General features: G+C 37.5%; 1 protein-coding gene across 1 annotated transcript; it reads left to right on the top strand.

Annotated features, from left to right (window-relative positions):
* Positions 1–18,102: 18,102 nt before the first annotated feature.
* ABCA8 (ATP binding cassette subfamily A member 8) lies at positions 18,103–97,280 on the top strand. Its single transcript, XM_017863673.1, is given in 43 exon segments — positions 18,103–18,281; positions 27,434–27,534; positions 28,524–28,728; positions 32,379–32,543; positions 36,474–36,577; positions 37,229–37,455; positions 40,129–40,224; positions 40,226–40,274; positions 40,609–40,802; position 41,350; positions 41,788–41,935; positions 45,038–45,206; positions 47,631–47,690; positions 48,437–48,549; positions 49,779–49,954; positions 51,004–51,031; positions 51,034–51,122; positions 51,366–51,504; positions 52,102–52,192; positions 61,434–61,573; positions 63,122–63,241; positions 65,750–65,948; positions 66,369–66,535; positions 74,370–74,503; positions 75,068–75,205; positions 77,259–77,366; positions 81,184–81,354; positions 81,560–81,673; positions 83,353–83,472; positions 84,276–84,341; positions 84,785–84,807; positions 84,809–84,874; positions 85,946–86,066; positions 86,686–86,803; positions 87,457–87,548; positions 90,999–91,159; positions 91,977–92,052; positions 92,126–92,220; positions 92,944–93,063; positions 93,285–93,425; positions 94,800–94,879; positions 96,223–96,278; positions 96,396–97,280. Coding segments are annotated over 42 exon segments (4,875 nt in total). The 5' UTR covers positions 18,103–18,281; positions 27,434–27,438; the 3' UTR covers positions 96,495–97,280.
* Positions 97,281–124,113: the final 26,833 nt, after the last annotated feature.

Below are 124,113 nucleotides of genomic sequence, written 5' to 3'. Positions count from 1 at the left end.
TTTTTTTTTGTGTGACAGAGTCTCACTGTCTCCCAGGTTGGAGTGCAGTGGCAGGATTTCGGTTCACTGCAAGCTCCGCCTCCCTGGTTCACACCATTCTCCTGCCTCAGCCTCCCAAGTAGCTGGGACTATAGGCACCCGCCACCATGCCCGGCTAATTTTTTGAATTTTTAGTAGAGACGGGGTTTCACCGTGTTAATCAGGATGGTCTCAATCTCCTGATCTCATGATCTGCTCACCTCGGCCTCCCAAAGTGCTGGGATCACAGGCATGAGCCACCGTGCCCAGCCCAGACTTCTTATTTTTTTTTGAAAAGAGACATTAATACTGATCCTACTGAGTCACTTGATTTTTATAAGTCACAGATGAGTTGATACAAGTCAATACATTGAAAACTGTAGTTCACTTTACGTATATTAGTAGTAGAGTGTTTCTTGCAAGGAGCCAAATTGCCAAAGACTGTGCCATTATCATTGTATATAAGGCCTGTGCCTTAAATAAGACTTGATTTTATAAGACTGAGTTCATCCACACTAATGACACTCAGACTCAGCTCTTCAGTGAAGCATTTTTCAACCAGAATATGTCAATGTGCTATATGTTGGGAGCTGATGAAGAAATGCTTACATCATTTCAGTATTCTAAGAGTATGTTCCCAAAGCTAAAAAATGCTAATAATAATCTCAGTGAAAGTGTGTTAAGCAAACGATTTATATCCAACAGTTCTATAAAAGAAACTGAAACAGTAAACTTGAGCCACATAAAAATTCTAGAGCTATAGTAATTTTGGAAGCATAGTATGATAATGGCAATATTATCATTATTTATAAGACTAAGAATACACATTATAATTAGGTTCTGAATATATATTGATTATTTTATGCAATCTTCATGATAACATAACCAACAAATATTCTTATTTATATGAGAGGCAGAATTTCCAAAATGGCCCAGTAAAGATCTGCCTCCCTAATCTCTGGACCCTAAGAATATGACACAATATTGCTCTGTTGTCTCTTTTACGTTTCATGACACCTTTGACATTAGGAAAGAAAGATTATCTGTGTGGGCCTGATGTAATCATCTGATCCCTTAAATGTAGAGAGCTTTCTTAGGACGGTGGCAGCAGGGGAAGTCAGAGAGATCTGAAACATGAAGACTTGTTGCTCTGTGTCTGTTTTTGAAGATGGGAGGGCCATGGGGAAGGAAAGTGGGTGTCCTCTACTGTAGTAACTTAAAGAAACAAACAAAAGAAAAAAAAAAAAACCTAAACTGCCACAGACCACCATGAGGTATTAAGATAATAGAGATTGTTGAGATTTAGGGGTTGATTACAACAGATAGTCAGCATTACATTGACTAGTACAGTAGTTCATGCCAAGAAAACAATGAAAGCAAAAACCTAGGGTAAGAATTTCTTAAGCATGCAGGGCACTGATGCAATTGCAATTGAACTGTTCCATGCTTCCTATTGCCAATCCTTACCTGGTGCAGAACTCAGCAAGCGTGATCCTTCCTATTGTCTTCCCACGTATTTATCTGTGTTGACTCTCTGGCTAGTGGATACTTCCTTCATTCTCAGTGTATTCACATTGCATCAACCTGAAAGTGTCTAGCCAAGCAATAGTAACTTGCCTATTACTAGTGCTAAAATAAATTATCTTCTCGTTTTGATTTACTGATTTATATTCACAGAAATTTCAAAGCAAAAGAGTTGAAATCTTGTGCTAAAATCACTGTCTTGACCGGGTGTGGTGGCTCACACCTGTAATCCCAGCGTTTTGGGAGGCTGAGGCGGGCAGATCACGAGGTCAGGAGATCAAGACCATCCTGGTCAACATGGTGAAACCCATCTCTACTAAAAATACAAAATTTAGCTGGGTGTGGTGGCACACGCCTGTAGTCCCAGCTAGTCGGGAGGCTGAGGCAGGAGAATCACTTGAACCCGGAAGGCAGAGGTTGCAGTGAGCTGAGATCCCACCACTGCCCTCCATTCTGGTGACAGAGTGAGACTCCATCAAAAAGAAAAAAAAAATCACTGTCTTGAAATGAAATTCTTATCATAAGTTGGTGGAAATATTTTAATGTCTCCTCCAAACCCCTCTTTGGACACAATCAAACCCAAGACACAATGCCGTTGGATGAGTTTATCCTTTAACTTAATATAAAAAGACTAGGAAGAAATATCCCCACCTCGATTAAAAGTTATATTGCACAAATGTTTGGAGTATTTGAAATAGAAAGTAAGAATAACTTATTTTGAGGCCTCAATAGATGAAAATATTACAAGGATTATAAAGAAATAATCTTAATGATACTTAGTTTATTCTTATATGAGATGTGAGTTTCTCAACAGTGGCATGATTGACATTTTGTATTGGAAACTTCTTTGTTGGAGTGGTGGTTGGGGAGGCTGTTCTGTGTATTGTAAAATATTTTGCAGCATCCCTGGTCTCTTATCCACCAGATGGCAGTACCACTCCCCAAGTGTTACAACCCAAACTATTTCCAGAAATTTCCAAAATCTCGCCTAATCTGCTCTATTTATATGTTATTTAAACCAACTGCTTGATAATTTTATCTTGAGTGAAAAAAAACGAGGAATTCAGGACAGTTGATCCCCCTTATTTAGGAATTTTGGTTTCTGTGCTTAGCACAATCGGCCCACCTGCAAAAATTGTCCTTTGAGAACAAATCTAGTAAATTAGCAATACACATGTTCAGTAATTAATAGAAATACCTATAGACAATGGAATACATTTTGTTTGAAGTTCATGTCCCTTTGAATATTTTCAAGACGGCACGGGCCTCAGTAAGGTCACATAATAATCTGTAGATTATTTCTGTGAGGGAAAATAAAGACCTCAACAAACTGTAGCATATACTGAATCAGCAAAACTTCTGACAAAACAAGTGTGGCAAAGACTGTTGAAAATAAAATGAAGTCTCTCTTTCTGGGGTGGCACTGTAAAAAGCCATTCCTTGAGTTGTCTTGACAGGAAAGGTTAATGTTGAAGCAGATGTGTTAGCTTACAGGGAAAAAAAGACCCTGACTCAGCACTGACTCCTCACATGAACCCTGGAAGTGCACTTAAGCCAGCACTACAAAATAATCTTAGAATTCTTGGCAGAAAAGGACCTCGAAGGCTGGGTACACGCCTGTAATCCCAGCACTCTGGGAGGCTGAGGTGGGAGAATTGTTTAAGGCCAGGAATTTGAGACTAGCCTGGACAATATAGCAAGACCCCATCCCTACCAAAACACACACACACACACCTTTTTAATTAGCCGAGCACAGTGGCATGAACCTGTAGTTCCAGCTACTCGAGAGGCTGAAGTGGGAGGATGGCTTGAGTTCAGGAGTTTGAGGGTGTGGTGAGCTACGATTGCACTACTGCACTCCAGCCTGGGTAATAGGTGAGACTCTGTCTTTTAAAAAATAAAAATAAAGGACCTCAGCGATCCTACTGTGATTTACTTGTTTCACAAATGTAGAACCTGACAGATTTTGTTACTTGCTCTTACAGAATAGAGAGACATTTACCTCAGGTCACAGTAAACTTTTGCAGACTTATTTTTGGGAAATGCAGTATAGAATATAAACTCAGTTTTAATATCTCTGTTTACATACAATAAAATATAAGACTGTAACTAGAGGCTGGATAATGGCTTACAGTTCTTCCCTCACTAATAGATGCATAGTAAATCATAATGAGTTTGACCAAGAGAAGACCCTCTTTTATGATTGGTTTAGTTTGAATTTTTACTCTTCCCTGTCTAGTTTCATGCTTTCCTAGAACCACACTGCCCAGTCCTTCATTTAGGATCCTTAATGCTGAACAAATTTTAAGGTGGAGCCCATTGACTGACAGTGTTGAGTCCAGGAAGCAATGAGCTGAAAATGGTGGAAAAGACTGTCTTATTAAAAAAAAAAAAAAGGATGGAAAATTGAAGCAAAAATGTTTCTATCAGATAATGTGGATTTCATATTGTCCTTTTTATCATTTATCTCCTGCTAAACTCATGTGTTATTCTAACACTTTGTTTGAGTAGCTCAGTTTGCTAAATATTTGGTCATTACCTCACTATTTTCAAACTCTGTCCTGTTAATTATGTCATTCATTTTAGATAATCAAAAGAGAACTTACAGTTTCAAGGCCCATCCATACTTTGACCCACCTTCCAACCCTAACTAACTTCATCTCCTTTCTTTATCCCTTAAACTATACTTTCAAGGCCACATTTTACCTTCCACCAAACCCATCCTAAACTCCCAAAGCCGAGTCTTGCAGTTTTCCACTTTTCCAGTCATGGAGCTGAGCATTGTTGGAGAAAATCATTTATCATGCTTGCATCTATCATGCAATAGATAGGACAGTATGTATATGTATTTAATTTGCATCTGTCAATATCCTGCAGTATTAATATCCTTGGGGATTCAGGACACATGAAATTGTATAGGTAATGTTTTGGCTTCGAAAAAATAAACTCTACATTCTTTAAAAATGTACCATGTTAAACATTTTTCTCAGCTAGGATTCTGATTAAATTTTCCTCCTATTATTCAAGTTGAAAATCTTTCTCAACACCCTAGAGAGTAGGTATTCTACATTGCTAATCAGAAGATTGATATTCTTAAAGCTCAACTGAACATGTGTTAGGTTTATGAACACTAAGTAATAAACAAAGGAACCATGACTTTAAAATACATTTCCAAAAAAAGTCTAGACCACAGCAGGATTCTAGGCCTACACCTGGAGTTTCATGTGCTGCAGGTCAAACCAGCTATTCCCTCCTGCTCCTACTCCTCTACCACAAACTAAGAAACAATCTTCTCAAAGACAGTAATTAGAACTGATTATGCACCTCCCACTAAAAAAAGCAAGCAGGCTGGGTGCGGTGGCTCACGCCTGTAGTCCCAGCACTTTGGGAGGACGAGGCGGGTGGATCACAAGGTCAGGAGATCAAGACCATCCTGGCTAACATGGTGAAACCCTGGCTCTACTGAAAATACAAAAAATTAGCCAGGCGTGGTGGCAGGCACCTGTAGTCCCAGTCACTCATGAGGGTGAGGTTGGAGAATTGCTTGAACCTGGGCGGTGGAGGTTGCAGTGAGCCAATATTGTGCCACTGCACTCCAGCCTGGGTGACAAGGTGAGACTCCGTCTCAATAAAAGAAAAAAAGAAAGAAAGGCCTTTCTAATTAACCACATCAAGTTTCTCTTTACTGAAATCATCATTAAAAGTCTAAGACTCCCAGATTATCCATCAGCACTAGAGATCTTATCCATAGGTAGTCTTCTCATCCTTAGATCTTTGTGTTCCGTTTTGTTCAACTCCTCCCATCTGACAACCGCAGACAGCTGAGCCTTAGCTAATAATTCAACTTCATTTGGAGGGTGTAAGAATAGGGCAGTGAGCTTAAGAAAAAGGGGAAGAAGGTAAGGAAAGATGAAACAGATTTTATGTGTGCTGCTTGACTGGCTACTGCTCCATCATGAGCTGAGAAAAAAGCAAGCCAGTTGTAAGTCAGTATGTCCATTCACTTCATAGGACTTCTCTGGAATGGCTGCAAGTGGGTACTTGCAGGTGTAGTCCGTGGAAGACAGAAAGAAAAGTGAATTTATCTTCCAAGCAATAGCCTATTTCTATTTTCCTGTTGTATAAGGTTTAGCCCACAGGGTATTAGTTTTCATGCTTTTTAAAGATTTCCCCCTCGGGAAAATGGATTCCATACTTGATTGTGTGTTAAGTCACAAATTGATGGCCAGCCCTTATCAATCAGGCTTGGCAGGCGGAGAATGAAGACCACCAGACCCAGGGCTACCCCTGGGATTACAGTCCTTTTGGAGAGCTCTGCAAGAGCAACAGCAAAAGGGGATATGGCAGTACTGGCTGGCAGGTGGGTGGTGGCTTTCTAAAGAAGGAGGTGGGGCCAGACGTGGTGGCTCCCGTCTGTAATCCAGCACTTTGAGAGGTCGAGGAGGGCAGATCACCTGAGGTCAGGAGTTTGAGACCAGCCTGACCAATACGGTGAAACCCCATCTCTACAAAAAATACAAACATTAGCCAGGTTTGGTGGCAGGCATCTGTAGTCCCAGCTACTCGGGAAGCTGAGATGGGAAAATTTCTTGAACCCGGGAGGTGAAGGTTGCAGTGAGCCGAGATCATGCCACAGAACTCCAGCCTGGGCAACGAGCGAGACTCTGTCTCAAAAAAATAATTAGTAAAGGAGGTGGGAGGGGACATGACTATCTTATATAAATTGAAATGATTATAAGGGAATACTATGAGTAAATGTTTGCCAACAGATCAGATAACTTAGGTAAAACAGATAAATTCATATAAACTCACAAGGTGGCAAAACTGACTCAAGTCGAACAGAAAACTTGAATAGAGCTATAACATAAAGAGATTAAATTAGTAATTTTAAAACTTCCTAAGGAAAACAAGCTTGTGCCCAGCTGACTTTACTGGTAAATCCAAAGATATATTTAAATAAGAATTAATACCAATTCTCAAACTCTTCCAAAAAATACAAGAAAAGTAATACTTCCCAACTTCCCAACTCATTTTATAAAGCTAGTATTACTCTGATACCAAAACCATACAAACATATCACAAGAAAAAGAAAACTACAGATCAATATCTTTTATGAGTATAGATGCAAAATCCTCAACAAAATACTAGCAAAAATAATTCAGCAACATACAAAAAGATCATACACAATGGCCAAGTGGGATCCATCTCATAAATGTCAGTGGTTTAACATCCAAAAAATCAATCAATATAATACATCACATTAATAAAATAAATATCAGTCAAAATCAGATGTGTTAACAAACAATCCCCATCAAAAAGTGGGCTAAGGAGGTGAATAGACAATTCTCAGAAGAAGATATACAAATGGCCAAAAACATATGAAAAAAAGCTCAACGTCACTGATGATTAGGGAAATGAAAATCAAAACCACAATGTGATACCACCTTACTCCTGCAAGAATGACCATAACAATAATAATAATAATAAAAATAGATGTTGACGTGGATGTGATAAAAAGGGAACACTTCTATGCTACTGGTGGGAATATAAACTAGTACAACCACTATGGAAAACAGTGTGGATATTTCTTAAAGAACTAAAAGTAGAATTAGCATTGGATCCACCAATCCCACTCCTGGGTATCTACTCAGAGGAAAAGAAGTCATTACATGAAAAAGATACCCGTGCACACATGTTTATAGCAGCACAATTCACAACTGCAAAAATGCGGAACCAGCCCAAATGTCCATCAATCGACAAGTGGATAAAGAAACTGTGGCATATATTCCATCATATGATTGGCTACTCATCAGCCATAGAAATGAATGAATTAATGGCATTCACAGCAATCTGGATGGGACTGGAGACTATTATTCTAAGTGAAGTAACTCAGCAATGGGAAACCCACCTTCGAATGTTCTCACTCCTAAGTAGGAGCTAAGCTATGAGGATACAAAGGCATAACAATGACACAACGGACTTTGGGGACTCGGGGAAAAGGTGGGAAGGGGGCAAAGAATGAAAGACTACAAATTGGGTTCACTGTATACTGCTCAGCTGATGGGTGCATCAAAATCTCACAAATCACCACTAAAGAACTTACTCATCTAACTAAATACCTCCTGTTCCCCAAAACCTTTGGAAATAAAAGAAGTTAAAATAAAATAAATATCAAAACTACAGTCACCTCAATTGAAACAGAAAACATTTGACAAAATTCAACATTCTTTGATAAGAACAACAGCAATGTAGGAACAGAAGGGAATTTTTCCAACCTAATAAAGGAAATCTTTGGAAAATCTATATCTAAAAACATGCTGATCAAAGGATGAATGTTTTCCTCTAGATCAAGAACAATAAAGGGATGTCTGTTATCCACTTCTATTCGACATTGCACTCAATATTTTAGCTAGGTGGTTAGTTAAGGAAATGAAATAAAAAGCATCCACTTCAATAAAACATCTAAATAACACTTCCCCAGAGAAGTTGTACAAATGGTCAATAAGCATATAAAAAGATGCCCAATATCACTGGACATTAGGAAAATGCAAATCAAAACCACAATGTGAGACCACTTCACAGCTACTAAGATAGTTATCAAAAAGGCAGAAAATAACAATTGTTGGTGAGAATGTGGAGCAATTAGAGTAGTCATGTATTGCTGGTAGGAATGTCAAATGTCACCATATGACAGCAATACCCCACCTAGGTATATACCCAAGAAAGATAAAAACATACGCCCACAAAAACTTGTGTGTGAATGTTCATATAGTATCATCATTCATAGTAGCCAAAAAGAGAAAAACCCCACAGTCTGTCAACTGATAAGAGATTAAACAAAATGTGGTACATCCATACAATCAAATATTATTTAATGATGTAAAGGAATGAAGCAGAGGTACATACTCTAACATAGATAAACCTTGAAAACATTACACTAAATGAAAAAGCCAGCAACAAAAGGCCATATATTTTATAACTCTATTTATATGAAATATCCAGAATAAACAAATCATTAGAGATGAAAGCAGATTCTCTCTGTAGGATAGTTCTTTATAATATGATGAAAGTCAGTGGTGTGGTTGGCTGTGACCTCACCCAAATCTCATCTTGAATTGTAGTTCCCACAATTCCCACATGTTGTGGGAGGGTCCTGGTTGGAGGTAATTGAATCATGGGGATGGATCCTTCCCATACTATTCTTGTGATAGTGAGTAAGTCTCACGAGATCTGACGGTTTTATAAGAGGAAATTTTCCTGCACAAGCTCTCTTCTCTTGTTTGCCACCATGTGAGACATGCCTTTCAACTTCCGCAATGATTTTAAGCACCCCCGCCAACCCACTCGACACTGTGAGTCCATTAAACCTCTTTCTTTTGTAAATTGACAAGTCTCCGGTATGTCTTTATCAGCAGCATGAGAACAAACTAATACAGTCAGTCAACCAAATACAGCTGACGCTTCTCTGCCACAGGACCTGGCTTGTGGTCACTAAAAAAGGAATTTTTCCCAAGAGCGATCATGTAAATTTGATATTCAACAGGCCAAGGATCACAATCTCTCTGGAAAGCTGAGTTTGTAGGTCACTTTCTTCAGATGTCCCAAAAGTAAGTTCTTTTTTCTGTTTTGTTTCTATTATGCAATTATAAACGATTCCATATACTAAGTGCCAAACATCTCTAGAGAAATTATTTTTGAAACAACGAATTAATGTTTCTGAATAATGGCTGATATCGTCTACAAGAAAAAAAAACTTGATTAGTAATTAATTTTTGATTTTTTTAACTATTATATCATGTTAAGACAAAAAATGTGAATATGTGAAGAAGCTGGAGATTTTATGGGTTGATTATGAAGAACTTAGTAAATCTTTTTGATGCATTTGATGTGTGGCTATGAATGTGGCTGCATTTGCAAGTCTGAGTTACAAATACACACACACACATATATATGTGATTTTATTGCACAGCAATTCACAGGCATTTTATATATACTTTCTATTGCTTTGAGACTTTTCCACCAATAATATTTAGAGAAGGGGTTTTATTGTCTGTTTTTTGCTCTCAGCCTTACATTTTTAAAACATAGACGTTTTTCTGTATCTTTTACTCTATGGGTGTAATGTATTGAATGAGATTGAGAAATAAGTACTTTTTCATTACAACTGTATTATTTCAAATATAAATCCTTTGCTGTTTAGAATCGTTTCTAGTAAGCAGTTTTCTGCACTCATGGTGAACAGCAAAGCGTTTTCTTCTGACGTGAAGATCAGGATGACAGGAGAATAATCAGAAACTTTACAGTCAGAATTAAACACGACATGCATAAGAACAAGCCCATTTTGTTATTTTTTATTCAGATACGAGCTACAGAGATGACATGAATCGGGGAATAAAAGAAAATGTAAACAGGAGGGTAGTTTAATGGACTTGTTTATACAAGTCAGTTTAATGGACTGATTTACAATGGTAAGCCTAACCACTGGGAGTCAGACTCAGTTATCCAGGGCATCGGGCAGGGGTTGATTCCACAGTTCGGAGATCACCTTCTTGGCCAGTTCACCCTCCTGTCCAGCCATGCACAATCTCTTTAAGTGTCTACACAGCCAGGACCAATCCTTGGGGATCTTAGACACCCTGACCTAATGCTCTTATTCTTGGGCTAACTTCTTACCTCCAAATGTTGTTCATGGGCTTTCTGACCTCTTTTTTATTTGTATTTGTATTTGTATTTATTTATTTATTTTGAGATGGAGTCTCACTCTGTCACCCAGGCTGGAGTTCAGTGGTGTGATCTTGGCTCACTGCAACCTCCGCCTCCCAGGTTCAAGCAATTCTTCTGCTTCAGCCTCCTGAGTAGCTGGGATTATAGGTGTGTGCTACCACACCCAGCTAATTTTTGTATTTTTAGTAGAGACAAAGTTTCACCATGTTGGCCAGGCTGGTCTCGAACTCCTGACCTCAGGTGATCCACCCACCTCTGCCTCCCAAAGTGCTGGGCTGACCTCTTTACTTGGCCTGCTTGACCTACATTTGCCTCTTAACCTCATTAAACAGCCAGGTGTAGATTCTTCCTCTGGCAATACTCTCTGAGACTGCCTTGGCTAATGTGCTTCCCGTTGCAACTGGCCCCTAAATACCTTACCTGAGTTTTGACTCTAGAAAGTAGCACTGCCTTGAGGGTCATCCTGCCTCATGAATGGGATAAGTGCTTCAGGCAGGGGCACATCCACTCCTTATCTCCATGCAATATTCCATGATGACTGTGTAGACCATTCTTGGCCAACATGATGTAAAAGGAGGAGGCCACTTCCCTCAAATATGAGGACCTAAGACTCAACTGACATAGGCCATGACAGAGATGCTGACTTCATGCCCAAAACTTCTGATTCATTTATGCAAGCCTTGCCCCAACCTGCTTCCCAGAATACCAATGTTCCTTCTAAAATCCCTTTTTCTTTGTAATTCATATGAACGGTCTATTTTCTTAAGCAATTAAAACCTTTCATGAACACTTAAGTCGTACAGTTTTCGGGAGTGGCTCAGCAAATCAAAGTTGTATGGGATTTGTCTAAGCTATGGAAAGATGCGATATTCAACTCCACACTGAAACGCTTCCTTCTAGGAAAAGTATAAAATGTTATACTGTAAAGTTTTTGCTGCAATAAAATGTATATGTAAATCCCTCCCTTGTGATGGTGAATTTTATATGTCAACTTATCTGAGCTATGGTGCCCAGCTACTCAGCTGAACAGTAGTCTAAATGTTGCTGTGAAGGCATTTTTTAGGTGGGATTAACACTTTATCCAGCAGACTTTGAGTAAAGCAGATTTCCTTCTGCAATGTGGGTGCTTCGTTCAATCGGTTGAAGACCCTAAGAACACAGACTGAGGGTTCCTAAAGAATATGAAATTCTTCCTAAGACTGCAACCTAGAAACCTTGCTGCCCTGTGGACTATCAACTCTTACCTGAATTTCCAGCCTGCCAGCAAATTCTACAGATGTAGGATTTGCAGCCCCCACAATCATGTGAGCCAATTCTTTAATGTAAATCTGTCTCATTCTCTCTCTTTCATATCTATAGCTCTATTTGCTATCTCTATCATCCATTATCTATCTATAATCTATCTATATCTATCTATCTATCAATCATCTATCATCTATCTAATGTATTCATCTTATTGGTTCTGTTTCTCTACACAACCCTGACTAATAAACCCATCAAATTCTAAGAAGTCCTCCTACCCCTCCCAGGTACAGCATACATTTCTTTTGCTGCAGGTGAGAAGTGCTGAGGCTGTAATTTGCCGTTTCCATTAGAGGATGGGACTGGCCTATGACTGCACTTCTGCTTCCTGATTATGCATGCACAGGGCTTCTTTCAAGGGCCTCCAAATATGAATTCATTAGATTCATCTCTGCATCTCAGGACTGCTAATTCCCTCACCAATATCATTTACCCACATGCCAACCACACATGCGCATGCACACACGCATACACATACAATAAAAAGCAAAAGTCACATTTGTGTCACATTTTTGGAAATGACAGCTGTTGCTCTGTCTCCCTGGGGCAGGGTGGCTGGGCCTGCCAAATACTGAGTACATGGCAACAACCCATCTGTGCCTCTTTTCAGAACATGCCTTCCACAGCAATCCCCGCATCCCCATCTCAACAAGCTCCAGCACCGCTCCAGGGAGCCGTCAACGTCTAGAAGAATCCCATCCTCCCAGAACACTCTGCAGTAGCCTCTCTCAAACTATCTGTGCCGAAGGATTATTTTACTTCTAATATCGAATCTGCAGATGAATACTTTTTAAAATATAAAACACATACCATGACGTTGCAGAAATGTTAAATTGCTACAAAATCTTCAAAAGCAAATTCTCACTTTCTTTACTATTTCTTCACTGAGCATAAAGCAATCATGCTTTGAACAGAACTGTCCTAAGTGCCTAACACAGAGTGGCTGAGGATGGTGCCTAAGGCAATAAACAGCACTGATCGGGGAAGACTGTGCAGGAGGATATATATCCTAGCGTGGCTCATGTTCCATATTACCTGCATCCTCAGCCTCACTACAAACTAAGGCTTCAAAACAGGAAATATCATTTCTCTCCACCCCAGTTTTTCCCATCCAAGCACACTCACCCCATTTTTATTTAGTATGCCTGCCCTACTAGTTGTAATCACTTTATAATCCAGGCCATTTTGATTCTCCCAGATGATCAATGACAGGAAGCTGAAGAAGACAGGCCATGGGTTTTTAGTCTATCTGAAGCCTATTCAAATCTCAGTTCAGAGGGAGGCTCTTTCCACCACCTCATTCAAACATGCTATGGTCTTTCCATGGTAGCTGTGAAATCAGTTTATATATCTAATCACCTCATATCTGGTTATCTACTCTTATGTGTTATGAACAGAGAAGGCGGAACTACATTTCTATTCCACAATAAGAAGGAGGTTGCAATTGGAAATTCTATACTCAATATTGCTGCAATTTCTTTCTGGATACATCAGCTAGTCATAGTTTCACACATGTGCACAAGGAGTCAATATTATTCTTGATATAATCTTTACATTGTCAAAAAGCATGGAAACATTGAGGTTGAAAATACTGTTCTATTTCAATAGTGTAATGTTTTAAAGAAAAAAATGGGAGGGTTAAGTTTTCTTTTCTTTTCTTTTCTTTCTTTTTTTTTTTTTTTTTAGACAGAGTTTCACTTTTGTTGCCCAGGGTGGGGGGGAATGGCGCAATCTCCGCTCCCTGCAACCTCTGCTTCCTGGGTTCAAGAGATTCTTCTGCCTAAGTCTCCCAGAATTAAGTTTTTCTTGTAGGAAAAAAGGAATTTGATTGTCTCCTCACATCAAATTAGTGTAAATTAAATGACTCCTATAATAATAAACAAACTACCCCTTAATTGTGCTAGATACATCAATTTCTAAAGGCTCTTATTTATTGATGTAATGAAATGGTTAAATATTATACGGAATCTAAGTGGGAACACTGATGTGTCCAAATACGTTTATGTCTATGTGTACTCAATGATTAGCTGCCAGTTATAAGTGTGAATATGCTGCCAGTTGTGTCTATGTGTACTCAATGATTAGCTGCCAGTTATAAGTGTGAATATGCAGTATTTAGTTTTCTGTTTTTGTGTTAATTCACTTAGCATAATGGCCTCCAGCTGCATCCATGTTGCTGCAAAGGACATGATTTCATTCATTTTTATGACTGTGTAGTATTCCATAGTGTGTGTGTGTGTATATATATATATATATATATATTCATAACTATACTATATATAGTATCAAGTTTTCTTCATCCAAACCACTGTTGATGGGCACCTTTTAGGTGTGTGCATTTCAAGTCTTTGCCATTGTGAATGGCACTGCCCATGCGGATTACAAGTGCCATGGTCATTTTTTGTAAAATGCATCCTTCTTCCTTGGGATATAGTAAAGGCACACTTGCCTGGCGTTTGAATGGTATTCTGCTTATTCTTTTTTTAAGCTATTTTAAGCAAATCTCCAAACTGCTTTTTCACAGTGGGCTGCACTAATTTACATTTGCCACCAACAGTGTAGAAGCCACTCCTCTCCCTTTCTCTGCCAGCCTAGCCAGCATCTTATTTATTTATGACTTTTTTTTTTTTTTTTCTTATTGAGGACAGAGTCTTCGCTGTGTCGCCCAGGCTGGAGTGCAGGTGGCGCGATCTCGCGCCTCACTCCCAAGCCTCCGCCTCCCGGTTCCCGCCCATTCTTCCCGCCTCAGGCCCTCCGGAGTAGCTGCCGGACTACAGGCGCCCGCCACCGCGCACCGGCACTTTTTTGCTATTTTTCAGTAGCAGACGGTCGGTTTCACCCTGTTAGCCAGGGAGGCGTCTCGATTTCCTGACCTCGTGATGCCGCCCCGCCTCGGGCCTCCCAAAGTGCTGGGATTTACAGGCTTGAGGGGCACCGCCCCGCCTATTAGACTTTTAATATGGCCAATAGTCATTTGACTGGTGTGAGATGGTATCCGTATTAGTCTGTTCTCACACTGCTAATAAAGACATACCTGAGACTGGGTAATTTATAAAGGAAAGAGGTTTAATTGACTCACAGTTCCACATGGCTGGGGAGGCCTCACCATCATGGCAGAAGACAAATGAGGAGCAAAGTCACAGCTTACATGGTGGCAAGCAAGAGAGCATGTGCAGGGGAACTCCCCTTTATAAAACTATCAGATCTTGTAAGACTTATTCACTACCATGAGAAGAGCATGGGAAAGATTCACTCCTCATGATTCAGTTGCCTCCCCCTGGGTATCTCCCATGACATGTGGAAATTATGGGAGCTACAATTCAAGATGAAATTTGGGTAGGGACAAAATCAAACCATATCATTCTGCCCCTGGCCCCTTCAAAATACCATATCCTTACATTTCAAAACCAGTCATTCCTTCCCAACAGTACCCCAAAGTCTTTATACACACACACACACACACACACACACACACACACAAGTATATATGTCAGTGTATATTTATGAGTCAGTATAATATATATATCCATATATACACATATCCAGCCATTGAATGTGTTGCCATTAGAATCTAAAGAGACATCACAGATGCTGACCTTTCTTCCTATTGGTTGGGGCTGCAAGATATGGTAATTTGTCTTTCACTTTGAAGGAGATAGGCAAAGCACCCCTAGCCACTGGATCCATAAAACCTTTGCTGAAGTGAAAACCTCCAAAATCTTCACAGGGTTTAACTCTCACTTTCTAAAACATGTGTCCTACCAAAACCTCCAGCATACTAATCTTCCCTTGCTCATCTTGTCTAATCAGCATGATGCCGTCAATGTGTCCATATGATATTCTGTGGATGTCTACATGGTCCAGACCTCTTAAGACTATATTATAACAAAAGCTAGGGGGTCAATAGAGCACTGAGGGAAAACCATAAAGAAATAATATTACCCAACTTACCTGATTATGCACTGTTTTTGGTGTTCTTTTCTAATCAGTATAGAAAAGAATGCATCTAACTAATCACTAGCTAAAAATCATGTACCTGCTCTAGGAATAGATACCATGTCTGACAAAGCAACTCTAACTAGGACCACTAGTTGTTTGAGCTTGAGATAGTCTAAGCATTCTCTAGAATCTTTCTGGCTTCTGCAGGGATCAGGCTGGCAAATTAAATTAAGGTGCGCTAGGCACCACTACCTTTCATCTTTATGTCAATAATAGTGGCATTGGTCTCTGCGTTCCTTCTCCCTGTGTGGAATACTGTTCTTGATTAAGTGTCATGGTTGGGGATAAAGTTGGGAGAATTGTCAAAGGTGCCCACTTTCCCTTCTGCATTATGATAGTTTTCACCCTACAGGCCAAGGACTCAGCATGGAAGTTATTCTAACTACCAGATATGTCAACTCTAACAGCACATTTGGTGATAGACAAATGACTACTGTGTATGTCCATGAGTCCAGTGACACCATGCAGAGCTGCTTGTTAACCAAGACTCCATTTATGACCTTGGCTTTATATTCTCAATCTAGCTGTAGGGCCTTAGTGAAATTTTGGGTTTCCGGTTACCAATGTCCACTCTGACTCTATGCCCAACAACCCTTGACATGTCTGGGGATTTTTCTTTCTTCAGTGTATAATCACCCAAGTAAAGGCTGTAGGTCCCTTTGAGGGAGGACTAGGAAGTATAATCATCACAGTATACATTTGTCAAGATGTTGTAAGATCTTTTCTTCTAGGGGTCTGACTAGTTTTTCAATCAATAGGTTCTATATCTGAAAAGTAGCTTAGGACTAGGAGCTGAACAAGAGATCATGACTTTTTATTGGGGTGATGGAGACCATGTTGAGCCTCTTACTCCTCTATTTCTTCCCCTTCTGGTTGTAGTTACTGAGCAGCACCCTTGTTGACCTCCTTCCTATTTTGTCTGTATATAATAGTAAGGTTTACATATTTTACTTAAAATGAAGAAATATTAATTCTGGGTAGACCATGTCAAGTTAAGTATGTCTTTTGCAATCCTGAGAGTGATCACTAAAATAACTATACAAATAGATATAGTTAAGAAACATAATAGATAAGTTGAAATGCAATACTAAAAAATAATTTCAAATAACCAACAAGAAAGCAGAAAATGGGAAATAGGAGAATTAAAACCTGAGAGAAAAGAGAGCAAATAACAAAATGGCAGACCTAAATTTAAAAAATCAATAGCTACATAAAATGAAAATAATTTAAACACACCCATTACAAGACATGCATTGTCAAATTGGATTTTAAAAACCAAACACATGAGTCTATAATATGCCGTCTACAAGAAACTCACTTGAAATACAATTTAGAGCTGGGTATAGTGGCATGTATCTGTAGTTTCAGCTACTCTGGAGTCTGAGATGGGAAGATCACTTGAGCCCAGGAGTTCAAGTCCAGCCTTGGCAACATAGTAAGACAGTCATCTTCAAAAAATACATATATACAAAACAAACAAACACATGCACACACACACACACACACGTATAATATGAATGTGATGTTTGGCAGGGCCAACAGAATTAAGATCATAACCGCCACTCTGAAAGCATATTTTGTGTGTGTGTGTGTGTGTGTGTGTGTAGATAAAAATAAAAGGATGAAAACAATAATCACAGGAAGGTAAGAATGGCTATATTATTAATATCAAACAAAGTAGACTTTAGAACACAAAAGTTACTAAAGATAAAGGTTAACATTACATAATGATAAAAGGGTCAATTCACCAAGAAGACATAACAATTCCAAATGTTGCAAAATACATCAGGGAAAACAAGATAGTTTTAAAGGGAGAAATTTAAAAGTCCCTAATTTTTGTTAAAATCTTCAACATTCCTCTCTTAGTAATCAACAGAGCTAGGAGACAGAAAATTAGGAAAAATACAGGAAAAAACTGAACAATATCACCAATCAACTAAATATAATAGATATTATATAATATTCCACTCAACACCAAAAAAATACAACTTTTCAAGTACCTGTGGAATATTTGCTAAGATAGATCATATCCTGGGTCATCAAATAAGCCTTAACAAATTTGACATACAGAATATTTTTTCTGAGTATAATTGAATTAAACTAGAAATCAATAAGCAAAGATAAGAAAATCTTCAGACACTTGGAAATTAAGCACATTTCTGCTTAATCTATGGGTCAAATAAATTGGAAAATAGTCTGAACTGAGTGAAAATGAAGCTGGGAAACAGAGGAATGAAAATTTTGACTATCTAGGTAAAGCTGTCAATTAAGCAGACTAGAGCTCTGGGTAAAGAGAAGAGCTTTTCTCTGATTAAGCTGTTTACTTTCTCGTGGCTTAAAGACAGCACTTTAAAGTTTGATATTAGCCACAACCATCTTGGACATAAAAAAGAAATTGCTTCCTATAACATGATATAGCCAGGCAACCCAGTATAAATGCCACTGCTCTGCAGGAACTGGCCGAATATCAATGAGAAGACAAACAGTCCAAGCACGATCACGTGAGTGTGATGTTTGGCAGGGCCAACAGAATTGAGATCATAACCTCCACTCTGAAAGCAGTCTTCACAGAAACTTTTCACAGAAGTCAAACATTTAAAGCAAATTCTAGATACGTGGTAGAGACAAGGAGAAAATGTGAATAATTTTCTTCTAAACAAGAAGATCAGTGGATAAAACATACCTCTAGATTCCTTGCTTCAATTTTCCCAGAAGTAAGTTCATTGTATTTCTTTCTGCTTTGTTTTGTATTTTGTTTTTGTGTGTGTCTTTGTTTCAGAGGTTTTGTCTTTTCTTATTCTTATGACAAAATTATAAATAAAGTTTTATAAACTGAATGACAATCATCTATGGAGAAATTATTTTGAAAAATACTGGGCTATTATGAAGATTGTATATCTGGTCATTAATGTTAGATAGATAAAATATTGAGTTAGAATGTTTTTTAAAATTATGCAACCATTGTGTTGCTTTAAACATAACTGAGTATAGAAATAAGTTTAAACTGGCTGTAAAAATTTTGTGAACATCTTACAGTTTTAGGAACTGGATTGGAAGACTGAGCTGTTTTTGAAGTTAAAGTTATCTATCTTGATTGCACAATAATTTAGGGCCTTTTGGATAAGTGTTCTTCTGATTTTGAGACTGTTTACCAAGAGCACTTACAGAAATATTTTTATTGTTCCTATCTCTCACTGGGACTATAAGAATTTTAGAAACATAAGATTCTTTCTAGGATCTTTTACTCATTGGATACAGTGAGTTGAATCAGAATGTGAAACATGTAGCTTCTCTTTATCACAATGTTATTTAAAATGTACATTGTTTTGGTAAAAAGAATTTTCATGCTCCTATCGTGAATATATTTTGTTCTGCATTTTACAACAATATAAAAGGATAAAAATGAGTCATTACAATTTGAGACTATATGCCACATGTGTAATAAAGAATTCACGTTTTTGCTAGTCTTTATATAAACTGCAGAACATATAAAAATTGGAAAGAAACAAAGTAGGCAATAATAATTTACAATGGAAGATATAAGGGATTGGAGTCAGACTGGAGTTTGCATGCTACCTAAGACTGTGGCTGATTCCATAGTGAGGAGATCATCTTCTTGGCCAGTTCATGGTCCTGGGCAGCCTTAGCACAGCTCTCCTAAAAGTATCCATGCTGAATTTTCTGCACCTTAACCTAGGCTGCTTTACTCTTGAAACTGTCCTTCCCTCTTCTCTTTCCATGGACTTTCTGACCTCTTTTCTTAGTCTGCTTCTACTTAGGCTTCCCCTTCATCCTCATTACATGGCCATGTGTAGGTTCTTCTTCTAGCAGTGTTCTCTGAGACTGCCATGGCTAATGTGCCTTCTGTTGCAACTGACCCCTGGATACCTTACTTGAGCTTTGACTCTAGGAAGTAGCACCACCCTGTTTGTGTGATCCTGTCCCATAAATGGGATGATGGCTTCAGGTAGGGCTCATTCACTTCTCATCACTATGGAGGAGTTCATAGAAACCGCATGGCCAACATGGCATGCATATGGAGGGAGATCACTTGCTTCAGGAGTCAGGACTTATGAGCCAAATGATGGTCTTCAGGGTGGAGCTGCCAGCTTTGTGCTCAAAAGTCTGGACCCGTTCTTTCAAGTCATGTCCTTCACATGCTTCCCAGAAAACTGTGATGGTACCTCCCAGAATCTCTTTACTTTATATAATTCAGCTTAGGTACCCTGTTTTCTCCCACAGCAAAGACCATTTGAGAGTACTCCAGTCCTACAGTTTTCAGAAGTGGCTTAGCAAATTGTATTTGTGTAGCAGTGGTTGATTGAAGTTATGGAAAGATGTGGTGTTCTTATTATGCACTGAATCTTCTGGGAAGTATTTTCTGTGCCTGCTGTAATAAAATGTGTACATAAATTCCCCTACAAAATCACTCCCCATATACAGACCTACTCACAAACACTCACATCATGTTTTTTGCTCAAAATTGAACATGCTGAGACTGTGATGTGCTACTCCTCCCAGGAGGGTAGAGGGTAGTCTACTGCTGTACTTCTCCTCTCTGGCTACTGATGCAATTATCTATAGAAGTATAATGTGCTCTCTGTAGGCAATTTGAGGTCAAATCCATGGGATATTTTCACAGCGAGCTAGCCTATGGAGAGGACAGAAGTTTCTGGGTTCTTAAAGCAGCTGCAGCCAATCTAAGTCCTGTACAGGAGGAATTTCTACCTTCCACCTCATGCACAAGCCCAAATATATCACAGCCTCTCTACAGAAATGCATAATTCATTGGCAAATTTAATTGTCATTTGATGGTAAAAAATGAATCTACTTTGTATGTCCTTTAAATTGAAAATTGAATCACATTTCTACACAATAATAACCAGGATAATTAGGTTGAAATTCAGCAGAGTGTTAAAATATCTAGAAGACATTTGTTTGTAAGAAGAGAACAGAGATAATAAATACTTTTGAGTTTTCATAAAATAAGTTATAGTTCCTTAGATAAGTATTTAAGAGTAACCATAAAAGATATATAACCACCTTTTATATCTCTGGGACAGGAGAGGAAATGGAGAAGGGTAGGAAAACATTTTCAATTCAATAGAAGGTAAAGATGTAGACAAAACTAGAAGCAAAGGAAAAGTAGGTTTAACATGAGAATAAGATACAATGAGAGATCATCCAAAACAAAAATTCATACATGATTTAATACATCTCTTAATATACCGTTATCTATCAGTTGAGATTTCTAAACATAATGCATTGATGAGCTTTTTTATACATTAACCAAATTTTTTTAAAGGTGCAAAAGGTTAACAACAAAGAGATCGAAACAGATACATCAGGCAAATATTAACCTATAGAAACCTAGTGCCTCCATGTTATTATCAGAAATAGAAGCAACCTACTGCTGAAACATAAAAAAGCAATGTTTTATGCACCTGGCTACCTAGCTGTTAAATGCACATGCTGAAAACTAACAGAGATAGAAGAAATTGCCAAACCTATTATTAGAGTGGAAATTTTTAATTGAACTCTATTATGAAATGATTGATCTAGTAAATATAACATTAGAAAAGATGCTGAAGATCTGAAGAACACAATGAAAAAGACTGAATAGATACGTACAAAACACTTCACCTAAACAGCAAGTTACAGGTATGTTACGTGCACGTGGAACACTTTCAAATATGAAAATATGCTGCACCACCAAGGAAGTCTTCAGGAATTTTAAAGAAGCAGTATCTTACTGAGAAGTCATTTCTTCGATCACAATGTAATTGTTAGAAATCAAAAATGAAAAGTCACTAAAAACAAAGAAACTTCAATATAGTGGATGCAATCCTAAGTAACATATGCTAAACAGGCAATCCTAAGTAACACATTTATGTTACGTAGCAAAAAGGAAACAAACCCAAATAATAACGTGCAGCAATAAGCATTTGTAGCTGCAGTGTCTGCAGTGGCTCCTAAGAGACTGCTGATCTTGGACAGGCTTGATCGTATCTCTGGGAGGGCACTGGCTAGCACTCTCAACTGGATGACTGAGAGGACTCAGCGTGGTTTCATTCTGCAGTAGGCTAGGCCGGGTCTGCTCTCACAGCAATGGAAGAAGCACAAAAAAGCAAGCCGATACACTCAAGGTCTCAGGAGGCTGAGGTTCAGAACTCGTGCGTCATCCCACCTCCCTTCTTCTCTTGGCCCAAGTACTGGCCTGCCTTGATGATAAAAGCTCCAAAATTACCAAACAAAGGGTGGACACAGGCAGAGGTGGATAATTAGGTCACTGATGTAATCAATTACCCAACTCCCGAATCCATTTTCTCAGCCACTCTGCTAACATTAGTTCACTATTTCAGCCAAGAAGCCAAAGGAAAAGCAGCAAAACAAACCCCAAAAGAGTATACATAAAATCATAAAAGTAAGAAGATAAATTTAAAAATTAGAAAACAAACTAAGTAATCAAAATGATGAAACAGTAACACTTCTGTTTTGTTTAAAAGGCCATTAATAAATTCAAAATTCTAGCAAGACTAATGAACAAAATAAAAGAAGTTTAAAATAGAAGAAACAAATACATTGATATATAATAGGTTTTCAAAAGTATTTTTAGTTATAGATATTTTAAATTCATGCTAATAAATCTAAATAGAGTTTGAAGTCAGGTAGCATGACGCCTCCAGCTTTGTTCCTTTTGCTTAGGATGGTTTTGGCTACGTGGGCTCTTTTCTGCTTGCATATAAAATTTAAAGTAGTTGTTTTCTATCCTGCAAAGAAAGTCAGTGGTAGCCTGATGGGAATAGCATTGAATTTATAAATTACCTTGGGCAGTATGGCCATTTTTATGGTATTGATTCTTCCTATCCATGAGCACGGAATGTTTTTCCATTTGTTTGTGTCCTCTCTTATTTCCTTGAGCAGTGGTTTGTAGTTCTCCTTGAAGAGGTCCTTCACATCCCTTGTAAATTATATTCCTAAGTATTTTACTCTCTTTGTAGCAGCTGTGAATGGGAGTTCATTCATGATTTGGCTCTCTGCTTGCCTATTGTTGGACATAGGAATGCTTGTGATTTTTGCACATTGATTTTGTATCCTGAGACTTTGCTGAAGTTGCTTACCAGCTTAAGGAGTTTTGGGGCTGAGATGATGGGGTTTTCTAAATATAGAATCATGTCATCAGCAAACAGTGACAATTTGATTTCCTCTCTTCCTATTTGAATACCCTTTATTTCTTTCTCTTGCCTGATTGCACTGGCCACAACTTCCAATACTATGTTGAATAGGAGTGGTGAGAGAGGGCGTCCTTGTCTTGTACCAGTTTTCAAAGCGAATGCTTCCAGCTTTTACCCATTCAGTATGATATTGGTTATGGCTTTGTAGTAAAAAGTTCTTGTTATTTTGAGATATGTTCCATCAATGCCGAGTTTATTGAGAGTTTTTAACATGAAAGGATGTTGAATTTTATGGTGGTGGGCACCTGTAGTCCCTGCTACTCAGGAGGCTGAGGCAGGAGAATCGCTTGAACCTGGGAGGCAGAGGTTGCAGTGAGCCAAGATAGTGCCACTGCACTCTAGCCTGGGCCACACATTGAGACTTCATCTCAAATAAATAAATAAATAAATAAATAAATAAATTTTTGTAAAAAGCTAACAGTTTCTGTCACATATAGTAAGCTCCCAGAAGAGCCAAGACAATTTTGAAAAGAAAACTAAGATGAAGAACCTGTTCTAGCATTTATGAAGGCTTATTATGAAGTTCTAGTAACTACTAATAAGTAGACTATGTGCAAGAAATATACAAAGAGATTAATTGAAAAATAAGATACTTCCAAGTGCATATACACATAATATACATATGCAGACACACACACACACACACAAACACAAACACACACATATCTGCTATTTGAGAGAGAAGGCATAACAAATCAATACAGAAAGAAGGAACCAGAAAGTAGTTCATGTTGGAACAATTGGCTTGAGAACTGCAGAAAGAAAAAACTTGTCACTAATGACTGAGGTCACAAAATAAACTCAGAGGTATGAAAGAGTACATCTTTCATGTACTCTTGAAAAATACTTGAGATTATTAGAAGAATATGAAGGAATGTGTATTTATGATTTCTGAAAAGGAAAGTGCTTTCTAAACAGGACACACACACCAAATACACAATCACAAAGGAAAAGGTTGTTTAATTTGACTACAACAAAACTTAAACTTAAATACAATAAAAGAAAATGAGAGATTGACAAAATTAATAACTGGCAGTAAACCAATATCTAGAATACATCATGAACTCCTACAAAAAGGCATGACCAAAAAAAAAAAAAAAAATCAACTGAGTACAAAAAGCTATTTCCAGAAGTCTAAATAACCATTCAGCATATAAGAAGATGCTCAAATTCTATGAAAAACAAGACAATGCAAATTTAAATAATGAGATACCCTACACACTCTATGTTTGTGCATAATTCGGCTCCGGGAAGCTGTACGTTGTTTTCTGTGTGTTCCTGTTCCACCCTCAACTTTCAAAGGCCTTGTGCACCCAAGCCATAAAGGAGACCCTCTCCATTCTCTTACCCTTCCCCCATCCATAGACTGCTATAGCTTTTTGCTCAGTGCACTGCTTGAGATATGGGTAGGAGGAACTCTAGATTTCTTGCTCCAACCTCAGTATTAGATACTATAGATCTGGCCCTTGAGGTGAGGCTTCCTCAACAAGTTTTTCTCCCTACATACCAGCCAATTCCCACCTTGTATCTGTTGAGAGGTTCTGGGCCTGTGAGAGTTTCCTTTCCCCTCCTGTGGTGAGAGCCTGTCTCTGCTTTGTATCCATGCTGGGTCCTTGTTGCAAATCTCGGCTGCAACTTTGGGAATGGGGACTGGAAGTTTCCCACCCACCTGCAGTGGTAGCAGGCTGCATCGAGTGATGTGGTTTCCTTCCTCTCCCTCCACAAAGTGGCTTTTTGCTTCTGCCCATAGCTTCGCAGCAGTAGAAGTTTACTTGGAACAGTCGTAAGGGTTGGGGGAAGGGGTGGTTGGTGCTTTACAGATTGCCTCCCATTAGTTGCTGATTTTTGCTTTAACTCCTCCCCAAGATGCAACAAGTTGTTTTGTGGGGCTGACAGGGATTCCTGTCCTTCCACCAAGGCTTCTAGATTTGCCCTTTGGAAAAACTATTCTGAGACATGGGTGTATTTTGTGGCCTGGGAGCCACTGGGGGTCTCTCAGGTTTCTTGTTTGCATATATACTTTAAGTTCTGGGATACATGTGCTGAACATGCAGGTTTGTTACATAGGTATACATGTGCCATGGCGGTTTGCTGCACCCATCTACCCATCATCTAGGTTTTAAGCCCCACATGCATTAGGTATTTGTCCTAATGCTCTCCCTCCCCTTTCCCTCCACCCCTGACAGGCCCCAGTGTGTGATGTTCCCCTTCCTGTATCCACGTGTTCTCCTTGTTCAGCTCCCACTTATGAGTGAGAGCATGAGGTGTTTGGTTTTCTGTTCCTATGTTATTCTGCTGAGGATGATGGCTTCCAGCTTCATCCATGTCCCTGCAAAAGACATGATCTCATTCCTTTTTATGGCTGCGTAGTATTCCATGGTGTATATGTGCCACATTTGCTCTATCTAGTCTATGATTGATGGGGATTTGGGTTAGTTCCAAGTCTTTGCTATTGTAATTTTTTAAATAATACTAGGTGAAACCTATTAAAAAAAAAGAGTTGACGAGTAAGTGCTGGGGTCCCAGTAATTGTAAGCAAGCATGCAAGCTGTGGATACCAGGACTAGCGTCCACACTCAGCCATCAAAAATTTAACATTTCAGCTGTTTTCTCTCTACCTGCTTTTATAGTAGCCATGTCTTTCTCTAATACTTTACCACTTCTGAAACCGATCATGGGTCTCTTTCATCCCTGGAGAAGGCTTTTACCCTTCGGACTTTAGTTTACCTAGTTACCTGTGATCTCAGCTCTTTGGTAGACCCAACAAAAGTTATAATTTTATAGATTATCTGACTTTCTCTCATTATTAGGAAAGCAGCACTATTCTCTTGAGAATTTACGCATTGTAAGTGAAAGAAAAATTCAGGAAATCTTATAGAGAATGTCAATATCATTATAGATGAGAATGTGGAAAAGATGAATTTTGAAATACTTCTTATCATAGTACAAATTGCTACAATGATTTTAGAAAAAAGTATATATACACACATACATAGAGGTGATACATATGCAAATATGTGTGTGTATTTTCCTGATGACTCTGCATAATAAACATAAATTCTTAAATAAGGAAACAAGAAAATTAAATGTCATTTTTAAGTGACATTTGATTAAAATGACATTTTTAAAATGACACTGTAAAGCTCTTTACAATCTTCCAGTCCAAACTATGCGTTATTATCCTATCTTAAGATTTTAGTTTTTTCAAAGAAAGATTTAGTGAAAAAGTATGAATTCTTTCAGTTAGGAAAAAAAAATTTCTTCATCCCACACAAATTTAGTAAAGAGTGCAGTTATTTGTTGCTAGAAATAACAAAGATCCCATTAAATTGTCTTAGACAGATCAATTCCTAAAACAGATTATTCAGGTTCTTAAGCTAAATATTATAGAGACATTAAATTGGGTGTTCAAGGATGTGTTTATTGAAATTAAGAGTGATGTATGTGGCTGGGCGCAGTGGCTCACGCCTGTAATCGCAGCACTTTGGGAGGCCGAGGAGGGCGGATCACGAGGTCAGGAGATCGAGACCATCCTGGTTAACACGGTGAAACCCTGTCTCTACTAAAAATACAAACAATTAGCCGGGCGCGGTGGCGGGCGCCTGTAGTCCCAGCTACTCGGGAAGCTGAGGCTGGAGAATGGCGTGAATCCGGGAGGCGGAGCTTGCAGTGAGCCAGAATCCCGCCGCTGTACTCCAGCCTGGGCGACAGAATGAGACTCCATCTCAAAAAAACAAAAAATAAAAGAGTGGTATATGTGTAGGTGTTGGTCTGGGTGCAATCACGGAACAGAAACTACCCAGTAATTAAGCAAAGTAAGTTCAATACACGTACTATTGAATAGTGGCAGGAGAATAACTATAAAGATGGACTGAGAGCTCAAGAGGCCTTCCTAGGGTTGAGGGAGAATATCCAAAGAAGAATAAACATGGGGAGATAAGGTATTCATAATGGGATAAGGTGTGGTTGAAACCCACTGAATGTCAGAGAAGCCTGACTGGCAAGCTGTGGACACCGGTACTGGAGTGCACTGCTTTTGCAACAGGATGGCCAAAGGAAACAGAGCTTTGAGGAAAGGGCTGTAGCTATCTGGGGGCTTCCAGATGTACTACTGCTACTCAAGTCAAGAGCTAGAGGAAACACACAGTGAATCCTGCACACTACAGGTACTTTGCATTGGAGAAAACAATTTACTCGGTGGGGAAAAATACATTCTATAGAAACCCGGCAAATGAACTATTCTGATACCTGGATGGCATCAGATGCCTGCAGTGTCTCTACTATCCTCTCTGCTGAAACAGTATAGCATCATGCCCGCTGGCAAAGGAAAGTACTTAAAGGATTCAGATCCATTTTTATAGAGCAGGCTATGCAGAGTGAATTTAGGGCTGAGAGACAGTAAATTGGTAACTGGCACAGGGCATCACAGATAAATGATGGAACAGAGTCTACAAGTGGGGAAGGAAGGAGAGCATGGGAGTAATGCAATGCTGACTGGGGAACACTCAGACTCTTTGCACTCATTTGCAACACTGGAGTATTTGGTGACTCTTTTTTTGTTGTTTGCAGGATATTTCTTCTTATTGAGAACTTCATATTAATTTTATATTCTTTCTTTTTCATTAAACAAGACAAGATGAGGAAGAGAGAGATCAGTGTGTGTCAACAAACTTGGGCCTTATTATGCAAGAACTTTCTTAAAAAATGGAGAATTAAAAGAGAGTCCTTAATGGTATGACTCAATATGTATGTTGTTCTGTATTTATGATAGGAAAATACCCGTTTCCTGGGAGGTTATCTATGCCACGTCTATCTCCCCCGACACACCAAAAACACTAAAATACAGCACCTTTATACAACAGAAAATGCTATTCTTCAGGCCATGAATCTGTTTTTGAAGACATTTCAGTTGACATGGGCTCATAAATTGAGGTCTGAAACCACTGAATCTGGTAGCAATTGAGAAACCAATACATGTTTTAAAAGCCAATGGTCACATTTGTTACTAGTGTCCCCACTCATAGAGACTAGGGTTAAGATACTGACATTCCAAAGATATGGTAAACAAACCAACCCATCACAATGGTAACTGGCATTTTCTCTTTGGGATCTCTTTCTCTTCTTGAAACAATTAGTTTTCTTCAAAAAAAAGAAAAAAGAAAAAAAGAGAAAAGTTGAAATTGTCTTAAGTCCAAGAAGAAAATTAGCATTAGCTCTTATAATCTTACCATATAAAAAATCTTGATTAAACTTTGATATATTTTAAAAGTCAGATAGATATAGCTAGGTAGCATTTTTAACTAAATTGAAATTCCACTATACATACATTTTAAAGTTTTCTTCCCCTAAGATCATGCATTTTGGAAATAAAGTGATTTCTTATTGGGACTTCGCATGTGATCAAGATTTATAACTAATTAAGATACTGTCCCTCAGACACTGTCTTATTATTAGAATTATCAGAATGCCCTTACAAACTGGTATACTGTTGAGTTTGTAATTCCAGAATCTTGGCATTTAACCAGTATACCATTACTAAGCTAGCAATGCCTTGGAACTATCTCTTAAAACACATAGACTTTCAGCAGACTTTAAACAGTTTATAATATGGGATATATTGAAGCTAGAAAAGTACAAAAGAGACAAACTTTACAACAAAATGATTGTGGCTGACTAATTTTAAATAAGACTTTTCTTTATCCTTTCTCCTGTATTATATAGGAATGGCTGAACTCATTGCTCCTACTACTTTGTTTGTATATATATCCTCATAGTCATCAAGTAAATGATTTTTCTTCACTGCTTACCATGGACCTGGGACGGGTAGATACATTTAATGAATCCAGATTTTCTGTTGCATACACACCTGTCACCAACACAACCCAACAGATAATGAATAAAGTAGCCTCTGCTCCCTTCCTGGCAGGTAGGTTTTCTAGTTACTTAAGAGGAACGTCTGGTGTGAATATTTGGTTAATTTGACTGCAAATTTATGCATTTAATTTGTATTTCAGTTTGACAAATCTTAATGGTCAAACTTTCTGGAGTACATAGATTGGGAATATGTCTTCCCTTTGTTGGAAGTAACATCTCACCACTCACTATCTAAGTTAAAACTAAATGTATTGCTTCCCAAACAAGGGTTTACCATTTGGGGTACACAGTCTTTCAAAAAGAAACTTGTTGATCTGGTATAGGATTTGAGGAAGCATGAAATTATATAGACTGGTGCACATTTAGAGTAGTAGTGTTTAGGGATATGTTGGCATGTGACTCTGAAAGCATTGTCACCAAAATGGCATCATTGCTATAGTGTTTTCTTGTCCTTATAGACAAAGAACAACCAGTCTCTTCCTTTTCTAAATTTGATTATAGGAATTTTAACTTTACCTTTTAACACCAAAAACATGTCCTTGCTCTATTTGAATATTCCTTTGAGTATTCCTTATTTCAGATTTTCATCCTTCAGCATTAAGGTGCTTAATGAATTAAGGTTAAGTAGTTGTTAAGTCAAGTTAAGGTTAAGGTTACTTAACGAGTACCTTAAAGTTGAAGGGTAAAGATCATTTTTGTAACAATAAATTTTGTAACAATCATTTTTATAGCAATGTTCTGAAATTAGAGGAGATGCAGCGTGGTACAAAGGCAAGAGAACTAGGCTTAGAGTCAGAGGACATTTGATTAAAAGTAGTTCTGAGAGCCCACTGAGAACTGCTGTAATATATATGTGTCTGGAGTGCATTTTGAAAGCCATCAGCTTCTCTTAGCCTTATTATTAGCATATGCAAAATAAGAATAAGAATTTATGCAACAATAAACTCTTACAGTTCGAAGAAATAAGACCTTGTGTTCGATAGGTCAGTGGGGTGACTAGTTAACAATAATCTGTAAAAAATAACACTATATTTTTCACAAATATTTCATTTGAGAGTAAGAGGCCCAACTCAATCTGTCTTAAGAAAAAGAATCCTTTGACTAGCTTAAAGGAGCAGAGTATTAATGCAGGATAGAGGTTTATCATCAACGGAGGTACGTCTCTGCCTCTCAGATCTATAGCTTTGTGTGCTGGCTTCATTCACAAGTTGGTTCTCCCAGAGGCAGAGTTGGTCTGCAGACTCTCCAGATTTAAGCCCTCCCAGATTAGCAACTCCAGTGAAAAGATTACAGATCATTTCTGATAGTTCACAATAACTTCAAGGATTTTATCCACAGGAACAAATAGGTGACTTTGGGTTAGTATTGATCTTGGCTCACCAAGAACTAATCTCTTTGGATAGGGGACATGCAGTATTTTCATTGCCCACTTGTTGAGCTCCCAGGTCATGGACCACATCAAAATCACAGGATATATGAGTGAAGGAAGGGAAGTATCCCAAATGGATCACAGTGTGTTTTTACTAGAAGAAGAACTGGATGTCAACAGATGAAAACAACATATGTCCTTTACAACTATAAATGCATACTTCAAAGGGAAACCTGTGGTGGTTGCCCTGTCATTCATTCATAGGTTAGGTCAAGGGCTAAGATAAAGATTAAAATTAGTGCTATAGTGAGTCTAAGTGTTAAGTTTTTTATTTGAGATGCTCATGGTAATGGTAACAGGAGGATGATTTCTACATCAGCTAGTAAAACTGTAATGGTTACTAAGAATTTTGTAGAGAATGGCAGATAGGTGTATCCTATTGGAGCAGACCCCCATTCATATGGGCATGATTTTTCTGTATAAATATTTAATTGTTATAATCAGAATAACTACAAAAAATAATGCTAGCAATGTATTTGTCAATAAAGTTAATAGGAGGTTCGTTATTCTGTTTTGGATTATACCAAACCCAGCTGATTGAAAGCCAACTATGCTAATACTAAAAGAAGATTCTCATTAATGAATGGAGATAGAGGTATAGGAACAGTCAGACTATATCCACAGGCTGTCAGTATCAGGCAGCAGCTTCAAATCAGAAATGGTGGTTGGATATAAAGTGAGATTTTATCTGATGAATTGAATTATTATGAGTTGAGTTATAATTTTAAAGTGACTTTGAGCTTGTACAACTGTGTGAGTATCCTAAAACCAGGATATTATTAAAAGGGCAAATTTTATGGTATGTGAATTACATTTCAATTTTTAAAAGAATGTAAAAATGTGTCTTAGAAGGTACTGACCACTCATTTTAAGCAACATAATTCCCTCCAAGGGGGTTCTTCTAAGGAAAACCTACACATCTTGCTCCACCCAGTCACTGGAAGCCTGCATAACCTCTTTTTTTCCTTTCTTTGTCAACTTCAGTCCAAATTCCACTCCAGCTTAAGTAATTATTAATCTTATGCCTGGATTCTGACCCCTTCACTGGATTCTGTATCCAGTAATCCAGTTCATGCACTTGCTGTTTGGAGTCTCTGTGGCCACAGTTTCCAGAGCATGCTGGACTTTTCCTTCCTGTGAGTCATCCAAAACTTGCTTTCCAGCGGCACCTCACCAAGCATCACACCGCTAGTTCCACAAACATTTGAATGACTATGCTGTGCATCTTACCTACCAACACTGAATCCACTTCTGATTCAACATTGTAATGTGATATGAACTATCTACCTAAGGTCCAGTCTCCTAAACAGCCCTGAGATGTGTCTGCTCTTGCTGTTTCACAGATGTCCATAACAAGTCCTAATGTCAGGAACTTGAGCTTCTCAACATTACCTCATTCCAAACCACATGCAATTATAATAATAAATATTCACTAAATGCTACAATATGGCATATTTTATAAAACTGTATTCTGTAAAAAGAGCATATTTTGTAAAGATATTATTCTATATTCTGTACTCTATTAATATTCTATAGTAATAATAATGGTTATTATATTTATTTTACAAATATAGAAATTGAATAACAAAGGTATTCGTTCATGATGACATAAGTTTGAGAATAAAATTAATTCTATCAAAATACATACTGCTTGCTCCCTCTACATTCATCTTCAACACTTCCACCCCAATCCAGAACTTTTCTTGTATTTCGTCTCATTTTTCAGTATTAATAAAACATCCACGTGGCCTTGGACACAACACCTACAGAAAAGAGAGATTCTTTCAGTGATGTCAACATCGTTTCTTACATGGTTTTAAATTTATCACCTTTTTTAGCTTATCAACCATACCATCAGGGTTATTAAAGAAAAATAAATTTGTATAGGTATGTCCGCCTGATATAAAACAGTGCCTAATTGTAATTCAAATATCTCTCTCTCTCTATTTACCATTTCAAATTTGTAGGAATGTTAATTATTTTTGAACAGTTTAATTGGTATAGTATGACACTGTTTGTGATTGAAATTGGCTCAGTAATCACAACATATGAAAATAAAATAACTAATTTTCATGTATTTCTTCTGATTGTATCCAGATGGAACTTTAGAAATTTCTCTCCCACCCAAAATTTTAGTTTACCTTTCTGAAAGTTAATACGTGATTATGTTTTACTTCCATAGAAAACTCTAGTAAAAGCAATTCAACATGACATCCTAAAGTTGTGTCTCCTAGTAATTTACTAACAATAATATTTCCTTCTTGTAACAAAAGGTAAAGAGGTCTTGGGACTGCCAGATGAAGAAAGTATTAAAGAATTCACAGCAAATTATCCTGAAGAAATAGTAAGAGTCATCTTTACTAATACATATTCATATCATTTGAAGTTCTTGCTAGGACACGAAATGCCAGCAAAAAAGGAACACAGGGACCATACAGGTAATTTTCTGGCTCTAAAATTTCACTACTCTCTATTTCAATTATGTCATAAACCATGTGTGGGAATAGAGGTTAGTATGCCAAATTAGAGCTTCGCTATCTGTCATAATGATGTACACATGTCCCTCAACGTTTAAAAAAATATTCATTTTTGGGCATAAGAACACACTGATAAATGGTCACTATATATAGTTATATACATATATTTACATAGATATGTATTTATATATGTAAATTTAATATGTATTCATATGTACACACATAGATATTATATGGAATATATGATTGTTAAAAGAAAACAAGGTTGTTTATGGTTAAGATAGAACAAACTTCTCTTTAAATAAGCTCAATTGTTCAAATTATACCGCAAGGCTATAATAACTAAAACAGCCTGACACATACCTACAATCAAATGGTCTTTGACAAAGTCAAACAAAAACATACACTGGGGGAAAAATCCTTTTCTATAAGTGGTACTGGGAAAATTGAATAGCCTTATGCAGAAAAATAGAACTGGACCCATATCTCTCACCATATACAAAATTTAACGCAAGATAGATTAAAACCTAAACATAAGACCCGAACCTATAAAAATTCAGGAAGAAAAAACTAGGAATAACCTCTTCTGGACATTGAGCTAGACAAAGAATTTATGACTAAGTCCTCAAAAGCAAATACAACAAAACAAAATAGACAAATGAGACTTAAACTAAAAAAAAAAAAAAAAAAAAAAAAAAATTTATTCAAAAATCCTCAACAAAATACTAGCAAACAGAATCCAGCAGCTCACCAATAAGCTAATTCACCATGATCACATAGGCATATAGGCTTGATTCCTAGGATGAAAGGTTGGTTCGACATAAACAAATCAATAGGTGTGATTCACCACACAAGCAGAATTAAAAACAATTGGCCAGGCATGGTGGTTCACACCTATAAAATAATTCCAGTATTTTAAGCAGCCAAGGGAGGNAAAAAAAAAAAAAAAAAAAAAAAAAAAAACTTATGCACAGCAAAAGAAACAATCAACAGAGTAAACAGACGACTTACAGATGGAAAAAAATTTGCAAACTATGCATTCAACAAAGAATTCAAAGAACTCAACAAGCAAAACAAATAACCCATTTACCTATTTTTCAATGGTGTTATTTGGATTGTTTGAATTCTTCTTTTTTCAAAAGAAGACATACAAGCAGCCAACCAATGTAAAAAAAGATGCTCAATATCACTAATTATCAGAAAACGCAAATTAAAACCGGGAGATAACCATCTTCCCTAGTCAGAATGGCAATTATTAAAAAGTCTAAAAAAATCAGACGTTGGCAAGGATGCGAAGAAAAGATAACACTTATATATCATTGGTAGAAGTGTAAATTAGTACAACCTTTATGGACAACAGTATGTAGATTTCTCAAAGAAATTAAAACAAAACTACCATTTGATCCAGCAACTTCACTACTGGGTATCTACCCAAAGGGGAAAAAAAAAAAACATTATATTTAAAAAGATACATGCACTCATATGTTTATTGCAGTACTATTCACAAAAGCAGAGAGAATTAACGTAAGTGTCTGTCAGCAGAGGGCTGGATAAAGAAAACATGATATATATATATCATGGAATACTACTCAGCCATAAATTAAAATATTGATAAATTTGACTAGATATAAATTTTAAGAACTTCCCATTATCAAAACACACCATAGAGATAGTGAAAAATAAAGGCAAAAATTGTGATAAAGTGGCCAGGTGCAGTGGCTCATATCTGTAATCCTAGCACTTTGGGAGGCCAAGCCGGGTGGATTGCCTGAGTTCAGGAGTTCGAGATCAGCCTGGGCAACATGGTGAAACCCCGTCTCTACTAAAATACACACAAACACACAAAAATTAGCCGGTGTGGCAGCGTGCGCCTGTAGTCCCAGCTACTCCGGAGGCTAAGGCAGGAGAACTGCTTGAGCCTGGGAGGCAGTGCTTGCAGTGAGCAGAGACCGCGCCACTATACTCCAGCCTAGGTGACGGAGTGAGACTCCACTTCCAAAAAAAAAAAAAGGAAAAAAAAGTGATAAAGTGTTTATAACAGAAAAATCTAACAAAAAATTAATTCCAGAATATGTAAAGATTTACTTTGAATAAATAGGAAAAGATCAAAATACAAAATAATAATTTCGTAAAACAACATAATTAAAATAATTTCATAAAACAACACAGATCAAGAATAAGCACTAGGAGAAGTGTTTTTCGACATTAGCAACCAGGAAACTGCATGTTGAAACCACATGTTATATCATTTCATGTTCATAAGATTTGCAAAAATTAGCAAATAGAACAATTTGAAGTATGGACAAGGACATGTAGCAAAGAGAACACCTACCCAGTTTTACAAAATTTTTAAATTCCACAGAAACTGAGAAATTTTATTTTAAAGTTGATGTGCACATAACCTATAACTCATCATCATAGAAATCTTATTAGTGAAACTCTCATACCTGTGTTAAAGATTTGCAGCCTATTCTCTTCTTCCTGAGGACACAGAATAATTGCTTTTTGTAGCCATAATAAGATAGCTAGACCCAAGGCATTTAAACGCAAGTATAAGTTCTTCACCTTTTCTCACCTGCTTCCGCAAACTAAGGAGTCATGTATAATACAGACAGTGCAATTAACAGTTGGAGGAAATGCCTTCCATCTTAGGATCCTAAATTTGATGTGAATAGAGTACCACCCCACAACCCTCCTACCAAAGACCTCTGCTGAATGTGTAGCCTGAGTAAGAAATAAACTTTCACTGTGATAAATCACTTAGATTTAGGAGTTATTACTATAACATATAAGAGACTATACTGACCAATATAGATATCTTTACAAGAAGATGTATATACAGATTTTTATTGCAGCAGATTTTTTTTCTGGTAATTGCAAAAAGAAAAAAGGAACTAACCAAATTATCATCAACAGGAAAATGGATAAATATATTGATTTACATTCCTGCAATGGGATTTCATAACCATAAAAAAGAAGACAAAATTAAATGGGGCCACTTATATACATTTTGAAATCATAATATGGAATAAACGAGCATAGTTCATAATAATTATTAGTACAGTTTAATTTTTTAAATTACATATGCAGTTTAGAGATATATAGTGGCATATGTATAAAGACAATGTTCAGGAAAGCAGTTAGCTAGTTAGAAACTTGGTGCTAGGGGAAGCGCACAAGTTTCTAACTGTATTTGAAATGATGCATTTATTTTGCAAATTTGTAGTGGGTCCTTGTGTTTTTATTGTATTTTTATATCATTTGTATATCTGAAATATTTCAAGATCTTATTAAAACCATGTTTCATGTAATATGCATTTAATTCCTATACTCAATTTTAATTAATCTTATTCAAGGATATCTCTTTAATCTAGTTTACTATTAAATGGACTGATAGCTCTTTTTAAATAAATCCTTTTCTTCCAAAGATATTCTGATTGGCATGATTTAAGCATAGTAAGTAATCTTACTTGAACTTCCATTTGCCTATTATGCCTGTGTTATATCCAGTGTTAGAAAACGCTTTAGTTCAGTGTTTCTCAATCCATGTTAGGCTCTGTGAACTTTTGAAAAACACTAAAATATGCAGTTTTCACAATACAAATCAGAAAAGAGAAGAGATCAACAAAATTCTTAATCAGCAGAAAAGCACAGGACATGGTATGAGAAAAGGAAAACATTTCCTGAGACTGCTCCGCCTCCTGAGTCTGCCTGATTCATTTTGAGAATCAATATTATAACTTACGTTTTCATAAGCTTTGAGTCAAAATAAGAACGTTTGGAATTTGGGGCCATTGTAAAGTCCACTGTTTGCTATAATCAGTATTGAAATCATGTTTCAATAATATAGATAGTGATGTAATGATAGTTATAATTTGTTTTTTCACAAAGCTCATTGTTATGAAACAAATGAAGATGTTTACTGTGAAGTTTCAGTATTCTGGAAGGAAGGTTTTGTGGCTCTTCAAGCTGCCATTAATGCCGCTATTATAGAAGTGAGTACAAAATGTTCAATGCAAACTAGTGTTTAATGCCAGTTAATGATATTAGAGGCATCCAAAGTTTCATGAAAGAAAATATAAGTGGATAGCCTTGTTATTTTGTTTGCTCACTCTGAAGTTTACTGAAGTTTCTATATACCATGGAATGTAGACACAAAGAGAAGAAAAAGCATCTCATTCATGGACTCACCTTTGCTGGGAAGCCAGGCATATAAGAAAACTATTAGAACAGAAGTAGACTAGTACAGAACGATAAATCAGGTCTTCATAAGTAAATGAGTAAAAACCTTCTCAGCCTTAGAATGCCATGGAAGAATGCCTAATTGAAATAACATACCAGCTTGAAGCTTGAGGTGACGGGTGGCTTACTGAATATATACACTCAGAAAAGACATGCCAAGCAAATCATAAAGTAACGTTAGGCAGGGACGTAATGAAACACAGCGAATTCTGAGAACGGTGAGTCACTCAGACTGCCTGCACCCAAGCTCCCAGGGGGTCAATGGCAGGACATAGAAGTGGAAATATAGGTTAGCATCAAATCCCAATAGGCCAATTATACATCCATAGGAAAATAGATGGTTAAAAGAAAACAGCATGCTATTCATTAACATACAAATTTTGCTTATTAATGCCTTTCTTCAGATCACAACAAATCACTCAGTGATGGAGGAGCTGATGTCAGTTACTGGAAAAAATATGAAGATGCATTCTTTCATTGGTCAATCAGGAGTTATAACTGATTTGTACCTTTTTTTCTGCATTATTTCCTTTTCCCCATTCATTTACTATGCATCTGTTAATGTCACGAGAGAGAGAAAAAGGATGAAGGGCTTGATGACAATGATGGGTCTTCGGGATTCAGCATTCTGGTGAGTCAAACGCAGCACAAATAAATAAACGGAGGAACTCAGGAAAACTGGGACTCTTCAATGCATCTTATCTTTTCTCTTTCTTTTTTNGGCCTCTTCAATGCATCTTTATTAAAACCTGTTCCTCCACAACCCAGGGGTACAAATAAGAGATACCTACACTCAATAATTTCAGATCATGAACAAATTTCCTCTTCTGTAATTTTAGGGGGGATAAATGCTTTCAGGGTATGGAAAAAAAAAAAAAAAAAAAGGAAAATGTATTTTGCCTCTGGAAATTTTACAGGACTAAGTAGAGAGGCTGGTTATTTAATATATTTAACAATCTCTGACCCAATTATATCTAAATCTATTTCAGATTCACTGTACCATGAAGGAACTGCTATAGGAAATAAGATAAAAGGGGATAGGACATGCTAACATTTAAGAAAATACAACTTCTATTATGAATGATATTGACTTTTTTAGAAAGGAGGAAGATAATATTTTAAAGAAACCTAAAAAGTAAATTAAAAAACTTTAAGAAAACAAATAAGGAGCCAAGTGTAGAATTTTACAGAAAAAATAATGTCACAACTGTCACACATCAATGTTTTCCATTTTAAAAAATTTGTTACCGTGAATAAGAAAATGCCACTTTTAAACATTCGTTAGTAACAAGGAAAGAATAAAAATCCTTTATCCCCATGAACGGTATAAATTGTCATTGGTATAATGTTTGCCAGGCTGAGGCTGCGTGTTACTGTGCTTCTCCGAGTTAAGGAAGAAGACTGCGGTTAGGTTACTGGGTGATTGTGAAGAAGGCATAATGAGGAATGACCATGGCAAGAGAGGCGTAAACAAGATAGACATTGGTATCGGTGCCAGACAGAGGTGGGATGTGAGCTAGGAGGGGATTGGAAGGGAAAAAGAAGCCAAAGACCAGGAGCTCCTTTGAGACTGAAGAACGTGGTGGGTGTACCTGAGGGAATGAGCTGACGAAACAGGATGGTGAATAGAGGCTGGGTAGTGTGGGTTTAAAATGTCAGAGGTTGGGTGATTGCAAGAATGGACAAGGTTCTGTGTGAGAACTTATGAATAATTGACTGAAAGGGCATGGAGGTGATGTTTACAGGGGGTAGGACATTAAATAACAGAGAGGCTAGGAAGGCAGATGGGCTGTGCATAGGGCAACAAATTAGGAGTCTGGAAGAGTTCCTTCCAGTATTAACATCTTATAAATCCATATTGACCTCTTGTTTGAATTAATACTTGAGGGAGACGTAGCAGAGCAGTGAAATCTAAAGACTCTAGAGCCAAAACCCCTGAACTTGAAACATGGTTACACAACACACTGGTTCATTAGGTTCTCTATCAATAAGATGAGGAAAATAAAGGTATTCCTGAATAGGGCTTTTGGGAGAATAAAATAAATTAATGCTTGCTAAGCTCTTAAAATATTCTTCAACACATACTAATTGCTATGTGTGTGAGTTATTGTGTTGGTTTTGCCACTGTTTTGCTTTTTATTTTTAAAATTATTATTTCATTACAGTTTTCAAAGAATATTGTAAAACAAAATAAATTGATGAGGAAAGGAAAGTGAATTATTCTGATATAAAAGAAATGGGATAAAAAAACATTCGTTCTTAACAAAAAAATGAATGGAATTAAAGGCAAGTATGTAGACTTTTCAGTGAACACATCCAGAGAAAGATGACAACAGCTTTGGGGGAAGGAGCGGCATGACGGAATTACACATAAGGAAGAATTTCTTCTATCTGAGGAAACTTGTGATGGTCCTGAACATGGAGAGACTCCAGAGAGGACAGAAGGGTCTGAGGTTCACTGAGGGGCTACCCTGTATCAAGACAGTGCCTTACACAGCCATCATCTTATTGAGCCCACAGTTGCAGTGTTACTCCTGGTGTCCAGAGAAATAAAGGAATAATAGAGTGGTTACAGAGGTCGCCCAAGGTTACAGAGCAAGAATGCAGCAAATAAATTGTTCGATCCAAAATCTATTAGACTGGAAACCTAATTCCCCCGGCCCCCACCCCACTAGGACAATGTGCAGGTAATGTGTGAATGTATTTTCCTGAATCAGTTTTAGGAAAAACAATTCCATAATTCCCAAAGAATATTCTAATTCTAAAGAATTCTGCCCAAACTTTTACCGTGTATTTATGTTCTTAGAATACCCAATAAATACTTGTTTGAGAGGGAAATGAATGGGACGAATAAGGGAATGAGAACACCCAATATAATACCTGTTAAAAGAGAGAGATGGATGAATAAGTGAATGAAAGTTATGTTAGAATCCATTTCAGGGCGGGACCGTGGTGGCTCAAGTCGTAATCCCAGCACTTTGGAGGCAAGACAGGTGGATCATGAGTCAGGAGATTGAGACGATCCTGGTAACAGGTGAAACCCCGTCTCATCCCCAAAAAAATACAAAAAAAATTTTCCAGGCCTGTAGCCAGCTACCCGGGAGGCTGAGGCAGGAAGGCAGGAGATGGCGGAAACCCGGGAGGCCGGAGCTTTTTGCAGAGAGCTGAGAATCAGGCCACCAGCACTCCAGCCTGGGAGACAGAGCGAGCTCCCGTCTCAAAAAAAAAAAAAAAGAATCATCTCCAGGTCTTCCTTTTCAAGTGACATAAAATGACCTAAATAACATTTTGTTTTCCACATTAGACTCTCTGGGTTTGGCTCTATGCCTGGCTTCATCTTCATTATGTCCCCCTCTTTCTTGGCATTGTTATATAAATCTACACTGTTCATCATTTTGTCTGCTTCAGGTGGTCTTCAGACCCTTTCTCCTGTATGGATTGGTCCCTTTGGTGAGTTAGTGAATGAAATATCTCTCTATCACCTCAATAGCCTAAAACCTTAAGTAATTGGGTTTCCGATTGATTACTCACTATATGCTCTTTTTTTTCTGTCTACTCTGCTTGCATGTGAAAAATCTATAAACAGGTATAATTTGATTTGAGGTGTTTGTGTCAATTTTTAGTGCAATTGCAGAGCATAGTTTGTATGTTATATAAAAATAATAACTATAATATACAACCTGTTATACTACACAAATAATAACCTATAATTTTGTATATCAATTTTATTATGCTGTAAATAATGTTAGAGAAATATAAGCCACTAGATCTTCTCTCGTTTTAGATAGCTTTGGCTTTCCTAAGGAGCATCTTGGTAAGAAATCTTTCCCTCACTGGCCTGGTGGGTGTTCCTCCTCACCTGGTCCTTTTTGGGGCAGTCTGGGGTCCAGCACTGTACAGACACCTTCCGTGCATCCTCTGGAATGGTTTTTAAGCTTGCTTAGTTCCCTTTGCTGCTTCCCATCTTGGAATGGCCCAGTGAGACACCATCTGAATGTCTAACTAAATGAAGTTTCTGAAACATCTATCCTCTCTGGAATTCAGTAGACTGTAAGAATCATTAAAATTCAGCATTGTAACGGCTTAAAATTCTAGCAAAGGCTGGTTTTGTAAAAGTTGCAAAGACAGAAACTTGTAAAAGCTTTGAATTATTTAGCCCAACAAAATAAGACTTTAGAAGTGAAAACAGGTCACAACAATTATTTAAAGGCAATATAAGTAGTTTCTTAGGCTATTAATTAAATATGGACTTATTGGGCAAATCTAATTCTAAATAACTATCCCCAGTTTCATATTTTTACCTAGTAAATTGAAGAGAATACATGATAAAAATCACTAAATTAAATTAAAATTGAAAATTGAAAACATCTGGAAAATTCATTAGTAAATTATGTTTCTGTTCATAAAATGTCTTTTCTGTTTACATGATTCTTATTGAATTCCCCTTGCCTTCTAATTAAATGGAAATGTCAACCATTAAATATCCATTATTTAGTGTTTAACAAAAGGATTATTAATTATAAAGAGTTCATTAACTTGAACATCATAAGACGAGTCCACTTCTGGCTCTCCTTAAACACACCAGTGCCTTTTGCCCAGAAATTCTCCCTCATGCCACCAATCTACATGGATCACCACATCTTTTGACTGGGTCCTATTTGGTAAAAGTTCATCTGAGTTCCATCTCAAATGTAATCTCTTCCCATAGTTCCCTACTTCCTCTTAATGTTTCAATTTCATTTGGAACATATTTTTATCATAGCAATTACTAAATTGCATTCTAGTTGCTCATATGTCTATGCCTTCCAAGGCATAAATTTGAGAACCATAAAGGAGGCAATCTCCCTATATAACTCTATTCTCAGTACGAGGCAACTAGTAGTCCTTTTATTCCTATGCTAAACCTAACTGTTTAAATATAAACCTTAAACCTAATTTCCCTTAATTACTTTTCAATTTTCAGCTTTTACACTTGGACTATGATTTGAATTCTAATGCATTTCCTCATCCATTGGACGGCTCAAATATCATTGTAGCAACAGATTTCATGTTGGCATTTGATACTTGCCTCTATCTGGCGCTGGCGATTTACTTTGAAAAAATTTTGCCAAGTGAGTAGTGATATAATTAAAATCAAATATCATTTAAATAATTGTATTTCTGAAAACAAATCTCCTAATGCACGCAGTATTTATATTTTAAGGACTACTTGGTGTATCAACAGGAAAGGAAGGAAAAATCTCGTCGCCACTGACCAAATTATTTCTTCATTTCTTTCTCACTACTTGACTTGTCAGAACTAAAGCCTGAATTTTGTTTATAGAATCACTAACCTTCACTTGAACTTCACTTTAAGTATAAACCTTCTTTTTTTTTTTTTTAAGGAGATCTTAGAAAGATAGTTCCTAAACAAGTCTGGTAATCATAGACATTTATAGCTGCTTATGTCTAACTATTTAGCTCAATGGTTCTGAGCTCTGGCTGGACAACAGAATCATGTGAAGAATTTTAAAGCAATTCTAAGCCCAGTTCAACCTGAAGAGATTCTGATTTAATTAATCAATGCATCTACATTTTAAAAAATCTCCCCAGAATTTCACAATAGGAAAGCCAATATATCATAAATTTTCATTTGTGTCACCTTGCAACATACGAGAATATGAGTTTCACAAAAGCAGAGATTTGTTTTGTTCACAGATGAAATTTAAGCATCCACCACAGTGTCTGAAGCACCCTAGAGACTCAGTAGATACTTGTGTGCTTCACTATTTTTTTTTTTTTTTTTTTTTTTTGAGACAGAGTCTTGCTCTGTCAGCCAGGCTGGATTGCGTGGCACAATCTTGGCTCACTGAAACCTCTGCCTTTCCAGCTCAGACAATTCTCCCGCCTCAGCCTCCCAAGTAGCTGGGATTACAGATGTGTGCCACCATGCCCAGCTAATTTTTCTATTTTTAGTAGAGACGGGGTTTCACCATGTTGATCAGGCTGGTCTCGAACTCCTGACCTCAGGTAATCCACCCGCCTCGGCCTCCCAAAGTGCTGGGATTACAAGCATGAGCCACAGTGTCCGGCTTGCTTCACTTTTTTCTCCCTCCTTTTATAACCAAAGGCAGGGCCTGATTCTCCCTTCTGCCTTTTCTATTTATTTAAGACAGTATGCCAAGGGCCCTTTATTCAAAAAGCAATGAATACACACTTGTGGAAAGAGAAGAAGGGAAAGCGTGAGCAGGAAGACAGAAAGCCACATCTTGAGGCAGGAAATTCATCCTGTTTTGTTTTGTTTTGTTTTGTTGTTTTGAGATAATCCTTTAAGAATTACTGTCTCTGCCTTTTAAAAGAACCCAGAACAAAAGATGTCAGCATCCACTATTGTTGGCTAGCACACTTATTATACAATTAGAATTGTTTGAATATGGTCTATTTTCGTTTGATTTTTTTTAGTAGAGGTAAAAATTACATAACTGATTAGAAAAATTACTTTTTTGCCTACTAATGTTTTAAGCCTCTCTACCTCTTGTTAACATTGCTTAAGACACATACTTAAATAAATTTTCTCTGTTCCACTTTTGTTTTTATGGCAAAATCTCATTGACTGTTTTTTGTGTTTCTATCATACTGTATATCCCTGGTGTGCTGTGTAGTTCAGGAAATTTACTCTTGTGACCCTTGTACTTACTAATTCTTCCTTTTCTCCTTCTACTTAATAAAACATTCTGGTTGTATTATTTTTCATTTTTGTTTGTTTTTCCAATGTGTTTATTCTCAGTGGATCCACAAACAGATGTCACTGTCTTTACAATTGCTTATTAGTATCCTTTTAGGTAATTGTTTTCTCTAACGAATTTAAATGTTATTTTGATGTGCATTATGTGATATAGTCCATCTTTTTTTAGTCCTTGTTTTAAACATATTCTAATGATATTACTTTAAATATTCTCTTTGTATATGTTTTATCAAGTTATGTCACATATTGTTACATTTTCATGTCTGCATTTTATTTTTTACTTAACATTATATCACAAAAATATCTTTCACATCCATGTTTTTTCCAATTTCAAAAGCATAGTATTTTATTATTATAACCAGAAAATGTATTTCATCCAAATAAGTGAGTTGTTCCATTTTCTTCCTAATTGTTATATGCTCACTAAGCTTGAATTTAAGACCAGAGGTGACTGTGTTCAAAATGTTTTCAAAGATAATGAATATGAATGACAGAAAAATTAACTGGATAAAATGACAGAATAATTTCATGGTAAATCTGGTGGCAGAATGTATCTACTTATGGTGGCATGCTTTTATTTGCTAGATTTTTCTTTTGTCAAAAGGGAGAGATAGGTACTAACAACATACAATATGGCAGGAATAGAGAGAGTGTAAGATATTTATTGCATAAATGAAGGACTGAACATGTGAGAAATACACAGAAGTTTGAAAACCCATAACCTTACAGTGGAGGTCAGTTGGAGAATACCAGTGAAGCATGATTCTTCCATTTCATAATGTTTCCTAATATGAAGAAAAATAGAAGTGATGATAGAATACTAATACAGCTGGATTCGTTTCCAGCAAGATGTTTATGAGTAACATGTCTTTAAAGCAGATCATAAATTTGCTTCAGAGGAAAATTATGGTTTGGGGATGAAATAAAGCAGAAATACAAAATAGCTTTAAAAGTATTCACTTTAAGTTTCAATTAATTATTTTATCGTGTTCTTTTTCTTTCTTACAAATGTGTCATTTACTTTTCTTAAATCCTCTTCTATCTTCTCTTGGGTTTTTTGTTTTGTTTTGTTTTGTTTTGTTTTGTTTTGTTTTGTTTTAAGGTATCCAATAGTCGTTCTCAATTTCTTCTTTCTTTGCCTATGTAATGACACCTGGTCTTCCAGACAGAATTCAGCATGCCTGCATATCTTACATTAACAATTCAATCTGTCTTTCTTGAGGTTAAGAAATTCTAAAACATTTATTTAAATTCCTTTGGAAATATTTAAAAATCACATTTTCATTGCTTCCTATAGGATCTATTATAATAGAGACATCTGGTAATTTTTTTGTTCCTTATGAAGCTACATGTGTCAAAACGTGCATTACCTGGTGTTGACCATATGTTCAGGTTTAGCAACAAAGGGGCTGCATTGCCATGTAACATTACTGTGACTCTCTCTCCCCAACATGCTGATTGAACCAATATTTGTCTTCTGGCCATGTAGATGAATATGGACATCGGCGTCCACCTTTGTTTTTCCTGAAGTCCTCATTTTGGTCTCAAACACAAAAGGCTGATCACGTGGCCCTTGAAGATGAAATGGATGCCGATCCCTCATCTCATGACTCTTTTGAACCAGTGCCTCCAGAATTCCATGGGAAAGAAGCCATCAGGTAATAAGGCTGCAGGTGGAGAACAGGGCAAAAAGGCAGAAAGCTAAGAGTTAGCACCTGAGGCAAGCAGTTTTCCCTTTTGTGCACTGTAGACAGTTCCCACCTGTCCTCACCTACGCTGCTTCTGTCACTTTCCACCTCAAGTTCAAAGGAAGACCCCTTTACCAACCCCTTACAGCCTAACATTCACACTAAATAAAAACTTAAATTTTACCAGCTAAGATAATTCAGCAAAACCCTTGCTTGGATTCAGTCTTTTATTTGTTTCTCTCCATCCTCAGCCTCCCTCATTGCTTTACTAGGTCTCAGTTATTCATTCTTTGTCCCCACCTCATCTGTCTCCTTTTTCTCTCCTTTTATTTTTCTTTTTTTTTCTGAGATGGAGTTTCACTCTTGTTGCCCAGGCTGGAGTGCAATGGTGCGAGCTCAGCTCACCGCAACCTCTGCCTCCCGGGTTCAAGCGATTCTCCTGCCTCAGCCTCCCAAGTAGCTAGGATTATAGGCATGCACCACCATGCCCAGCTAGTTTTGTATTTTTAGTAGAGATGGGGTTTCTCCATGTTGGTCAGGCTGGTCTCGAACACCTGACCTCAGGTGATCTGCCTGCCTCGGCCTCCCAAAGTGTTGGATTACAGGCATGAGCCACTGTGCCTGGCCTTTTCTCTCCACTTTTTAAACTTCTCATTTTTCTTCTATTTTTTGTCCTTTAAAAGAAGATGAAAGAAAGAGTAAGAAAGAAGGACAAAGAAAAGGCCTAGAGGTAGATACAAAGGGAATTCGGGAAGAGGCGCCCTTCAGAATTAAGCTTATCTCATTCTGTGTGACAACAAAATGTCCATTTTGTTTGGTGCTGGTGACTTTTATTTCTAGATATGAGAAAATAGGAAGAAAATCCTTAAGATCCCTGACTATCCAAGTCATACTCATCGCAATGACCAGCCCGTGTCAGCCCCCTGTGAAATGTCTCAGATTATCCCAGGTTGCTGAACTTCTAAAGAGCCTATTTCATTTTGTTATTTTAGCCTGTTCCATATTTATCTTCCATATTTTTATTTGTCCCATAACTAAGCTAGGTTTACTCTAGCAGAGCAGCTCAGAGTAAAACAGGGGCTTTATTCGATGTGTTTATGTGTTTCTTTTTGTTCCTCTTTGATCTCTTTAACACCTTGCCCAATTATAGGTGCTATGGAATGATGGTAAAATGGAATTAAAAATAAGCATATCTAATTAAACAGCTTTGGCCAGGAGTGGTGGCTCATATCTGTAATCCCAACACTTTGGGAGGCTGAGGCGGGTGGATCACTTGAGCTCAGGAGTTTGAGACCAGCTTGGGCAGCATGGCAAAACCCGGTCTTCACTAAAAACACAAAAATTAGCCAAGCATGATGGTGCACACCAGTAATCCCAGCTACTTGGGACGCTAAGGCCCCAGAATCGCTGGAACCCAGGAGGCGGAGGTTGCAGTGAGCCGATACTGTGCCACTGCACTCCAGCCTAGATGACAGAGCAAGGCTCTCCCTCAGAAAAATAAAAAAAACTCTAGTTAAACAGCTTTATATGAATAGAGACAATATTTTATGAATAGTAGATGATAAAATAAGAAACATAAATTTGATTTGGCTTATGGATTATACACTTACCTGGTAAAATAAAACCATGCAGATTTAAGGGCCTCGGATTCCAGACCTACAATAGTACCCAGCATAAGTTCATTTCATTCCTTTATTTCATGCCTTTCTATAGCCATCATCACCATGTAACCAATGTCATCTTATATGCACTGTACATGCAAGATGAAATATTTCATTTACAACACAGTCCTAAAGCCCTGCAAATTTTCAGGTTGTGAAACCTGAAACTTCATGACCTGGAATAAGTACGTTGGTTAAAGTAACACAGCCCTAGGTGGTCGTAATGGGATAAGCTTAGGTGGGCAGTACTGTGAACCTCATGCTCTTGCTATTATGATACATTGATTTTCTTTCTTACTGTAGCTCTTAATGAACTCTTGGAGACCTTGAATCAGGATAGCCAAAGATCTTTCCAACCTGTGCCAGTGGTTCGCAGGAGCCTTTGGGTACCTGATGTCCATGTCATCTCTTGGTCTAGCTTCCTTAGCTTTGCAACTTAGAGGTGATCCTGTTCTCCAATACTAATATTAGCTTATACCCCAATCTATGGAACATTTGCTTATAGGTCCCAAGCACAGTTAAATTCTTATAACTCCTCACGTGATGCCAATGTGCAGACAGGGTTGGCAAGCAGTATTCTAGCTGATTCTGTCACACAACTATGACTGTGTAAGAGTGAAGACCTAGATCTTCATGTGCCCTGAAGATAAGATTCATCCAATCCTGTCTACCAAACTGGAAATTACAAACTGTAGAAAATTGTCACTTTGAAATATCTTTTCTTCTTTTTCAGAATCAGAAATGTTACACAAAGAATATAAAGAAACCTGATAAATAAGCTTGAAAGGTAGAAAAAAAAAAAAAAAACACACACACAAAGAGAAGGAGAGAGAAAATATTACTATATTAGTATTGATTCCTGATTTTAATTCAGTTTTGCTTTCAGTGATAATCAGTGGTGGTATTTCAGGCTGAAAGAGTACTGAACTACATAAGTATCTTTTTTTCTAACATATGGCTTCTACTTTATAAAAGTTAGCAAAAAAGGAATATGTTTTAGATACAAATGTATTTAGAATCAATACTGGGTAATATTGAGGTAGTCTAAGGATATTCTGGGTTTTTTTTTTCTACAAACTCAACTTTGTCTTCTGTAATCCAAAAGCTATTGGTAGATACCGTATGTTTTTCTTTGGTGTGAAAATGTCACTTACCTCAAAGGAATTTTGGCCATGTAATCATTTACCATTAATTTATTCTTCCATTTAATAAATACTAACATTGACCTACCATATGCAGGAAATGTCAATGAACCTATTACATAGACATGTTTCATTCATTTAAACTAAGTCATTTCAAAATTTCAAAAGAAGCTATTTTGAGAAATAAGTTTATAGAGAGAACTTTTAATGTTTTATTTTGAATTTAACAACTCACTATATTTATATATAGAAAAAACAACCATTCAAGGAAATAAATAATGATTCATTGGCTCCATAATAGAATTTTATCTGTGGTTTTAATTGTTTTTCTTCCTTTTTCTCCACCTCTTTTTTCATCCCTTTATCTTATCTTTCTTTCCTTTCTTTTTTTCTTCCTAGATCTGGTATTTGACATTTATGAAGGCCAAATCACTGCAATACTTGGTCACAGTGGAGCTGGAAAGTCAACACTGCTAAACATTCTTAGTGGGTTGTCTATTCCCACCAAAGGTACAAACTAGTTTGTTTTCAAAGTCAACTGACAAATAAATCAGCTGTTAATATAAAGTTTTTTCAAGTGTTAATCACAAACACACATATCTAGGGAAAAACTGAATTTCATTTAATAGTAATATTCTACAGAAGTATGTAATATTTAATTGCTATACTGCATATGGAGTCTGAGTACTTCATAGTAATTAGTTTCATGGTCATTAGTTACTATTTGGCATTCCAGCTTGTATCTTTCAGCTCTTTTTTCTTTTCTCTTTTTTTTTAGCAATAAGGTTTTTTTTTTAATTTTTTTTAATTTTATTTTAGGTTTGGGGGTGCATGTGAAGCTTTGTTACATAGATAAACACATGTCATGGGGGTTTGTTGAACATATTATTACATGACCCAGGTATTAAGCCCAGTACCCAATAGTTATCTTTTCTGCTCCTCTCCCTCCTTCAACCCTCCCTCATCAAGTAGACCCCAGTGTCTGTTATTTGCTTTTTTGTGTTTATATCTTATCATTTAGCTCCCTCTTATAAGTGAGAACATATGGTATTTCATTTTCTGTTCCTGCATTAGTTTGCTAAAAATGATGGCCTCCAGCTCCACCCAAGTTCCCACAAAAGATATGATCTCGTTCTTTTTTATAGCTGCATAATATTCCATGGTGTATACGCACCCCCATTTTCTTCATCTAGGCTGTCTTTGATAGACATTTAAGTTGATTTCATGTCTTACTGCTCCCCATGATTCTGTGGGTTGACTGGGCAGTTTTTCTATTCTGGACCAAAGTGACTGGGGCTGGATGATTTACCATGGCCTCACTCACATATCTGGGGCTTCTGTTAGGATGGTTGTTTGTCTCTTCCCACATGGAAATATATCTTTCAGAAGGCCCACTAGGATTCTTCACCCAATGATCTGCATGATCCCAGCAGCAAGCAAAGACAAATCACTAGGTAGAAGCTCTTCATCAGACTCTGCTTGTATCACATTTGCTAGGATCCTACGGGGTATATAGGCAAAGCTAAATGTGAGGGGTAGACAAAGAGACTATACCTTGATGGGAAAAGCTGCAGGTGGGAACAGTTTTTCAGTATACTGTGCAACTAAAGTAGAAGTTTCTAATGCCTGAATTGTATAAACTGTGAAGATAAAGTCATACATACAACACTTAATTATCAGTGATTTTATTAAGAAATATCTTAAGCCTTATCTTGATATTAACTTTTCCTTTGTTACAGGTTCAGTCACCATCTATAACAATAAGCTTTCAGAAGTGGCTGACCTAGAAAATCTCAGCAAGCTGACTGGAGTTTGCCCACAATCCAATGTGCAATTTGACTTCCTCACTGTCAGAGAAAACCTCAGACTCTTTGCTAAAATAAAAGGGATTCTGCCACAAGAAGTGGATAAAGAGGTACATAAATAGCTGGGCGCGGTGGCTCATGCCTGTAATGCCAGCACTTTAGGAGGCCAAGGCTGACGGATCATGAGATCAGGAGATCAAGACCATCCTGGCTAACACAGTGAAACCCCGTCTCTACTAAAAATACAAAAAAATTAGCCGGGCGTGGTGGTGGGCACCTGTAGTCCCAGCTACTCAGGAGGCTGAGGCAGGAGAATGGTGTGCACCCGGGAGGCAGAGCTTGCAGTGGGCTGAGATCGAGCCACCACACTCCTGCCCGGGTGACAGAGTGAGACTCCATCTCAAAAAAAAAAAAAGAGGTACATAAATGTGTTAGAGTTAATGTGTTGGTCAAAATAAGATTATTAAAACCTGTTTGCACTGAGTTTTAATTTTAAATTATTTGTGTGCAAATCGTTGTACAATTGTTGGACAAGAAAATCCAATTTAAACAATAGCTAACATTGCATATAATTTACAATGTGCCAAGCATATCCTTAACTTTTAATCTAATAAATCATTCATTCTTCATAGCAACCCTATAAGATAGGTGCTATTATTATCCCTATCTTATACATGCGGTTCAAGAGAGCAAGTAACTTGACCAACTTACTAGTTAATGTGCCTGACATTCAAACCCGGGAAGTTTGGCTCCAGTGTTTGTGCTTTTTTTTTGAGATAGAGTTTTGTTCTTGTCGCCCAGGCTGGAGTGCAATGACCCTATATCGGCTCACTGTAACCTGTGCCTCCCAGGTACAAGCGATTCTCCTGCCTCAGCCTCCTGAATAGCTGGGATTACAGGCACGCACCACCATACTTGGCTAATTTTTGTATTTTTAGTAGAGATGAGGTTTCACCATGTTGGCCAGGCTGGTATCGAACTCCTCATCTCGTGATCTGCCCACCTTGGCCTCCCAAAGTGCTGGGACTACAGGCGTGAGCCACTGTGCCTGGCCTAGTGTTTGTGCTTTTAACCATTTACACTTTACAGCCTTGTATTTATAAATTTTTAAAAGAGGAATACATTTTGGTGTATGACATAAATACTGTCTTTTGGTTAGATACAGAGAGTTTTGCTGGAATTGGAAATGAAAATATTCAGGATGTTCTTGCTCAAAACTTAAGTGGTGGACAGAAAAGAAAGCTAACCTTTGGGATTGCCATTTTAGGAGATCCTCAGGTGAGTCACACTGAATTTGCAGGTGAATTCGAATTTTAAAAAAATGGGAACTTTTGGTAATAGTTCAAATATTTTATTTGCAAAGAACATGTGCTATAAAATATTCATAATAGAACATTAAATACAGTATATAAATCCTAACCATAATATTCTGTTAAATATAATCAATATGGTTTTTGCATTGTTTTCTGGAAGAACTTCACCTTTGTGGAAAACCGCTTTATATACTTTCCTCGTTTATAGATTTTCCTGTTGGATGAACCAACTGCTGGATTGGATCCCTTTTCAAGACATCAAGTATGGAACCTTCTGAAAGAACGCAAAACAGACCGCGTGATCCTCTTCAGTACCCAGTTCATGGATGAGGCCGACATCCTGGCAGGTAATCACTGGTTTCTGTTAAGTACCCTGAGGAGGACTTGAAGAGATCTCAAAAATATGGATTGTTCTCTGAACAGTTATATTTTGTAATTCGGCAATCTAGCTGTATCTGGTAAATTGAACGGCTGGTGGTAATTTGACCTGGACACAAAGCCTCTTGCAACCATTTCAGTGTATCTTGTAGAATTTTGTACAATTTGGTCACATAGAAGCATGATCTGCCAGGAAACTCGCTTATTGAAAACTAAGTGAAGTTTAGATTCTAAGAGATCAATCCTTTTACTCAGAATTGAGGGAAATCCACTTGAAATATTCAAATGATTTTTAATGTTTCATCTGTTAAAATATATAATGGGATAATTTTCTATATTAGAACATATATCCACAAAATTTAACCTCCCTGATGGGATGGATTGCAAAATACGGTATGTAAACGAGATTAAAATGTATCTATTTCATTGAATTGTTATCAAGCCCTGTGTTTAAAAGCTTAGAAGCTCCTGAATTAAAGTTTGATTATATAGATGGTTACCTGTCTTTTCTTGGAAATGAATGGACCACGTTTTAACAAACTTTCTTCTTTGCTCTTCTTTTTCAGACAGGAAAGTATTTCTCTCCCAAGGGAAGCTAAAGTGTGCAGGCTCTTCTTTGTTTCTAAAGAAGAAATGGGGGATTGGATATCACTTAAGGTGAGGCCACTTAAGAAGGCTGGGAGTAAATGAGAACTGGTCTAGTGTAAGGCATGACGCTTGAAGCAAAACATTACAACACATAAGAAAAACTTTTATTATTATACACAGGTGTTCGTATAAACATATATACGTATGTGTGTCTACCTAGTTAGTATGTATATGTAAGAGATATTGATCTGGAGAGTTTAGATATTGAGAATATAATAACAAAAGTTTAGATAAATATGATTTAAAAATATATATCTGCAACACAATTTTTATTAACGGAGGTATATATTAAGGGAAACTTTTCAACTGACACACTTATATTTTACACCTTCATTATCTCTCACCCAGGGTGTTAATATATTCTTATGTCGGCTACTTGCTTCCACTCCTCCTAGATCTTCCTCTTTCTTGTTCTTCTCCTCCTGTCCATCCTCTTCATTTTATTATCTTTATTTTGAATAGCAGCATATTCTAGCTGTAATTTATTGAGTGACTCAGATATGATGCTTAACACTATTTTACTTAAATCTTCTATTTTTAACTTTTAATTTTATGGGTACATAGTAGGTGTATATATTTATGGGGTACATGAGCTATTTTGATACAGGCATACAGTCCATAATAATAAAATCCAGATAAATGGGGCATTCATCACCTCAAGCATTAATCATTTCTTTGTGTTATAAACATTCCAGTTATACCCTTTTAGTTATTTTAATATATGTTGACTGTATTCAACAATATATTGCACATATTAATATAGTCTCTATAGTCATATTAATATATTATACATGTAATATAATCTGTGAAGAATGTCACAGTAATATAATTATATTCACATGTAATATAATCTGTGAAGAATGTGCTATCAAATACTAGATCTCATTCTACTAACAGTATTATCGTACCCATTAACCCCACTACCCTTCCCAGCCTCTGGTAACCATCCTTCTACTCTATCTCCATGAAATCAATTGTTTTAATTTTTAGCTCTCGCAAACGAATGAGAACATATAAAGTTTGTCTTTCTGTGCCTAGCTTATTTCACTTAATATAATGATCTCCATTCCATCCATGTTGTTGCAAATGACAGAATCTCATTCTTTTTATGGCTGAATAGTACTCCATTATGTGTATGTAACACATTTTCTTTACCCAACTGTCTGTTGACGGACACTTAGGTTGCTTCCAAATCTTGGCTCTTGTGAATGGTGCATCAATAAACATGAGAGTGCAGATATTTCTTTGACATACTGATTTCCTTTCTTTGGGGTATATACCTAGCAGTGGGATTGCTGGATTGTGTGGTAACTCTATTTTTAGATTTTTGAGGAACTTCCAAACGTTGTCTCTAGTGACTGTACTAATTTACATTCCCACCAACAGAGTACAATGATTCTCTTTTTTCCACGTCCTTGCCAGCATTTGTTATTGCCTGTCTTCTGGATAAAAGTCATTCTAACTGGGATAAGATGATATCTCACTGTAGTTTTGATTTGCATTTCTCTGATGATCAGTGGTGTTGAGGGCTTTTTCATATGCCTGTTTGTCATTTGTATGTCTTCTTTTGAGAACTATCTATTCAGATATTTTGTCCATTTTGAATTGGATTATTAGATTTTTTCCTATTGTTTGAGCTCTTTATATAGTCTGATTATTAATCACTTGTTAGATGGATAGTTTGAGAATATTTTCTCCTACTCTATGAGTTGTCTCTTTACTTGACTGTTTGTTTGCTTTGTCGTGCAGAAGCTTTTTAACTTGATGTAATTTCATTTGTCCATTTTAGCTTTGGTCACCTCTGCTTGTGGGGCAGAGAAATCTTTATCCAGATCAATGCCCTGGGAAGTTTCCCCAATGTTTTCTTGTAGTAGTTTCCTAGGTTGAGGACTTATAAGTAAGTCTTTAATCCATTTGGATTTGATATCTGTAAACAGTGAGAGATAGGAGTCTAGTTTCATTCTTCTGCATATGGATATCCAGTTTTCTTAGCACCATTTATTGAAGAGACTTTCCCCAATGTATGTTCCTGCTCCTTTGTTGAAAATGAGTTTACTGTAGATGTATGGATTTATTTCTGCATACAGAACTGCATACAGAACTCTATTCTGTTCCATTAGTCTATGTGTCTGTTTTTATGCCAGTACCATGCTGTTTTGGTTATTATAACTCTGTAGTATAATTTGAAGTCAGATGATGTGATTCCTTCAGTTTTGTTATTTTTGTTAAAAATGGGTTTGTCTATTCTGGGCGTTTTGTGTTCCATATAAATAGGAGTTTGCTTTTTATTCTGTGAAGAATGTCATTGGTATTTTGATAGAGATTGTGTTGAATAAGTAGATTGCTTTGGGTAGTATGAACACTTTAACAATATTGATTCTTCCAACCCATGAGCATAGAATATCTTTCCTTTTTTGTGTCCTCTTCAATTTCTTCCATCAATGTTTTATGGTTTTCACTATAGAGATCTTTTACTTCTTTGGTTAAGTTTATCACTAGGTATCTTATTTTATTTGTAGCTATTGTCAATGGTATTACTTTCTTGATTTCTTTTTCAGCTAGCTCGCTGTTAGCATATAGAAATGCTATTGATTTTCGTATATTGATTTAGTAACCTGCAACTTTACTGACTTTGTTTATCAGTTCTAATAGATTTTTGGTGTAATTTTTAGGATTTTTCAAATATTAGATCATATCATCTGCCCACAAGGATGATTTGATTTGTTCCTTTCCATTTTGGATGCCTTTTTTTCTGTCTGTTATCTGATTGCCACAGCTGGGACTTCCAGTACTATGTTGAATAACAATGGTGAAAGTGGGCATCATTGTTGTGTTCCAGATCTTAGAGAAAAGGCTTTCCCCCATTGAGTGTGATACTATCTGTAGGTTTGCCATATATGGCTTTTATTTTGTTGAGACATGTTCCTTCTACACCCGGATTTTTGAGGGTTTTATCATTCAAAAGAGATGTTGAATTTTATTAATTGTTTTTTCAGCATCAGTTGAAGTGATCATATCTTTTTTGCCCTTTATTCTGTTGATATGATGTATCACATTGATTTCCATACATTGAACCATCCTTGAATCTCTGGGATAAATCCAACCATGACCAAGATTAATGATCTTTTTAATGTGTTATTGAATTCGGTTTTCTAGTATGTTGATAAGGATTTTCGCATCAATATTCCAGTGACACTGGCCTGTAGTTTTCTTTTTTTTGATGTGTCTTTGGTGATCAGGGCAACACTGGCCTCATAGAATGAGTTTCAAAGTATCCCTTCCTCCTCTATTTTTCAGAGTAATTTTGAGTAGGATTGGTATTCTTTAAGCATTTGGTAGAATTCAGCAGTGAAACTATTAGGTCCCTCGCTTGTCTCTGCTGGAAGACTTTTTATTATGGCTTTAATCTTGCTAGTTGTTATTGGTAGGTTCAGGTTTTGGATTTCTTCATGGTTCAATCTTGGTAGATTGCACGGGTCTAGGAATTTGTCCATTTCTTCTAGGTTTTCTAATTTGTTGACATATAGTTGCTCATAGTAGCCACTAATGATCATTCAAATTTCTGCAGTATCAATTGTTATTTCTCCTATTTATCTCTGATTTTATTTTTGTCTTTGCTCTTTTTTTTTTTTTTTTTTTTAGTCTGGCTAAAAGTTAGTCCATTTTGTTTAACTTTTCAAACTTTTCAACTTTTTGTGTTGTTTATTTTATTTCAATGTTATTTATTTATGCTCTGATGTTTATTATTTCTTTTATTCTATGACTTTTGGGTTTGGTTTGCTCTTGCTTCTCTAGTTCTTTAAGAAGTGTCGTTAGGTTGTTCATTTGAAGTTTTTCTGTCTTTTTGATGTAAGCACTTGTTGCTATAAATCCTCCATTTAGTAATGCTTCCACTGTATTCCATTGGTTTTGGCATGTTGTGTTTCCATTTTCTTTTGTTTCAATAAATTTTTCAATTTCCTTCTTAATTTCTTCCTTGATCCACTGGTCGTTCTAACACATATTATTTAATTTCCATGTGTTTGTATAGTTTCCAAAGTTCCTCTTGTATTGCTTTCTAGTTTTCTTCTATTGTGGTCAGAGAAGCTATTTGGTATAATTTCAATTTGAAAAAAAAAATTAAGTCTTGTTTTGTGGCTAACATATCGTCTATCCTTGAGAATGATCCATGTGCTAAGGAGAAGACTGTGTATTCCACAGCCATTGAATAAAATGTTCTATAATTATTTATTAGGTCCCTTTGGTCTATAGTGCACATTAAATCCAATGCTTTTGATTTTCAGTCTGGATCATCTGTCCAGTGCTGAAAGTAATGCGTTGAAGTCTCCAGCTATTATTGCATTGGGTCTCCCTCTCTCTCTCTGTCTTTAGCCTTAATAACATTTGCATTACATATCCGGGTGCTCCAGTGTTGGGTGCATATGTATTTACAATTGTTATATATTCTTGCTGAATTGACCCTTTTATCATTATGTAGTGACATTCTTTTTCTCTTTTTGTGGTTTTTGTCTTGAACTCCACTTTGTCTGACATAAAGATATCTATTTCTGCTCTTTTTTGTTTTCTATTTGCATGGAATGCTCTCTGTTATTATCCCTTGAATAAACTTTCTATCCTTGTCTCTTTCTCTATCTCCTCCTTAAGGCCAATGACTCTTATACTTGCCCTCTGGAGGCTATTTGTTAGATCTTGTAGGCATGCTTCATTCTTTTTTAATTCTTTTGTCTTTTGTCTCTTCTGAATAGTTTCAAATAGCCTGTCTTCAAACTCATTGATTCTTCTGCTTGATCAATTCTGCTATTGAGAGACTTTGATACATTCTTCAGTATGTCAATTGATATTTTAGCTCCAGAATTTCTGCTTGTTTTTTAAACATTATTTCAATCTCTTTGTTAAATTTATCTGACAGGATTCTGAGTCCCTTCTCTGTGTTATCTTAAATTTATTTGAACTTCCTCAAAACAACTATTTTGAATTATCTGTCTGAAAAGTCATGTATCTTTGTCACTCTGGTATTGGTCCCTGGTACCTTATTTAGTCATTTGGTGAGGTCGTGTTTTTTTGGATAGTCTTGATGCTTGTGGATGTTCATCAATATCTGGGCATTGAGGAGTTAGGTATTTATTGTAGTCTTCACAGTCTGGGCTTGTTTGTACCCATCCTTCTTGGGCAGGCTTTCCAAGTATTCAAAGGGAATAGAATGTTATGGTCCAAATCTTTGGTCACTGCAGCTGTATACGCACTACGGGGCACCCTCAAACCCAGTAACATTGTGATTCTTGCAGACTCTTAGAGGTACCACTTTGGTGTTATTGGAGAATTTTTTGGATTACCAGGCAGAGACTCTTGTTCTCTTCCCTTAACTTTCTCCAAATGGAGTGTGTGTGTGTGTGTGTGTGTGTGTGTGTGTGTGTGTGTGTGTATTGAGTTGTCTGGAGCTGGCAGAGGGGTGACACAAGCACCCCTGTGACCACCACCACTAGGATTATGCTGGGTCAGATCTAAAGCCAATACAGCACTGGGTCTTTCCCAAGGCCCGCAGCGACCACTGCCTGGCAACTGCCAATGTTCACTCGAAGCCCAAGGGCTCTTCAGGCAGCAGGTAGCAAATACAGCCAGGCTTGTGTCCTTCCCTTTATGGTGGCAAGCTTCCCCGTGGCCCAGGGTGGGTCGAGAAATGCCATCTGGGAGCAAGTACCTGGAGTCAGAAATGTTAGGAATCTACATGGCACTGTATTCTGCCACAGCTGAGCTGACACCCAAACCAGAAGACAAAGTCTTCCCACTCTTCCCTCTCCTCAAAGAGATGGAGTCTCTCCCCATAGTCACCACTGCCTCAGGCCTGCAGCAAGTACTGCCTGGCTACTACTGATGTTCACTCAAAACCCAAGGGCCTTCGGGCAGCTTATAGTACATGCTGCCAGGCCTAGGTAGCTCTCTTCAGGGCAATGGGCTCCCCTCCGGCCTAGGGCAAGTCCAGAAATGCCATCCAGGAGCCAAGGCCTAGAATCCAGGACCCCAGGAGTCCACCTGGGTGCTCTCTACTCTACTGTGGTATCTAAGCTGCAAGACAAAGTCCCCTTTACTCTTTCCTCTCTTTTCCTCAGACAGAAAGTGTCTCCCCAAGGCCATCACAGCTGGGAATGTGCTAGGTCAAGCCTGAAGCCAGGAGAGCCCTGGGCCTCACCCAAGGCCTGTGGCAAATACTGCCTGGCTACTGCTGGTGTTTATTCAAGGCCCGAAAGTTCTTTAGTCAGGAGGTGGTGAATTCTGCCAGAATTGGCTCTTTTTCTTCAAGGCAGCAGGTTCCCTACTGGCCTAGGGTATGTCTAAAAATGTCATCTGGGAGCAAGGGCCTGGAACAGGGTCCTCAGAACTCTGCCTGGTGTCCTGTTCTGCTGTGGCTGAGCTTGTATGGAAGTTGCAAAACAAAATCCTATTTTCTCCTCTCCTCAACAGAAGGAGGGAGTCTCCCCTGGGACAGTGAGCTGCACTGTCTGGTGTTGGGGGAAGAGTGAAGCAGGCACTCCCTTGGCTGCTCCAGCTGGTGTCTCTCTAGGTCTTTTGCACCCCAAGTCCATTGACTTTGAGCCCAGAACAGCATCAGGACTTGTCCAGGAATTGCAATCCCTGTGGTCCTAAGTTTATTTCGATCCCCAGAGCACTTTAGTCCATTGTAGTGGGATGAATGATTCCCCTCTGGCTAAGGCTGGTCTAAATGCTCCCTCTGTGGGCACTGGCTGAATTCTGCCCTACGTTGCTTTTCACTGGGACAGGCAACACTGAGTTCCAATGCAAAGTCTCACAATCACTGTCCACTCCCTCCCACAAGCATACAACATTCTCTCTCTGTGCCACACAGCTGCTGCCAGGGATGGGAAGTTGTGTCAGCAATTCAAGCCTGTCTTTGCTATCCTCTCCAGTGCTTCTTTCCTTATATGATGTTAAAATCACTATGATTGCTCACCTGATTTTTTGTTCTTATGAAAGTGCTTCCTTGTGTAGACAGTTGTTCAATTTGGTGTTCCTGCAGAGGGGGGGATTTCTGGAGAGTTCTATCTGGCCATCTTGCTCTACTTCCCCTCCTAAATCTTCTATTGTTTAAAATAGAAGTGTTGTTACTTTTACTTTATGGATGAAATTACAAACTCCCTATGTTAAGAAGTGCTGGAACCAGAAATTGAACCTGAATATTTTTAATTTCTAAATCTAGTAGTCAAATCCATATTCTAAACTACTTTTTTATTACATGATCGGTCATTGTTGTAAATTTATACCATGTATACTTAAGAAAGAAAACAAACATATGATGACAAGACAAAGAAAATAGAATGACAGTTTCCTTAACTCATCTGCACTTGTTTAAGTCCTGGAAAGTTATTTGAAAAATGTCTCATGTAGAGTTTATTAATCTTTCACTTCTGTGTAATGTCCCAATTTTTTTTTTAATTTCTTACAGCACTTTGCTTGAATCTCTTCTTGGAAATTAACTAAACGATCTGAAATTCAGTGTTTTCACCTACAAAGTTAGAGTAGCAATTCCTACTTACAAGTAAAGGTTATAGAAAAATAAATAAGAGACTGCCTGGCACATTGCATGGAAACATAACATGTTCTCAAAATAAAAAGTGCTAGTCAAGATCCCTGCCCAATTTGCGAGTCCCCTTCATGGACTCCTATTTGTGCAATTGCCTTATTTTCTTCTAATCAAAGGGTCAACAAACTATAGCTCATGAGCCACATCCAGCCTACTTCCTCTTCCTGTAAATATAGTTTGGTTGGAACCCAGTCATGCCCATTCTTTTACATACTGCTCTGGCTGCCTCCACATTACAACAGCGGAGTGGAAGAGTTTCAACAGAGTCCTAATAGTCTATAAAGCCTAGAAAATGTACTATCTAGTACACATTTTACAGAAAAAGTTTTATGACCTCCCCTTTCAAGCTGTAAGCTCCTCAAGGAATGACTTTCTGCATGATTCATTCATTCCCCCCTAGCACTCAGCACAAGTTCTACAAGTGGCCAAGGAATATTTCTTAAATTGTTTTCATTTCAGGCATCAGCATCATGGAAAACAACTACGACATTTTTTGCTTCATTCCTTTAGTGGATTTCACTACTGCTAAAAAATAGCATATATTCTTTTACGTTCATACATGCCTTATGTGTCAGTGGAATAATTTTTGACATGCATTTGGTCAAATAAAATTGCTATCATTTTTAAGGGCTAAGTATAAACATTGCTATTATTCAGTTGCTAGAATAACCCTAGATGCTAGGAATCATTATTCCAGTTTTCTAATAAAGTAACTGTTTAGGTAAGTTAAATAACACATTCCAAATGCCAAAATTATATTTCAAAGCCAAGTCACTACTGATATTTTGCCCACTGTATACTTTATAACCTTAATTAATAGATTATTGTGTTTGTCTGTTTCTCTATAATGGAGAAATAGCTGTGGTGTTTTTCAATGAATAAACTGATTTTCTCAATGATTCTTTGTCCTTATTCAAAGTTCTGGGCTTAGCATTACAAGAAAAGCAAACCCATATTCATTCATTATTAGTTTCTGTCTATAATCCAGTTTCCTTCGTAGCACTTACTACTATTGATAATTATTTTACTCATCTAGTTGTCTACATGTTTTCTTCCTGTCTCCCCCACTAGATAATCAACTCCATAAGAGCAGAATAATGCTGTTTTAGTCACCATTGTATCCTCAGCACTTAGTATGACGTTTGTCACATACTAAGAACTTAGTAAACTTGCACTGGATGTCTAAACTGAACAACTGAAACTGTTTGGCATCTATACTTATCACAAATCTCCTGTTCTTTTGAAACAATACAACAATTCTATTTAGTCAACTTAAAACTGAACATCATCTGCTACGTTATCCATTTTGCATACTCCTGACCTTTGCTCTGTTGCAACCCTGGTATTTCCGGTCTGTGACTACTCTCTCTTCAGAGGCTTGAATCAATATCAGAATTCTCTGGGCACCACCCCTGAGTAACCTCACCAGTAACTCTCATTAGCTCATTCTTTTCTTTTGTCCATCACATTTATATGATTTGGTTGGGTTTTTGTCCTCTTATTTCTTGGGTTTGTGTCCTCTTATTTCATGTTTGTCTGACCTATTTCTGGCATTAGATTTTAATTGATTTTCTTTGTCCTATAGAGACTAGTTAATTATTTTCTTGCTGTTAGAGACTATGTCAAACATGTGTCTTTTTTTCTGAATGCCAGCTTGCAGTTAAATGAAGTATGTGTTGAGGAAAACATAACATCACTTGTTAAACAGCACATCCCTGATGCCAAATTATCAGCCAAAAGTGAAGGAAAACTTGTTTATACATTACCCTTAGAAAGAACAAATAAATTTCCAGGTAATGTATATGAACACTGTGAAATAAAATATGTAAATAATAGTCATCATCATCATAATTATTATTATCACAACTAACATTTATCAAGGTCTTACAGTATATACCCTCAGGTACTGAAACATAATCAAAAGAATAGTACAATAACTGAATTATTTTCTGTATAGTGAGAAATAGAATTATATTCTCATAGTTGTATTGTAATGCATGGGCATTTTAGAGGGCTTCTTTTAGTCCTTCTTCCCTAGTAGTGTGTAACATAGTATTCTAGTATTCATAAATGTACACAAACCCAAATGGTAGAAAACCTCTGGCTTACGCACTACATTAAACAGCCCTGTGATGTGGCTATCTCTCTCAGTGAGAACTGTGCAATAACTTTGGGTTTTTCAGGCTAATGCATAAAAACGTACTAATTACATTTGTTGTTCAGGGAACCTGTTCCTTAACAATGGGGCACTATGAGGACCCGCATTAGTGGTTGAAACAATTAACCTTGCTGTATATGTGGTTAACAAAGACATATACATTCATTCAAACACACATTTTATGGTGACAACACAAGCATTCCTTAGAATCATCAGGTAAAGTGTTAAGCAAACTCTAATTAGCACTTTTTAACAGTCATTATAATTTAAAGAAAATTTGCAAACGTTTTAGGTAAAATGAAGAATGGCGCATATTAAATCTTACTTCTTTTCTACCTTTCTGTATGTGACATTCTAGTCAAGACAAAAAGCTTTTAACTTATCCTTTTGCCCAAGCAAGAGCTCGAGATCGAAGCCTCAGGACTTCTGTAATCACCCTAGCGTTAGAATTAGGTTTTAATTTAAGCTTGATTTAACCACTATAGTTCAAATCCGTGCGGGCTGGGGTACTGTTCATTGCTTCATGAACAATGACGGATGCATAGGTATATTTTGATGAACGAACTAAAGAATGAATAGATATAAAATTGCTAGAGGAAATGACCACTGTCACAATTCCAGGAAAATTCCCCGATTCAATTCCACATCCTCTGCCTGTTAGGTCTTGTGATTTTTTTTCTTCCATTGTTAGAAAACTTTTAAATGGTTTATAGTCTATGACTTCTCTTTAACAAATATTTTCTAAACTACAGAAGGTTCTGCACCATCCAATTAATTCTCAAAAAATTAATTCCTTGCCTTTTGTCAGTTACAGCATAAATGGCTCCCGTTTATATCTATTCTCTAGAAAAGACTCTTCAATTAATTAGGCTTAGAGTGGAAAAACCCAGAGTTTCACGGTTAATTCAATTTTAAAAAGAAAAAACTAAGATTAAACTTTACTAGAAATGCAAGTGAATATAAGTTATATTGATATAGGAATATACGGATTGTAACACATGATATACAATAGAAATATATAGAATTTGCAGAATAAGCTGATCTATTATGAAATGCTAATTTTCAAATGTCTTTGACATATCACAAGTATAATTTCATAGATTTGTGCTTATTCGTTTGAAAAATTGTCTTCAGTTCACTTGTGATTCTTGTTTTAATTCACTGCTGTGTATGTATTCCTTAGAACTTTACAAGGATCTTGATAGTTATCCTGACCTAGGAATTGAGAATTATGGGGTTTCCATGACAACTTTGAATGAAGTCTTCCTGAAGCTAGAAGGAAAATCCACAATTAATGAATCGGGTAAATAAAATGCATGAAAATTACTATGTAAAAGCATATGTTTCAAGAGCACACTGTTTCAAAGATGGATTACAAAATATGGGGTCCATGATTAAGGCTCTTCTTAGACAAGCTTGTGGAAAAGTGAAACACATCCTTGTCAGCATTGCCTTGTAGTTAAAAATAATCCATTTTCCTACATCCAAGGCTCACTGCACTCATCTGAGCCCTAGGCTTCTAAGGGCAATTTCAGATAGAACATTTATTCTAAATCACAAATTTATATAAAACATGAACCCACAGATCTAAAACACTTAGGAGCCCCAAACAATACTTTAAAAATGAAACTATTAAATTCCTGTAGGCCAAAGATAAAGAACAAAGTCTTAATTAGACATATTGTACTTTTCCACAGATCTCAGATTCTCTGGTGTCAGGTTTTTCTTTTTTTTTTCTTTATGTTAGAAATTGGGAAATATCTATCTACCTATTTTCAAGGTCACAAATAACTTATTCTCTTGTGTTCAGACTGTTTTGAAGCCGAACCTAATAAACTCTCTATTTCTGATACTGTACTTTTTCATTCTAACATTTTCATTTGTTCTTTAAATGTTAGAGCTTCAGTTCTTTACTGTTTCTCATCTGCTCCCAATAGTGTCCATATTTTCCAGTAGATCTTATAACATATTTATCACAGTTATTTTTAAACTCGTGTATTTTAATTCTAACATGTGGGCCGTGTGACTAATGACCCTTATCAGTAACTGACTCTGATGTTTTTTTCTCTTCCCTATGGGTTATATTTCCCTGCTTCTTCATATGTCTTGAAATTTGTATTTTATCATAGACATTACTTTAACAAAACAGAAACACTGAGGTAAACAGTGGCTAGAAAATGGCATGACTCTTCCTCTGCAAGGCTGCTGATGTGGATGGCAGAACTCATCTAATTTGTATTTGGCAAGTATCTGAGCTTTAGCACAGGTTTTATTAGATTCAGCCCACTTCCAGCTTCGAATGTTTTAAAGGTAGAATCAGGTCTTTCCCTTAGACATGACTTTGAATTATAGCACTGGAAAAATTCTATATATTTCTCTATAGTCCTGCTATGAAATATCTCGGTAACGATTAATCTCACTGATTTTCAGCCTGCCATCACTTTTTGTTTATTTATTTATTAGTATATATGTCTCCACTCTCTCATTCAGTCACTGGACCCTAGTGGACTAATGTATTCCACAAAAGGAAAGACCCATGAACCCTGATGATGTCGTGCTCAAGACACTATGCAGCTTCTTGTGTTTCTCTCTCCATTTTTCTCAGTATCTGCCCCTAGCTACTGGTGTACTGTTCCTATGCACTTAGGAAAGGCTCCATGAAAAAAAGTTGGTAGATGCTGTAAACTCGTTTTGTGACTTAGGTACCACATGATTCTAGTCAGTTATTTCAGCCCACATATAACCATAGAATTTGTTTGTTCTGGGCTGTTTTCATTTAGCCTACCTATGGTGGTTTTCTCCTTTTTCTGCCATTTCCCTAAAGATGAGAGCTTCCACAGGAATCTTCTCCCCCTAAAAATGTTTCCTTCCTTTGTACGTGTTAGATTTTTTAGCTTTCTTTGTGCTCTTGCCCATCTGATGGATTAAAAATAACTAATATTTATTCCCTTGGTAAGACAGGTGACAGTCTCTTGCAACTAATGAGAAGCAGAATATCCCTGAATAATAATAATAATAATAATTATTATTATTATTATTATTATTATTATGAGACGGAGTCTCGCTCTGTTGCCCAGGCTGGAGTGCAGTGGCACAATCTCGGCTCACTGCAAGCTCTACTCCCTGGTTCATGCCATTCTCTTGCCTCAGCCTCCCAAGTAGCTGGGACTATAGGCGCCCGCCAACACGCCCAGCTACTTTTTTTAATAGACTTTTGACCACTGTCTTAAGATCCTTATATCTTCCTTCACAGTGTGTTGTTGTGTCCTGTCGTTGTACTTATACATTTACGGGTGTGTGTTTTTTGAGGTTTGATGTTAGGATTATTTTAGCATTATACGATGGACAGTATCCTGGGTATCCAGAGATTACAGGGAACACACAAAAGAATGCAGTCTCAGAAACTATTCAAAACTGAATTGTTTTGAAATATGTGCAGTAACAATGCATAGCTAACTCCCAGTCTGTAGCTTGCCATTTACAGTTTACTCCCTGTTCAGACCATGTCAATTTGTAGCTTAATTGAACATGTAAGATATTTGTTTCCTTTACTAATTTTCCAAGTCATTCCTAAGCACTGTGAAGACCTTGCCTATTTATCTTGACCTTAAATTACCTAAGGTCTCCTTTCTATCCCTTTTGTTCAAGAAATAAATATTTCATCTATTTCTCTATTTTAAGGCAATAACCAGCAAAACCACATTATACCTATAGTAACGCAGAAGAGCCTAATCATGATATCCTTACCAGAGCAAATCCCTATAGTAAGCCATATAAAGTATGTATGAGTTGCTTATTTTATGTTTTGCAGACATTGCTATTTTGGGAGAAGTACAAGTGGAAAAAGCTGACGACACTGAAAGGCTTGTTGAGATGGAACAAGTCCTCTCTTCACTTAACAAGATGAGAAAGACAATAGGTGGTGTGGCTCTCTGGCGACAGCAAATCTGTGCAATTGCAAGAGTTCGCTTGTTAAAGTTGAAGTATGAAAGAAAAGCTCTTTTAGCACTGTAAGTATCAGAGTTGCCATAGGTTTTTTATTTAAGTCAATGCATTAAAAAGCAAATCTAAGGTATAAAGGCAAGCGAAAAAACACAAAAATATGGTGAATTACACAGCAGACAGGGAAAGCATCACAGTGGAAGCACAGGAGAGAGGTAGAATCTTGACATCCAAAGGACAAATATCTCATGAATTTTAATGGGATATTCAATGGCCAGAAAGCAACAGGGGAAATGAACAAAGGACAAATCTATGGTTTGTCACCTTGAATTTGGAGGTAGCAAAAGGACAAAATGCTCAATAAATGTGACAGTTAATTGTGTGTTTAATTTTTATAATTTCTTTATCCCATTACATTATAAACTGCTCAGAGAGTGTTCGATTAGGAAATGACATTGCATTCACGTTGGCAATTTTCTTTTGTGTAGGCTATTAATTCTAATGGCTGGATTTTGCCCTCTTCTTGTGGAGTATACCATGGTGAATATATATCACCACAGCTACACCTGGGAACTTTCTCCTCATTTGTATTTCCTTGCTCCTGGACAACAACCACATGATCCTCTCACTCAGTTACTGATCATCAATAAAACAGGTAAAATGGTGGATACTTGATTTCCAAATACATTTACTGTTCAGAGCAGTACTTAGAAAACATAATCATGAGAGAGAAAATAGCTTTTCACTTATTCAGCATGTGTTAAAACACAGTTTATGAAACTTAAAGGTAATAAATACAGGCCCCCAAAGAAGCAGGAATTAGATATTTTCTAAAGGAGGAACATCTGGTGGCAACTTGCGAAATGAAAGAGTTTGTACCAAAATAGCATTTTTAACAGGTTCATTAAGATATACTTCACATGCCATACAATTTATCCATTGAAAATGCACAATTCCATGGTTTTTAGTGTATTCACAGAATTGTGAAACCATCACTACAATCCATTTTAGAATATTTTCATCACCCCATAAAGAAACCCCATACTGAATAGCAATTACTCCCATGTAGTCTTCCCCCCAGTCCTAAACAATCACAAATTTACATTCTGTTTCTATTGGTTTGTCTATTCTGAACATGTAATATCGCTGGACTCATACAATATCTGATATTTGAGGACTGACTTCTTTCACTTAGCATATTTTCAAAGTTGATCTGTGTTGTAACATTTATCTATGTGTTAATACTTCATTTTTATTGTTGAGTAATATTTTATTGATGGTTATACCACAATTTATTTATCATTCATCAGCAGATGGATATATTTTTCCCAATAATTGGATATTATGAAAAATGCTGCTATGAATGTTCATGTACAAGTTTCTGTTTGAACATATGTTTTCGTTTCTCTGGGGTGTAATCCTAAAAGTAGAATTGTTGGGTAACATGGTAACTATGTTTACCCTTTGAAGGACCTGCCAAACTGTTTTTCAAAGTGACTGTACCACTTTATCTTCACATTTTTTTTTCTTTTGAGATGGAGTATCACTCTGTGGCCAGGCTGGAGTGCAGTGGCATAATTTTGGCTCAGTGCAACCTCCGCCTCCCAGATTCAAGTGATTCTCCTGCCTCAGCCTCCCGAGTAGCTGGGACTACAGGAGCGTGCCACCACACCCAGCTAATTTTTTTTTTGTATTTTTGGTAGAGACGGGGTTTCACCATGTTGGCTAGGATGGTCTCTATCTGTTGACCTCGTGATCTGCCCACCTCAGTCTCCCAACGTGTTGGGATTATAGGTGTGAGCCATTGCGCCTGGCCCCACACCAGCAATTTTTGAGGATTCCAAGTTTCTCTGCATATGTTTGCCAACACCTGTTTTTTGTTTTTTCTATTACATGCAACAGTGTATGTCAAGTGGTATCTTGTGATTTTGATTTGTGTTTTGCTAATGGCCAGTAATGCTGAGTATCTTTTCATGTGATAACTGATCAATTGTACATCTTCTTTGTAGAAATGTCTGTTTTCTTTTTTAAAAATGGATTGTATTTTTTATTGAATTCTAAGTGTTATTTCTATATTCTAGATAAAATTCTTCTATCAGATACCATAGGTCCTCATATTCAGATTCTGTATCTAAGAATTTGCCTATTCACTGAAATTTATTGCTAACCCCCAACTACATATCTGTTGTACTTTCATGATATTTACAGATATGCTCGGAGAAGTGAACATTTTTAGTCACCTGATGTACGCATTTTCAACTGAGATTGAACAAAATGACACTGCTTTCTTGTTTTAGCTCTCGTACTAGAAACAAATGCTTTTTTGCAATCTCTTTCATGCTACATTTTCCACATTTTTGTGTGGTTTTTTCTGTGGTGATTTTGCTGTTTAAAATGACACAAAGAATAGTGCTGAAGTGCCTTCTTGCATTTAGAAACATGTGACATGTCTTTTTCTAGTTTTTTTGGTCTGTTTTCATTATGAACAGATGTTGGATTTGTCAAATGTTTTCTCTGTGTCTACTGAGATGATCATGTGGGTTTTATACCACGTTATTTTCAGACATTAAACCAACCTTGCATTTATAGGATAGATTCTACTTGGTCATGGTGTATAATCCTTTCCATTTTCTCCCGGATTTGGTTTTCTGGGGTTTTGTTGATAACGTTTTCCATCTCTATTCATAAGGGATATTGGTCTGTAGTTTTATTTTATGCTAATGTCTTTAGACATCAGGGTAATATTTGCTGCATATAATTAGTTGGCAAATGTTCCCTGCACTTCGTCTATTTTTTTTTCTTTTTGAGACTTTGTGAAGGATTGACAATTCTTCTTTATTAGGTAGAAATGTACCAGTGTAGCTATCTTTTAATCTATAAGATTGGTGTTCATACCCTCTTTTTGTTCCTGATCTTAGTAATTTTCATGTTATTTTACTCTTTCTTGGTCATCCTAGCTAAGGGTTCATCAATTTTGTTGATGCTTTCAAAGAACCAACTTCTAGCTTAATTGTCTCTATTGTTTTTCTATTGTCTATGTCACTCATTTCCAAACCAATATTCTTGGTTTCATTTCTTTCTGTTTGCCTTGTGTTTAGCTTGTTCCTCTCTTTTTCAGTGTCTTTTTCAGTGTCTTCAGAAGTTTCACTTGCTGGTTTGAGATTTTTCTTCTTTTATTTAACATAGGTGTTTACAGCTATAAACTTCCCTCTAAGCTATGCTTTCGCTGCATAGCATAAGTTTCGGTACATCATGTTTTAATTTTCATTTCTCCCAAAATATTTTCGAATTTCCTTTGTGATTTCTTTTCTGACTCATTGGTTATTTAGGAGAAGATTAGTTTCCAAAATTTGTGATTTTCTAAGTTTTTGCTGTTGAAGTTTGAATTCATCCCCTGTGGTCAGATATCATAGTTTATAAAATTTCAACCTTTTTCAATATATCGAGGCTTGTTTGATGTCCTTGCCTTTATCTCATCTTGGAGAATGTTTCTTGTGCAGTTGAGAAGAATATGCTTTCTGCTGTTGTGAGTGAAAATTTGTATATTTCACTCTTCAGTGCTATTTTGTATTTTGAGTCTCTGTTCAGTGTGTATATGTTTATAAATGTTATAACTTCCTGCTGTTTTGACCTTGTTTTGACCCCTGTATCGTTAGAAAATGTCTTTTATTATTTCTAGTAACATTTTTTGTTTTCATCTATTTTGTCCGATATTAGAAGAGCCACTCCAGTTTTCCCATGGTCTTGTCTTGCATGATGTATTTTTGTTCCACCTTCTGCTTTCAATCTATTTGTATCAATGAAATTTAATATGTGTCTCCTGTAAATTTAATTTAACATGTGTCTCCTATAAACAGTATATAGTTGGATAGTGTTTTTAAATACAACCTAACAATCTATGCCTTTTGTGTGTATTATTTTATTCACAAACCATATTTTTACTAATAATGTAGGATTTATATCTGCCAGTTTATTGTTTGTTTTCTGAAAGTCTCATGTCTTTTTTGTTCCTGTATTTCTTCTTTACTGTTTTCTTTGGCACTGAGTATTTTCTAGTTTAATGATTTAATTCTTTTAATGATTTTTTATTATATTTTTGAATTATGTTCTTGGGGTTGTTTTGGGGCCTAGAGTATACATCTTATTTTAATCTACTTAAAGTTTACACAAATTTAAGATTAATGTAACAAAGTCTACAAATATATACTTGCTGTCCTTCTCTCAGCTTCTTTAAAAGATATGAAATCATATCGAGTAATAATTGTACCAATGTATTGCTGGTTTTAAAATATTTAGATGTGTAATAATATGTGTAATAATAACATCAAAACGGGGAAGAGTGAATAGAGCTATATAAGACGAAAGAGTCTTCAGCTCATTGAAATTAAGTTTATTTACCGTTTCTGGTTCTCTTCATTTGTTCCTGTGAGTTCATATTATCATCCTATGTGATGTCCTTACTCCAGTACAGCTAGGCTTCCACCTGCCTCCTTTGTGCCATTGTTTTCAAATATTTCACATGTCTATATTTTACAGCCTCAATGATAAAATTATATGATACTGCATTATACAATTGCTTTTAAAACGAGTTAATACAAGAGGGAAATACGCATTTGTACTACGATTATAAGTACATAGCTGTGTTTGCTGAACCTCTTTGGCATTTTCACTTGGATTCAAATTGCCATCTGGGGTTATTTGCTTTCAGTTTTAGGTATTTCTTATAAGGCAAGTCTGCTAGTAACAAATTCTTCATTTTTGTTTATCTAGGAAAAAAAGTTCTACCTTCACCATTTTTTATTATTTTATTTTATAGATTTAGAGGATAAAAGTGTGGTTTTGCTACATGGATATATTGTGTAGTGGTGAAGTCTGGGCTTTTAGTGTAACCATCACTCAAACAGTATACATCATACCTATTACCACCTACATCTTTGAAAGCTAGTTTTGCTGAATTTTTTTTTCAGCACTTTGAATATGTCATTTTACTGTGTTCTGGCTTCCTTTGTTTCTGATGAGAAATCAGCTGGGTTCTTATTGGTGTTTCCTGATACATCATTAAGGAAACATTTTCTTTGGCTTTGTCTTCATCGTTTTTACTCTAATGTGTCTGGATTTGGATCTTTTTGCATATATCCTACTTGGAGTTGGTTGAGCTTCTTGGATGTATAAAGTTTTTAATCAAATTTTGTAAGTTTTCAGTCATTATTTCTTCAGTGGTTGTTTTTCTCTTCCTTTATCTCTCTCCTCTCCCTATGGTACTTCCATTGCATATGAAATAGTGTGATTAATAAAGTCCCATATTTTTCTGAGGTTCTGTTTTCTTTTGTTGTTGTTCTTCAGATTGCATAATCCCATCTAATCTGTCTTCCTGTCTGTAATTTACAGGTTTGTTGTAATTCTTTCTGCTGATCATTCAAATCTACTGTTGTGTTCCTTCAGTGAATTTTTCGTTTCAATTATTGTACTTTCAACTCCAGAATTTCGATTTGGTTCTTTATTATTTAAAAAAACTTTTTATTGGCCGGGCGCGGTGGTTCAAGCCTGTAATCCCAGCACTTTGGGAGGCCGAGGCGGGTGGATCACGAGGTCAGGAGATCGAGACCCTCCTGGCTAACACGGTGAAACCCCATCTCTACTAAAAATACAAAAAACTAGCCGGGCGCGGTGGCGGGCGCCTGTAGTCCCAGCTACTTGGGAGGCTGAGGCAGGAGAATGGCGGGAACCCGGGAGGCGGAGCTTGCAGTGAGCTGAGATCTGGCCACTGCACTCCAGCCTGGGCGACACGGCGAGACTCCGTCTCAAAAAAAAAAAAAAAAAAAAAAACTTTTTATTGGTATAGTCTATTTGATGAGACATTATCATCATCACACCTTTCTTCACTTCTCTAAACTTGCTTTCTTTTAGTTCTTTGAGCATACTTACAATACCTGCCTTGAAGTCTTTGTTTTTCAAGTTTGCTATCTCAGCCTTCCAAAGGCAGTTCTTGTTGCCCACCTTTTTCCTGTATAAGGGTGACACTTTCTTATTTTTTAGCATGTCTCATAATTTTGGTTGAAAACTGGACATTTAAAGTCATACATTGTAACAACTTTGGATAATGATCGCCAACTTGTCTTGAAGCTTGTTATTATTGTTTGCTCATTTCCCTTACTTTATACAACTCTGATGCTGTTCTTCAGAGGCATAGTTTTGGCCATGTGCATTGTTCCCCTGAGATGGCAATAGATTTGGCAGACCTTTCTTTGTCTCTTTCCCTGATCTCTCCATTAAACTGGCTAACTCCACTGGGATAACATTCAGTTGTTAGTCACCACCAGTAGCAAACTGATTGGCCTATTGTTTTCAAAAATGCCCACATGCATAAATTGCTCCACAGTTTGATCCAATTACAGTAATTCCCTCTCATCTGAAACATTACAAGATCCCCAGCAGATGTCTGAAGCCATAGATAGTACCAAACCTAATGGCCATCCATGAGAACACGTTTCTGTTCACGTTTTTTATCCACAAATGTATTGCCTTTTCCATCTTAACTAAGCACTTATCATGCACTGTGGCTATAACTTTTACAGTCTGAGGTGCAACAGCAAGACTAGTATGGGTTTCTTTTTTCTTCTACACAATTTACAGAAGAGATTTGCTCTCAGAGTAGATCTTAACAAACTCAGCATACAATTTTTTTCCTTTCCTTATTAAGTCAACAACTTTCACCTTTCCACTTAAAGGAAGCAATATATGGCTTCTCTTTGACGTATTCAAATTGCCAGCATTACTCCTCTTGTGCTTTGGGGCCACTATTAAGTAAAATAAGGTTTAATTGAACACAAGCACTGTGATGTCTTGACAGTCGATCTGATAACAGAAGTGGCTACTAAGTGACTAATGAGTAGGCAGCATATGCAGTGTGGACACACAAGACAAGGGGCTGATTCATATCCTGCACAGGGCAGAGTGGACGATATGAGATTTCATCCATCTGATCAGAATACCATGCAATTTAAAACTTACACAATGTTTATTTCTGGAATTTTTCATGTTGTATTTTACAGCTGCAGTGGACTAAAAGTAACTAAAACTGTAGAAAGTGAAACCATGGATAAGGGAGCACTACTATAAATATGGGCTTGTTTGTAGGAAAAGTCTTCGAGACCAGTTATTGAGGTTTGTCCTCTCCACAGAAGGGCTCTTCTTAACTCTCTGTTTTGCTGCTCTCTCTAGTAAACTTTTAGCTGGTGTATGGTTTAACCGAGTGAATTGCAATCTCCTGTCAATTGCTTACCAACAAAATCTTGACGGTTTTTAGTGCACTCTTAGGCCTGAACTTCCCCAAACTCTGTTCCAACTAAAGTCAGTTTCTTGAGGGAGAGTTTCAGCACATACTGTTCTTATGGCTTGCCGCTGCTCCTGAAACAAGAATCTCACCATTGCTTCAGAGCTGGAAGCATGAATCATGCCTAATTCTCTTGTTGTGGAGCCCCTGATTTATGAGCAGGGTACTTGGCAGGGGTGGTGGCCTCTGGTCTTCTCAGCTTGCCTCTCCTGTCATGGAAACTCTGTCCTACATGTGAGATGGCACAAGGATGATTGTGTCCCGGTGTTTTTGGCCTCTTATTACTAGGGTAGAGCTTCCACTTTAGGATCAGGGAATGGGTGGAGGAAGAGAACTCCAGATCTCTTAGCCCCTCTTGCCTGGTATTGATCTTCTGCAACATAGAGGTGGGGAAATGAGAAAAGTTGATGGGAAGCCCCTCCCATGAAGATACTATAGCCCTGAACTGGACTTGGGGAAGAAGGATCCCTGCGTGCTTGCCGACACCCTTTCAGAGTGAAGCTTCTGTTACACAGATCTGAGAAGGAAGTGGGGAGTGAAGGGATCAGGCTGTGGCTCAAATGCCACAATTTCTCAGTGTTCTTACTGAGATTTAATAAATTTTATTAATTAAGTGTGTCATCATGTTCTGTATGCTCTTAGAACAATTTCAAAAGATTTTAATTCGTTGGTTTTTTAGGAATTTTTATAAGTTATCATTGTTTTTCTGGGGAGAAGGTCTACAGAGCTCCTCACATTGCTAGTCTATATGTTGTCTTCCTGCATCAAGAAAATTTTGAAAATTAATTCATAATCTAGCAGTAGTAAAATGACTTTTAGCAAATTTGGTGGTTAATCAATAGAAGTTATCTGTATCATTAAAGCCTTATCGGTTATGGCCATTCATTGCAAGATTCTAGAAGGAAATCTATTTTGAAAGACATTTGGAACTAAAAAAACTTTCACATTAATAATAATCATAAGCAAATAAAAATATCATGAAGGAATTCCGTGAGAAATAGATATTTTAATTCACATTAACAAGCATGTTATGTAGAAAATATCCTGATGGTCCACATTACTGCATCACCTAATGACATTAATTGTAATTTGACTACACAACTTGACATTAATTTTTTTAGTTTTGTGATACCTAATATCTTTAACTACACCTTAGGGGCAAGCATTGATGACTTTATACATTCTGTGGAGCACCAGAACGTAGCTTTAGAAGTGGATGCATTTGGAACTAGAAATGGCACAGATGACCCATCTTATAATGGAGCCATCACAGTGTGTGGTAGTGAAAAGGTATGCAGGTCTCTAATAATCTTTCTGAAAAATGTGAAAAGCTAACATAATATCAATATACTCAGGCCTCCAACTTAAGAAATAAAAATGAAAAGCAAATACTGTTTTCATTTATTACTTAGTGAATTGTATTCACTGGCATAAGTAATTCATATATCCATCATTGTCTACTGGCACAAACTATTAGCAAAATACATACTCTAGAATACCTACTATCAAGACCATATGTAAGTTCGAAAATTTCATGTTTCCCCTCAAAGATTTTATAATACATGTATTCCAAAACTTCTGTTTTGTTGTTAAACAATAAACACTGAACATATGATGCTAATCTCAAGCAAGACATCTGGTGTCCTAAATATCAGTTACATGATTTAGTTTTACTATATACATGTTTTGATTTACTTATACAGTGTTTGATTTTACTTACACAGTGTTTGGCTTTTTACTTTGGTTATTTGACACCATAAGAAAAGTATAACCTCTTAAATGTCAAATTTTGACTTTTTTAGAGAACAAAATGAAGATATTTGAGAACTTATATCCTTACTTGTTATATTTTAGAGTTACAGCTTTTCATTAGCATGCAATGCCAAAAGATTGAATTGCTTCCCAGTTCTTATGGACATTGTTAGTAATGGGCTACTTGGAATGGTTAAACCATCAGTACATATCCAAACTGAAAGAAGTACATTTTTGGAGGTAAGTATATATAATCGTACAATTCCTGACTTTCCTCTAACAGGAATCTCCCAGATCACCCTTTAAAGGGCTGGAATCTTGTTTTTATTGAGTAAACCACTGCATAATAAATTAACATTTGGACTCATTCTAGTTCTGTGACTTTGGAAAATCAATGCCTTTTCAGAGCTTCAATTTGTTTAAAGTAAAATAAAACGAACAAAACATTTTTCAAAGAGAATATGAAGCAATAAAAATGAAATCATACAGCACTGTAACCAGCATGAGAATAGTGAACAAATGAAACGAAGGAGAAAGAAAGGAAAGAACAAATGAAGGAAGGAAGGAAGGAAGGAAGGAAGGAAGGAAGGGGCTTTATTATCACTTTTAGAAATTTTACAAAAGAAATTCATGACAAAGTTCAGGCTAGAATTGCAGACTGTCTACATTAGAATTACTGCAGATTCCTGTCAAAAATATTAATTCCCCTGGCCTACTCCAAACCAATCAAACCACTTTTCCTCATGGGCATGGTGAGAGGAGGGAATCTATTTTTTAAAAAAAGTCCAAGTAATCAAAATGTATACAGCCCTTTAAGTTTAGAACCAGAATAACTATCACAGTTCGTAATGATTCCTTTTTAGTTATTGTATACATACATTTCTCCCTTTCAGAGAGTTCTTTGAACACAAAGATCATGTATTTTTAACATCTTTCAATTTTCTGGTTTCTGAGAGCAGTATACAATAATTGGGCAAATTGCCTCAGACTTCTATCTATCAAGATATCCTGTTTCAACTAGAGTTATTTAGATACGAATCAGCTCAGCTGACTTTGTATTTATGTGCCTGATATAGTCACTTTAACCAATATCCCCAGCAACTCATTTTATTCTCTATTCTACTTCACCTGCTCATTGCCCCCAAAGTCAGAGTTTCCCAGAGTTTCAGAACTTGCTTCTATCCTGCCCAAAGTTCAAGAATCGCTTGAACCTGGGATGCGGAGGTTGCAGTGAGCTGAGATTGCGTCACTGCACTCCAGCCTGGGCAACAGACCGAGACTCCATCTCAAAAAATAAATTAATTAACTAATTTAAAAATACAATAAAAGGCAAATCACAGGCTGGGAGAAAAATATTCACAATACTTATATATGTGACAAGATTTGTATCAAGAATATGTAAAGAACTCTCATGCCTCTGTAATAGAGGATAACTTGATTTTTTAAACAGACAAAGTATTTGTATATTTGTATATATACCATTTGTGTATATATACTTAGTAGTTCAGCCACTAAGTATTAAACCTACCCAGTACTCAGGACGTTCTGGAAGCAACCAGACAACAAGCTGTAATCTTACCATCTACGGTTAGCAAGTGTCTCTCTGGTGACCAAGCTGAAGACCACCAGGCTCTGGTTAGAACTTTCTTCAGTGATGTGTTTAATCAAAGAAGCAACTATGTGAATCATGAAAATAGCAGGGGACTGGCTTTCAAGAGAGTTTGTGGTCTTTTGTCCTTAAAGATTATTACAAACAGGACCAACAACAGATGGAACTAGGGCAAAGGTTTTCTTGGTGTTTTCGCTCTCCCTTCTAGTTTTTCATCTCTACTTTTGCATCTTCAACCAATATTTATCAGGTCTCATGATGTACCTTAAAAACTAGCTTATTATCACTGTAGCCATAAAATGTCAGATATTTTTTGAGTTCAAGCTGCCACATTTGAGATAAAGATCAGCTAAGAAATTGAATCTGTCCACTGTGAATTATAATTTATTATTTAGCACCAAAATACATTTTAGAATCATAAGGCAAGAAAATAGAAAAATCTTGCTCTTATTATTTTCCAAATGTTATCAGTGCATTCATTTTCTTCAGTCACTTATCTGTAAATTTGAGTATAAAGCCAAAAGTTAAGTGTCCAAACTGGAAGGATAATGAAAGAGTCTGAGAATCTCAGAAGGGACCTAAGGCAGAATTACATAAACTGAGTCTAAAATTTTAAAAATGTATTCCAGAAAATGATCTTTAAATTTCTTCATTCAGTTCATTTGTATTCTTTGGATTTTTCAGAATGGACAGGACAATCCAATCGGATTCCTGGCATATATCATGTTCTGGCTGGTTTTAACATCGAGTTGCCCACCTTACATTGCCATGAGCAGCATCGATGATTATAAGGTAATAATGAGTAATTGCAACTTCCATTATTTTGCATAGTCAGAAGCAGAAGGTAATTTTACAGGATTTTTCATAAGAATATTTATACATGCTTAACTGAGCAGCCAATTCAGACATAAATTCTAAGGTATAAAAATAAAAGAAAGTTTTAGAAGTTGAAATATATAGATAAATAGGTAATAGAGAATTATTCTGAACTTTATCTGGATATGCCAACAAACTAGAATAGACAAACCAACTTTGAAAAAAAAAGCAAAGCTGGAAAATATCCTTCTGATTTCAAGGCTCACTACAAACTTGTAGTAATTAAGTATGTGTTGTATTAAGAATAATTATGTAGATATTTTAAATGAAATAGACATTTCAGAAATAAGCCCACACATATATCAATTGATTTTCAATAAAATTGCCAAATAGCTTAAATGGGGGTAAGATTAGACTTTTCAGCAAACTGTGGTGGAACAAGTCGGTATCATTCTGAAAAAAGAAAAAAAAAATGTTCTTAACATCCGTGACACCATACACAAAATTAATTTGAAATGAATCACAGATCTTGTGATAGGCAATATTTTTCAGATAGGGAAGAAGAAGCATTTTAAAAAAGATAACTTGAACTTCATCAAAGTTAAAAGCTTCTGCTCTTTGTAAAACACCAATAAATAATAAAAGGCAGCTGAGCTTGGTGGCTCACGCCTGTAATCTCAGCACTTTGGGAAGCCGAGGCGAGCAGATCACCTGAAGTCAGGAGTTTGACATCAACCTGGCCAACATGGCGAAAACCTGTCTCTACTAAAAATACAAAAATTACCTGGGAGTGGTGGTGCATGCCTGTAATCCCAGCTACTCAGGAGGCCGAGGCAGGAGAATCACTTGAACCTGGGATGCGGAGGTTGCAGTGATCTGAGATTGTGCCACTGCACTCCAGCCTGGGCAACAGACCGAGACTCCATCTCAAAAAATAAATAAATAAAGTAATTAATTTAAAAATAAAATAAAATAAAAGGCAAACCACGGACTGGGAGAAAAATATTCACAATACTTATATATGTGACAAAGATTTGTATCAAGAATATGTAAAGAACTCTCATTCCTCTGTAATAGAGGATAGCCTGATTTTTTAAATGGACAAAGTATTTGTGTATATACTTTACCAAAGAAGATGTACAGATGGAAAATACTCCCATGAAAAGATAGTTAATGTCACGAGTAATCAGGAAAATAGCCTCAATGAGATAGCTCTACACACTCAATAAAACGAATAATGTTAGAATGACCAACAATATCAAGAGTGTATGAAGATGTGGAGAAACCGGACCTCTCATGCACTGTGGGTGGGATTGTAAATTGTACAATCACTTTGCAAAATAATTTGGCTGTTTCTTATAAAGTTAAAAAATATACTTATTCTTATGACCTAGCAATTCTTCTCCTAAGTATTTACTCAAAAGAAGAGAAAACATCTTTCCACATAAACACTTGAGCATTAACGTTCTGAACAGCGTTAGTCATAACAGCCAACAACTCGAAAAGACCCAAGTGTCCCCCAAGCAGTGAACTGATAAACAAATTCTGATATAGCCATACAATGGAATACTATTCAGCAGTATAACAGAAGGAACAACTAATAAATGCACCAACACAGGTGAGTCTTAGAACCATTACACTGAGGGAATGATAACCACAAATAATTAGGTACTTTTAATTAGGATGATTTACTTTTTAAAAAATTCTTAGAAAGGTAAAATTAATCTGTAGTGACAGAAGGCAGGCTCGGGGTGTGGGAGGTCACCTGTAACCAGTGGTAAAGGCTATTGACTGCAAGGGATCATGGGAAACTTCAGGGGTTGTTCTACACCTTGCCTATGATGGTGGTACAGAAACATATGCATTCATCAGACCTCATTCAACTATGTACTTAATATGGGTACTTTTTCTTGTTTGAGAATTACACCCCCCAAAATTAAAAAGAGATTGCTGAAATAAAAGGAAATGATATTTTTGGAAATGCGAGAACTTGAAAAGATAAGAGAAAATTTCAATATTGAACTGATAACTTACAAATGTTTATTTACAGACACTCATTAATCCAAATGAATCTATAATGCGTTCACAAATTACCTGAGCATCTTGTTTAAAAGATGATTCTGATTCAGTAGTTCTGCAGTGGAGCCAGATTTTGAGTGGCAATCATAGGCGGTGAATTTATATGATTAATCAACCCAGGCCAACTCCCATTTTTGTGACTTCATGAAAAAAATCTATGAAAACTTGTGTAAGCATCTCCACTGTGTCATCTTCGTCTGTTTCATTTTCTCTGTCTCTCTAGTGCCCACAAAAAGAGCATACGATTTATGTAATGTTCCCTTTTCATGTGGAACATGCAGGAATCTCAAGAAATTCTATTTACTAGTACGATGTAACTATAAGTCATTCTGGTGTTAATCCAAACTTTAAAACTTCCTCCATAGGAAACATGAACTCTTTCTTTGGCTTCTGTGATGCCACAATTTCACCATGTTTATCCTAAGACTGTCCATTGTTTGTCTCCTTTGGAGATTCTCATTCCTCTATGTAATCTCTAAATTTCGGAAATCCTCAGATATTGGCCCTTGGCTGTCTTCTCATGTTAGATATCATTCTGTCTTAGGCAAACCCATCTAACTCCATGGCTTCGAATTCCCTCTACCAGCTGGTCAGTCCCAGATCTGACTCTACCCCCGATCTCTAATTGTATCTAATTTGACCTCCAATGTTGATACAAACTCCGTTCTCAGCATTTCCACTGTAGGCAACACAGATGTCTCAAGTTTCATGCTTTCAAAACTGAATGGAATGTAGAGCTACTTGAATGTATTTCCCCCTGGCTACTTTCTCCATAAATAGCAGCACCACGTACTCAGTCATTTCCTAAAGATCCCCAAATCATCCTTAATTCTTCTCTTGCCTCCACTCATGTGTTGAGTCAATCATCAATTCTTTACCAGTTCAACTACCTGCATAGACCTATGTCTGATGTAGGCAGGCTCTGATATGAATCTTTAGGTCAAATTATGTCTCAGGCAGGAGCATCATTCAGCTCATCAAAGCCCATCAACAAATGAATTTAAGTATTTTTTAAAAGAAAAAAATTCACAACTGTTAGAATAGTTTAATGTATAAACCTATTGATTATACTGAAAACCACATCGCTTCATAAGTAGTTTTAAAATATGTAATTTGGTATGTTTATTTAGAGAATGACAAATAATGTAAAATACATTTACATTTATAAATGTATTTATATTTATGTAGATACACAGAAATGTGAATGAGTGGTAAATATTTGAATGTGGACTATGGCAGAACAACCCAATTTCTTTTATTCCAATTAAAGGATAAAGCAATTATGTGTGTCTGTGTGTGTGTGTGTGTGTGTGTGTGTGTGTGTGTGTGTATGTGTGAAGGAGAGACGAGAGAGAGAGAGAAATCACTATGATGAGAATGTAGTTGTTTAAGGGAATAAACTGTTCATCCCATTCACCCCTATCCCCCTGTAAGGCATTAAATCACTATTTTATTTGCTGCAGTGTCCAATGCTTTGATTATTCTAAGGTCTTCTTTTACATATTTCTACCAGGTGTGTGATGAACATCAGTGTAGCTCATTAAAGCAGCAGACTGGTTATTTATGTTTGTAACTATCCACATCCCTTAGTCCAGATTACATTTGTAGACATAATCTAGAATTGTTACAACTAAAGATTTTGTTTGAATAGTTCCTTGCATAATCCACATTTTCTTAAGCCACAAATTTTGTATCTTTGCTGTCTGCTAATTAGAACAGAGCTCGGTCCCAGCTACGGATTTCGGGACTCTCCCCTTCTGCTTACTGGTTTGGGCAGGCGCTAGTGGATGTTTCCCTGTACTTCTTGGTCTTCGTTTTTATATATTTAATGAGCTACATTTCAAACCTTGAAGACATGCTACTTACAATAATACATATTTTTCAAGTAAGTGACAATATTCAAGTAAGTGACAATATTCACAATATCATTGTGTGATTTAATTTGAGAATTTGAAATATTTCTATCAATATTTATATGGTCATAAATTAAAGAACTATAAAATCCCGGGCTATGACAATGTTTTGAATCCCAAATGTTTTCCTTGATTGCATTTGTGTTTAACTAAGCTTCACGTTCCTGTTGATTTTAGATCCCATGCGCTGTCGGTTATTCCTTTTCCCTTATCTTCATGACATACGTGATCTCCTTCCTCTTTCACAAGGGGAGAAAAAATAGTGGCATTTGGTCGTTTTCTTTCTATGTCGTAAGTATGTTTATTGTGGATGTATACTGTATATATTTAATATAAAATTCTAAGCCGATCCTTTCAATTTTGCCCTCTGTAGGATGATAATATTATGGTCTATAATAAACACAAGAGTACAAATTCATTTACTGGCATGGTTAAAACTAGAAATTGCTTCACCAAACTCCCTAATGAGAATTAATTCCATAAAGCCTCCCTTCTTTTGTCTAAATTAGAAGGAAAATTGTGTATAATTTAAGAGTATCTGTTCTAATTTCCTATGATTTCAGGATGCCAAAAAGTAAATTATTACTTCAATAAATAATTGTTGACTTCTACAGTGTGTCCAAGTTAAGACTGATAATGGGAGGAAAGAGATTAAATGGACAGTTTCAATCCTGAAAGAGCTCCCAAAAGATAAACAGATGAGTAAGCAGCCGCTTATTAAAACAGTCATGAGTTATTTTCCATCTTAAGAGTCTATTATACAACTGAATAATAAAGAGGTCCATGAAAAACAGAGATTCATTTATGAAAATGAAAGTAGAGATTTCGTTTAAAAGGTGAAATCTGAAAAAGAGTAAAATTTCAGCCGAGAGAAGTATGAGGCACAAATAGAAATGATGAACAGAAACCTAGCAGAGGAAAAGCCCATACTGATCCTAGGAACTGGTAATAATCTCACCTAAATATAGACAAAAAACAAGGTGCACAATGGCCATGGTCCTGGTTATGGCAAAAAATAAAATCTTGGCTGCCCTTAAATGATGTGCTGAAGAATTTAAAAGCTCATAGTGCAGAACAGAAATAGGATTAGAGATAAACTTGCAGGAAGAATACTTTGATAGCCATAAAGGTGATGGTTTGCACGCAAAAACTTTTAAGTAGTCATTGCAGTGTATTAGAAGGTAAAATATGAGGGCTTCCAGTGTACCTATCACTTCCTGTTATCCCTAAATTTTCTATTTTAGTACTTCTGCTTAAGCCATTCCATGTCGTTAAATACTTTTATTTCCCCATTGGTATAGTTACCAAAAGTCTTACCTTTTATTTTTGTTGTTTTATTCCTGTTAGATATCAATTTCAATTTTTTTCTTTGATTTTTGCTCATCTACTTTTATTTTTTAAACTTTATCTACTATAATTAAAATATTATATGTATGGGTGCTGGGTGTGTCTTATACCTGTAACCCTAGCACTTTGGAAGGCCTAGGTCAGTGGATCACTTGAGCCTAAGAGTTCCAGACCAGTCTGAGCAACATGGTGTAACCCCATCTCTACTAAAAATACAAAAATATTAGCTGGGTGTGTTGGCATGCACCTGTAGTACCAACTCTCTGGGAGTCTGAGGGAGGAAGATCACTTGAGCCCAGGAGTTTGAAGCTGCAGTGAGCCATGATCACACTACTGCACTTCTACCTGGGCAACAGAGCAAGACTCCATCAAAAAAAAAAAAAAAACAGAAAGAAATTCTACATATCACATCCTAGATTTATCAAGTGATGTCTCATTTGTGAAATTCTAGGCCAAAGGAATTTGGCTAAGTCACTAAAATAAACTGTTACTGGAGATATACTGATTTCAGCTTGGTTAGCGAGATTGAAGTTGAAATTACTAATATCTTCAAGATGAGCCTCTTGATTTGGAACTTACATTGAAATTCAGGGTGATTAACCTTCATATTTGCTTTTTTTTAGATCACTGTATTCTCTGTGGCTGGATTTGTGTTCAATATCTTTGAAAGTGATATTCCATTTATCTTCACTTTTTTAATACCACCTGCCACAATGATTGGCTGTTTGTTCTTATCTTCTCATGTAAGTAATGACACAGTCTGTCCCAGTCCCCTGAAACGGATGACCAACTGTGAAACTTTGCCCAGTGTTGAAGGTCTACTACAACATGTTTAAAGTGCATGGGGTTCAAACATTTCTACCTCATGGAATACAACTGATTTTCTCCCAGATAAGACAATATGTTCCAGCTGACTGGTAATGGAAAATCTGGTCCTGGTTAATATGTGGGGAGGAAGGGTTTAAGGAGTGGTAGGAAATAAAGTAGTCCTTACACTCATGTGGGGATTTATTTCCTCCTTGATATGCTCGGCTTTAGAAGGAAGCAAATGAAATGTCCCTAATCTTTGGGATTTCAGAGTTCTAAGGAAGCACCCAATATAAGCAAAGTCCTTTTTTCTGGCTGACTGATACCTATACTTCTGCAAAAGGAAGGAAGTTACAGTACGTGAGTGAAGAGGTATCTATGGGAAGGGGAAAGGTAGAGAAGGGGGCCTCACAAAGAGAAACAATAGGCACAGGAAGGGGTATGAAGTTCTGTGTGAGAAGAATGAACACTGTCTCTCACTGTTTGGGGAGGTTAGCACGGATCTCCAGGCTTCTCTTGCCATGTGATTAGTAATTGATAAATCCTATTGCTCCAAACAAAAGTTCATAGACCTTGGGAGGAAAGAAGACAGCCCCTTGCTTTGCACTTTAGAAAGGGCACTTAACGTGATATTCATGGTCAAATGTTAGCAGGCCTGTTTAGGGCCAATTCACATATATGTGGACAAATTTTAGGAAACAAAAATCTCCCAGTTTAGCAATTATCTTTTCTTTTGCAGCTTCTCTTTTCTCCTCTCTTTTCTGAAGAACGAATGGATGTACAGCCATTTCTGGTATTCTTAATTGTAAGAACACACTCTTCTTTAAAATTATCGCTTTTACTAAATTTAATAATTTTCATTCCTGTACACACTGTGAAACATTTTATTAAGGTAAAGATATAGATATCTATAGCCCAAGGAGATATAATGCTTGTAAAATCTGAAAGAATTATTTTTACAAAGATCAACTGGCTAGCTAATGTGCCTCCCAAATTTTAAGGACACTGTACAACTGTTAGAGGAGATGAGAAAGTAATGATATCATGTAACTATAGTTGTTTCCTATGTTTCTGTAAAAAAGATTGAAAATGAACTTGATAGTTTCATAATTTGCTAGATAGCTTATTAGAAATTTGCAATTCGTTCACTGAATGCATTTTTGCAGAAGTTCAGTCATTTATAGCACATCTCTGATATTGAACAATTATCTTTTATGTTTCTAATCATGCCTCTCTCTTTATTCCTAGCCTTTCCTTCATTTTTTCATTTTCTTTTATTCTTCGATGTCTGGAATGGAAGTTTGGAAAGAAATCAATGAGAAAGGATCCTTTCTTTAGGTTGGAAAAAACAAATCAGATTTTTATTTTGTTGATCAATATCGTAAAATATTTTTATGCATAAATCAATTCATTAACAAAGAGGTGCCGTGTGCTAGGATAGGCTGGAGTAGGAACCATGGATGCATACAAATAATGCAGATCCAGATACCTAAACCCAAGAAGATTATGATCTAATGGAAGAAACAGACCTGAAACATGGAGTATTAAGGCTCTGTCTGCCACTATCCACAGTGGAGCACTGGGGAAAGTTAAATGTGGCTGGTCCCACCTAACAAACAGTATATTGCCAGTGGAAGAAATGCTGTCCATCCAGGAGGAAGGAACAGAATAATCCACTAACCAAGGACAGCAATAGCTGTGTTCTTTTCCTAGTAGTGAGCATCCCAGCAGGTGGATGACAGACCGGTTTGGTTATTAATGGGACTTAAAAGCTGAGACTATTTTTGGCACCATACAAAGAAGAGCGACCATAAGCATCTTACTCCCTCTGTGTCTCCTGTACCACATCAGTTTCATCTTTTGCTATTACAGAAAGTTGGATGGGAGACTGCCAAGATGAGAACAGACCTTTAATCTTCTGAGATCAGTATGAAGGAGGCACTCAAGGGAAGAGAGACTAGAATAAGTATATCCTGGCTATGATCAGACTTAGAATGGAGAGGAAAGGTCAATATGCCACATATTCCAAAGAAATGAGAGATCAAGCATCTAACTTGTATTTTGCTAGAAACTCCTGATTACAAATATTCTGGCCCATTTTCCCCATGAAAACATAATGATGTCAACATGTTGGTGTCAAAGCTATGGTTCCCAGAAAAATTACTCCATTGAGTTATGATATAAAAATTCTTTGCCAGCTATTAGGTTTCAAGTTAAAACTGATACTGAAAAAACGTACTTCTATAGATAAGATAAGCAAGGAGGTTGTAAGGGGATGGGAGTTGTGAAGGGAGATTATGATGGTTTGTTAATTGCTCGTACTGCTCAAACATAAGCTTTAAAGAATGCAACTTTTGACGCAAAAATGAAAGCCAGAAATCAATTATTAATGGATGGTTTTGACTCTAGAATTTCTCCAAGAAGCAGTGATGTGTGTCAAAATCCAGAAGAACCAGAAGGAGAAGATGAAGATGTTCAGATGGAAAGAGTGAGAACAGCAAATGCCTTGAATTCTACTAATTTTGATGAGGTAAAATGTTACACAAAGGTTTTTTTACTAGTCAGTCTACCAGTCTAATTCTCTAATGATTTTGAGTTTCTCTTTTCCTTACAAATGAGGATCACTATTTTAGTAGGTAGTCATCATTTTTACAATTAAATGAGCAGGCTAAAAGTCACATTAACTCTTTTGTTCTTCTTGGAATAAATTAAAAATAGAGTGCAATAGAAATTATCAAAGCCAAGAAAGAATTTCAGAAACTGAACTAAGCAACAAACATCATTGCTTGTTGGAGAAAGTGCACAGTACAAATTCAGGGTCAGGTCCAGCCCACAGCATTTGTTTTGTTGTTTGAGGATAATCAGTGCTTCTCTAAGTCTTCTTGCCCCTGTTTGTTCTAAAAGGACAGGCAAGCTGTATAAAATAATGTGCTTCTGAAAAAACTGCCTTTGTAGGAGAGGAAAATGACAATCTCTCCTCTCCAAAACCAAGGGTTAGGCTAAGGACATGGCCAAGAAGCATGTCGCCAAACAGAAGGTCTTTGATGCATGACTGGGGCAACAAAGGGTCCAACTAATGAGAAGATGGAATTTTGTTTCAAAGCTAATGGAGAGAATTAAGGTCTGACGTAACTTCTTGTCATTTACAGAAACCAGTCATTATTGCCAGCTGTCTACGCAAGGAGTATGTGGGGAAGCGGAAAGGCTGTTTTTCCAAGAGGAAGAATAAGATAGCCACAAGAAATGTCTCCTTCTGTGTTAGAAAAGGTTGGCCATGGGGATCTTCCACTGCTGGCTCAGAGTCCTCCTTAGAGCTTCCTGATTCCTAATGAGCATTATTCTGGATACCACCTCTTGGTTCACATGCAGACCCAGAGGAGAGTGACAATGATAGCATCCTTTACATGTTTCATTTCTAACTTAAATTAACTCATCTCATGAAGAGGAGCCTAGTCACATCTACAATGAAACCATAAGTTCTCTAATAAGATGAACTTTTGAAGTCATAACATTTCTATTAAATGAACACAATTGATTTCTTAATGTTCATTGTTTTTCACAAGATAATGGACAAGATGTACTAGCACACTCTGAAGGCTTGGCCAGCAAGTGTTAGATGACCTCAGTTTGTGCCAATATTGCACCAAAGTTAGGATCACAGGAGACAGAATATGACACACCTGGCTTCCAAGAGTGGTTTTGCCACTTCCCATCAGTGTGACTTTGCACAGGTAACCCCATCATTGAGAGAGCTTCTGCCCCAACAGCATAAGAATGCACTACAATAACTTCTCAGGGTGGTTGTGACAATTAAATGACAACTAATAGCAAATGCTTGTCACATTGTGAGACTTCAACCATGTTTTACTCTTAATGTTACCATTAAAATAGATTAATATTAAGTATAACTTTTTTTTCAGGTGAAGTTTTAGGATTATTAGGACACAATGGAGCTGGTAAAAGCACATCCATTAAGGTGATAACTGGAGACACAAAACCAACTGCTGGACAGGTAGGTGAATTATGTGGAAAATATGTTATTTAATGGTGAAATAGATTTGTAAGATTTGATGACCTTAAAAACAACGAATATCACTTAATCATTAGATAACTGAAGTGAATAATGAATACACAGGAGAATAAATTCATGAATTATCACATAAATGCACATAAAAGTTAAGCACTGAAAGGGTGTCACAGAATCCTTAGGGTGTCGCTTTTCCAGTCAAAACCTCTGGAGCTGGTGGTGCCTTTGCCCAAGTTTGGCTCAAACCCACTGCATTCTTTCTGCCCACTCAGCTCAGCAGGCTGCACTCTGTTTATGCCACCAGCCTGGATCCCAAGCCTACCAAGAGTGAGCCAGGCACAGAGTGGTGATGGGTGTGTGAGCAAGCATGGGGTCTGGTTGCTGCACACAGCCTGGCATGCTGGTTGTGGCAAGGCAGGCAGCTCCAGGCATAGGCACAGGCACCAGCTCCATGTAAGGCTGTGGCTGGACCAGGCATACTGCAAGCAGCTTCCACTGCAGGCACCGAAAAACGTGGTGGCACCCAGAAGCTTGGAAGTGCCAGGAACCACAGAGTCCTAAAGAGGGTGTCACAGCCCTGGCTTGGGGAGTCCCTAAGCCTGGGATCCCTGAAGGGTTGCAGCTCTTCTCTCCTCATTGCCCACAACATGGCAAGCAGGGGGCGTGTTTCAGCCCTGTTAGTGTTACAGCTCTTTCAGTCCCACCATTTGGCAGGTCCTGAGTTCTTGTCCCATGTCCAGGAAGAATGAAGTATGTGGACAACTGGAGGTGAGGAGCTTCACTGAGTGACAGAATAGCTCTCAGGAGACCCAAAGTGGGTCTCCTATTTGCAGACAGGTCATCTTGATGAGTGTCCAGCTCTTACTAGAGAGGAGACCCAAAGTGGGTAGCACCTTTCTGCAGCTGGTAGTCCCTATGTCTGTGTGAATCTGGCTGAGTCCAGGATTTTTATGGGCTCAGAAATGAGAAAGTGTGGGCCAACTGGTCCATGAGTAGCCTTGGGCAGGCCTGGAAAAAGCACCGTAAGTTCTCACTCTGGGCCACAGACCCCACCTAGAACTGGCAGCCTGGCCCCCAGACTTCAGGCCATCCTTGACTGGAAGGTGGGGTTTCACCAGAGAACCACCCCTTTCTACCCAGGAGCCTGTGTGCCTCCTGCCATCAACATGCCATCTATAGCACCCAGGCTGTTTGTGCTGAGCAGCACCTGCAGGTCTTTGCCAAGCTGCCCTCAGCAACCCCCTGGCCTCCCTCTCACACTTGTCAGGGCCTAAAGTCCAGAGGGGGCTGAGGCAGCAGGAGGCTGGCATATCGGTGCCACCCTGGGTGTGTACACACCCAGCAGGGTTGCAACAACACCTGGACTCAGCCACAACTTTGCTCCAAAATTGGAGCAAGCACCAGCCCCCGAGATTCAGTAAAGGGCGCCCCAATTCAGTAAAGGGCAAGGCTCCCATCTGTTTCTGGCCCCCATCAGCCCCCAAGAGTACACAGCCCCAGTCACACCTCCCCTGCTACAGCCAGCATCTTCCCTGTGGCTGCTCCAGACAGGCTGCCATTGCCATCAAGGAGTAATTATTAAAGGCATTAAGACGTCTCCCTTGCTGCAGATGGCATCTTCACAGCAGCGGCTGCAGACAGGCTGCAGCCACCTTCAAGGGGTAATTATTAAAGGCATTAAGAGAGAATGTCCAGCATCAGAAATGAAATTAATGCCAGAATTCATAAAATCCTATTTATACTGCCATCAGTCACATGGATTTGCACTTTTAGTGAGCACTGTCTTTCCAGTATATAATATTTACTCTTTAGTAAAACTTTAAAAGAAAAAAAAAAACTTGTATTAGACAGTTGTCCTTCACAAAGTGCTTCGTTGTTGGAACATACATTTTTGTGCAAATGCAACTGTTTCTTGTGAGTGTTTTCAAGAAATATATCAAAAATGAGATACAAGGAGGTGAAATTGACTTTAATTGCACTTGCAATTTAGATGTATAAGGTGGCTAGGCAAACAGAAAAAGAGCTCAGGTTTATCTAAGAGAGACATCATGTGGTAGAGATAAAACATTTTCTCCCAAATTCTATGGCAGAAAATAGAAAACCTTAAGAACTCTTTTACAAAGAATGTCCAGAGGAAGTACAGAACAGAATATAAGGCAGATACTTGTGGAACCGTACCATGGGAAAGGGGCTAGTAGTCAAGCCAAGAAAGGAAGACAGCTTGGAATGCTATTGACAAATATCTCACTAAAGAAAGAAGAGAAAATGGACATTCACAATCCCTCTGTAGCCACGGTGAGAGCGGATGTTCATGAAGATGCCTCTCTGCTGGTGGCTTGGCCAATTCTAACTTAGCCCTTAACTTCAATCGTGAACACCCTCCAACTCAGTCACCACCTGGGGTCTAAGTCAGTATTTTATTCCTCATTAAGCATGGGAGGAAAGGAGATAACTGCTCATTAATACGTTGGAATGAAATCTTTTAAAAGGTAAGTCTGATCTGAACTAGAAAGCTAGCCATTTGAGTGTCACAAAATGAGGTTAATTGGATCAGCCAGTGTGAGTTTTTCTTAATCCATGCATTCTCCTGATTAAATACTTTCAGTGACCACTTGCTGCTCTATGGCTGGAAAGACACAACCCTCCTTGTCTTGCAGGTAGCTGGAGGAGCTGGCTTCCCTGTCCCTCCTGCCTCATCTTTGTCCTCCCCGTCAAGCTTCCACATCAAGCTTCATCCCCGTACAGGGCTTTGGTCTCGCTTTTTGCTCTGCCCCAAATTCCTTGCCTTTTGTCTTTTTTCCATGACTAGCATCTTCTCCTCTTTGTTGAAATGGCCCCTCAGCAGACAGGCTCTTTCTAATTACCCTACCTACTGTCACTTCCCCAGTTATTCTCTACGCCAGCCTCCTGAATTTCCACAACAGCACAACTTTTGATCTGTCTTTACTCTGTGTATTGATTTTTCTACTTGTTTATTGCCTGATTCACTCAGTAGAACGAAAACTCCTGATAACAGAGGCACTAGTTATTCCACCCTCCACTGTACCCACAGGCAACATAGCACTCGTTACATAGGAGGTACTCAAAAGATGTTGATCCATGAGTGAAGTTAAATAGTAACTCAATCAATGTATTTCATTTTGACAGTGATTTTAAAAAAATTGATATCAACTGTTGGCCAGGATGGACAGGCACCACATTTATGGGATATTGGATTTTTCAGCCAAGATTGGATTGTTGGCTGTGGACACACTTATTTTCATGTATTTGCTCTCTGACAGCCTTTCTCCAATGCAAAATGATTACAGATTATTAAATCCAATGAGGTCCTAGAGTTTCTCTAGTTTTTCTAGGTTTGTGAAGAGAAAGATGTCATGGATATAGTCAAAGAAGCAGTGCATAATGTAGGTTCTGAGAGGGAACTTTCATCTGCAGGTGCTACTGAAAGGGAGCAGTGGAGGGGATGCCCTGGAGTTCCTGGGGTACTGCCCTCAGGAGAATGCACTATGGCCCAACCTGACAGTGAGGCAGCACCTGGAGGTGTACGCCGCCGTGAAAGGGCTGAGGAAAGGGGATGCTGAGGTTGCCATCACACGGTACACAGAGGAGCCATATCTGTTCTATACCCAAGGGAGGGTGGAGGGGAAGGTTGGGAGTGATGACCCTCACAGGAAATTCGGGATGGGAGACTCTGAATGCTGACCCAGGTCATGCTGGGTCGATTTACAACTAGAAGCTCCTTTCCTGGATGTCAAAGTGTTACGTTTCTTTCTCATATTAAATAAGAACATTTAAAAAGGCTGGGCGCAGTGACTCATGCCTCTAATCCCAGCACTTTGGGAGGCCGAGGCAGGTGGATTGCTTGAGCTCATGAGTTTCAGATCAGCCTAGGCAACTTGGTGAAACCCCATCTCTTAAGAAAAAAAATGCAAAAATTAGCCGGGCATGGTGGTGTGCACCTGTGGTCCCAGCTACTTGGGAGACTGAGGTGGGAGTATGACTTGAGCCAGGAGGCAGAGGCTGCAGTGAGCCAAGATTGCACCACTGCACTCCAGCCTGGGACATCGAGTCAGACCTTGTCCCCAAAAATAATAATAATAATAAAATTTAAAATTTAAAAAGTAATTATTCATTGTTAAAATGTATAGAAAATACTAAAATTTGGACTGTCATAGAACAACTATTTGGATATAATGACATGTCCTTCTATTTCTTCAAAAGGCAACATTATCTTTTGTGGAGGAGCAAATTAGCCAGTAATACCACCCCTCCTTCCCCCATACTGCCCCCAACACCACCACATTATTTCCAGAACTGCGTTTTTGAGCTCTGATCCTCCACCCTTGCTTGGGTTATCCTCTTATCTACTTCCGCCTTGTCAAGAAGACTGTACAACTCTCCTGTTTCCTTCAGGTTAGTGGATGCACTCAAGCTGCAGGACCAGCTGAAGTCTCCTGTGAAGACCTTGTCAGAGGGAATAAAGCGAAAGGTATGGGCAGGGCTTGGTGTTGCTCTGCAAGTGCCATAGATGGGAACCAGATAGGCTCTTCCTCCCTTTGCAGCTGTGCTTTGTCCTGAGCATCCTGGGGAACCCATCAGTGGTACTTCTGGATGAGCCGTCGACCGGGATGGACCCCGAGGGGCAGCAGCAAATGTGGTGAGGAACATTACCACGGTCAGGGCCAGCGTGGATGACTTGCATGAAGTTTGTGAACCATTTTCTTCTGTAAAATTGTCCTTTAAACTTTTTTGTGGAGGAAAAAAAAAAAAAACTATCAATGTCACTTGTAAAACCAATACTTTGAAAAAAAATCTTTCCCTGATAATATTTTATAAACATTTCCTATTGAAGAAAGAATTACCATTGTTAGGGCCCGTAGAGCTCACTCTTGAGTTTCATAAGTGCTCAGTTGCTCTTTTAGGTGCATTTCTGGATCACAATCACGTAGTGTTCCAAACTTAGCATGAGAACAGTAGTTCTCATTAAGGTGTAAAGGTGATTGTCATTGTGTGCATTTACTGTGCATTTATTTTCTTCTCACTAGGTCGTGAGATGCTGTTGTTAAATTTTATGTCATTCTGTTCCCCTTCACACAGACTTCTCATAAACAAGCCTCTATTGCTTAGCACTTCTTTTTGAATACAACCCTGTAATGAATGTTGTGTTCTGTAAACACCCCTCTTCCAATGCATGATTCCAGTTTAACAGCTCTCACCTAGCTTGCCCTTCCTCATCCTATCTGCCCTACCAAGAACCCTCTTTTGCTTAATCTCTTTTTGCTAATTATTCACATGCATGCCAGTTAAAAATTCTTTTCTCTATCTCTTTCTGATTATTTAGAGGATTTCCTAAATTGCAAATCATCTCTTGACATTATAGGCAGGCCATCCGGGCCACCTTTAGAAACACGGAAAGGGGTGCCCTCCTGACCACCCACTACATGGCAGAGGCTGAGGCTGTGTGTGACCGAGTGGCCATCATGGTGTCCGGGAGGTTGAGGTGAGTGCCTGTCCTGGACCCACACTTGAACTCAAGGTGCATTGCTGCAAAATGTTGTCTGTGGGCAGGGAGAGATCACTGAAAACAGCTGAAATGACTGTGCCCAGGTCTAACAATAGGGACCTTGAGACAATGCTAGCAGCAAATCAAGGTTCTCAAACATTATACTGAATGTTTTTTTTCTCCTTTCTCATATGACCTCATCCTCCTCCTACCTCCAGATGTATTGGTTCCATCCAACACCTGAAAAGCAAATTTGGCAAAGATTACCTGCTGGAGATGAAGGTGAAGAACCTGGCACAAGTGGAGCCCCTCCACGCAGAGATCCTGAGGCTTTTCCCCCAGGCTGCTCGGCAGGAAAGGTAAACGTGGTTGTTGTTTTGGAAATGGTACCAAATGTTCAATGTTACTTGTCAGTTATGTTGACTCATAGTCATTCAAAAGGAAAACCTAAAAGAAAGGGATTATTTGTTGGATTCTGCAGGAAGTAAACCAGAGAAGAGACAGCAGATGTAAGAGCTGATACGGCAAGTGTCATGGTCCCACTATGTGCCAGGGGCTGTCCTGGTATTGTGTTATCCTATCCAAAACTTACAGAGACTTTTCAGCGTAGACATAACTCTTCCAGCGAAAAGTGAGTGGACTTAAAAAAGGGTTGTGAGGGACCTTTACAGGGACCTTCGTAATTGAAATTGATTACTATCTTTATGAAGAGGAAATTGCCGAGAGACAGGTTAGGTCACATGAGGAGTTAACAAGTGGCAGAACCAAGAGGTAAACCTAATTATTTTATTTCAAATCAATTAACATTTTCAATTTTATGTAAATTCTGGTAACAGCACCATCCCGATGTATTTCTTTTCATAGACAGAAAAAAATTAAAGAGTAGCCTTAGGATCATTTTTAACACCTAGAATTTATAGCAGATGATAGATAATTTAGGAGTTAGGTGAGAAAAATATTAACAAGGAGAAATAAGTCATAATAATAACAATGTGGGAAAATATATTTCTACGGTGTAATATAAATGGAAAAGCAACGCTATAATTCAATGTCCAGCTCATGGCTGTATAGAAATACATCATGAAGCCATAGGGAATAAGCAAAATAGGTGAGAATGATGCACCATAAACATATGTAATGATGTCTTATGAAATCAAATGTACATCTTCCTAATTTTCAAATGATGAAAAGACAAACATTTGTCCGAGAAACAAAATATTAAAAATTGTTGTTGCCTACATTTTTGGTGTTGAATTCCTGCTCTTCTAACCAGAGGCTCAATTACATTATCCTATATTAGGTAGGCAATTTGAGTAGGATGGAGGAGAAGGAGAGATATGTGACTTGTGGGAAATATATCTAGATTTCCACCCTATTTGAGGAACTTTAAGAAACTATGCAGTATAAGTTCCTCATTGAAGGCTGAAGTTGAAGATCAAGTATTCAGTTAGAAAATAAGGTGGAAGCTGACTTTTGCAAATCTTGAAATATCATCTGGACAGCCCCTACTCACTTCCATCCAAGGGGCCAACAACACTAAACTGTCTGAGTATTACACTCCCTTCCCCCAGTTCTCCTTGTGAACTGCTTCCTTTTGATTAATATTGACTCACCCTACGCTTTTTTCCTACACCAAACTGACTCTCATTTATAGAAATAACAACCCATATACAAAGCTACACAAATCAAAACAATATGGCACTCTATTCTGTTCCATTGATCTTTCCTCTCAGGTACTCCTCTCTGATGGTTTATAAGTTGCCAGTGGAAGATGTGAGACCTTTAGCCCAAGCTTTCTTCAAATTAGAGAAGGGTAAGAAATATGACTTTGAAATAAGACCCTGGAAAGAAGATAATTTCGAATTGTAAAATAATCATCTTTATGACAAAAATGAAATGTGACAAAATGCACTAAATTTTAAAGTTACAATCTCAAATTGAATTTTAGTAAGACCAAAATCAAGGAGCTAGAGGGATTCTCTGTGTCTGTGCCAGGAGATAATGAGAGTGATTGTTTTCACTTGCTTTGTGGGGTTTTGTCATGTATTTTTCACATATATTGGTACAACCTAAGTCAAAACTCATTTATATATGCATTTAAGAAAATTGTCCTTTAAAATATCTATGCATATATATGTAAAATTAAATTTTCATGGACCAGCATATTATTTTGCTGTCTTAGGCTGTATATTAAGAAACTGACTCCTGTCTGATCGTTGAAACAATCTCCTCGCATCTGTCACATTTTAAAGCTAACTGCCCTGCATCTGTCATCACAGGCTCATGTTTTCCTTGCAATTTTAGCTCATTAACTCTGCTACTCTGAACTGTGCTAGTCAGAACTCCCTCGTTATGCTATTTTCATTGTCACTGCTCAGTGATATATCTTTGCTTGCTTATCCCCTGCCCTAAGGAAGAGATTCAGATCTTCTAGTTCTAGAGGAATTGTCTAACTTCCTAGAGCATCAGGAATTGTCTGATTCTCTCCTTGAGAGCATCTGTGCTCACAGTAATGCTCTTCTTTTCATGCTCTGATGGATCTGAGCAATCCAACTTTCTGGGCCATGTGGTCATTCACAGCACTCTCCAGGTTGGCAACAAGCCCAGTACTGACCTGAAACTTTTGGTGGCATATTTCCAATCTGCTGAGCTCCTGTTAGAGCCCTAACTGCCTCTCCCAGTCTATTTTGGTCAATAAGAACAGTTTCTAACCCAATCAGGGGAAGCTGCAATGGTTTTTGGATAGAGGTCTGTGAAGATACCTGCTCTCTAAAACAGCTCACAAATCATTCTCTATAATCTTCTGATGCAAGCCTTTTCAAAATGTGTCTGGTTTCCACCTCTTTCTGTGTTGAATGTGCAAAACTCACTGGCTTATAGGCAAGAAAGAAAGCTTACTCAGTACCATTTTCTCCGTTAAATACAGTTCGCAAAAACTGCACAACATACAAGCATAGTCCAAGCACTTTTTTTCCCAAACCTAAATAAATGCATTGGTATATTCTTAACTGAATGATGTACTTAAGACATGAATGAATATTACCTTAACCTATTTATTTAAGATTTAAAAAAAAATATATCCTTTGTACTATATGTTGATTTATGAGACCTCTAGATATGAAATATATGAACTAATACATGTTCATCCCTATGCAGTTAAACAGAGCTTTGACCTAGAGGAGTACAGCCTCTCACAGTCTACCCTGGAGCAGGTGGGTCACTTTTAGTGATTCTATATCATCCATGGTATATGTGTATAATGTATTCACTTGGAGCTGCAAAGACAATAGGCATTATTCTCCTCTCTTTATTTCTTCCTTCCCTTTCAGGTTTTCCTAGAGCTCTCCAAGGAGCAGGAGCTGGGTGATTTTGAGGAGGATTTTGATTCCTCAGTGAAGTGGAAACTCCTCCCCGAGGAAGAGCCTTAAAACCCCAAATTCTGTGTTTCTTTTTAAACCCGTGGTGTTTTTTTCTTAATACATTTATTTTTATAGCGTCAATGTTCTATTTTTAGAAACTATATTATAAGTACAGAAATGGTTCTTTGTGTGGTGGGAGGAGGAGGTATGGGTGATGGGTAAGTGCCGTGTCCGTGTGGACAGAGGCATTTGACTAAGCCAACCTCCCCTCACAGCCCCTGTATCTGTGCAGGTCACCCTGGTTCCATTTTTCTGTGTAGTACCGAATAAACAAATTTACTTTTATATGATGGTATAAGTTTGTAGATATGCTAAACAAATTTTGTTTAAATTTTTTAAATAAAAATCTTAAAACACTTTTTTTCTAACCTAGACTGAGAAATTCATGTGTTTACTCTTCTGGGTATTTGATACTTTTAAAGTTGATATTTTCCTAAGAATTTAACATGTCATACTTTTTGAAATAGATTCAAGTGTGTTTCTTATTGCTAAAAATACTAAATGTCATGGGTCATAGTATCTGATATCAATATAGTTGATACCATTTCCACAGCTAACACCATGATGTAGGCATAAACTGAAAACCAAAAGCCTACTATTTCAAATATATTGTACTTTTTTTATTTCTGTAAGCCAACTGTGTGCCATTTTCATTGGACTTTAGTGATGTCTATGTTGTAACTGATCTTTTGTGGATATTTGTCACTTGGTTTCAGAAAGTTCACAAATGTAGCAACAGGTCACATGACTGAGTAGGTAGAAAATGTGAAATAAATCTCATATGTAGTTTTGAAATATGTTTTCTATTTCATGTGTCTTTTTCTTAACTCGGTGGCCTCCTACTTACAAATTTCATTAAAAATAATTTCTAATATAAGCATAATTACTGGGCTTTAAGACCCATAATAGGATTTTCTGCTATACTATTTAAGCTAACGTTTGGGATATTAGCCTAATTATTACCCTTGTTTGCCAAGTATAACAATGAAACACCAGCTCTACATACTTCCTGGTACTGCACTCCTTCATGTTTACAGCCATAAAACCAGACAGTTAACACAGAAAAGAATATTCATATTTCTATTTGCTTGGGCTGAAGTTTGTCTGTCTAATTCAACTTTTGTGTTATACAGAAATATGCTGGGATTTGGAATCCCAAGAAATGGAAGTCTTATTTTTTACATATACATTTGGAGTAAATCGTACAACCCTGTCAAGCCTTAATGTACTCCATTGCTGCTAGTTGGGGTGGATTTCAGGAATTAAACCCTTCTTATTTTTAGATATGCAAATCTGTGTTCAAAGGGACAAGTAACTTAACCAAGATTGCTCAACTGGTCATTAGCCCATCCAGCGTTCAACAACGTCTGATACCAAAGCCCATGTTTTTCCCACTACCTCAAGCTAACTCAAGCACTTACCGATAACTTAATTCAGAAGGCAGTGGACATAGAAAACCCGGAAGCTTCTTGATGTGCTTACAATTCAATCAGAAGTGAAAGTACACATACTTAGTAGAAAGCAAAAATACAACAATATTATATGATCAAATGTTACATGGCATGCTATCAACAAAGGTGCTGTCTACAAAAATTAAGATCCATTTTGAACTAAGGTTATCTAATGAAGATTCTTATGAGTGAAAAGGAATTTAACCTTGATTTTAAAGAAAACATTGAGTTCACAAGGGGAAAAAAGAACAATAACATTCTGAGTAAGAAAAACTGAAGAGCATCAATATATAGGGTAATTCACCATTGATAGTTAGGATTGCTTACTCTAGTTGTATTACCAAGCTAAAGAAGAAGACATGGTTTTTATGTTAGTGGAGTTTTCATCCAAAGTATGAAAAAATGTTGAAATTAATATTATAATTACATGTATTTCTTGAGCAAAGAAGTTTATTCCTTTGTTGAGTCACCCCTGGAAAAGGCACATAATTAAATACTTAAAGTAACAACAATATATTTTGGCTAACAGTCTCTCTCAAATAAGGTGAGTGACTCTGGAGATCCTTGGACTAAAAAAAAATTTCTCTGTGCTTTGTGCTGCCCCCCATGTATAGCTTCAAATTGCTGTCTTGAACGCACGTGAAAAACCCATGATCACCTTTATTCTCCATAGTCTTCATAATATTGGTTCTCAAAATAAAGTTCATGTGCCAATATCATCACCATATGTGAGAACTTGCTAAAAATGCAAAATCCAGAGGTTCACACAGAATTACTGAATTAGTAACTCTGGAGATGGTACTCAGCAATCTGTATTTAACAAGCCCTCCAGGTAATGCTAATGCATGCTAAAGTTGAGAAACACTAGATTATAGCCCATGGCTGCTTTTGTGAATATCGAGTAAAAATACAGTACTCTATAATCAATACAACCTTCTTAAAATTGTTAAGAATGACTATTCTTATTGATGGCAAAGTACCTTGAGAGAAGATTAAGAGTAATGGCTGCTCAGTATCATTAAAAATATCTATAAAGCAATTACTGAAAATGGGAGCTATGTATGTATGCAATTTGTGCTAAATAAAAGGTGATGATATTTTTGTAGACATGAATTGTAGCCATTTATTCCTTCCATTTTTAACATTCACAAGAGTTCATCATTGGGTTTTAGAGGATGAGTATTTTTATTACAGTGTAATTTATATACAATAAAAGTCAGCAATTTTAAATGCATGATTTGATGAGTATTGACAAACACACACAGATATATATATTTTTGATAAATAAATGCATTTGACAAATATATGCATTTGTCAAAACTCATCAAATTGTGTGTGTGTGTGTGTGTGTGTGTGTGTGTGTATATATATAATTTATATGTATATCATCCAATGCCTCAATTGTGGTATACGACTTTGCCATTTGCAACAAAAGTTCTCTCAAACCTTTTGCTGATAATTCCCTCCTCTCACTATTGTTTGCATTATTTAACTTTCATGTAAGTAGACCTCACTAGGCATCTCAGAGTGCAAATACTGGGTGTTAACTATGCGTATCTATATAGATGCACTTTTTAAAATGTGTGTTTTGCTGTTGCTGTTTTAGTGTTCTGTAAATGTCAGTTGGGATAAAGTCATTGACAGTGTCATTTAGACTTTCTCTTTTTAGATCTGATTATTCTGTCAGCTACTTAGAGAGTGTGTTAAAGTCACCATCCACGTTTGTGGATTTATCTGCTTATCCTTATTTTTCTGTCATAGATTTTGTTTCAAGTATTTTCACGACGTTATTAGGCAAATACACATTTAAAATTGTTATATCTTCCTAATGCATAGACCCTTCTATCATTTGTAGTGTCCCTCCTTATCTTCAAGCCTATTTTTAATATTAACATAGTTACTGCAGCTTTCTCCTGGCTATCTTGTTCATGGTATATCTTTTTCCATGTGTTTATTTTCAGTCTATTTGTGTCTTTGTAGTTCAAATGTATCTCTTGTACACAGCATATACTTGGTTCTTGTTTTCATATCAAGTATGAGGCTTTATCTTCTGATTGGAATGTTACGTTCATTTATATTTAATGTAGTTATTGATAGGATCGTATCATTTAATATTTGTGTCTCTTTTCTTTTTTCAGATATTGTAGTTATTACTATTGCCTTGTTTTTTTCCTATCTTGCCTTTTACTAGCATTCAATTTTAATTTTTCTATTGGCTTTCTGGCAGCTTCTCTTTGCATACATTTTAGTGGTTGCTCTGGGAATTACAACACATATTAAACTTATGTTAATCTATACAGAGTTGATACTGACTTTCTTCTTGCATAATAAAGAACCTCTGCAATAGTTTATTTCAATTTATTCCCTTCCTTGCACCACATTTTGTTGTATATCTCAACTATGTACATTATAAAAAAATCATCAAAATAATGTTATATGTTTTGCTTTAAAAAGCCATATTATATCAACAAAATTTAAAAAACAAAGAAAATATATGCATCATTTATTTTATCTGCTTATATTTTTACAATGCCTGGTGTTCTTTGTTTCTTCCTAAAGATCTGAAATGCCATCTAGTCTCATTTACCTTCAGATGAAATAACGTCCTTTAAGTTTTTGTTTTGTTTTATGGCAAGTCTATTGGCAATAAATTATAATTTCAGTTTCCATTTATCTGAAAATGTATTTTTTTCCACTTTCACATTTGAATAATAGATAGGCTGGATATCAAATATCTGATTCACAGTTTCTTTTCTTTCTTTCAGCACTTTGAATATGTTATCCCAGAGTCATAAATCCTTCTTATGTACTGATAAGATGTATACCTATTTCAAAAGAGCTAAACTTTTACTGGTTTAATTCTAATACCACTATCTTGAGTGGTATGAAGATCGCACGGCCAGTGAATCTTAAAATACCATAACAGTGTGTGTGTGTGTGTGGTGTGTTAAACTAGCATTTAACACTGGTGTGTATTTGAATCTGTCAAATTTTGAAAGTTGCATTCAGACTATTCTTTTTAAAAATAAGACCACAGTTTCTACTGTATCTTGAGGTTATTTAGGATCAATAATAGTAAAATTAGGCCATTGCCATAGACATTCACTAAGAGACAGAACCAAGTGAGTTCTCTCTCAAGCCTGAAGTTCATGAAGTTTCCATTAGCCCATTTTGCTTCCAAGCATTTATTAAACACTTTTTGGGGAACTCAGTATGAATTGGATGTGTAGTTCTGCTTTGTGAAATGCTTATAATCAAATTAGGAAGAGAAAATGTAAACACTTGGGAAGATTAAAGAATATTTATAAGTACACAATTAGAGCTAGTTTGCTGGTTTAATCAATCTTCTACCAAAATATAAACAAACCACATCATGATTAAGGCAGTAAAAAGTGGTGGAAAGCAGAAACACTTCTTAGAATAATCCTCTAAAAGTACAAGATACATGATTACCTACATGTGTGAAATATAATTAAGCAAGATTTTCTGAGTCAGGGAGATGATTGTCTGAATTTTCTCTGCCAGTTTTGTGCACACCCTTTCTTCTGGGAAACAGTAGATGATTAAAATTCACTTTCTCCTTGCAGTAAATGCTGCTGAATGGTACAGTGATTAAGATCTTGACCTAAATTTAATCTGGGATCTGCCATTTATCATCTACACAGACTTTGTTTCATCATCCAGAAAATGGAGGTATCAGTACCCACTTCAGAGGGTGACCATAGCAACCAAGAATAACAAAAGCAATACCAGCACCAAGAAGCTCCTTGGCTGTTCCCAGAACTCCAAGTTCTCTCACATCCTGGATGGTTCCCTTCCTGCTCCTACTCCCCTCAGTTCTTCAGTGACACATCAAAATGCACCTGTTTTTTCTTCTTTTTTTTTTTACTTCATTTCCCAACAGCCAACTGAGATATCTGCAAATAATGCGCTAAACAAATTTATTTCAATAGAAGAATTCATGCTGTCATCCAAAGAAACAGTACAAACTAGCTCAATCTTTGTTATCTGAAGGTACTTGAGAGGTCAGTGGGAGAGACATCCCAGGGCAGGCAGAGTTTCAGCACCAAAAAGGATTTTTATTCAGCCTATGGAACCAACCAGCATTGATACCACAGACAACCACATTTTCAGAAAAATGAGACTAACAACTGTGTTAAATGAGCTTATGTTTTGTACCTGCTCTTTTGCAAGGAAAAGCCTGCCCAACTTTTCACGTGGCTTTATGTGAGCCCAAGGTCTGGTGCTGATGTCACCTGATATATCTGTAAAGGAAATCCACTATTACAAACCTAGAACCACACAGGGCATGGTGAACCGTAAAAAGTTGATGACTGGCTGGCAGATTTCATTTCAGAGGCCAGTGAGCAAACCTGGAACTGAAAGCATTATATTACGCCCAGTATGCCACAACTGGTTATATTTACAGGCCACAAAAGGCAGGAAACATATTGCTGCATGAGAGGTAATTCCTTTTGCTTCTTATGGCCAATCTTATGCCACCCTTCTTTTTCTTCTCATATTCTACAAAATTAGTTTAACTTCTCTGTTTTCTTTTTACTGTGGTTGTGTAGACACTATACCAAATTGTATTTAAAAGATACATGCAATTAAAATTAATTTATTGGCATGGTAGAAACAATTCTGATGCCTAATGAACCAATTCTTCACTTTTTTGTTTTTTTTTTTATACGGAGTTTCACTCTTGTAGCCCAGGCTGGAGTGCAATGGCACAATCTTGGTTCACCGCAACCTCCGCCTCCCAGATTCAAGCGATTCTCCTGCCTCAGCCTCCTGAGTAGCTGGGAGTACAGGCATGCGCCACTACACCCAGCTGATTTTTTTTGCATTTTTAGTAGAGACAGGGTTTCTCCACGTTGGTCAGGCTGGTCTCGAACTCCCGACTTCAAGTGATCCACCCACCTTGACCTTCCAAACTTCTAAGATTACAAGCATGAGCTACCACATCCAGCCAACTCTTCACTTTTCAACCAGGTAAGCTAGGGTCAAGGAAATATGGTTTATGTCTCTCTCCTGGGCTCCTGCTTATTCCAGTTTCTGTGCTTTAAATTGCTTTTCTGTTTTCATGTTTCTTACCTCTCCTTCTCTCTAGGCCTATGCAAATTTCAACAAAGTTTTTTAAAGACTTTATTGAATTAAAACTATAAGGGAGGATTTTTCTTGCAATTAAAAAAATATGTACAATCGTCTAAGATCTCAGAGAGGCCAAGAAATACGTTGAACAAGAGATGCTAAAGAGAACAGGGATGACATGCAATGTCTTTAAATGGTGGGAACTGAGTGCCTCAAGATACATCCTTTTTCTTCTTCAATAAGAAGAACATTCCCAGCTGTGAAAGGAGGGAGGGAAGAAAGTAAACCATCACCACCACACAGTAGAGGGCAAACAGCAATATTTTGAAAGATGAGAGGCTTAATGTTCTTTTTATAAATTCCAGAATGTCCTTACTCTTTTTTTGATAATTTAAATTTTGAGTCCTGATCCTTCTCCTCACAACTAAGAAAAATATAGATGAGACCTACAGGCAGACCTCAAAGACATTGTAGGTTTCATTCCAGACCACTGCAATAAAGTTAATATCAAAATAAAGCAAGTCACACAATTTCTTTGGTTTCCCAGTGCATGTGAAATTATGTCCACACTCTAGTTTCTTGAGTGTGCAATAGCATTATGTGCAAAAAATGCACATATCCTAATGAAAAAGTACTTTATTGCTAAAAAGAAAACCCTAATAACCATCTGATCCTTTAGCAAATCATAATCTTTTTGCTGGCAGAAGGGCTTGCCTCAATATTTATGGCTATGATTGATCACGGTGATGATTGCTGAAGATTGGGGTAGCTGTTGCAGTTTCTTAAAATAAGACAACAACGAAATTTGCTGCATCAATTGATTCTTCCTTTGACAGAAGATTTCTCTGTCTCATACAATACTGTTTGATATCATTTTACCTACAGTAGAACTTGTTTCAAAATTGGACTCAATCATCTCCAACCCTGCTGCTGTTTTATCAATTACATTTATATAATATTCTAAATCTTTGTGTCACTTCAACTACATTCACAGTATCCTCATCGGGAGTAAATTCCACTTCAAGAAACCACTTCTTCACCATCTATAAGAAGCAACTCCTTGTCCATTCAAGCTTTATCATGAGATTGCAGCAATTCAGTCACATCTTCAGGCTTCACTTCTAGTTCTAGTTCTCTTGCTATTTTCATCACATCTGCAGTAACTTCCTCCACCAAAGTCTTGGACCCCCTCAAAGTCATCCATGACAGTTGGAATCAACTTCTTCTAAGCTCCTGATAATGTTGATATTTTGACCTCCTCCCATGAATCACAAATATTATTAATGTAATTAGTAAATGTAATTAATCTAGAATGATGGATCCTTTCCAGAAGGTTTTCATTTACTTTGCCAAGCTCCTTCAGAAGAAAAATTATCTATGGCAGCTATAGCATTATGAAATGTCTTTCTTAACTAACAAGACACAAAAACTGAAATTCTTCTTGATCCGTGGGCTGCAAAATAGATGTTGTGTTAGTAGGCATGGAAACAACGTTCATCTCTTTGTATATCTCAAACAGAGCTCTTGACTGACTAAGTGCATTGCCAATAAGCAATAGTATTTTGAAAAGAATCTTTTTTTTCTGAGTAGTAGATCTCAACAGTGGACTTAAAATATTCAGTGAACCATGCCGTCAACAGATGTTCTGTCATCCAGGCTTTGTTGTTCCATTTATGAAGCACAGGAAGAGTAAATTTAGCATCGTTCTTGAGGGCCTGAGGATTTTTTTGAATGGTAATTGAGCACTGGCTTCAACTTAAGCTACCAGCTACATTATCACCTAACAAGAGAGTCAGCCTGTCCTTTGAAACTTTGAAGCCAGGTGGTAGCTTTTCTTCTCTAGCTATGGGGAAAGTCCTAGATGGTAGCTTCTTCCAATAGAAGGCTATTTCATCTACATTGAAAATCTATTGCTTAGTGTAGCTATCGTCATCAATTATCTTAGCTAGATCTAGATAACTTGCTGCAGCTCTTATTTCAGCACTTGCTGCTTCACCTTGCACTTTTATGTTATGGAGATGGCTTCTTTCCTTAAACCTCACGAACCAACCTCTCCTAGCTTCCAATTTTACTTCTGCAGCTTCCTCACCTGTCTCAGCCTTCATAGAATTGCAGAGAATTAGGGCCTTGCTCTGGATTACGCTTTGGTTTCAGAGAATGTTGTGGCTGGTTTGTTCTTCTATCCAGACCCCTAAAACTTTCTCCATATTGGTAATAAGGCTGTTTTGCTTACTTATTCATATGTTCAGTGGAGTAGCACTTTCAATTTCCTTCAAGAACTTTTCCTTTGCATTCACAAATTTGCTAACTGTTTGGCACAAGAGGCATAGCTTTCAACCTATCTCAGCTTTCAACATACCTTCTTCACTAATGTTATGATTAAAGTGAGAAACATGTGACTTTTCCACTATCTTAAACACTTAGACGCCATGTAGGGTTATTATCTGGCCTAATCTCAATATCATTGTGTCTCAGGGAATGGGGAGGCCCAAGGAGAGGGAGAGAGATAGGGAAACAGCCTGTCAGTGGAGCAGTCAGAATACACAAATTTATTCATTAAGTTTGCTATCTTACATGGGTATGGTCTGTAGTGGCCCAAAACAATTGCAATGGTAACACCAAAGATCACTGTTCACAGGTCATCATAACAGATATAACAATAATTTAAAAGCTTAAAATATTGCTAGAATTACCAAAATGTGAGACAGAGACATGAAGTGAGCCTACGCAATTGGAAAAATGGTGTTGATAGACTTGCTCTTCACAGAGTTGCTACAAACCTTCAATTTGTATAAAACAATATCTGGGAAGCACAATAAAACAAGGTCTACCCATAAACTAAATAGAGGTTCTGGAGTTGAGAGTTTAGCCTTTGGGAGCCTGAGTGATTGAAGTCTTGGTGCTGGGATTGAGAGGTAGCATGTATCCAAGTCCTTTTTTTTTTTTTTTTTTTCCAATGGAGTCTCAGTCAGTCACCCAGGCTGGACGACAGTGGCACGATCTCGGCTCACTGCGACCTCTGCCTCCTGGGTTCAAGCAATTCACCTGCCTCAGCCTCCCAAGTAGCTGGGACAACAGACGTGCACCACCATGCCCAGCTAATTTTTGTATTTTTAGTAGAGATGGAGTTTCACCATGTTGCCCAAACTGGTCTCAAACTCCTGACCTCAGGTGATCCACCAACCTTGGTCTTCCAAAGTGCTGGAATTACAGGCGTGAGCTGCTGTGCCTGGCTGCATGTATCCAAGTTCTAACTAGGCTGAGGTTGTTTTGCTACCACCAGTCAGAGAACTACTGAGGGTAAAACATAGCAAACTCTAGAATTTCTGATTATTTTGGCTTTGATTTGAAACCTGACTTCCTGGAATGGTTGTGGTGGTTCTGAAACTAAGAAGAGGAGGCTTTGTAGCACCTTAAATTTCAGGTCTCTGCAATTCAGGAAAGCACACAGGAAGAGGGGTGGCAGAAATGTTGAAATCCAATCTCTTAAATAAAGCAAAACTTTCAAATACCAGACAGACCCTTCTTGTGAGCCTCACTCATACATCCAACCACTTGGATGTTTTTTCCTGTTGAATATCTAGTTGGCATTTCAAAGAAAATGCGTCAAAAATAGAACTCTTAACATTTCTCTTTGTCTTCTCCATCTCAGTAAATAGAAACACCCTAGTTGCCAAGCTAGGGACTATTCTTTATTTCTCTCTTCCCCAACCCCCTTGGGTGAGCCAATGGTACTGCTGACTTTGCTTTCAAGAGGTATCCCAAATCTATTCACTTCTTTTTATCTGCTGCTACCACCCTAGTCCAAATTGCCATCACCTGGCACCCAGATTTCTGCATTAGCCTCCACCCTGTTGTTCCTGAATCCAATCTTGTACCCTGTAAGATTATTATTTGGGTTATTATCTGGTCTAATCTCAATATTGTTGTGTCTCAGGGAATAGGGATTCTGCAGTTCAGAAAGGTGAAAAGCCTGGCTCCTTTAAGAAATCCCAGCAGGGCAGAAAAAGAGTGTTGGCAAAGAACCCAGAAAGGAAGAAAATGAGCCCTGGGATGACAGGATGGGGCTAAGGGATCCCAGGCTGGAAAAGAAGGGAGCTGGTTGGCTGCCATTTTGAGTCACAACAAAAACTTGCCAGAGCTCTCTAGAAGAACAAAAGTTTGAGAAGTTTGAATTTAAAGAAGCAGGATAGGCCTATTAAGCTATTGGAACCTCTAATACTACTGACGATGAGCTAATGATGCAATTAACATAAATATTCCAATTTAAGGTAAAACTACAATAGCATTATTTCTTCTCCACTCAAAACCACTATACAAGTTATTTCTGATGACCCAGATTTCAAAAAATATGCTGCTTTTGTTTGTGTTTTTATTAAGCCACGCTGCTTAAGTGTATACTCCAAAGGTTCCAAGACAAGGAATTGGTAAGCACTTAGTCTGAAATCGTTTCCTTACTTTTTGATGGCAATAATAGTAAGTAGGGATAGAGTATAGAGTATTGGTAAGTACAGAGTTGGTAGTAATCTTTCAGTTTTTCGGTTGTTTTTTGTTGTTGTTGTTTGTTTTTTGTTTTTTCAAGACGGAGTTTCACTCTTTTTGCCCAGGCTGGATTTAAAGGGCACAATCTCAGCTCACTGCAACCTCTGCCTCCCAGGTTCAAGTGATTCTCCTGCCTCAGCCTCCCAAGTAGCTGGGATTACAGGCACAAGCCACCATGTCTGGCTAATTTTAGCTAATTTTGTATTTTTAGTAGAGACGAGGTTTCACCATGTTGGCCAGACTGATCTCTAACTCCTGACCTCAGGTGATTCACCCGCCTCGGCCTCACGAAGTGCTGAGATTACAGGCATGAGCCACTACGCCCAGTCTAGAGTTAGTAGTAATCTAACAGGTCACTTGAGCAGGTAAGGATCTGAGTTCTCAGCCCCTCCCAATGCATTCACGTTGCATTTGAAACTTTGATGCCTTAAATCAAATTAGCTACATTTCTTTTGCAGAACATCTAATTACATTTGTGAATTAAAATACAAGTATAGCCATGTTCCAAGAGGCGATATTAGAACTTTAACCTCCTCCTCCACTGAGGTTCAAAGATATTAAGCTGGGCCGGGCAGTGGCTCATGCTTGCAATCCCAGCACTTTGGGAGGCCAAAGTGGGCAGATGACTTGAACTCAAGAGTTTGAGATGAGCCTGGGCAACATGGCAAAACCACATCTCTACAAAAAATAGCAAAAATTAGCCGGGCATGGTGGTGTGTGCCTGTGGTCCCAGCTACTGAGGACGCTGAAGTGGGAGAATAGATTGAGCCCAGGAGTTTGAGGCTACAGTGAGCCGAGATTGCACCATTGCACTCCAGCCTGCACAACAGAGTAAGACGCTGTCTAAAATAAAAATAAAAAAATAAAAAAAATAAAAAAAATAAAAAAAGTTAAACTGTTAAACTTATAGATTAAGATATTCTCAAATTAACCGAGGTTGTTATATTTTGTTGTACATTTCACATAACACCAATAGCACAATGAGAGTATGTTTTCTCATTTAAAGGGATCTCAGATTTTAAAAGACTGAGAAACACAGGTTGAGGGGTTTATTTGCTCCTTCTCTGTTACTCTCTTGAGATTTTTGTATCAGATGCAGAAAGCAGATTGTGGATTACTCCACAGGTCTTAGTTGCCCCATATAATGAATGTGCCTCTTAACGTAAACATGGAAGAATTTCAAAAGAAAATGATTGAATTATTAAATATAGTGTTCTCATTTTTTAATTCATACCCTCTCATATTGATAAAGGAGTTCAAATAGCTTATAAGAAAAAAAAAATACACCAAACGATGGGTACAAGATAAAATGACAAAAAAAAAAAAAAAAAAAAACTCTGAAAACAACAACAACAATACCGAGAAAACACATAATGAGAGGAGGAAAAGGATGGAGAAAAATGAAGGAACATGTAAAATGATACTCCATTTGTACAAATGATTTTAAAAGAAAATAGTGTCGTTTTCTGCCATTAAAATCGCTGCAGCTGTATCTCAAAGGGATTAACCCAGTCTGGATAGCCAGATTTAACAACAAATGAACCCTTGAAAATACTGCAGCTGCAAAAGACCTCGAGAGAGAGACAGCTGTATCAGTCTGGAACATTCCCCACAAAACAAAAGGAAATTTTAAAATAGCCCCTGTTGGTAGGTCAGAAAAGAACTCCATAGTGGTGGCATTCTATCAAGAGCAACTTTATTTTTTCTGTGAGAAATACAATAAACACTCATATATGAGAACTGAAAGTCCCATAAAATTCATTTGTCTTCTTTCCCAGAACAATTATAAGACTATTTCCAGTAAAGGCAACATGAGGTCAGATAATTCCTGTGCCTAGAAAACAAGCATAAAACTGGACTAAATTATTTAAAACAATTATTTTGAGGTACTGAAAACAATGACCAACAAAACAATTCAGGGACAAGAAATAGTGAAGATTTTCCTCTTGAAATGGTGCTGCTGTATCTGGTACAGTAGTGGTGAGTATGTGGCCTTCTTTCCTGGAGCTGTTCTCGTCCTTTCCAGCACACTCAGGCTTCAGAACCTGCATCATTACAGGTGGGGAGAGATGGCGATGCCAGATTGAAGCTGGCAGTAAAGACCCACAACTCTACAACTGGAGGCATGGAATGCAATCCGGAGCAGTAAGCAGACCAGTAAGAAATTTAATGGAGGAACCATGGAAGTCCACAAGCATAGAAAGTCTGAGAAACTTAACTCTCCACACATACCTGACTGTCTACAAACCTATGAACACACTGGAGATACCCATGAGAGCCTGGCAAAATGTGAGCTATTTGAGAACCTGCCTGTTCTGTGAAGGCATTCCTCAACTCAAACATAGCTCGTGCAGGAGAAGGAAGAAGTCGTATAAGGGCAGTGTCCAGAGCGTAATCTCCACCAAAACTGTTATCTGGCTTCCAAGTCAAAAGATGCTGGGAAGAAGCAGCAGCAGCCTAGCGTCTGAAGAAGAAGCTCCTAAGAAGCCAGAGATAATCTGCGTGCCTGTTTTGCCCTGTCGCATGACCCATTACTGCGGGTTTTCTTTCTCCCTTGGCTCCAACTCAACCTTGTTTTCGTGTTGCTTTGAGGCAATTGGGATTGAGGAACAGAGTTGCTTATTACAAATCATGACTGTCTGAGCAACAGGAGCTAAGGGTTGGGTAGTGATGGGCATGCACCATAAAAAATACACCCAGTGAAGACACACAGAACAAGGCAACATGTGGTTCTCACCAGGAACTCGGGAATGTGGAACAGCTTATGGTATGCAAATATACCCATTGGGAAAAGAAAAGCACAAGAATTTCTAAATCAGAAGAGTTCCTCTTTGGAGACAGGCTCCAACAAGGGTCAGTGGGCACACATAACCCTCTGCCTTCCTGGTTCCCTTAATCTACAGAGTGCAGTTTATAGAAAAGAATCTGAATTAAGAAAGCAAAGTACACTGACACGTTGAATCTCCTTTTCTGTCTGCCAACTTTCTGCGAAGAGAAGCCAACTATTCTACATCATGACCCATGAATACATACATATATGCCTTGGTGCCAAAACCAGAAACACAAGAAGGCTCCCACTCATAAGCCAAAGCCTGGAAGAATTACTTTGCAGATAGTGTAACAATCTTGGTTGAAATAATAGGAGTCAAATCTGCCAGCTGTTAAAGGCGTTATTGTAAAGAAATAGAGAGTTCACAGGAATGTTTGAAAAGCTATAGACTTAGCCTCAAAATGTGGTCAAGAACTAGAAGAAGCTAGATAGTTGGAAAATACAACTAATGTCACACTGCAGAGACAATCTGTTTCAAGGTCAGAGTGCCAGACAACTACCACAGGATTATCAACACCAACAGCACTGAATGCGGGCACTGAATTCTCGAAGCTGTCATTGCTGCTGGGCTCTTAGTATGGACACCATGAAATGGTATCTCTACCATCTTTTGTTTTCTCAATTTTACATTCCAGGATGCATGTGCAGGATGTTCATGTTTGTTACCTAGGTAGATATGTGCCATGGTGGTTTGCTGTACCTATCAACCCATCACCTAGATATTAAGCCCAGTATTCATTAGCTACTTTTCCCAATGCTCTTCCTCCTCCCATCCCACTCCCTAACAGGCCTGAGTATGTGTTGTTCCCCACCCTGTGTACATGTGTTCTCATTGTTCAGTTCCCACTTATAAGTGAGAACATGTGGTGTTTAGTTTTCTGTTCCTGCATTAGTTTGCTGAGAATACTGGCTTCTAGCTCCATCCATGTCCCTGCAAAGGACATGATNAGGATGGAGAAAAATGAAGGAACATGTAAAATGATACTCCATTTGTACAAATGATTTTAAAAGAAAATAGTGTCGTTTTCTGCCATTAAAAATCGCTGCAGCTGTATCTCAAAGGGATTAACCCAGTCTGGATAGCCAGATTTAACAACAAATGAACCCTTGAAAATACTGCAGCTGCAAAAGACCTCGAGAGAGAGACAGCTGTATCAGTCTGGAACATTCCCCACAAAACAAAAAGGAAATTTTTAAAAATAGCCCCTGTTGGTAGGTCAGAAAAGAACTCCATAGTGGTGGCATTCTATCAAGAGCAACTTTATTTTTTCTGTGAGAAATACAATAAACACTCATATATGAGAACTGAAAGTCCCATAAAAATTCATTTGTCTTCTTTCCCAGAACAATTATAAGACTATTTCCAGTAAAGGCAACATGAGGTCAGATAATTCCTGTGCCTAGAAAACAAGCATAAAACTGGACTAAATTATTTAAAACAATTATTTTGAGGTACTGAAAACAATGACCAACAAAAACAATTCAGGGACAAGAAATAGTGAAGATTTTCCTCTTGAAATGGTGCTGCTGTATCTGGTACAGTAGTGGTGAGTATGTGGCCTTCTTTCCTGGAGCTGTTCTCGTCCTTTCCAGCACACTCAGGCTTCAGAACCTGCATCATTACAGGTGGGGAGAGATGGCGATGCCAGATTGAAGCTGGCAGTAAAGACCCACAACTCTACAACTGGAGGCATGGAATGCAATCCGGAGCAGTAAGCAGACCAGTAAGAAATTTAATGGAGGAACCATGGAAGTCCACAAGCATAGAAAGTCTGAGAAACTTAACTCTCCACACATACCTGACTGTCTACAAACCTATGAACACACTGGAGATACCCATGAGAGCCTGGCAAAATGTGAGCTATTTGAGAACCTGCCTGTTCTGTGAAGGCATTCCTCAACTCAAACATAGCTCGTGCAGGAGAAGGAAGAAGTCGTATAAGGGCAGTGTCCAGAGCGTAATCTCCACCAAAACTGTTATCTGGCTTCCAAGTCAAAAAGATGCTGGGAAGAAGCAGCAGCAGCCTAGCGTCTGAAGAAGAAGCTCCTAAGAAGCCAGAGATAATCTGCGTGCCTGTTTTGCCCTGTCGCATGACCCATTACTGCGGGTTTTCTTTCTCCCTTGGCTCCAACTCAACCTTGTTTTTCGTGTTGCTTTGAGGCAATTGGGATTGAGGAACAGAGTTGCTTATTACAAATCATGACTGTCTGAGCAACAGGAGCTAAGGGTTGGGTAGTGATGGGCATGCACCATAAAAAATACACCCAGTGAAGACACACAGAACAAGGCAACATGTGGTTCTCACCAGGAACTCGGGAATGTGGAACAGCTTATGGTATGCAAATATACCCATTGGGAAAAGAAAAGCACAAGAATTTCTAAATCAGAAGAGTTCCTCTTTGGAGACAGGCTCCAACAAGGGTCAGTGGGCACACATAACCCTCTGCCTTCCTGGTTCCCTTAATCTACAGAGTGCAGTTTATAGAAAAAGAATCTGAATTAAGAAAGCAAAGTACACTGACACGTTGAATCTCCTTTTCTGTCTGCCAACTTTCTGCGAAGAGAAGCCAACTATTCTACATCATGACCCATGAATACATACATATATGCCTTGGTGCCAAAACCAGAAACACAAGAAGGCTCCCACTCATAAGCCAAAGCCTGGAAGAATTACTTTGCAGATAGTGTAACAATCTTGGTTGAAATAATAGGAGTCAAATCTGCCAGCTGTTAAAGGCGTTATTGTAAAGAAATAGAGAGTTCACAGGAATGTTTGAAAAGCTATAGACTTAGCCTCAAAATGTGGTCAAGAACTAGAAGAAGCTAGATAGTTGGAAAATACAACTAATGTCACACTGCAGAGACAATCTGTTTCAAGGTCAGAGTGCCAGACAACTACCACAGGATTATCAACACCAACAGCACTGAATGCGGGCACTGAATTCTCGAAGCTGTCATTGCTGCTGGGCTCTTAGTATGGACACCATGAAATGGTATCTCTACCATCTTTTGTTTTCTCAATTTTACATTCCAGGATGCATGTGCAGGATGTTCATGTTTGTTACCTAGGTAGATATGTGCCATGGTGGTTTGCTGTACCTATCAACCCATCACCTAGATATTAAGCCCAGTATTCATTAGCTACTTTTCCCAATGCTCTTCCTCCTCCCATCCCACTCCCTAACAGGCCTGAGTATGTGTTGTTCCCCACCCTGTGTACATGTGTTCTCATTGTTCAGTTCCCACTTATAAGTGAGAACATGTGGTGTTTAGTTTTCTGTTCCTGCATTAGTTTGCTGAGAATACTGGCTTCTAGCTCCATCCATGTCCCTGCAAAGGACATGATCTTGTTTCTTTTGATGGCTGCATAGTATTCCATGGTGTATACATACCACATTTTCTTTATCCAGTCTATCATTGATGGGCATTTGGGTTGATTCCACGTCTTTGCTACTGTGAATAATCTCTACCATCTTTAATCTTTACCGCCCCCCACCCCGGTTCCAAAGACTTGAGCAGGAGCATCTTACTAGTCGGGCTTGAGTAATCTGCCTGCCCCCAGGTTAATAGGAGAAGGCAAGAAGGAAGATTGGTCCATTTGGCTGCCACAGTGACAGCCAGTTTTTGCCTTCCACCAAGACTTCAAGTTTATAAATTGTTCAGTTTAATGTCCAAAAGAGTTGTGCTAAATTTAGGAAAGTTTAAATGAGGCTTAGAAGAATGGCTTGTTTTGAGCAAGTAATACTTCAGGGAATGGAAAAGAACGATTTATCTTGAAGGAACATGAACCTCTTAAAAGACAAAAGTTTCACAAGAGAGAACATCTGGAAGATGAACAGCTGTGGACATGTATAGGAGAAGAGAAAAATTGCTCGATGACGAACAGAATCAAATTTATCATAGGAGTTTCTTGTTCTATTCTTTGCTGTGTGTGTGTGTTTTTTTTTTGTTTGTTTGTTTTGGTCACTACTCCAGGATCTCCATACTCTTCTTGGTATGTATCCATTATTATCAATCTTAAATTTAAATATTTAAATATTCAGACTGCATAAAAGGTTTTCTTTCTTACCCAAAAACATACCCTGAACCAAAACAAAGCCACTTGCCATAGGATTCTCACCTCAGAAAATTTTCTAGTTTAATACTCTTATTTTTTAATGATAGAAAGAAGAATTTAAAAAATCATAACCTAAGGACAAATTCCTTAGGTTAATTGAGAGTTCCCAACATCATGAGCAAGGACTTCAGGAAATAATGGGTTTTATCCACTTTGTTGTATTTGTAAACCATTTTATTGGTTGCTTTTGAGACATTACAAATATTTCAAATAACTTCCTGTATGTTGACAAGGTTGATGTCCACCTTGTTCTTCTAGTCCTGAGCATCTCTAATGACAACAGTGACACAGAGTTGAGACTCTCCAGAACACCAAAAATGTGATTGGATTCCATGTTTCTATTCAAGCTGTATCCTGGAGCTTTTCTCTCTTAGGTCTAAATGTTCCAGCGCCTGTACATTTTTGAGTCAAACATTGAACGCTTTCCTCAACAAGAAATATTCCACAATTTGAATTTTTTACCAAGTAGAGCTAAGGTCAAGGTCAAGAGGGAAATCTAACGTTTCGCCAACTTTGGATTAAATATTAGAAACAAATGAAAGAAAATCTTCACAATCGTATTTGCTTTTATTTCAACTGAGAAACTCCGTAGTCATGTCGTTAAGAACTTCGTATAACTTATTTTTTGCTTTTTATACATAAAAAAGCTCAGATTTGAACTATTAAACATCTTTGATAAGCACTGAAAGAAAACTAAATCACTTGGATTCTTACATAAATTAGCTTTTAAATTTTAAATTTAAAGCAATTAAATGCATTTTATCCTTTGCTTGTTTTTGAGACTTTGGCATGTAGTAAATCCAGTTTTCACCACCCTATCCTGGGATGACTTGAAGAATCTTTCCCACACATGCTCAGGAGTTTGCTTAAACAGGAGAATGGGGCCTTACTTTCCTTGGTTACCCCCTACTGTCCAGTAAAGTCTTTAGGAGGAGTCTTTGGGGGAATAAAGAAAAGGAAAGTAAGAAATATGTGATCTGCCCCTAACTAATGTACATCTCCCCTCAAGCTTGTAATAAGGAAGCATAATATAACAAGGTAGAATTCTAAATCATGTGCAATAGCAAAGTATGGAGTTGTCCACAATGAGCCTGGAGCGGAAAGCAAGATAATTTCTGCAGAGCAGTTACTTCAGTTGGCAGTGACTCTTGTGAGCATGGAGAGGGGAGAAGAAAAAGAAGAGGCTGGGCCGGGCGTGGTGGCTCAAGCCTGTAATCCCAGCACTTTGGGAGGCCGAGACGGGCGGATCACGAGGTCAGGAAATCGAGACCATCCTGGCTAACCCGGTGAAACCCCGTCTCTACTAAAAAATACAAAAAACTAGCCAGGCAAGGTGGTGGGTGCCTGTAGTCCCAGCTACTCGGGAGGCTGAGGCAGGAGAATGGTCTAAACCTGGGAGGCGGAGCTTGCAGTGAGCTGAGATCTGACCACTGCACTCCAGCCTGGGCGACACAGCAAGACTCTGTCTCAAAAAAAAAAAAAAAAAAGAAGAGGCTGATGCTGTATTCCCTTGTTATTTGCTATCTCAACTTAAATGTAAGATTTAGGTCTCAAGATAAATGTGTCCTTTCCTCCTACTCTAATCTTCAGAGATTATGGAAAACAACTGTATAGTGAGCATGGTGAGCCAGAAATTGAAGAGTTCCTGGAAAAAAAAAAAAAAAAAAAAAAGGCTAACAAGGGCACATTTGAAAAGGAAACTTGGCCTGGAATGGTACTCCACCCTCAGCTTAACACTTGTGGGACAGGGGGCAGGGCAAATAACAGGACAATTTTTTTTTCAGTGGGTCAACCCTTCACAATATCCCTTGTTTGAACCACTAATGTTCATGCAACGTGGCTGGGGAATAATAGAGAGAAAAAGGCAAGACAAGTGAAGGGCTGTATTGGGACTAAAACTGCATTTCTAATAGACTGGTCCTGAATATGTCTTCCTGCAAGCTTTCACCCTCACTTGGTCCTACTTAAATCAAGTCCACAACATCTGCTCTCCACATGAGTGGTTTGTTTCTGTTTCTTAGTGATAAATTCTTACCATTGAAGTAATTAAGCTTTGCCATTCATTCTTCTTTCCCTAGCCTGATTTGTTTTCCTTTAGCTTATTCTGATCTGATTTTTCAAGGATTGTTTGGTTTGTTGGGGATATTCCGGTCTTGACTGCTCTGAAAAGGTAGCTCAAGCAGCATCGCTTCCTGCCTGGGCATGTTGACCTGGCATGTTGCCAATCTTTACCTGCCAGCATCTCTGGCCCTGATATCCCCAATGGCTCACACCTTCTGCCATGTGTGGACCCCTACCTTCTACCCCCAAAATGCAAATTTACAGGGAATTCCCCAACACTGGAATTCTTCATACCTAAAGGACTTCAGCAATACATGGACACAGATTAAAACATAGTGTCTATTGGGATATACAGATGGGAGAAAAATGAGCTAGGGGAACCCAGGAATGTAGCATCTCCTCTTAACATTTAAAAAGTAGATTGGAATTGAAACAGTCTAAGGTTCATAATAAGCATAACCCATGCTATGATATAGCTAGACAAAGAACAGTTTTAATAGCTGGTTTTCCTGAGAGCATGAATGTAAATGAACCCTGATCACTGGGGAACTTATTTTTGACATTAGGGGTGCTAGGGATAAATTGCATGTATTTTCTTTTTTCTAATTAAACTTTTGATCTTTGTCCACATTTAAATGACTTAAGTATTGTGTCAGCTTCATCAAGAATTTGGCCTTTTCATTTATTTTGCAATAATGTGTTCACATTAGCACGATCAAGTGTTAAGCTAGTTCTTTTGGTTGCAATGCTTTTGTCTTAGACTGTGTTAGTGGTTTATAGAAAAACTTTATTTTTTGGTAAAATACAAATCTAGGTATTAAACTATCAATATCTATTATTTAGTTAAGTATTTAAAACCCATTAAAAATTTCTAGGTTCCTTCCTAAAACAGTATTATTGTTTTATCTTTTATGTTATGAATATTTTTAAATGTTTGCAATGGCTTAGTTTAAGATATTTGAAACTTAAGTAAGACAAATATTCAGTAGTAGACAGCTGTTATTTTTAGTTTCTTAGCATCTCTTTTCCCTTTATTCTTTTATTTTTTTAATAGAGATAGGGTCTTGCTGTGTTGCCCAGGCTGGTCTTGAACTCCTGGACTCAAGCCATCCTCCCGCCTCAACATCCGAAAGTGCGGGGATTACAGGCATGAGCCACCGCACCCAGCCTCCCCTTTATTCTTTAACCATGCCCTTTTTCTAGAAGGAATTTCATCTCCTCCATGACAACTGCGGCGTTCTATTTGATCCTGGCAAGCTGAGACAGTCATCAACTTCACCCCTCTCTCTCTAGCAGTTGGTTCAAAGCAGTGAGCCTGTGACCCAAGAGAGGATACCTAGATTCAGCACTCCAGTATTAAGAACTGAAGCAGGATTCCATTTCCCTTGTGATAGTTAAGCTAAGGAGGTGAAAGTTTGGAGTTGCACACAGATATGGCTCCAGAGTCAGAGAGAAAGGCAGTTTGAGGAAATGAAGTTAGTATGCAGAGCCAAGGAGAGATCAGAGAGCTTCAGTTGTACACAGGATACTGCATTACATTAGATGAGGCTATTTTGGGAGTAGCAATTAGAAAGTAAGGCCCATGTGAGAATGGGCAGCCAACAGGTGTGCTGTAGCGAAAGTCACTTCCTTAATAAATCCTTCTTTCTAAAATAGAATATGACCCATAAAAGTGAAGAGCACCCAGGGAGTGAAATTTGACACTTGGTTCACAAAAGTAACATTACATATTACATGTGTACATGCCAGGAGATATACACAGACGTATGTGTGTGTGCATTTGTGTGTGTGTAATCTTCACTAATTCATCTGGTAAGAACAAACTGGAAAAGAAACAGAAAAAAGATACAAAGTTACAGAGGAATTTCATAATTTATCAAGCAGTTTTTTCCCTTTCTAACTGCACTCCCCTCCGAATAAATTAATTAAGATTACATATGTGCCATTTATAACACATTTCCTAGACAGCTAGGATAATGTAGACATTTTAGGTATCTAATACAATCATGAGAAAGATCTCCAGAGTTGGCATGATACAGCTTGTAGGCATGCCTTTATTCTGTGGAAGAAAGGTCCTTGTAATAATTTGTACTTTTTTTCCCTCCTTGGATCTAAGTATTGTGTGAGGAACTCAGATATATAACATGAAACAGAAATAGCCTAATGTTTCAAAAAAAACCACAATGTTCCCCAATCAGGGAATCAATCTAGAGGCAAATAATATTTCATTTCATCATCTTTGCTATGCATGTGAACCTTTCTAGCAATTCTTGAATAATTATAAAGTGAAAAAGATTGATTATTCCCTTTCTACTTGAATATTTTTTATGAAGTGAATCTGTTGTTTACAATTATATCGAATTCCAAAAAATCCATTTCTACCATTCAAAAAAATTCACATACTTATTTTCGTTCTTAGCAATGTCTGTTGTTGATGTCCTTTTTTTAAAATTTTATTTTATTTTGCTTTAAGTTCCAGGATACATGTGGAGAATGTGCAGGTTTGTTACAAAGGCATACATATACCATGGTAGTTTGCTGCACCTACCAACCAGTCATCTAGTTTTAAGCCCCACATGCATTAGGTATTTGTCCTAATGCTCTCCCTCCCCTTTCCCCCCAGCCCTAGACAGGCCCCAGAGTGTGGTGTTCCCCTCCCTGTGTCAAGGTGTTCTCATTGTTCAACTCCCACTTATGAGTGAGAACATGTGGTGTTAGGATTTCTATTCTTGTGTTAGTTTGCTGAGGATGACATCTTCCAGCTTCATCCATGTCTCTGCAAAGGACACGATCTTATTCTTTTTTATGGCTGCATAGTATTCCATGTTGTACATGTACCACATTTTCTTTATCCAGTCTATTATTGATGGGCATTTGAGTTGGTTCCAAGTGTTTGCTATTGTAAATAGTGCTTCAATAAACATACAAATTCATGTGTCTTTATAGTAGAATGATTTATATTCCTTTGAGTATATATCTAGTAATGGGATTGCTGGGTCAAATGGTATTTCTAGTTCTAGATCCTTGAAGAATCACCACACTGCCTTCCACAATGATTGAAGAAATTTACATTCCCACCAACACTGTAAAAGCATTCTTATTTCTCCATAGCCTTGCCAGCATCTATTGTTTCTTGACTTTTTAGTAATTCCATTCTGACTGGCATGAGATGGTATCTCATTGTGGTTTTGATTTGCATTTCTCTAATGATCAGTGATGACGAGCTTTTTTTCATATGTTTGTTGGCCCATAAATGTTTTCTTTTGAGAAGTATCTGTTAATATCCTTTGCCCACTTTTTGATGTTTTTTTTTTCTTGTAAATTTGTTTAATTTCCTTGTAGATTCTGGATATTAGACTTTGTCAGATTAGTAGATTACAAAAATGTTTTCCAATTCTGTAGGTTGTCTGTTCACTCTGATAGTTTCTTTTGCTGTGCAGAAGCTCTTTAGTTTAATTAGATCCCATTTGTCAATTTTGGCTTTTGTTGCCGTTGCTTTTAGTGTTTCAGTCATGAATTCTTTGCCCATGCCTATATCCTGAATGGCATTGCCTAGGTTTTCTTCTAGGGTTTTCATGGTTTGGGGTTTTATATTTAAGTCTTCAATCCATCTTGAGTTAATTTTTGTATAAAGTGTAAAGAAGGGGTCCAGTTTTAATTTTCTGCATATCACTGGCCAGTTTTCACAGCACCATTTATTAAATAGGGAATCCTTTCCCCATTGGTTGATTTTGTCAGGTTTGTCGAAGATCAGATGGTTTCAATGTGTGCTGTTATTTCTGAGGTCTCTGTTCCGTTCCATTGGTCCATATTTCTGTTTTGGTACCAGTACCATGCTGTTTTCGCTACTGTAGCCTTGTAGCGTAGTTTTAAGTCAGGTAGTGTGATGCCTCCAGCTTTGTTCTTTTTGCTTAGGATTGTCTTAGCTATACAGGATCTTTTTTGGTTCCATATGAAATCTAAAGTACTTTTTTTCTAATTCTGTGAAGAATGCCAATGGTAGCTTGATGGGAATAGCATTGAATCTACAAATTACTTTGGGCAGTATGGCCATTTTCACAATATTGATTCTTCCTATCCATGAGCATGGAATGTTTTTCCATTTGTTTCTGTCCTTTCTTATTTCCTTGAGTAGTGGTTTGTAGTTCTCATTGAAGAGGTTCTTCACGTCTCTTGTAAGCTGTATTCCTAGGTATTTTATTCTCTTTATAGCATTTATGAATGGGAGTTCATTCATGATTTGGTTCTTTGCTTGTCTGTTGTTGGTGTGTAAGAATGCTTGTAATTTTTGCACTTTGGTTTTGTATCCTAAGACCTTGCTGAAGTTGCTTATCAGGTTAAAGAGTTTTGGGGCTGAGATGACGGGGTTTTCTAAATATAGAATCAAGTCATCTGCAAACACAGACAATTTTACTTCCTCTCTTCCTATTCGAATACCCTGTATTTCTTTCTCTTGCCTGATTGTGCTGGCCAGAACTTCCAATACTATGTTGAATAGGAGTAGTGAGAGAGGGCATCCTTGTCTTGTGCCAGTTTTCAAAGGGAATGCTTCCAGCTTTTGCCCAGTCAGTATGATATTGGCTATAGGTTTGTCATAAATAGCTCTTATTATTTTGATATATGTTCCATCAACACCTAGTTTACTGAGAGTTTTTAACATGAGGGAATGTTGAATTTTATCGAAGGCCTTTTCTGCATATACTGAGATAATCATGTGGCTTTTGTCGTTGGTCCTGTTTATGTAATGAATTATGTTTATTGATTTGCGTATGTTGACCCAGCCTTGCATCCCAGGGATGAAACTGACTTGATCGTGGTGGATAAGCTTTTTGATGTGCTACTAGATTTGGTTTGCCAGTATTTTATTGAGGATTTTCCCATTAATGTTCATCAGGGATATTGGCCGGAAGTTTTCCTTTTTTTTTTTTTTTTTTTTTTTTGACGTGTCTGTGCCAGGTTTTGGTATCAGGATGATGCTGACCTCATAAAATGAGCTGGGAAGCAACAAATTCAATTGTTTGGAATCGTTTCAGAAGGAATGGTACCAGCTCCTCTGTGTACCTCTAATTGAATTCAGCTGTGAATCTGTCTGGTCCTGGGGTTTTTTTGGTTTTGGTGAGCTATTAATTACTGCCTCAATTTCAGAACTTGTTATTGGTCTATTCAGGGATTCAACTTCTTCATGGTTTCGTCTAGGGAAAGTGTGTGTGTCCAGGAATTTATCCATTTATTTTAGATTTTCTAGTTTATTTGCATAGAGGTTTATAGCATTCTCTGATGGTAGTCTGTATTTCTATGGGGTCAGTGGTGATATCCCCTTTATTATTTTTTATTGTATCTATTTGATTCTTCTTTCTTTTCTTCTTTATTAGTTGAGTTAGTGGTCTATCTATTTTGTAATTTTTTCAAAAAAAAAAAAAACACTCCTGAATTCATTGATTTTTTGAAGGGTTTTTTGTGTCTCTATCTCCTTCAGTTCTGCTCTGATCTTAGTTATTTCTTGTCTTCTGCTAGCTTTTGGATTTGTTTGCTCTTGGTTCTCTAGTTCTTTTGATTGTGATGTTACAATGTTGATTTCAGATCTTTCCCGCTTTCTGATGTGGACATTTAGTGCTATAAATTTCCCTCTTAACACCTAACTAAATTGATATGCAAACAAGAGTAACCTTGTCTTACAACTATGTCCTACATTTCTGAATCAGTTTAACAGGAGAAGGCCAGCTAGCATCTGCTTTGATTCACATTGCTTGAATCAGTATTTGTCTCTCTGTTGATGTGGGAATTTAGTGTTGTGGTCATGCTGAGCAAATTAGGTATTTGTGATGTTTCTTATTAAATTGTTGACTTCCTGCAGCTGTTGAAAGTGTCTAATTAACATTGACTGGAGGCCAGAGGACTCTGACCGAGAGGAGTCTGACCCTACCGTTAGTATTTTGCTTCTCAGTGCTGCATGGAAATGACAAATAAGCTCACATCTCCAGCTGGTTTGGGAATTTTAAAGTTAACAAATCCAAATTTATGTCATTCTGAAAATAAGATGAACAAAAGCATTGTCCTATTTTGCTTCAAAATTAACTTTAAGAAAGTTTTGCTTTAAGAACCGAGACAATATATACTTCTGTGTTCTACTATTGGGGAATTGTAAAAATAAAATTATAGGAGCTAAAGGAGATAATATAATTAGGTTTGAATTGGAACCTTCAGGTCACGTGACCAAGACTCATCAGATCATCCCTTAAGGAAAAGCATCTATTATTTGCTGGTAGTCTTTGATCCAGACTATGTGGACCCTGCTATCAGCATACTCTCAATTTACTGCCACCTAAACTTGACTATAATACAGCAATCCAAACATAGCAATCATGTATGTTTCCAATACTGGTCTTCATTCATTGACTCCTGTAAACCTGCAACTCTAATGTAATTGCCCTGGGGCTATCCTGATCTTGCCTTACCATAGTGACATACAACCAGAGTGTCAGTAAATGAAGAGTGAAGTCCCACTCCAAGAGTGCTGGAAACTATGAGAGATGTGTACTGAAGTTTTTGGTTTTTTATTTTGTTTTTGTTTCTTTGTTGTTGTTGTTGTTGTTGTTGTTGTTGTTGTTGCTGTTGAAACAGAATCTCACTGTGACTCCCAGGCTGGAGTAGAGTGGAACGATCAGTCTTCGTCTCCCAGCAAATTAAGCGATTCTTCTGCCTCAGTCTCCCAAGAAGCTGGAATTGCAGGCGCATGCCACCATGCCCACCTAAATTCTTTTGTAATTTTAGTAGAGACGGGGTTTCACCATGTTGACCAGTCTGGTCTCAAGCTCCTGACCTCAAGTGATCCACCCACCCCGGCCTCCCAAAGTGCTTGGATTACAGGCGTGAGCCACTGTGCCCAGCCTGGAAGGTATTTTTGTGAAGCTGGAGCAGAGATGGTCCCTCACTTATCACATAGCAAAGCTTCTTCAAACTCCGTATTGAAATCCCCGTCTCAAAACCCTCCCAAGGCAGGTACCATATTTTCTCCTTTTTCCTACCTCTATCATTGACCACAGCCACTGCAGCTTCCTGGCCCCATTCTCGTCCTTACTCTCACCTCCAAGATCACCCAGGCTCTGAATGCTATTTTCTTAAGCAGAACAAGCCTTTTTAGGCTTCTCGGATCAGCAAAAGGAAAACCTATTTTGAAAGTCCTTTGTTATTTAAAGCTCAAAGTGCCTCACATTTTGATGACAGGCTGGGCCATACTACCCAGCTATTCATACACATACTAACCTTCATGTTGCTAAGAAGATGTTTTGCAGATGTGATCAACATCTACAGTCAGTTGACGTTAAGTAAAAGAGGTTATTGTTGATAACTGGAATAGGACTCATCCAATAAACTGAAAGATCTTATGGGCAAAACTGAAGTTTCCCTGAAGAAAACAAAATTTTGCCTGTGGATTGCAGGATGCAGTCCTGCCCGAGAGTTTCCAGCCTTCCCTTCCCTAGCTCAGATGTACCAGATATGGCCAACCACCCCCAGCAATCACATAATCCAAA

Source organism: Rhinopithecus bieti, unplaced genomic scaffold, assembly GCF_001698545.2.
Source record: "Rhinopithecus bieti isolate Rb0 unplaced genomic scaffold, ASM169854v2 scaffold_2349, whole genome shotgun sequence".
NCBI classification, from domain to species: Eukaryota; Metazoa; Chordata; class Mammalia; order Primates; family Cercopithecidae; genus Rhinopithecus; species Rhinopithecus bieti.
The sequence above is the reverse complement of the archived record's forward strand: the minus strand, read 5'-3'. Positions and strand labels throughout refer to the sequence as shown.